The 115,089-nt window shown below is 32.3% G+C and overlaps 15 protein-coding genes across 38 annotated transcripts; 8 read left to right on the top strand and 7 right to left on the bottom strand.

The window, feature by feature from the left end:
• Positions 1 to 17,496: 17,496 nt before the first annotated feature.
• On the top strand, positions 17,497 to 18,119 carry LOC111306153 (uncharacterized). The gene has a single exon (XM_022904057.2). The coding sequence runs from the start codon at positions 17,587 to 17,589 to the stop codon at positions 17,962 to 17,964; it is 378 nt and encodes a 125-aa protein (XP_022759792.2). The 5' UTR covers positions 17,497 to 17,586; the 3' UTR covers positions 17,965 to 18,119.
• A 2,877-nt stretch (positions 18,120 to 20,996) lies between these two features.
• Positions 20,997 to 24,144, top strand: LOC111306152 (uncharacterized). Its single transcript, XM_022904056.2, has 2 exons — positions 20,997 to 21,307; positions 23,726 to 24,144. The coding sequence occupies exons 1-2, from the start codon at positions 21,019 to 21,021 to the stop codon at positions 23,887 to 23,889; spliced, it is 453 nt and encodes a 150-aa protein (XP_022759791.2). The 5' UTR covers positions 20,997 to 21,018; the 3' UTR covers positions 23,890 to 24,144.
• Positions 24,145 to 24,625: 481 nt separating this feature from the next.
• On the top strand, positions 24,626 to 25,437 carry LOC111306151 (uncharacterized). The gene has a single exon (XM_022904055.2). The coding sequence runs from the start codon at positions 24,708 to 24,710 to the stop codon at positions 25,206 to 25,208; it is 501 nt and encodes a 166-aa protein (XP_022759790.1). The 5' UTR covers positions 24,626 to 24,707; the 3' UTR covers positions 25,209 to 25,437.
• Positions 25,438 to 30,526: 5,089 nt separating this feature from the next.
• On the top strand, positions 30,527 to 31,593 carry LOC111306149 (S-protein homolog 1-like). Its single transcript, XM_022904054.2, has one exon. It carries the CDS (start codon positions 30,731 to 30,733, stop codon positions 31,172 to 31,174), a length of 444 nt encoding a protein of 147 aa, XP_022759789.2. The 5' UTR covers positions 30,527 to 30,730; the 3' UTR covers positions 31,175 to 31,593.
• A 4,544-nt stretch (positions 31,594 to 36,137) lies between these two features.
• LOC149512847 (S-protein homolog 1-like) lies at positions 36,138 to 36,644 on the top strand. Its single transcript, XM_089751092.1, has one exon. The coding sequence runs from the start codon at positions 36,138 to 36,140 to the stop codon at positions 36,642 to 36,644; it is 507 nt and encodes a 168-aa protein (XP_089607218.1).
• Positions 36,645 to 37,013: 369 nt separating this feature from the next.
• Positions 37,014 to 41,102, top strand: LOC111305377 (26S proteasome regulatory subunit 4 homolog A-like). Its single transcript, XM_022902865.2, has 6 exons — positions 37,014 to 37,618; positions 38,357 to 38,602; positions 38,982 to 39,151; positions 39,221 to 39,437; positions 39,564 to 39,704; positions 40,573 to 41,102. The coding sequence occupies exons 1-6, from the start codon at positions 37,136 to 37,138 to the stop codon at positions 40,654 to 40,656; spliced, it is 1,341 nt and encodes a 446-aa protein (XP_022758600.1). The 5' UTR covers positions 37,014 to 37,135; the 3' UTR covers positions 40,657 to 41,102.
• A 149-nt stretch (positions 41,103 to 41,251) lies between these two features.
• Positions 41,252 to 46,423, top strand: LOC149512846 (uncharacterized). 5 transcript variants are annotated; one of them, XM_089750948.1, is made up of 6 exons: positions 41,252 to 41,634; positions 42,190 to 42,231; positions 42,740 to 42,820; positions 43,377 to 43,451; positions 44,240 to 44,328; positions 44,432 to 46,423. In XM_089750948.1, the coding sequence occupies exons 4-6, from the start codon at positions 43,439 to 43,441 to the stop codon at positions 44,612 to 44,614; spliced, it is 285 nt and encodes a 94-aa protein (XP_089607074.1). In that variant the 5' UTR covers positions 41,252 to 41,634; positions 42,190 to 42,231; positions 42,740 to 42,820; positions 43,377 to 43,438; the 3' UTR covers positions 44,615 to 46,423. The 5 variants fall into 5 exon arrangements, 4 of the variants coding, with proteins under 4 accessions (XP_089607074.1, XP_089607075.1, XP_089607076.1 ...); XM_089750949.1 differs by having other exon boundaries at positions 43,365 to 43,451; XM_089750950.1 differs by lacking the exon at positions 42,740 to 42,820 and having other exon boundaries at positions 43,365 to 43,451.
• LOC111305375 (transcription factor PIF1-like) lies at positions 45,904 to 53,816 on the bottom strand. 13 transcript variants are annotated; one of them, XR_016331647.1, is made up of 11 exons: positions 53,223 to 53,688; positions 53,020 to 53,138; positions 52,046 to 52,925; positions 49,808 to 49,906; positions 49,656 to 49,721; positions 49,475 to 49,540; positions 47,681 to 48,049; positions 47,233 to 47,311; positions 46,641 to 46,864; positions 46,242 to 46,459; positions 45,904 to 46,070 (listed from the first exon to the last, which is right to left on the bottom strand). XR_016331647.1 is itself a non-coding variant. In XM_089750946.1 (10 exons), exons 2-9 carry the CDS (start codon positions 53,106 to 53,108, stop codon positions 46,696 to 46,698), a joined length of 1,653 nt encoding a protein of 550 aa, XP_089607072.1. In that variant the 5' UTR covers positions 53,109 to 53,138; positions 53,223 to 53,688; the 3' UTR covers positions 45,904 to 46,459; positions 46,669 to 46,695. The 13 variants fall into 13 exon arrangements, 6 of the variants coding, with proteins under 6 accessions (XP_089607072.1, XP_022758596.2, XP_089607067.1 ...); XR_016331645.1 differs by having other exon boundaries at positions 45,904 to 46,459; XR_016331646.1 differs by having other exon boundaries at positions 45,904 to 46,459; positions 46,669 to 46,864.
• An 8,018-nt stretch (positions 53,817 to 61,834) lies between these two features.
• LOC111306148 (krueppel-like factor) lies at positions 61,835 to 63,872 on the bottom strand. Its single transcript, XM_022904053.2, has 3 exons — positions 63,612 to 63,872; positions 62,688 to 62,985; positions 61,835 to 62,109 (listed from the first exon to the last, which is right to left on the bottom strand). The coding sequence occupies exons 2-3, from the start codon at positions 62,944 to 62,946 to the stop codon at positions 62,075 to 62,077; spliced, it is 294 nt and encodes a 97-aa protein (XP_022759788.1). The 5' UTR covers positions 62,947 to 62,985; positions 63,612 to 63,872; the 3' UTR covers positions 61,835 to 62,074.
• Positions 63,873 to 64,600: 728 nt separating this feature from the next.
• Positions 64,601 to 69,670, bottom strand: LOC111305374 (chaperonin CPN60-2, mitochondrial-like). Its single transcript, XM_022902857.2, has 18 exons — positions 69,305 to 69,670; positions 69,186 to 69,210; positions 68,963 to 69,094; positions 68,261 to 68,420; positions 67,756 to 67,931; positions 67,540 to 67,635; positions 67,280 to 67,384; positions 67,088 to 67,174; positions 66,918 to 67,007; positions 66,743 to 66,823; positions 66,593 to 66,661; positions 66,348 to 66,425; positions 66,159 to 66,254; positions 65,911 to 66,010; positions 65,722 to 65,825; positions 65,378 to 65,483; positions 65,193 to 65,271; positions 64,601 to 65,051 (listed from the first exon to the last, which is right to left on the bottom strand). Exons 1-18 carry the CDS (start codon positions 69,340 to 69,342, stop codon positions 64,946 to 64,948), a joined length of 1,728 nt encoding a protein of 575 aa, XP_022758592.2. The 5' UTR covers positions 69,343 to 69,670; the 3' UTR covers positions 64,601 to 64,945.
• Positions 69,671 to 72,156: 2,486 nt separating this feature from the next.
• LOC111306147 (two-component response regulator 24-like) lies at positions 72,157 to 73,541 on the bottom strand. The gene is made up of 3 exons (XM_022904052.2): positions 73,311 to 73,541; positions 72,607 to 72,883; positions 72,157 to 72,489 (listed from the first exon to the last, which is right to left on the bottom strand). The coding sequence occupies exons 2-3, from the start codon at positions 72,835 to 72,837 to the stop codon at positions 72,313 to 72,315; spliced, it is 408 nt and encodes a 135-aa protein (XP_022759787.1). The 5' UTR covers positions 72,838 to 72,883; positions 73,311 to 73,541; the 3' UTR covers positions 72,157 to 72,312.
• A 967-nt stretch (positions 73,542 to 74,508) lies between these two features.
• On the bottom strand, positions 74,509 to 75,486 carry LOC111306146 (two-component response regulator 24-like). Its single transcript, XM_022904051.2, has 2 exons — positions 75,036 to 75,486; positions 74,509 to 74,898 (listed from the first exon to the last, which is right to left on the bottom strand). The coding sequence occupies exons 1-2, from the start codon at positions 75,342 to 75,344 to the stop codon at positions 74,725 to 74,727; spliced, it is 483 nt and encodes a 160-aa protein (XP_022759786.2). The 5' UTR covers positions 75,345 to 75,486; the 3' UTR covers positions 74,509 to 74,724.
• A 1,131-nt stretch (positions 75,487 to 76,617) lies between these two features.
• LOC111305373 (CLIP-associated protein-like) lies at positions 76,618 to 90,429 on the bottom strand. 6 transcript variants are annotated; one of them, XM_022902854.2, is made up of 22 exons: positions 90,338 to 90,429; positions 89,818 to 90,183; positions 88,000 to 88,155; positions 87,844 to 87,906; positions 86,782 to 86,850; positions 86,338 to 86,503; positions 85,932 to 86,093; positions 85,425 to 85,522; positions 84,491 to 84,565; positions 83,418 to 83,486; positions 83,247 to 83,332; positions 83,049 to 83,166; positions 82,634 to 82,732; positions 82,207 to 82,549; positions 80,250 to 82,054; positions 79,997 to 80,098; positions 79,714 to 79,818; positions 79,531 to 79,605; positions 79,382 to 79,450; positions 79,184 to 79,252; positions 78,795 to 78,896; positions 76,618 to 77,072 (listed from the first exon to the last, which is right to left on the bottom strand). In XM_022902854.2, exons 2-22 carry the CDS (start codon positions 90,148 to 90,150, stop codon positions 76,911 to 76,913), a joined length of 4,326 nt encoding a protein of 1,441 aa, XP_022758589.2. In that variant the 5' UTR covers positions 90,151 to 90,183; positions 90,338 to 90,429; the 3' UTR covers positions 76,618 to 76,910. The 6 variants fall into 6 exon arrangements, 5 of the variants coding, with proteins under 5 accessions (XP_022758589.2, XP_089606097.1, XP_022758588.2 ...); XM_089749971.1 differs by having other exon boundaries at positions 88,015 to 88,155; positions 90,338 to 90,404; XR_016331096.1 differs by having other exon boundaries at positions 79,184 to 79,295; positions 89,818 to 90,352.
• Positions 90,430 to 95,588: 5,159 nt separating this feature from the next.
• On the bottom strand, positions 95,589 to 102,972 carry LOC111305372 (RNI-like superfamily protein). 2 transcript variants are annotated; one of them, XM_022902851.2, is made up of 17 exons: positions 102,800 to 102,972; positions 102,476 to 102,547; positions 102,228 to 102,330; positions 101,769 to 101,837; positions 101,556 to 101,672; positions 101,381 to 101,454; positions 100,642 to 100,744; positions 100,249 to 100,291; positions 99,700 to 99,762; positions 98,453 to 98,682; positions 97,686 to 97,806; positions 97,492 to 97,592; positions 97,154 to 97,267; positions 96,903 to 97,073; positions 96,669 to 96,812; positions 96,438 to 96,583; positions 95,589 to 96,227 (listed from the first exon to the last, which is right to left on the bottom strand). In XM_022902851.2, exons 2-17 carry the CDS (start codon positions 102,537 to 102,539, stop codon positions 96,208 to 96,210), a joined length of 1,683 nt encoding a protein of 560 aa, XP_022758586.2. In that variant the 5' UTR covers positions 102,540 to 102,547; positions 102,800 to 102,972; the 3' UTR covers positions 95,589 to 96,207. The 2 variants fall into 2 exon arrangements, with proteins under 2 accessions (XP_022758586.2, XP_022758585.2); XM_022902850.2 differs by having other exon boundaries at positions 95,589 to 96,037.
• A 4,531-nt stretch (positions 102,973 to 107,503) lies between these two features.
• Positions 107,504 to 113,815, top strand: LOC111305371 (tetraspanin-18-like). 2 transcript variants are annotated; one of them, XM_022902848.2, is made up of 7 exons: positions 107,504 to 107,972; positions 108,605 to 108,704; positions 109,194 to 109,274; positions 109,375 to 109,479; positions 112,007 to 112,213; positions 113,211 to 113,284; positions 113,485 to 113,815. In XM_022902848.2, exons 1-6 carry the CDS (start codon positions 107,665 to 107,667, stop codon positions 113,238 to 113,240), a joined length of 831 nt encoding a protein of 276 aa, XP_022758583.1. In that variant the 5' UTR covers positions 107,504 to 107,664; the 3' UTR covers positions 113,241 to 113,284; positions 113,485 to 113,815. The 2 variants fall into 2 exon arrangements, with proteins under 2 accessions (XP_022758583.1, XP_022758582.1); XM_022902847.2 differs by lacking the exon at positions 113,211 to 113,284.
• The last annotated feature ends 1,274 nt before the right edge of the window (positions 113,816 to 115,089 follow it).

The raw sequence follows: 115,089 nt of genomic DNA, 5'->3' as shown, positions 1-115,089 counted from the left end.
TATCTTGAATGAATCAATAAACTTATGTTAAAAAGTAACAATTTTTTAGTAATTTTAAAAAATTTTGTTGAAAAAAAAAACTAAATCTAAAATTTTATTCGTGCTCGTAACTAAATTCAACGATCAATTTATGCTCTATCTTGAATTTTTCTCACCAATCAAATAAAACCAATTTCAAAACTATAATAAAAAAATAAATTGGTAAAAAAAGAAAAAGAACAGTAAAATACTGAAAATTGTCAATGTTGAAATAGAGTTTACCAATGGAGATTGAATGGCGGTAGAAACGCAATAAATCATACAAGAATTTTAAGGATTTGACCTAACAAATCAAATAATAAGTTTAGAAGTTTGATCTAAAATGCAAGAAAGCTAACTTGAAATTTGTAAAAACGAAAGGAAAGAAGATTAAAATTCATCATAAAATGACTGAAACTTAGGCAAAAAAAGAGAAGAAAGCGACCAAAATGAGCAAAAATTGAAGAAATGAATAAGGGAAAGAAAAACAAAAAGGAGGTTTCACAAGTTTGAAATTTAATAAAAATTTAACAACGGAAAAGTGTGATTATTGAAATATTTTTATCTAAAAATACCTTTAATAATCCTCTTCAAATTTTTTGAGATTATTCAAGGCGTTTTTAACCAAAAACACCTGCAATAATCCCCTATAATTTTTTTTTAGAGATTATTTAATGTGTTTTTTGTTAGAAATCACCTTGAATATAGACACCCAATTTGGTCCAGGTCCGGATCAATTAGGCCTGGTCCAAATGGGTAAGCCCATTTGTAATTTTATTTTTATTTATTATTTATTATTACTATTATTATTTATTAATATATAATTTATTTTATTATTTATCTATTAACATATTTTATTATTTATCTGTTAATATATATATTTATTATTTATCTATTCATATATTATTATTTATCTATTCATATATTTTTTTATTTTATTTTTTTTATTGATTGATTCTCGATTGAGATTAGGATCAGAAAAAAACTGGAATTCTGGTGTGAATTTGGGGCTGACAGAGTTGGGATTGGATTCAAAGATTGAATCTAAATCCCAGAGGGAATTGGAATTGATCAGAAACTATTCTAATCAATCTCTATAAATAAGTGCTGAAACAAACATAGAAACATAAAGAGAGAGAGCGAAAAGAGAAAGAAAATGGGCGTTCAAAAGGATCAGAAGCAATTTTAGGAGTTTTCTAGAGATTTTGGAGGATTTTTAAGTGAATTTTTTTTAAAATTTCTAAAAAATTTCCAGATTTCGATGAATTTTTTGGCGAAGTTTAAATTTTTCGGTGGCTTTCCTGGTATCGGTTGAATTTTTTGGTCAGTTACCCAGTTTTCGACGTGCTATTTCCAGAAATCGACCAACTTTTCTGTGAACTTTCGGTTAAAAATCTAGATTCTGGTGATTTTTTTATAATTCGACGAGATTCAACCGGAGTTCTTGGTTTGGGTAAAAAGATGAAGGAGGAAAGAAAGGGAAAAAAGATAGAGGAAATGGGAGATCTGTTGAAAAATCTGAGGTTAGAGCCTTTTATACCCTGTTAAAACAACATCATTTTACGCTTAAGAAAACCTCAAGATCCGCATGTTCCCATTCGGACGACTCGACCCGTAGCGCACCTAATCTAGCGACCTGCTTCTCAACCTGGGTTCAAGCCGAGCCGAGCCGCGTACTCCCGAGTCGCGTCTCCGAGTCATTTTTCTTCATCAAGTCGAGCCATTCCAAGGTTTTTTTTCCATTTATTTATTATTATTATTATTATTATTATTATTATTATTATTATTATTATGTATTGATTAGATTAGAATTATTTAGTATTTCTTATTTTATTTTATTTTTTGATTTTCTTTAAATAAAAATTATAAAAATAATATTTTTGAAGAGAAGTTAAAAGTATCAATTTTTCTTTAAAATAAGTTTCCTAAATTTTTTTTTGAAAAAAGTTGAAAGTATCAATTTTTCTTGAAAATAAATTAAAAAATTTTTTTTTGAAAAGTTAAAAGTATTAATTTTCCTTGAAAATAAGTTTTTTTTAAAAATATTTTCAAGGAAAAGTTGAAAGTATCAATTTTCTTCGAAATTAAAGTCTCAAGAAAATATTTTTAAGAAAAAGTTAAAAGTATCAATTTTTTTTGTACAAAAGCAATGAGTTTTTGAAGAGAAAATGATTTATATCTAAAGCTGAATCATTTTTTTTATTTCTTTTCATTTTTATTTTCTTGAATTTTTTTTAATGTTAAATAATTCGACGATAAAGCTTCTGCAAGTGAAACAGTAGTCTTCTTGCATACTTTTGAAGTGAGAGAATTTTTTCAATTTTTTGCTAAAAGTATTAGAGTCAATTGAGAATAATTTTCAATAATTAATTACTTGGTAAATTTTTAAAGCTGATTGAATAACATAAAATTAAGTTGATACCATCTTTCGATGGGCATTGTGAGGGTGTTACAACCTTTCTCACACGTAACTGTACTCTCGAACCCTGTTCTGGTTAGTAGACCTAAATATATTCTTTTAGGGACCCTTAGGCTTAAGTGTTCCTTAAAAGGATAGATTCCTTAGGTGGCCAATCGCATCTAGATAAAAAAAGATTGGTGACGACTCCTTCAAGTCAATGTCTAGCGATGGATCTTCGGATCTAGACGTTATGACAGTTTGACAACTCCACTGGGGATGTCTGAGAGTCAGGCCAGCAAATAAATTTGTGTTATCCGAAAGCCTAATAAAATTAAACCTTTTGTATAATTCTTTTATTCATTCATGTTTATTTACTTTATTAATTATGTCATTCATATGCATATGCATAACATAAGCTCTATACCCGAGCTCCGTCCCTCTAGGAGGGAGTAAAATATCTATTGCTTTTGTGAGGTTTAATGCCTCCATAGTGGCTAGCGAAATACTCTCACTCAAATTAAACTTTTTTCGCTTGTACCCTGTAATAGGTGAGGATTAGGGTACCTTACTAGTCTGTGATGGACAATGATGTAACGAGCAATTTGAGAACCTTTAGACTTTAATCTCAAACCATATATAGTGAACCTTAAGAATGCCTAACCTATAGATAGAGCCATCATTCTTCCCTTTTAGAATTGACCAAAAGCGTAACTTTCATTCCTCTTATTCTGTGTGATATTTTAATTTACTTAGTTATTTATTTATTCTTTTTTTTCTGGGCATACTAACATTTTCTCTAATTTTTTTGCATTGGTTCATGCTCATATCATAAAGTTACATAAAGAATATTTGCTTGAAAGATGATCTTCAATAAAAAATTTTTATGGACTCCACAGAATGACTAGTTTGTTCTTCATCTGTATTAGCACCTTGCAAGTCACCCAACGAAGTAAGGGTCCAATAAAAAAAGATTCAATTGAAGATAAGGGATTGCTTACCAATCATATGTGATTCTACCTTGTCTCAAAAAACATCTATCCTTCTCAAACAAAATAATCTAGAAAATTTGATTGATATATGGAAGAAGATGAGTCCGTCAAGACAAGAGTAGTTTTGTCAAAGACACGGGCATATAGTACACCTTCTCGCAGTAGTTATCGATGATCAACTAATCAAAGCTGCAGCATAATTTTACATCCTGCATACAAGTGTTTCATCTTCAATGAAATTGACATGACACCAACCATCGAAAAATATTCGACTTTATTGGGTTTGCACCTCAAGCTCCTAATAAGATATATGTCAGAAAATACAAGTCAAGATTTCGTAAGGGTTTGGCTCGATTCATGGGGATAGACAAAGAAGTTATGGATTCTCATACAAAGAAGAAACAAGAACAGGTTTACCTATCTTGAAAGTTTTTTCATGAGTTTCTAATGTAACATGCCAACGAAGAACAAGGGTTAGATGTATTTGCCTTAGCCATATACGGAATGGTAATATTTTCAAAAGTTTTAGGTTATATTGAAATAGCGATGGTTAACTTCTTTGAGAATGTGATCAATGGCTGTAACCCTTCAATGGTAATATTAACGGAGACTATTAGATCTTTGAGTTACTATCGTCAGAATGGAAGGCACTTTATAGGCTGCATACAATTATTATACTTATGGATGAAAAACCATTTCGAATAGAGAAAAGGTGCTTTCTCGAAGCTTTATGTCCGTAATTGAACTCCGATCAAGGAATTCTATGAAAGTGGGTGGTCAGAACAAAAGTCTAAAAAGGAGTGGATAGCTTTCTTACAAAAATTGACTAGTGCCAAAGTAAGATGGTTAGTCCCATGGATGAATCGTGAACCTATGTTATATCAGTATGGGGATAATACAGTGGTCCCACTTTTAGGTTCATGAAGAATGAAATTATGTACCACTTCTAGTAAGAAGATAGTTCGGGATAGAACAGTTCATTCCTATGATGCATGAGCTTCATCAATTAAATTTTTCTTATAGTGAGCCAAAAGCATTTTAGAAGATGAATGAGATGATTAAAGCATGAAAAAACCTCTGAAAAGTGAGTTATAGACCCTTTACTGATAAAGTCATTCTAGGGTATTTATCTTAAAGAGCAAAACAAAGATAAAAAATGGTATTCACTTATGAAAGTTTTCAACCGCCAACAAGAGGAAAGCTTGGAGAGACACCATCAGAATTAGAGTTTGCAACAAAAGATTTTAAGTCTGAAAAGGATAAGTTAAAGCAAAAAATTTAGAAGCTTTGAAAAAAAAAAGATCAATGGAAAGATAAAGCTGAAAAACATGAAACCAGGGTTTGCAAGATTACTAGAGAACGTGATACAGCTGTTGAAGACTTAGCAGAGCTACACTAAGAACATAAGAGGTTATGTGTGAAAGAAAGGGCCAAAGAGATAACCATTGTTGAGCTAACAGAAGAAAATACAAGATTGAAATAAGAATATGCTGAATTAGAAGAAAAAAATACCCAAGTACAGACAGAGAATAACATGTTGAATAGCTACCTAAGTAGGTTGAGACAAAAGTTGAATGAACAAGAAGACCATATTGTTGCATTAGTTAGAGAGCATAGAGAGTTATAATACCAAGTCTGATGTGGTAAAAGAGAGAACTTAGGAAGACAGAAATACATTGAGCACCTAACGACCCAAATTTGTAAAAGGGTATGTAAAGTAAGAGAGATGATAGAAGAGGCAGAGGCATTGAAATAAGTGGTAGCTCCTGTAGGAGAGCATGGGTAGCATCTATTAAACTTCATTGAAGAAGCCAAGGCCCAGTATGAACAGATCAAGCAATTTTATGATTATAACTCTATGATGATAAATTCAATGTAAATAAAAGTTCTTTAGAATAAATGAAATCTTTTAATTAAATACGTCTTAAGGTAAATATTCTTTGCATACATGCATTTTCATTCATTACACTCTCACTCATTACACTTAACAAAGTAACCATGAAATAGTCGTATAAATTTACTAATTCTAAGATATGGTATTCAAAGTTTAAGGATAGCTCCATCTAGCGAGAATCTTATCCATCGATATAATACAAGAGTCAAAGCTAGACAAATGGAGTAAAAAAATTCTCACAGATTTGAAAAGTTGGAGAAAGCATAGAAAAAAATTGAGAATGAGTTTAGTAAGATTCTATATGCTCTCAATAAGCTAAACAAGGGAAAAAAAAAAAAAAACAAGCAACAAGGCCTTCTATCACAAGAAGTGGTCGACCATCCTTCAGGTTTTGATCCACAATAAGCTCAGCCCACACAGGATATTTCACCATAATAATTTTCATATCCTGTATACCCTAAAATACTATCAGCTTCGAATCCAGGGCATTACCATAGCAATGTAAATTTTATCTTTACTAAAAAGGCAGTAAAATTGATTCTGGATCTAGATAACTTGAAAAAGAAAGAGTAGAAAAAAGTAAAGGTGGCAGAGTCTCAAGAAGATCCAAAGATTAGTATGCTTGAACAAAGATTACGGGTCGTAGAAGGGATTGGATTTTATGGTTCTATTGATGCTACTAAGCTATGCTTAGTCTTAGATGTAGTCATCCCACCAAAATTTAAAGTATCAAAATTTAAAAAATATGATGGTATGAAGTACCCAAAAACCCATATCACCATGTATTATTGAAAGATGGTAGCTCACGCCCATAATGAAAAATTACTAATACATGTTTTTCAAGATAGCTTTATAGGCTCTGTTGCCAGGTGATATGTCCAGCTGAACAAAACTCGTATTTGTTCTTAGAGCGATATGACTCATGATTTCATCAGTTAATATTGACATATTATAGATCTAGCTCCTGATCGTTTGTCTTTACAGAACTTAAAAAAAAAAAAGCAAATGAGTTTTTTAAGGAATACGCCCAGAGATAGAAGGATGTAGCTTTTCAAGTACAACATCTTCTGACTGAGAAAAAGACTATAGTGTTGTTTGTTAGCACCTTGAAACCTTTTTATTATGAAAAGATTATAGGGAATGCAACCAAAAATTTTGTTGATATAGTAATTTTGAGAGAAATTATTGAGAGTGCCTTCAAGAATGGCAAGTTGAAAGGAGGTGAAGCATCCAACAAAAAAGCTCCAAAGAAAAAAGAGATTGAAGCTCAGGCTATGAGCTTTGATAGACAGTAATTTGGGTGTTATCAATCCTACTCACCACAAGGATACCTTTTATATTATTCTGCTGTAAATAACACTTTTCTTTATCTATGTCAATCATTCATACAGTCATCTTATCTCTAAACATATCAACCTCCTCTCAGACCTCAGAATGCCACATACAGTCTCAACACTCAACCTACCTTAAGACCTCATACTCGTCCAGCCAATTCAATGAAAGGTTCTCGGGAGCAACGAACCACTCGTGAAAAGTTTATATTTGACCCAATCTTTATGATCTATACAAATTATATCGAGAGCTTTACAACAGTCATCTGATTGCTCCTAATAAATTAAAGTCCCTCAAGCCACCTTACCCTAAGTGGTATGATCCTACAGCTCATTGTGATTATCACTATGAGATAGCTGGTCACTCTATTAAAAATTATACTGCCTTGAAACACAAAGTGCAACGATTGATCAAGAATGAAATGATTAGTTTGATACAGAAGGGGTAACTACACCAAATATTAGCGGTAATCTTTTGCCTAATCACAATGTGAATGCCCTAAGTAATGAAAATGAGTGCTATCTGAAAAAAAATGGCAGATATAAAAATACCTCTTAGTCAATTGTTTGATATTTTATGAAAAGCTGACATGATACAACTAGTGAATCTACATAGCTATCATAGAGTATATATAGCAGACACTAGTTATAAATATCATAATAGGGCAGTTGATCACTCTATCGAAACTTGTGAGCAGTTTCACCAAGAGGTGCAAAAGCTCTTAGATTCATACCAGATGAAGGTCTACAAAAAGAGATATGACTTAAAAAGTGTTGAAGTATCCATGACTGATAAGTTTACAAAGCTATTTCTAAAGCCAGTGATGATTCATTGTGAGAATAAGCCAAAGTCAGTCTTAGATAAACTCATTCCCAGGTCGATAACTTTTAAAGTTTCGACTCCATTCCTATATAAGAATGATAAAGTTATACCTTAAAAATATGATTGTGATACAGTAGTTTAGGGACAAGAAGGGGATGTCTCTAAAGCTAATGCCTATAATATAATTGGTGTAAGAGGCATTACCCGAAGTGAAATATGCTACATTCTAAAAATATTAAAAAAGACTGGAAGAAAGAAAACTAAGGTAGGAGAATAATGAAATAACCCTGAAGTAGAACTTGAAGAAGATCGCTCAAAGTCGGTGTTAGAAAAAGAGGCTTGTGAATTCTTGAAGTTGGTAAAACATAGTGAATATTCAGTTGTTGAACAGTTGAACAAGATGCCAGCATGAATCTCATTATTATCACTGTTATTGAATTCAAAACCACATCAAAATGCCCTGCTGAAAGTATTGAACCAAGCATATGTGGCACATAATATATCGATTGAATATGTGAACCACCTAGCTAGAAATCTAATCGTGTCAAATTACATTTCATTCAGCGATGATAAGATTCCTTCGAAAGGAAGGAGAAATGCCAAGGCTTTGCATATCACGATCAAGTGTAAGAGTCATATCATGGCCAAGGTCTTTATAGATAATGATTTCACTATTAACATCATGCCTATGTCAACTTTGACAAGGTTACCCATTGATTACTCTCATATGAAAAGCAGTCAAATGATCGTGAGAGCTTTTGATAAGACCAAAAGAGAAGTCCTGAGAGATATCGAGATGCCTTTGTAAATTGGATCATGCACTATTAATATGAAGTTTCAAGTGATGGATATCTCTCAATCTTATAGTTGTCTACTGAAAAGGTCATAGATTCACATGACAGGTGTTGTGCCCTCTACCTTACACTAAAATATCAAGTTTAATGTAGAAGGTCAATTAATAGTGGTAGTTGAGGAAGAAGACATGCTAGTGACCCAACCGTTGAATGCTCCATATGTAGAGGCCACCAAAAAAGTAAAAAATGCTCATATCGATCTTTTGAACTAGTTAATTATATAGGTGAAGGACTTAAAAATAAATTTTTTTCAAGAATAGTGATGAGCCAAGTCATCAATAAGGGCTGGTATCCAAGATTAGGGCTGAGCAAAAACTTACAAGGAATAAGAAAACCCCCAACAGTGGTAGATAATAATGAAAGGCTAGGCCTAGGTTATGAAGTAACAGAATGAGAGATCAAGAGAAGGTCAGCAGATAAGACAGTAAGACTAATGGTTATCTTACACCTGTACGAGACTTTTAGATTTGAAGGATTCAGGTACCCAGATACAAGAAAAAGCATGAAAAAAGCTTTTACCCAGTTAACCATTCATGCTATTAAAGATGAAGTAAGGCTTAATCAAGAAGGGTGTGTCCGTCTTTGTCTATCAGATTATGAGCTGAACAATTGGAGTGCCATTAAAATGCCTTTGACTTTTGAAACTAATTCAATGTAATTATACATTCCAATAGTTATTACCCAAGGCATTGGGGTGATCTTTCTTATTTGGGCTATTTATCTTTTATTATTTTAATAAAGATTAGGAATGATGCATTTTCATTCATTTCTTCTTGTGTCTTCATTATTATCATTTTTCCAAACACATCTTGCCAACATATCCCATTTCATCCAATTTTAGGTCCTTAAATGAATATGAAGATAATTATGATAACAATCAAGAGGTTAGTTTTAAAAATTTAATTAACATTGATGAACTTGACAATGAAGAGAATTTTGAAGAATATGTTATGCTTTCGGACCTAATGAGATTGATTGAACAAGAAAATAAGTCAATTGAGCCTCATCAAGAGATAGTTGACTTAGTGAATCTGAGAGATGAAAAGAATAAGAAAGATGTCAGAATTGGTACTTCACTTTCATCAAGAGATAGGTAACGTTTGGTAGCTCTACTTCGAGAATTCATAGACGTGTTTACTTAGTCTTACCAGGATATGTCAGGACTGAGCACAGAGATAGTAGAGCATAAATTACCTTCGAAGCCAGAATATAAATCAGTCCAACAAAAATTGAGGCGAATGAAGCCTGAAATGCTACTAAAGATCAAAGAAGAGGTAAATAAATAGTTTGATATAAGTTTTCTATAAGTGGCTAAGTATCAAGAGTGGGTAGCCAATATAGTACCAGTTCTTAAAAAAGATGAAAAGATACAAATGTGTGTAGACTATCATGATTTGAATAGGGCTAGTCCAAAAGATAACTTTTCTTTGCCTCATATCGACACACTGATAGATAACACGACTAGGCATTCAATTTTTTCCTTTATGAATGAGTTCTCAAGGTATAATAAGATAAAAATGATTGCAGATGATATGAAAAAGAGCACTTTTGTGAGCATGTGAGGAACTTTTTATTACAAAGTCATACTTTTTGGGTTAAAAAATGCTGGGGTAACATATCAAATGACATGGTAACATTTTTTATGACATGATGCACAAAGAGATTGAGGTGTATGTAGACGATATGATTGTAAAATCTTATGAGAATAAAGATCATGTCACCAGTCTCAAAAAGTTATTTTAGAGGTTAAGAAGATTTCAGCTCAAGTTAAACCCAGCCAAGTGCACTTTTGGGGTAAAGTCAGGAAAGTTACTAGGCTTTGTGGTCAGCGAAAGAGGAATTGAAGTCGATCTAGACAAGATACCGGCCATTCAAAATTTATCACCTCCGAGTATTCCAAAGAAAGTTTGAGATTTTTTGGGAAGATTAAATTACATTTCTTAGTTCATCTCTCAGCTTATCTATAAATGTGATCCTATATTTAAGCTTTTTCGTAAGAATAATCTTGAAAAATGGAATGAGGAATGTCAAGTGGCTTTTGATAAAATTAAGCAATACTTGTCAAACCCTCCAGTATTGGTGCCATCTATTCCAAGGAAACCTTTAATTCTATATTTGACAGTGTGTGAAAATTTAATTAGATGTGTGCTAGGGTAATAAGATGAGTCTAGTCGAAAGGAGAGAGCTATTTACTATTAGAGTAAAAAGTTCATAGAATATGAATCCAAGTATTCTTCATTGAAAAAAATATGTTGTGCATTAGCGTGGACTACCAAAAGACTCAGATAGTATATGCTCTATCATACCACATGGCTCATAACAAAATTAGATCCAATTAAATACATCTTTGAAAAGCCTTCTTTGTCTGAAAGAATTGCTAGATGACAAGTAATGCTCTCAAAATATTATATTATATATGTAAGCCAAAAGATAATAAAAGAGAGTGCTATAGTAAAGTTTCTCGTAGATCGTGCTACTGAAGAATATAAACCAATGATATTGGAATTTTTTGATGAAGATCTAATGCCTATTTCTCAACTGAAGAAGGGGAAGCATGAAGAAAAGTGTTAGAGAATGTATTTTGATAGAACGGCCAATGCCTTGGGACATGAAATTGAGGCGATTTTGATCTTTCCAGAAGAACAATATTGTCTTGTAACAGCGAGGTTAAATTTTAATTACACAAATAATATCGCTGAATATAAAGCATGTGTCATGAGCTTACAAGCTGCTATAGATAGAAGAGTGAAAACATTAAAAGTGTTTGGAGACTCAGCTCTAGTTATATATCAGTGGAAAGAAGAATGAGAGACAAGAGATTTAAAACTCGTTCTATATCATAAGTAGATTTTAGAGTTAATAAAGCAATTTGAAGATATCCAGTTTGACCATTTACCCCGAGAAAAGAATCTGATTGTCAATGCCTTGACTACTCTGGCTGCAATGATTCAAATTAATAACAATACTAACATTCAACCTATCAGGCTAGATGTTAAGGATATGTCAGCTCATTACTCCAATGTAGAAGAAAAAAAAGATAGAAAATTCTGGTATTATAATATCTTACAATATATTAAAGATCAATAATACCCAGTTCAAGCAACAAAAAATGATAAAAGGGTTATTCGAAGATTAGCTATGAGTTTTTTCCTGGATGGGGATGTTCTATACAAAAAAAAACTATGATCAAATATTACTAAGATGCGTAAGTAAGGCTGAAGCAAGAAAAATCATTGAAGAGGTACATGATGAAATATGTGGGGCATATGCCAGTGGATATATGATGGTGAGACAGATCATAATAGTAAGATACTACTGGTTGACAATAAAGAGTGATTGCATTGACTATGCTCGTAAATGCCATAAATATCATACATATGCTGATAAGATCCATGCTCCGTCATCTGTTTTATATGTTATGACACCATATTGGCCATTTTCAAAGTAGGGTATGGATGTCATTGGTCCTATCATACCAAAGGCTTTTAATGGGCATAGATTTATTTTTGTGATGATAGATTACTTCAAAAAAGGGATGAAGGCAGCATTATATGCAAATGTAACACGATCTATGGTTTACAAGTTCATAAAGAGAAAGATCATCTGTAGATATGAACTTTCAAATAAAATTATTTCAGACAATACCAAGAATCTAAATAGTAAGATAATGCAAGAAATATGTGCTCAATACAAGATCAAGCATCATAACTTGGCACCATACCGTTCGAAAATGAATGAAACAGTTGAGGTAACCAATAATAACATAAAAAAAATTCTTGAAAAGATGATCGAAACTTATAACTATTGGCATGAGAAGTTACCATTTGCACTGCATGCATATCGAACGTCAGTGCGTACCTCTACTGGGTTAACCTCATTTTCTTTAGTTTATGAGATGGAAACTGTACTACCAGTGAAAGTGAAGATCTCATCCTTGAGGGTTCTAAAAAAAATTAGATTAGAAGAAGTTGAATGGATTAGAGAACGCTATGAACAATTAAATTTCATAGAAGAAAAAAGATTGATTGTATTGTGTCATGGTCAGCTATATAAAATAAGAATGATGATGGCTCATGATAAAAAGATTCGACCTCGTTGCTTTCGAGAAGAAGAGTTGGTCTTGAAGAGAATCTTCTCAACCCAGCACGATAATAGAAAAAAATAGACTCCAAATTGAGAAGGGTCGTATGTGATGAAACGGACTTTCTTGGGTAGAGTATTGATATTGACTGAGATGGATGAAAATGATTTACCTTATCCTATAAATTTTGATGCTGTGAAGAAATACTATGCTTGAAAAAAAAAGAGAAAAAATGAAACAAAAAATGAAAAGAAAAAAAAAGTGAATGAAAAAAGAAGACTCAAGGTGAAAACCCTAAAAAGACGATTTGAGTCATAGGAGATTTATCTAAGTTAAAAACCTGAAAAGGTAGCTTAGATAATGAGAATACAGCATCAAATTTAGAAATCTGTTGGCATGGAGACTAGCAAATTCGGAGGAGCTCTAAGTTATTGAATGCATTAGATGGTTGAATTTTTAAAAAAACCTTAAGATGTGTTATCATGATTGTCCGATTGTTTATTTTTGGGCTTTGTCTCCCCATACTTATCCTTGTAATTCTTTCTTGGCTAAAGTTTGCCAACATTATGCTAATAAAAGACTTTTTATTTCACTATTTGTGTGCCTTTTCTATTGACTGTTTCTCAACCATTCTTATTATTTTCTTCTTAATACCTTACAATGGAAGAAATGTACAAATGCGTTCTTACTTTTTAGGTTTAAAATAATGATTGATAAATGAATAATGGCATGAAAGATGTCTACATTACATTGGAAAGGTTAAGAGTGATAAAAGTAAATTTGAGATGTTCAGTTCCTGATAAGGATATTGAATTTGGAAAGAGATTGCCTGTAGAAAGAATACTAGAATTAAATGAAAGAGATGATTAAGAATAGCGTAACTTGGTCTTTGAAAAATCAAGGGTTCGAGGTCCAAGAAAAGAGCTTGAGAAACTTAAATACCACAATTGAATAGGAATCAATTAGCCAATATTTGCATAGCATGCATTGAATTTCACACACATTGTATAGCATATACTACATTTAAAAAATATAATGCATAAATTCAAGAAGCAGGGGTATTCTAAAATCCCACATAAAGAAGACAGATGTGAAGAAATTTTCAAATTTGAGAAAAAACTTGTCAGGTAAGTTTCTAATCCTTGAAATAAGATATCTCACAGTATCATGATTTATTTGTAAGACCTTTGAGCATAATCTCTTGAAATTCCTTCAAACAAATTTTTAACTCCTTTGGACTTGATCATCAATAAGCAATTATTTTTCAAAGTTGTAATGCCTCTGTTTAAAGGAACAATTTATTTTTCAAAGTCGTGGTGCCTCTGTTTAGAGGAGTAATTTATTTTTCAAAGTCATGGTGCCTCTGTTTAGATGAGCAATTTATTTTTCAAAATGAGCAATTTATTTTTCAAAAATCGTAGTTGCCTCCATTTAGAATAGCAATTCATTGTTCCCAAAGTTGTGATGCCTTTAATTAGAGGAGCCTTTTACTTTTCAAAAGTCGTTGAGCCTCTAATTAGAGGAGCAATTTATTTTCAAAGTTATTGAACCTCTGCTTAGAGGAGCCATTTATTTTCAAAGTTGTTGAGCCTCTGATTAGAGGAGCTTTGTTTATGTTTCTCAAAGTTGTTGAACCTCTGCTTAGAAGAATTTTGATCAAAATTTTAACACAAAAAAAGCGAAAAAAAAAAAGGTGAGTGGAGTCTTGAATGGATGTCTACGTCTTTGCGTAATTTCTGTTTCACAGACAATGCACAAAAAGGGGTAACTGTAAACACCCAATTTGGTCCAGGCCTGGATCAATTGGGCTTGGTCCAAATGGGTAAGCCCATTTGTAATTTTATTTTTTATTTTTTGTTTATTATTACTATTATTATTTATTAATATATAATTTTTTATTATTTATCTGTTAACATATTTATTATTTATCTGTTAATATATATATTTTTATTATTATTTATCTATTCATATATTATTATTTATCTATTAATATATTTTTTATTTTTTTTCTTGATTGATTCTCGATTGGGATTAGAATCAGAAAAATATTCGAATTCTGGCATGAATTTAGGGTTGGCAGAGTTGAGATTGGATTCAAAGATTGAATCCAAATCTCATAGGAAATTGAGATTGATTAGAAACTCTTCTGATCAATCCCTATAAATAAGTGATAGAATAAACACAAAAACATAGAGAGAGAGAGAGAGCAAAAAGAGAAAGAAAATGGGCATTCAGAAGCAATTTTAGAAGTTTTCTAGAGATTTTGGAAGATTTTTAGGTGAATTTTTTTGGAAATTTTTGGAAAATTTCCAAATTTCGGTGAATTTTTTTATGAAGTTTGAATTTTTCGGTGGCTTTCTCGGCATCGGTTGAATTTTGGCCAACTACCTAGTTTTTGACATGCTATTTTCAGAAATCGACCAACTTTTCAGCAAACTTTCGGTTAAAAACCCATATTTCGATGAATTTTTTAGAATCCGACGAGATTCAACTAGAGTTCTTAGTTCGAATAGAGAGAGAGAAGAGAAAAGAAAGGGAAGAGAGAGAAAGAAGGGGAGACTGTTGAAAAAATTAAGGTTAGAGCCTTTATATCCTGTTAAAATGACGTCGTTTTGCACTTAAGAAAACCTCAGGATCTGTGCGTTCCCATTCGGGTGACCCGACCCGTAGCACACCCGATCCAGCGATCCACTTCTCCACTTGGGTTCGAGCCAAGCCGAGTCGAGCCGCATACTCTCAAGCCACGTCTCCGAGCCGTTCCAAGGTTTTTTTTTTCATTTATTTTTATTTATTTATTTATTTACTATTATTATTATTTATTTATTAGATTAGAATTATTTAGTATTTCTTATTTTATTTTATTTTTTTATTCTATTTTTATCTTTATTTTTATTTTATTTTATTTTTTGATTTTCTTTAAATGAAAATTCTAAAAAATATATTTTTGAGGAGAAGTTGAAAGTATCAATTTTTCTTAAAAATAAGTTTCCTAAAATTTTTTTTTAGAAAAGTTGAAAGTATCAATTTTTCTTGAAAATAAATTTTCTAAAATTTTTTTTTATTGAAAATAAGTTTTTTTAAAAAATATTTTCGAGAAAAAGTTGAAAGTATCAATTTTCTTTGGAAATAATTTTCTAAAAAAGGTTTTTTTTTTTTAAGAAAAGTTGAAAGTATCAATTTTTCTTGTACAAAAGCAATGAGTTTTTGAAGAGAAAATGATTTATATCTAAAGCTAAATCATTTTTTTGTATTTATTTTCATTTTTATTTTCTTGAATTTTTTTTAATGTTAAATAATCCGATGATAGAGCCTCTGCAAGTGAAACTGTAGTCTCTTTGCATATTATTGAGGTAAGAGAATTTTTTTAATTTTTTGCCAAAAGTATTAGAGTTAATTGAGAATAATTTTCAATAATTAATTACTTGGTAAATTTTTAAGGTTGATTGGATAACACAAAATTAAGCTGGTACCATCTTTCGATGGGCGTTGTGAGGGTGCTACAACCTTCCTCACACATAACCGTACTCTCGAACCCTATTCTGGTTAGTAGACTTGAACATATTCTTTTAGGGACCTTTAGGCTTAGGTGTTCCTTAAAAGGATATATTCCTTAGGTAATCAATCGCACCTAGATAAAAAAAGATTAGTGATGACTCCTTCAAGTTAATATTTAACGATGAATCCCCAAATCTAGACGTTATAACATTAAATAATCTCGTTCTATTTTTTTTATTATTGAAGGTATTTTTGATCAAAAATACCTTCAATAATTTCTTCCAATTTTTTTGAAGATTATTTAAAATATTTTTGGCTAAAAACACCTTGAATAATCCTCTTTCATTTTTTAGGGAATTATTCAAGGTATTTTTTATCAAAAAATGACTTGAATAATCTCTTACAAAAAATTAAATGGAGCTATTCAAGGTTCTAGCCCAAAATACCTTGAATAATCTTATTTATTTTTTTTTTGGATTATTCAATGCGTTTTTTGCAAAAAATATATATATATCTGTAATAATCTTTCTATTTTCTTTTGGGATTATTCAAAGCATTTTTGGCCAAAAAAACACCTTGAATATTCCCTTACAAAAAATTAAATGGGGTTATTCAAGACGTCTTTAGCAAAAAACACTTTGAATATTCCCTAAAAAAATTATTCAAAGCGTTTTTGGCTAAAAACGCATTCAATAATCCCTTCTAATTTTTTTTAGAGATTATTCAAAGCGTTTCTGACCAAAAATACCTTGAATAATTTCCTTTAATTTTTTTTATTATTAAAGATATTTTTTTGCAGAAAATATCTTAAATAATCTCTTCATAAAAATGGTAACGATTATTAAAGGCGTTTTTTGCCAGAAACGCCTTTAATAATTTTTCTAAAAAATTGGAGAAAATTCAAGGCATTTCTGGCTAAAAATGCTTTGAATAATCTCTTAAAAAACTCAAAAAATGTTAAAGAAAAAAAATCAAACTTACGATCTTATGGTTAATAACCATATACTCCAACCGATAACACTACTCTATTTTTTGTAAATTTATTGACAAAGAAATTTATTAAAGGCGTTTTTGATCAGAAACGCTTTCAATAATTCAATAAGCTTTTCCAATTTTTTAGGGAAACTATTAAAGGCGTGACAGAAAACATCTTCAATAATCATCTTTATTTTTTATGAGGGGATTATTCAAGACATTGTCTATAAAAAACACTTTCAATAATCACTCCAATTTTTTAGAAATGATTATTTAAGGTATTTTAGTCGATAAACGCCACTAATTTTTGTTTTTAGTGGTATTTATAAGTACTAACACTACTATTTGAATATTTGTAACGTTTTGATAAAAAAACACTTCAAGTTTTATAAAAATATGAAAGTTAACAGCATTTTAAAGTGAAACACCGCTACAAAAACTATCACTAATCTTTTATTTTCTTGTAGTGTTTTCTACCTTGTTACCTAACGCAGTGTAAAGGTTTAATTTCATGAAGGATGTGCTGCTTTTAATGAAGACGGTGGGTGATATGGACTCGCATTCAAACTCATTTAAGGCAAACAACTACCACTAGACAGTTAAGGTTGTCTTTAAAAGGACTGATCTAATGGCACCAGAATTCAGCTTGCAAATTAACAATTTCTCGAGTTAGAAAGAGTACTACAGCTACCGCAGAGAGATAGCTGAGTAAAAAAGAGAGAGAGATGGCAAAGTGTTTTATGATTCTTGTACTGACTCTTGCAGTTATTCACGGCAGCGGGGCTACTAGGAATGTGCCTTCTGGCACTGGTCTTGGTGACCAAAAGAACTTCGTTGCATTCGGTGGTGTTGGTGGCATAGCCGGAGCTGGATTTGGTGCTGGAGGTGGCGACGGTGCCCTTGGCGGCATTGGGGGTGGAATTGGCGGACTTGGCGGTTCCCCTGATTTAGGCGGCTTTGGTGGCTTGGGTGGTGCCATGGGAGGTCTTGGAGATCTTGGCGGTACTGTTGGTGGTATTGTGAGTGGCATTGATGGAGCTGTTGGTACTGGTGGAAGTGGTGATTCTGCTGATGGTGGTGCCGGCTCCTTGCTTCATCCTTAAGTTCTGCAGAAAACATTATCTATATTTGCGAATTCAGTAACTTTATATATGTCTAGCAATCGTCGTGTGAGGTTATTGTCATAATAATCAGTTTTTATTTTACTGTTTTGAGATTAATCAATAAGTGAAAACTAAAATAAAATAAATCTTTGAAATGTTTCTTCATTTCTCAGTTTTATGTTGTTTTAGGGGGAACTCACTGAAAATTGTTGTGCTGCTGCATGAACCATGCATGCATGCAGGAGATCACGATGAAAATGGCCTCTTAAATATTAAGAGTCAATATCATTGGTAGGGTTAGGTTTAATTACCTCCAATTTTTCTTCCAGGCCTTGCGAATTTCCTTTTAATAACATACTTTATTATTCACAAAACTAAAGAATTAATTAGAAGTAAATGCATTGAAAATAAAGAAAGTAACCACTATCTTTACTTCCTATTTCTTTCATACCAAACTCGGTGTTAGATGAATGGACACACACACAAAGATCAAGTTGCATAAAAAGATTTTATATATATTTTTAATCATTAATTTCAATAAATTAAAGGATGAAATTAAATATTTTTTTCTTTCTTTTTCATTTGTCTCTCTCATCCTTTAAATTTTTTGAATATGAATTTAAATAACGTTCATAATGTGGTGTAGCGGCTACTAGTTACTATTTAATGATAACGTTACCCTACGCTACTATTATTCATTGCAATAGTCATTCACACAAATAACAATATATCGCACCAATAAATAACGATATAAGGAAAAATCACTATCATAATAGATTACTAAAATCGTTATTTGTGCTTTTTTTTTTTTCAAATCAAACATAAAACTAGAAAATAGAGAAAGAAAGAGCTCTCTTAGAGCTACCATCGCCAGTGGCCTGAAGTTGAGTGCCATGCCATTTTCTCCAAACTTATACTTGAGACTTGAGAGACACAGATAAAAATTTAGAGAAAAAAATCGCTTGAGGGAGACAGTAAAGATTTGAGAAGCAGGAGTGGTTGGTTGGGTCGAGTCATGGTGGCTTTGTTACGGGATGGGGAAGAAAGAGTGAAAAGACAAAGCAGAAACAGGGGAGAGTAGAGCTGGTAGGGATTTGAAAGGATACTGTCACGTGTGGCATCCAATCAAAATATATCTATCAAATTATATTATTGTATCATGTAAAATATTATATTTATATTATATTTTATATAAAAATATGTGTTATAATTTATGTTTACACAAAAATATAAAATATAATTTTTTATTTTATTAAACATGTTTATGTTTTTTTAAAATTTTAAACCATATTATTTTTATTTTTTTTATTAATATCATTTTGATATCGTGTTATTATATTATATTTTAAATTAACTAAATGGGAACTATAAATTTAATGAGCGGTGTCACCCCAAAAGCCAATAGAGCGGAACCTAATAAAAAATCTTACAACAAGTTTGTGTTAAACGTATAGTTGAGCCTTCTTTTTGAGTTAAGATCAATTATTTTTTTATTATAATTTAGCTTTTAATCAAACCTTTTCTTTGTGTGTTGTTGATTAGTGGATTTATTTTTTATGAGTTTTATACATATATCATCATTTAAAAGAATTAATTTTGTTATATAAATTTATATTAATAATGTTATTATTAATTATATTTTTTATGAATTGACAAAAATTAGGTCACTAACTATTAGCTATTTTTGCTTAATTAATTATTTAAAATTTTAGCTATGAATTTGTATAGTGAGAAAATATATGTATCCATGCTTAAACAGTTTAGTTTTAATCATCATCCCAAGGATCATATATGTTATAAAAAATATAAAATGTTATTTTTCTAATTAAATTAATTTATGAGCTTAACAACATATAAAGTATTTTGTCCATCATTTACTTCAAAATAAAGATATTTTATCCATCATATGTATTCATAGCATTTATGTCTATTAAATTTATAGATATATTAAAAAATATATTTTAAATAAGCGTATTGATTCTAAGTTATAATTAAAATATATAAAAAAATTATTTTATCTTATAAATATAAAATTAAAATATCATAAATGACTTTAAATATCATAAATAAATATTATTATGATCAAACTTTTCTTTTGCTTCATTTTATAGTAAATTGTGAAAATTTTTAAAAACTTTACGAGTATGATGAGCACAACTACTATTATTTTATCCATTATATCTGTAATCGTAATAAATATGATGTTATAAAAAATGCAATTATAATCACATTTTAAATTCTTACTATTAAAATCAATGACTAAAAAAGGTATAAAACAAAAAAAAGTGTAAAACTTTTTAATTTTACACTCGTGTAAGCAAATCCCTCTCTCTATATAAATATAAATATATATATATATATATGCCAGTTTAGCTTAACATTATGTAAATGGTTTTGAGCTTTCGACTATATTAATGTTGATGTAAAGTAGCCACGTATTGAAGGGCTTTTACCAAAAGTTCTCGTTATCCCTTTCTCCAAAATCATGCATAAAGATAAAGACATCAAAAGTTAATTTCAGGATTATCGATCACAACAAAAGCATACGCCTTCACCTTCAGTTGAGTTACAGTATTGCCAGGCCCCTTAGAAAGATGCAGTTCCTAGTAAACAATGAATTGTTTTCCATCAACAACAACTTATTCATTTGAAATGTTGGATGAAGATGCAAAACCTCTCAGGTTGTGCAAACTGGCAATGGCGAAATGCCATTTTTCCTACAATGCATGTGTTTGAAACATCCCGACATGATAAAGCTTATCACATGCTAACTCACTGTACCACTGGCCTTATTAAATTTACCCTTCAGTTTACACAAATATATACACTTTTTATTTTAACCTGATATATAACTAGGCTACAAAATAATTTAGAGCTTAAAAGAAAGCCTAAAATGGAGAGCTCTCAAGACCTCGGTCTTGGAAATTTTAGACATCATAAGGCTACGCTTACGCCTGCATTTAACTCCATTCAATGTTTTCAACGGTCCCCTACCTGTCTTTTCTCCCTATATAAGAGGAGATTCTCAACACCAGCAGATATAGAGATTACGGAATGATAGAAAAGAGGGGCTGCAGACTCGCTAGATATATTCATAGAGAGAGCAGATCTATGGCAAAGTGGAGTATTGTTATGCTTGTTCTTGCATTGGTTGTGGCTCACGCTACTGCAAGAAGTGTGCCTGCAGGTGCTGGTCTTGAAGACCAAAAGAACTTCCTCAGTTATGGTGGAGTTGGCGGTTTCTCTGGTGTTGGCTCTAATGGCTTGCCATTCGGTGGAGTTGGGGGCCTTGGCGGTGTAACTGGGCTTGATGGAAATGGAGGTCTAGGAGGACTTGGTGGCGGTGGCTTGGGTGGCATTGGTGGTGCTGGTGCTGGCGGTGGATCAGTTGGAGGTGCTGGTGGTGGTGGCGCTGCTGGTGGAGTTGGAGGTGGTGCTGGTGCTGGTGCTCTTCCATTTCCTTGAAATGGAAGGCTTTACACTAATTATAGCTAAGTAACTTGTTTTAGAGTTTATGTTCTTTTGGCAGTTAAACTTAATAACATTGTCGTGCTTTAGAGTCGAGGGGGTTATGTTCTTAAGTTTATCGATGTTTCGTTTGTGTTCTTAGTTTGTACTTGGTTATATTCTCCTAATGGATCATATTTTACGTAAACAAATTAGTCAGGCAAGGTGGCAATATTTTGGCCAGCTACATAAATTAATTAATGAAATGTACCATATAAAATTAATGGACCTACCTTTAATTTGGCACACATTAAGTAGCTTTATAATTGGCTTCTGGCCCTAAGAAATTTAAAATTGAATTTTCACATTGACCCTAATCCTTGCAAATTTCTTTTTTTTTTCTCAATTCTCTTAAATTTTGATTTCTTTTGTAAAAAAATTGAAATTTGAGATATATCAATTTAACCAGACTCCATTATCGTTGATATGCAAAAGCTCAATCGACACCAAACTTAATTAATGCTTAACAAGAACTTAAGATTGACAAAAATAGGAGTAAGTATACATGCCTCAAGCGATTTTTCAATTAAACTAAAAATTTTATTCTTCAAAAACATGAAATGATATTGGTAGTATACATTTGAAGAAAAAAATATTGCTTTTATGTTCTCTTATTTTGATTTCATTTTATATCTTATTTATATATTTTTTTTAATATAAAACAGGATGAAATTATTAAATTTCAATGGGCATATTACTTATTATAATCCTAATCCAGCTTTGTGGGTGATTTAGTTAGTTTTTCTTCATATTATAACCTATATCAAATTAATGATGTGCATATCACTAGCTTAAACTTAATTGATAACTATGCTTAAGTCGCCAAAATTAGATATGTACAAAACATTTTCATATATATAAAGATATGAGTGATCCACTTAAACTAATATAAGTATTATTATTATTATTATATTTAGATCAAAATGACTAAGTGTAAGTGTAATAAATTTAAGTTTGGTTTAAAGGTAATATTAATATAAGTAGATTCCTCCTTACATATATATATTTATATTTATATTCCTCATAATTTCTCTTTTTATTTTCGGTGGGAATTGATTAATTTCTACAATAAAATAAAAGAAGTTTGTCATATTTTCTCATTAACATACATATATACTTCACAGTTCACATGCATGCAATAATGGCAAATCCTGGTTGGTTTACCGCAAAAAATGAGCTAGGTTTAAAGCTTTTCTTTTTCTCCCTTTGGTCTCCAATTTGTGGAAGAAATATGATTGGACTAATCAAAACCAAGTTTTCAAATTTTAATTAATTAATTAATGATCGCAAGAGAGTTGGTTATCACCAAATGATGAATATATAGTAGATGACCATTCATATAACTAACTAGCTAGCAGCTACAGCTGTAACAAATTGAAAGAGTTCACCTAATTACCAAGTTATTACCACATACATACTTACATATATACATACATATGTCATTATAGTGTAACTATTACACATTTACTCCCTCATCTTGAACCATTACAAAAGAAAATCAAGCTTGTAAAAGTACACTCCATGCATCAGTGAAAATTAAAAGCTCATGAATCAAAGAATTTGTCTCAAAATCAGCATCCATATCATATTAATATTGTTTTTTTTTATTTTTTTGGGATTTTTCCTTTTGCTTGTTTCACTATTGATTCAAGGAAAAAAATAATTACAATATCTGCTGTAGGAACTGCTCAAAATTTGTCAAGAATTATTCATAATTTAATTTGACTATTTAAATGATAATATAATATATTTTATATAACTTTAGGAAAGATGAAATATTAAATTCAATTACATATTTATTTATGTATCGTTATAATTTGTTACCAATATTTTTTTAAGAGTCTAAGCTATACATTTTGAAATCATTGAGAGATCATCAAATTCGCTAATTATACCTCGAAAGAAAATTTTAGAGGCACCAAGCTTAGCGGTCACATTTAACTACATTGAATTCTTGCAACTGTCTGGCTACTGCTATTTTCCCCTATAAAAGGAGATCCTCGAAACATGCATCAAGCACAAAGCAAAACATTGAGAGAATTAACCAAATAAGAGATCGATAGGGTTTTGATATTAAATATAACTAAAGAGATGGCAAAGTGGTGTTTTGTGCTTATTCTTGCTCTAGCAGTGGTTCACGCTAGTGCAAGGAATGTGCCTAGCGATGCCGGTCTTAACGACCAAAAGAACTTCCTCACATATGGTGGCTTTGGCGGCTACTCTGGAATTGGAGCAAATGGCATGCCACTGGGAGGAGTCGGGAGTGTTGGTGGTATCACGGGGCTCGATGGCACAGGTGGACTTGGAGGATTAGTTGGCATCGGATTTGGAGGTGATGGTGCTGCTGCTGGTGCTGGTGGTGGAATTGGAAGTGGTGTTGGTGGTGGCAGTGGGACTGGTGTCATCCCTTTTCCTTGAATTGATGCATGGGGCTTTACCGTAACTATAGTTTAACTTGCGCTAGAGTAATACGATATATTGTTGCTCAAGAGAGTGTGGCAGTCTAGGGTATTAACGTCGTTGTGTGTTGAAATGTTTATGTCTTGTGTTATGTTTTGGTTTGTGTCTTTTGCTTTGTAATTCATCGTTTGTGTTCTTTTTGTAGTCTACATTTTACGCAAATAAATTAATTTTGGCGAGGTTGACACCTCTAAATTGCTCAAGTCCAAATATATATATATATATATATATATATAGTACAGGCGAATAATAATAATTAACAAGCATAAATACAAATACAAACTCTTATACTGCAGACTAGGCCGGCTCTCTTATTCTATGGTTTTACATCAATAAATCCATCCCTTATAGCTCATATGATATATATATATATATGTATATACACGCATTTGATTAAAAAATCATAAATATATAAATATATACACGTATAATATTTATACTACCATCTATGACTACAATATATATACACACATACATATAACTCAAATTATATTATAAACATTTAAAAACCCATTCAAAACCTCGTAGAATCTTGTTTAAACCCTTATTAAGATATATAATCCCTGTCCTTTCAGCGCACGCTCTTGTAAACATCAAAACTCTGTGCCTGCATTTAAATTCCATTCAATACTCATAACTGTCCCCTTACCAGACCTTTTTATTTTTTGCCTTTAAAAGGAGATCTTCAACATGGACATCATATACTAAGAAACAGCCAGATAGAGAGAGAGAGAGAGAGAAAGAGAGTTTTAATTTTTTTTGCTTGATTAAGAGATATGGCAAAGTGGAGTGTTGTGCTTGTTCTTGCATTAGTTGTGGTTCACGCTAGCGCAAGAAATGTGCCTACAGCTACTACTACTGTGCCCACAGCTACTACTACTGTGCCTACTAGCACCGTGCCTAGTAGTGTGCCTAGTGGTGCAGCTGGTGTTGAGGAGCAGAAGAACTTCCTTGGTTATGGTGGCATTGGGGGCTTCTCTGGAATTGGCTCTAATGGCTTGCCATTCGGTGGAGCTGGGGGTCTTGGTGGGATCACTCCCCTTGGTGGTGCAGGTGGTCTAGGTGGACTTGGTGGTGGAGTTGGGGGCTTAGGTGGGGTTACTCCCTTTGGTGGTATAGGTGGACTTGGAGGAGCTGGTGGACTCGGTGGACTTGGGGGATTTGGAGGCTTGGGTGGTGGCGGTGGCGCTGGCGTTGGAGGTGGCATTGGCGGCGGAGTTGGCGTTGGAGGTGGAACCGGTGCTGCTGTTGGCACTGGTGTCCTTCCTTTTCCTTGAAAAATTAGCGGGCTTTACCAGAAATAATTTAACCCATCTTAGAGGATATAAATTATCCCAAGTGTTTTGCATATGTAGTTCAGTTTTTATTCTGTGTGAGTCAGAAATCGTCTTCTTTTGTTTACTTATGTTTGGTTTGCTAATGTTTTTTCATTTGAATCCAACGTTGTTATGTCATTGTAATGGATATTTGACGTAAATAAACTTTTAATCTTCTGTTACGTTCTTCTATCTGTTGTTGTACTTCTCTTATTTCCCTAGCTCTAGAATTGTCTAGTTTCTCACCCAAATTAATTACCTCATATCCGTATATAAATCCTTTGTTCTTACCATATATTACATGGAGATCGAGTCTTTAACTTCAAAGTTCAAAACCTTCGTTCGTTCCCATCTTATTATACTTTTCACCTCATTTAAAAAAAAAAAAAAGAATTGCTATTAAATTGCTTAAACAAAGGGAAGTTCATTGTAAATACGAACCTAAAGCAAATGCTAATGCATTCAAAGACCAGACGTTTTCGATTCGTGGGGTTTAATTATCCTAAATCCTACAGGACCATAATAATAATCAAGTATTACTTTAGTTTTTTACTCTATACATTTGCACATAGATTTTTCAATTTAAAATACGATTAATGGCATGATGTGAAAATAAAAATGATATGAAAATTATTCGAAATATGATACAGTGATATAATATAAAAATGATATAAATAAAAAATATAAAAATAATAAATTTTAAAATTTTAAAAAAATTATAAATAAATTTAATAAAATTAAAAAAAATTATATTTTATATTTTTTTATCGACATAAATTATGACACATAATTTTTATATAAAATATGATAAAAATATAATATTTTATATTATATAATGATACAAATTATCAAATCTACATGCATCATATCGCGTTTCATTTTCTTCAAAAAGATTCATGGGCCTCTTCTTATTAATCCAACCATATCCATCTGAATTTGATTTGTAATAATCAAACTAGATTCGTTTGAGTAATTGACGTGGCATGATCAGTTTGACTTATTTGAGGCAAAAATCAAAATACGTCATTTTCTTTGTTTTTTTTTTTTTATTATTAAAAAAGAATCAGACAACTTTTGTTATCAAACTATACCGGAGTTATTGATCAACATAACAACTTAATTTATTTTATTATTACAAGATCTACTTGATACTCTTGCAGCAAAAAAGCCACATACAAAAACAGAAATAATATCGAATTCATGATTTAGTTCAATTAATTTTACATCTTAAAAAAATATTTCCAGTAAATTTGAATTTTAAAATTTAATATTTATACCTTTTTTTATTATTCGTGATTTTTTTTATGAAAAATAAATAATATCCATTATTCTCGATCTAAATTTTTCTATTAATTTCTCATGACAACGTATGTCAATCCTACGTCACCATAACCAGAACAAAACTCCATGTTGTTTTCTAATTAATTAAAGGCTAAAAGATTAAAACAATTTTGAATAAAAATTCAATAATTATATAAACCCCATTGTTTTATTGCAATTAATTAAATTCTCAAATATTTATTTTTATCAATTAAATTCTTATTAGATGAAAACTGATCTCATTTTCGTTTAATCAATTGTTCAATTAGAGTGAAAATAAATATTTAAAGATTTAAATAGATAAAAATATATCTTTAAGGATTTAATTGATCCAAAATAAAAAAAAATTCAAGATTTGATTAATTATAATAAAATATTAAAGATTTCAATGATTATTGAATTTTTATTCAAAACTTGTTTTTTTTACTCTTTTGCCTATTTTAATATTAACAACTCTGATGATGCTTCTATTTTATGGCGAACTTTCGAGTTAGTTATTATAAGTAGACACGACTCCATCCAATGATTAACATACTATATATGATCTTACCGTTTTTACACATACAAAGTTCAATTATATTTTAGTATAATTACAACAATAACAATTAGAAATTAAACAAGCTTCTATCATTGGAAAAAGACTTTGGACGCGTGATTTACAGATCTGCTTCAAAATTTGGAGTTTGAGGCAGCAAGCGCTCACCGTTTCCCATAACATTAATGCTAGTGTGTAAAGTAGAGGATGTTATGTGTATAAGAGCAACCACAAAACACTCAAAAGGCAGCACGTACACAACTAATAGTTGGTGAAATTTACTACAATTTTAATGGAGTAGTTCTTGGTATAATAGGTTTTTGAATTGATCTAATAAGAGACCAATCGAGAGTTGAGGCCGTCTCGAAATTTAGGTGGTGCTGGTCCATGCTAGTAAAAGCTCTCAAATAAGAGCGGATCAGATATATCTTTAAAATCATCTGTCAAAAGTTTTGACTTTTTGAGAGATATCATAATTCAGAAATGAGAAAAAACAACAGCAAAAACGGGCCATGCATGACAGGTTTTAATTGTTGGGTAAATGTTTCATTAATGAGGTGACCTACTGTTAGCTTGGTTGGCAGCACAACCTGAAATCCAATTTACTAGGTGTAGCAACCAAATTAAATGGGGTTGAATCAGTACTGATCGAAAAACTTGCAAAAGAATAAGACTTTACCTACAGCTACTGCTGCGGTCGAATAGCTGTTAGAGGTTATAGAGTCACTCATTAATATTCTTGCAAAAACAGCTTCACATGGGCCTTGGTTGTACACACTTGACTTACCTCATCAGTTGAGGGAAAAACTGTTGCATGGTTACCGACAAAAAAAATCTTATATCATTAAAAAAATTTGAATGAAATATATATATATATATATATACATGCATGCAAAGAGAATTCAAGAATTCAATAGTTTAAATTTTTAGATTTAAATAATATTTAAAATATATGTATTAACTTTTTGATATATTTTCATAAATTTTAAGTATAACTTATCTCTTCAATAATTGATATCAGAGTTAATGTCACAAATTTGAATATATAAATAAAATTTACTCACACAAAAAAGTCGAAATAAAATTTGATGAGAACTCACAAATGAATGAAAAAAATTATTGAAATGATTCACATGTGAATAAAAAACTTTACATTATTAAAAAATCTAAATGAAATATCTTATATATACATAGAAGACTCAATATCTTAAACTTTTAAATTCAAATTATATAATATATATATGAACTTTTTGATACGCTTTCATAGACTCCAAGTATGATTTATCTTTTCAATAAAAATTACATAGAAAATATATAGAATCTGTTGTATAGATCGGTCATCTTTTAGTTAACATGGCACCAAAACATCATCCTTTTGCTGTATATGTTTTAAAGTAACTCTTCACCATGGTATAGATTGAAAACCTTAATTTAATCTGATGGTTAATTTCTATAAGTGGATCCATGTATACAAAGAAAACAAACATTATTGGATATCCTTGTCTTGTCAGAAAGATGAAACCATGATTAATCTTTAAATAAGCCATGAATGTTCAATTCAACCAATTTATCAGCTAGCAGATGACAGATATCACTCACCTTCCTTGGTTATTGCTGGCTCTCTTGTTGGAAATTAAATCAGTCAAATAAGAAGACAAGAGTTACTTAGATGTAAGAAAACAGCAAAGAAGATGCAGAATCAACTGCAAAAACAGAATAAAAATATAAAAAAAAAAAAAAACTAGTATTCTATTCAATTGCACAAAGCACACCACTTTCATGAAATAACTACATTGATTGTGTCTGTCTGTCATTTAAGAGAGGGAAGATGCTGAGATGTGGACAATATCACTTCATAGCAAACACTAGCAGTAATTACTATGATCAGTTTAGCGAAAGGAATTGGTGGAGGTGGAGAGTTAATTTTGGCTTTGGTTACTATTATGGGTTGTATTTTATTAATTTGGGAAAACCATATATGCATCCCATCTATATTAACATTTGCTTCACTTTTTTTTTCTTCAATGGTAATAATATAAAAGATTAATATCATAAATATCCCTAAATTATAATGAAAGTTTAATACGGTATTTAAAATTTTTTTTAATACTTAAATTATAAATTTTTTAATTAAAGTAGTACTTACTCCTAACGTGACTAATTTTAAATGATAATATGTGATAAAAAATAATCTTTCAAGTAATATATTAATTAATAATTTTATAATTCAAGTATCACATTAAAAAATTTTAAATTTAAATATCATATTAAATATTTTATTATAATTTAAAAATTATTCATAACATTCACCTTAATATATGTTGTTACATTATTGTCCTCTAGAAACGGGGAAAAGTCAAATTTTAAGATTGGAAAAGGGAAATTATTTTTAAAATTAAAATTTATAAATTAATAAAGACAATGAAAAGATTAATAATATACAAAATAATATCAAAACATTATTTATAATCAAATTTTGATCGGTCTTTATTTAACGTAAAAAACATTTTAACCTATCAATTTACATTTTTAATTTTTAATTTTATTTAATGATTTTAATAAAAATATTTTACTATTTTCACTTAAAAAACTTCGATTTAAGGCTCGTGTATGTGCTGGGAACCAATTTAAAGACAAATATATTGCTAACATGGCCCACCATGTTTAAAACTTTGCAACCCACCATGGCCCAACTTTCTAAGTCTTATAAAGGCCTAAATCTAGGGCCAGGTAAATTAGGCATCTCCAATGTTTACAAATAGATTGCTCCATTTTACACAATCTTGATTCTTGCATACATACGGTTGATTGGGAAAATTGGGAAGGAAAGGAAAAGCCTATTCCCTACTGATTGAAACCTTGGGTTGGGTCTATAAACTCAGTTAGCCTGAAATAATGGGTAGTGGAGTTTGCCCGTGCAAGAAATTCCATTGGATATCATCAGTTCAGGCAACAAAGGCCTCAGATACCCTTCTGTAAATTGTGTAAATCAGCAAATGGGCCTTCGCCTTAAATGGGACAGCTTTGATTTTGGATTTCGAGTCCAATTGCTTAGCAACATCCCTTTCTGACTTAAGAGTGTGGTTGGATTTGGATGACTACCAGGCAGTCTTTTACTCCTTTAGAAATGGGGAAAATGATCATGATTTTGGAAGGGAATTCAATCTTTGCCCCAAGCTATAACTCAAACTTCAAAGTAATAAAATGGGTGTTTTAAATGATTTCTCTTTAGTTTCAATACATTTCGTTTTCATTATATGTCTTGTTTTCGATTTTTTAAGTAAAAAAAAAACGAATTAAACTGAATAATTTAGATTAGTTCAAAATATATAATTTATGCATGACTGAACTGAAAGATTAAAATGTTTTGGCTTCCAAGTTTCAACTCTCTATCTTCCTTCCAGGTTAGCTAGTGCTATTCAATATCACTTAAATTATATGCACGTTTAATTTTCATTTTTCTGATAAAAATGACTTTCCATTCTCTCAAAACTTCAATTCGAGCATGCCACACCATTAATACACATAATTGCACTAGAAAAGTTTCCCACGCCGAGATTTAGCTATAAAATCAGAGGGAAAACTGAGAGTCACTAGTTGAAAAAAATTGAAATTTTGTTTTCAAACAATGAGATCTTCTAATACCCTGGTTCTTCTTCTGCTTGTTTCGGCAATGGCCATAGTAATTCATCCATATTTCGTTGCACCCCATGGGGGCTTGTCTCCGGAATTTATAAGGTGGCATGTCTACGTTGTCAATGGATTGAGCAATAAAACCACTTTGTTTCTCCATTGCAAGTCTAAAGACGATGATCTAGGGGTCCAGAATCTGTCTGCAGGAACAAATTTCACTTGGAGTTTTCAGCAAAATATATTTTGCCGAACGCTTTTCTGGTGCTACATGAGCAAGGACGACAATGCTCATGCTGCGTTCAAGGTGTTCTGGCAAGATGTGCTTCTCTTTCACAAGTGTTCATGGAAGAATTGCATTTGGACTGCTAAGGATGATGGCATATACATAAAAGATCTTGCCAGAGATTTGGATGAGTTTCGTGGGAAATGGGAACCATGACTACTTCAAGATTGAATTAATCCCACTACTATCTATCTTAGGATTTCTTATGTTATTGCTTCCATCAAAATATTATAATAAACAGGATCCGTTAGATCCACCAAGTGTCTTTCATCCTCCCTATTTGATTAATTAGGCAAAATGCATGTATTCAAGTAACCAGTCAAACTCACTAACATGAGTACTTTGGCTGGGGTTGTGCACCTGGCCAATTGGTCAGTGGCCCTCAAATTAATGTTAAAATTGTTCTAATATGTAATATGATTGTAGACATTTTTTTTTGTTCGAGTCTAAAGTTATTGAATTTAGTCCAATAAAGTTTGGGTTTAAGTTCATTGGACCCGATTTATGATCCAATTAACAGGTCCAATTGATCTTTATTTTTATTTTTTATTTTTTATTTTTTTTATTTTTTGAATTGATTTATCTATTTTATTATATTTATTATTAGTTTAATCAGATTTAATGATAAAAAATAAAAGAATATATCTTGGGTCTTAAATTTGACGTTATAGAGTTCCTATAAGTTTTAATACGAGGTATGATGAGTCTTAAATTTTTGATAACCATTCGAACTTTGATCTGATCATAAATTTTTCTATAAACAGTAACAGCAACAGGGGAACGAAAACAGAACAGAGAAATCAGAAATGAATCATAAAAAAAAATCTAAAGATCATAAACACGCAAGAAAATCAGTAGTGAAATAGAGAAATTGGTATAGCTATTGTTTAGAGCAACAATATGCAGTAGACCATCGTGTAGAGTCACCAGCTGGTGGGAAGAAGCAAGGAAAGAAGTGCCCTGACTGCAAGTCTAAGAAAGAAAGAAGCAAACGAGAAAGGGAAAGAAGTAAACCAGAAAAGTAAAATGATTTGATAAAGCCAACAAATTGATTTTTGAGAGATTTTAGTTCAAAAGTCCACACGCCTATAAGCTCCAATTCCCATTCTTGTGAAGAGTTTTGTTTATTTTCATCAATGATGTAGCAGGAGGCCAGAACGGAGGAGCCGAAAAGGCAATGGCAGTGGAGTTCACGACGATGAAGCCATAGTTGATGGTGGAAGCACCAAAGGTAGTTGATGTAGTGCAATTCTACAAGATCGCATTTGACGTTATCGATAATAGCTGTACTCTTTACCCCAAGTGCAAGGCTGAGCAAGAGTTTCTTCATATCCTCTCGGTTCAGTTCGAGCTCGTTGGCTCTACCATTCTCGTATCTGACATCGCTGGTAACTCTGCTCCTGTGAAAAATAAGGAAACTGGATGTGTGTTTTGTATCAAGATTGAGGACGTGAAAGCTGTTATAGCCAAAGTCGTGAGTGCTGGAGCCATTGCAAAGAGATTTTAGTTTAAAAGAAGCAAACGAGAAAGGGAAAGAAGCAAACCAGAAAAGTAAAAGGATTTGATAAAGCCAACAAATTGATTTTTGAGAGATTTTAGTTCAAAAGCCCACATGCTCATAAGCTCCAATTCCCATTCTTGTGAATAGTTTTGTTTATTTTCATCAATGATGTAGTATGAGGCCAGAACAGAGGAGCCGAAAAGGCAATGGCAGTGGAGTTCACGACGATGAAGCCATAGTTGATGGTGGAAGCACCAAAGGTAGTTGATGTAGTGCAATTCTACAAGACCGCGTTTGACGCTATCGATAATAGTTGTACTCTTTACCCCAAGTGCAAGGCTGAGCAGGAGTTTCTTCATATCCTTTCGGTTCAATTTGAGCTCGCTGGCTCTACTATTCTCGTATCTGACATCGCTAGTTACTCTACTCCTGTGAAAAGTGAAGAAACTGGATGTGTGTTTTGCATCAAGATTGAGGACGTGAAAGCTGTTATAGCCAAAGTCGTGAGTGTTGGAGTCGTTGCAAAGAGCGGTGACTAGGGGTGTAAATGATACATTAGTACTCGCAAGCTACTCGGGTTCGATTCGAAAAAAACTCGAATTCGGTTCGATTATTGTCGAGTCGAGCTCGAGCTCGAGTAGCTCGACTTATCGATCGAGCCGAATTCGAGTATTCTTATATCTGACTCGAGTAGCTCGCGAGCCTAATCGAGCTTTTATATTTAAATATATTTTTATTTTTTTTAATTAAAAAAATATTTCGAATCCGAGTTCGAGTTCGAGTTCGAGCATGAATAATCGAACTCTTGTCGAGTATACAAATCGAGCTTATTTTTACATATTAATCGAGCTTAATCGAGCGAGCTCGAGTAGCTCGAATTCGATCACGAATCGAGCTCGAGCTTGAAAAATAAAACTCGATCGAGCTCGAGCCGAGTATCGAGCCCCGAGTTGTGAGTCGAGCTCGAGCTCGAGCTTCTCACTACTCGGCTCGGCTCGGCTCGTTTACAGCCCTAGCGGTGACGCGTGCTGTGGTCGACACGTGGGCAAGGACAAGGCTCCGTATGGATACAGTTGGCTCATCTGCTCTCTTGCCAAGAATGTTGCTGACATCCCTACACTGTTGGGATCTGGTTCCTTTTCGCTTTTGAATTCTGAAAAGAGTATAGAAACTAGGCAGGGGAAGCCTATACCTGCCTATCTGCGTTGGCCTCATATGCAAGCTGATTAAGTTCGGGGGCTAAGTACAAGAAAAATTGGATGGAGGTTTTGGAAGCACCACCGATCTCCCTCTGTTCGCTCTACATGCCATGCTATTGTTAAACCATCTACCATGGTGCAAAAAAAAATACAGAATATAAAGAAGTTGAAGGGATATCAGAATGTTGTCTATTGTGCCATACTTAATCGCTCCGGGAGATATGTTATTACTGGTTCAGATGATCACCTTGTCAAAATTAGGTCTATGGAAACTGCATTTTGGTTGGCTAGCTATTGTGGACATGAAGGTGACGTAACTGGCTGTTAGTTCAAACAATATTTTGATGGCATCGGCATTAAATGATTTTGTGATTCAAGTTTGGCGCTTGCCAGATGGGTTGCCAGTTTCAATTTTACGAGGGCATACTGGAGCTGTAACTGCCATTACATTTAGTCCTAGGTCCTGCCTTTGCTTTCCAGCTTTAATCGTCATCTGATGATGGGACTTACCGAATCTGGAATGCCAGATATTCACATTATAGCCCACGCATGTACCTGCCGAAGCCTTCTAAAGCTACTGCTATCGGGAGGAGCAATTTTCCATCTAATAATAGACTGAGACAAGTAAAATCACTTTCTGAGTCATTTCAGTTTTTTTCATCTGAAGTCGAGTCACGTTAACTCTTCAGTCAGTCGAATTGTTTTTTTTTTTGTTTTTATTTATTTTTAAAAGTATTTTTACATTAATAAAGTTTAAAATATATAAAAATATAAAATATAAAATTTTTGAAAAAAAATTAAAAGTATCAATTTTTTTTTAAAATAAATTTTTTTAAAAAATATTTTTGAAGAGAAGTTAAAAGTATCAATTTTTTAAAAAAATAAAATAATAAAAAAAAACAAACAGTTTAAAAAAAGTTAAAAGTATCAATTTTTTTAAAAAAAAAATTTTTAAATGCTTTAAAAAAAAATGAAAGTATCAATTTTTCTTAAAAATAAAATATTTAAAAACATTTTAGGAAAAGTTGAAGTTATCAATTTCCCTAAAAAATAAAATTTTTAAATGTTTTAAGGAAAAGTTAAAAGTATTAATTGTTCTTGTATAAAAGTAATTAGTGTTTTTTTTTTTTAAAAGAACTTATATCTAAGATTGAATCATTATTCTTTGCTTTTTTTTTTATTTTTTTTAAATAATTCGACGATAGAGCTTCTGTAAGTGAAATAATAGTTTCTTTGCGTACTCATGAGGTGAGAAAATTTTTTTAATTTTCTGCTAAAAGTATTAAAGTCAATTAAAAATAATTTCTAATAATTAATTATTTAGTAAATTTTTAAGGCTTATTGGATAATACAAAATTAAGTTGGTATCATCTTTCAATAGGCGTTGTGAGGGTGCTATAACCTTCCTCACCCATAACTATACTCTCGAATCTTGTTCTGGTCAACAGACCTGAATCTATTTTTTAGGGACTCTCAAGTCAAACTTAGGTGTTTCTTGAAAGGATAAATTTTTTAAGCGGTCAATCGTACTTAAACAAAAAAGATTGGTGACGATTTTTTAAATCAATATCTAGTGATAGATCCTCTGATCTAGACGTTATGATAATGATACCAAAAAAAAAGTTTTCTATTTATGATTTTTATTGAAAAAAACATTTTTCATTCGTAGCAAAGAAAGACTAGATCCACCAATTTTGCTTTTGGGGTATCTTATTTCTTTAGGCAATTGCAGTATTGCATTTGCAATTTATACTTTTCTTTTGGGATAAATGGGAGTTTATAATCTTTGATGAATGGGAAAGTTATGTAGAAATAGGAATATTCCTAATCATAAATGAAATTAATTTGGATGCCACCTTGAAATTAATTTTTGAGTGACTTCTGTGATGCCAGAAGGATTATTTCCAAATGCCAGAAAGAAACTGACACACACTAATCATTGCAGTTTTATTCCATACTTTGGCATATTACAAACCTTTAGCCAACCAGTTCGTTCCTTAAGACAGGTTTCTCCCCTTTTATTTCTGTTTCAAGGCTATTGCAATAATTAATCCAGTTCAGTACTAATTCATTTTCTGGCAATTCCCCATTAAATGCATCCTCTAGGAACATGAATGTATATTTTTTTCTTGATTTCTGAGGTAACAAAGGGTCTTAATTATGGACCTATCCAATTGCTATTTAGGGTTTAATAATATATTTATATAATTGCAATAAAGATAATTTACAGTGAGGTATAGTATAACAATTACCCACCATATACGAAACTTACAGTGTTGAGGTGATTCTTGCATTTTTACCCTTACCATGTCACTCAATTGTCCACCTATATAAAAAGGATGGATGAGAAAAAAATAACACCAAATGAACCCTTTTGCAACGGTTTCAAAACCAAACAAAAGAAAAAGAGAAAAAAAAAATGAATCTCACCCAAAATTTGATGATCTCGCTTGTTCTCATAATTTGCATGAGTCAATCATTTGTCACCTACTCGATCGTGAATAGGTGTCATGTTCATGTCATCAATGGGTTTAGCACAAACGAGATACTTGAAGCACATTGCAGATCCAAAGACGACGATCTTGGCGTCCACCATATCCCTGTCCACGACGAGTATCAATGGACGTTTCGCACAGATTTCTTCTCTAGGACTCGCTTCTCCTGCCACATGTGGTGGAAGGGTGGGCAAAAATACCTGGACGTGTTTTGGATGGACAACAAATTCATCGAAAATGATTGTGGTGGTGGGGACTGCCGCTGGATGTCACAAAATGATGGAATATATTTGTACAATTTCCAGCATAAAGAATATCGTTTAAAATATCAATGGGAACCTTGGCATAACAGTAAAACTACTAATCCAACTAGCTATGGAGAAAAAACAAAAGATCATGTGGAGTGGGGAGTGGGGAGGTTAGATGGTTAATTCTTGTAAGCTTTAACTTTTGTTATCATAAATTTTCTTATGGAATAAGAATAAGACAATAAGCGTTTCTCCGCCATGTTTTTTATTATTATTATTACAGAAAAGCCTAAAGAAAAGAAAAGCAAAAATATATATATATTTGTATAAACGAAATCAAGGCCTAAGAAAAAAATTGAATTTAGATGCAAACTTACATGTCATAGGTTTTATATCAATTTAAGAAAAAAATCATAAAAAAAGGCCCATTTACAACCTAAACTTGGCCCATAATCAGTACTCAAATGGTCTGACATTAGTAAAAGACTAAAACACCCAAATGAGTTGAACAAATTACATAATCCAATAGATCCAAGCGCTTTTTCGTAAACTCTCTTTTCTGTATAAAACTGACGAGGCAACTTGATCCCAAAGCAACAACTATACAAAATACCCCCCAATTCATCTTCAAAAGATCAGCTCAACAACAGAGAACCAAAAGCGAAACCTAAACCATGGGTCAGGGAACACCGGGCGGTCTGAATCGGCATGGTCTCCCAGGGGACCGGAAACCCGATGGCTCTGACAAGAAGGAGAAGAAATTTGAACCAGCGGCACCCCCAGCCAGGGTGGGTCGCAAGCAACGAAAACAGAAAGGACCCGAAGCGGCGGCTCGTCTCCCGGTCGTAACGCCAATGACGAAGTGTAAGCTCCGGCTGTTAAAGCTGGAGCGGATCAAGGACTATTTACTGATGGAAGAAGAGTTTGTAGCTAACCAGGAAAGGCTAAAGCCGCAGGAAGAGAAAGCCGAGGAGGATCGATCTAAAGTCGATGATTTGAGAGGGTCGCCGATGAGTGTGGGTAATTTGGAGGAGCTGATCGATGAGAATCATGCGATTGTTTCGTCGTCGGTTGGGCCGGAGTATTATGTGGGGATTTTATCTTTTGTTGATAAGGATCAGTTGGAGCCTGGATGTGCTATTTTAATGCACAATAAGGTAATTAAAGTCTTAAGCTTTTTGGGTTTTGTTTTAGGTTTAGGGTTTTTTTATTATTATTATTAGAGATTTTGAATGGAAAACGATTTAAGTATTATTTTAGCTGAAAGGGTACTGAACTATTGTGCTGAAATTTTGAATATGCAATTTAGAATCAGTGCCAGGGGAATTATAAGATTTTGGGTCTGCAAGAATTATAAGATTTTGGGTATGCAGCTGTGAGCTGATAGAACTGCTGCTATTTAGTATTTATGGTTGCAAAGATATCATATATGAGAGAATTCTTGTGAAATTTGAATAAATAGATAACAGGGTTTTAATCATGATTGCTTACTTTAGCTTTAATTGATGAGCTTTAAAAAATGAACTTCTGATCAAAACTAAATTCATAAACGAATTCAAATAAGTCTCTAGCTCTCAAGCTAGAGGTTTACTCAAATAAATATGAGTGATTTGAATATGCAAGCTCAAGATGGGGTATATGTCTCATCAAGTTTGCTATCATAGTTTGTGATATTCATGTCTTTGGGGATTTTGTTTGAGTTGCATCGCACCCTTGCTTATCCAAAATACTAATATAAATCTTGAAAAGATAAATGGAAACCCTCTTCTTCCATTTAAGGGTTATGCATCTATTATGTCTTTGGATTGTAAGCATCTCTAAGATGTTATGTTCCATCTCATGCAATTTCTTTGTTCTTGGAAAGAAATTTATGCTTGGTTATTGTATGTTGTCAGGTTCTTTCTGTGGTTGGACTTCTGCAAGATGAAGTTGATCCCATGGTATCAGTGATGAAGGTTGAAAAGGCTCCATTAGAATCTTATGCAGATATAGGAGGTTTGGATGCTCAGATACAGGAGATCAAAGAGGCAGTTGAGCTCCCTCTTACTCACCCTGAATTATATGAGGACATTGGTATCAAACCTCCGAAAGGAGTTATCTTGTATGGAGAGCCTGGGACAGGCAAAACCTTGCTGGCAAAGGTGTGTGTTCCTATATTTCCAGCAAGACATTTTTCTTTCTATGCACATCTCTCTATAATAATTAATGGTTTGATCACTGTGCTTTCTCTACCCCTTTGTTTCAAGTTAATCTCTTGTTTGATTAGGAGACAAAACACAAATAAGGTCTGGACATCAGTGCAAGGTGTCAGGCATGATAAGCTTCCAAAAATCAGAGTAGAGGGACAGCATGGACACACGTGAATTTGAAATATATGATTTTGCTAGTAATATGCAATTGTTAATATTATTGATCTTGGTCATAGCTTCTTGTTTACACTAGCATCACCCGTTTGGTTGCTCTGGTTGTTTCTGATATAAAAATAGATCTGAGCTTGTTATGTCATTTATGTTCTTTCAGGCTGTGGCTAATTCTACATCTGCAACATTCTTGCGTGTTGTTGGAAGTGAACTAATTCAGAAGTACTTGGGAGATGGTCCCAAGTTAGTTAGGGAACTTTTCAGAGTTGCTGATGACCTTTCCCCTTCAATTGTCTTCATTGATGAAATTGATGCAGTTGGTACTAAGAGGTAAGTTAGTGAAACATTTATGTCTTGATGGAAATAAACTTGGAATATTTCTCATTAATCTCCATATAGGTATGATGCCCATTCTGGTGGTGAACGTGAAATTCAGAGGACCATGTTGGAGTTACTGAACCAATTAGATGGCTTTGATTCAAGAGGAGATGTCAAAGTGATTCTTGCAACAAATCGAATTGAAAGTCTTGATCCAGCTTTGCTTCGTCCTGGTCGAATTGATAGGAAGATCGAATTTCCCCTACCTGACATCAAAACGAGGAGGCGTATTTTCCAGGTATGTCATTGTGTTGTGATGTATTGAAATCCTATATCAGATATGCTTTGCTCTTCTCATTTACTTTAAAGTTTCTTTTAAGCTTGCTTCATTATACTAACTCACTTTCAAATCTTTGGACTACAGATACATACATCGAGGATGACATTGGCTGATGATGTAAACTTGGAAGAATTTGTTATGACAAAAGATGAGTTCTCTGGAGCTGATATAAAGGCAATATGTACTGAGGCTGGTTTGCTTGCTTTAAGGGAGCGACGCATGAAGGTGAGACTCGTATAAGTTCCTAATAAAGAAAGCCTGTGCTTCTCTTTCTTATAATATATGTAGGAATATTTTGTAACGTATAAGTTTAATTCGACAAGATTACATTCTGGACCTATATGTAATAGAAGCAAAACTAGATTGATAGATTTACTGACATGTAAGTTTTATTCTACAAGATTACATTCGGCATTATAATTTAAACCAGATTGTTAGCAATTAGAATTGCCAATGCTTTGCAAATACCCATAAATACATGCATATAATTCTCCCTTTGCTTTTAATTGTTCATAGGATGAAGAGAAATCTGCTAAATTTTCATTGTTAGTGAGAAAAAGGATTTATTACAGATATATTCTCACCCTGTGTTCCTAAGAAGTAGATGCTGAAAGATATACCTGAATTGGTAGCCTTTTTATACAGAGTTAATAGATAATTTAAATGAATAAACTAAAAAGTGAAAACTAGTGTCAAAATTTTTTCTACTGCTAGATACAAGGATCCTTAAGAGACAGTATTGAACTCCTTTTTCTCTGCAAGTAGAATTCTTTATTTTCTTCAATTTAAGGGTAATTTCCTTGGTAACCTACTTATATTTTGGGCTAATACAGTGCTACTACAGCCAATTTTTGGCTGTGTTATTAGTGTTCACGGTGCCATAATTTGTAAAAGCAGTAAAGCGAACTCTGATATATCCCCTTTTTGTTCTGTAGAAACTAAACTTGCCGTTGGTGCTTGTAATTTGTATTGTCTCGCACTCTAGCATATGTTTGATGATTCAAGTTGTTCATAGAAGTTTCACCTGTATCCCAGATATAGCGAGTGATTGCTTGATCCAAAGTGTCTGATTTTAAATAATCCCATGTTTCAGGTGACGCATGCAGACTTTAAGAAGGCCAAGGAAAAGGTGATGTTCAAAAAGAAAGAAGGGGTTCCAGAAGGACTTTATATGTAGAAAAACTTGTTTAAAATTCCAGGACTTTATTGTACCCAAAAATATTTTTCTGTTTCGGGTTTTCTACTTCCTGGCAAGCGCATATAGTTTAGGAGCTATATGAAGCATATAAAATGTTGATCGTTTCAAGACATTTACAAGGACACTTGGGGTGATTTCTTGTCTACTTGATTGAGACCACATTGGTTTTCACTTTTGCTTGAAGCCTTGAGAGTTGATACATTTATGCTCGTCGTGCCAGAGCATTGAATAGATTGGGCATTCACCCTATCAATATCTCAAATCAATGATCAGTTGGATCGATATCCCTGCTCCTGCCTAATCGGCATACGAATCTGCCCGAACCAATTGTCAGACTATTATTTCGTTTTGTTCCTTCAAGTAACTCAAAAAAGGATCAATTCTCTTTTGATTGCATCTAAATTCATTTCGTTGATTGCATGACAGACTGCTCTACTTAACTCAGTTATAGCCGATGTCTTTGTGGTACATATTTTATTTGTATCTCAAACTTACAGAGGAAAAATCTCTTTTATGAAAAAATTTTCAGTCTCTGTCAATTGTCCATAAAAAGAAGGAAAAATGTTTCTTGTTGAGAATCACTATTGGTTATTATGCTTAATTTTCTTTCTTCTTTTTTTCTTATGCTGGATTAAAATCAAGCATTAGAATTTTCTCTGCTTTTTTTATTTCCTGACTTAACTCTTCCGTTTCCAAGATTGAAAAGAAAATAACTGGGAGTCGACACATTGTTTCTGCTTCGCCACCCTCGTAGCTCTCTTCCTCCGATCAGTAACTGTTTTGGTCTTTTTGGCGTTAACTTTAAACACCCGTAATCAATCATTATAATATTAAATTGGATTTTTGCTTTGTTATTGATGGAAGAAGGAAGAATGATAGGTCCTTCACGGCGGTGTCAAGTTTGCAACCAAGCACAATCCAAGTACAAATGCACCTCTTGTCTAGTTCCTTAGTAAGGTCTGTTCTCTCTTCTTTCTGATTGTTTTTATTTGTGGGTATTTTTTTATTTTACTCCTTTCGATTTCCTTAAGTCCCAGTTGTTCTCTGCATGTCACCCAACAATTTCGCCTTTTCATTCTTCTTAATTATTGGATTTCATTAACTCTTTTTATTTCTCCATGTATGTTGATTACGTATTCGAAATTTGCTTGATCTTTTGCTTTTAATCATGGGAATTTTCTTGGCCTAATGCTTTCTCAACTACTTGTGTTCTGGTAAAGAGATGAACTTAGCATCCATTCTACTCTTGCTTTACCAATATTTTTTCTGTCTTGTGGAGTGGAATATGTGTTAGCTAAAAGAATAACCGAACAATGGTGTATGGTTTCAAGCTTAGTTTCCACTAGCCAACAAACATTCCGGAAAATCTAAGTTTTGTAGACAAAGATTAAAGGGGAATTTGGGTATCAGTGTCCTGTTACCCTACTTGCACTTTTGTAGTTGAAGTCTTAAGGTGGCATTCTCATTGTGATACTAGAAATGACAACTAATGGGCTTGTATGTATGTTGCAGAAACTCCCTGCACGAAACCAGAATCCCTTAACGAAAAATCTGGTGAGGACTCCTTTCTTCAAAGTGGATGCTTCTTAAGTGACCAACTCCATGCTTTAATCAAGGATGCTTGTGTTTTCATGCATTTGATATTCTAGAAGTTTATTTTTATATGGATTGATACATGTTGAGAGATAATAATATTATTACACATATTTCATGCTAAGGTTGTGGCCTTGGTGGTGCTTTTCTTGTGTAGATAATGCTATAAACTGTGATGAAATGTTAAATTTAAATTCTACTTTTGCTTTAGTAATATCAAGAATATCTACACTGCTCTTCTGGCCTGTCGAATAATCCTTACTGAGTTGTATGTTATTGTAAACCTATCATATATATGTGATACATATGTCCACTCAAGCTTGTTTCAACCAGCAAAAAACATGGCTAAGGGCTTACTTCTGGAAGCCAATATTAAAAAAAAGAATCTATGATTTCTAGCTGGCGCTGGCCTTCTCTCTGTGGTTTCAGAAATGGCCAAATTTAGAACTAATGTGTGTGAATGATGTAGGAACCCCTTGTGTCAATTCAGGGTCCACTAATGATGCAGTAACTACTAGTGTCAAGCCAGAATCCTCTGATGAAAGAGCCAGTAAGAATTCTGTTCCTTGCTATAAAAATTCAAAGTTGATGCTTATCCTTAGAGATATGCTTATTTGCAGTTTTTCAGCAAAACTAAAAGAAAACTACCTTTTAATGAATCATTCTCCTAGTAAGTAGTCTGCTTTAAAATTTGAGTTCTATTCACATTTCCATTTTATATGTGCTATATTATGAACATCTAGTAACATTTTTTAAGAAACACTTTTCATCAATGAAAACCACCATTGCTCTTACAAGCAAATGTCCTTTTTTTAATATGGGCAAGGAAGTAACTTTATGGTTTCTCAGCATGGGCAAAGGAAGCATGTTATACAGTTTGCTTCCTTGACATGATACAGTGTCTAACTTTAAGATGAATTTTGGAGATCATCATAACTCAAAGAACTCAGATTCATGAAAGATTATTCTACATGCAAAAAAAAATTTTTTTAATCTACATGATGTGTTAATATCGTCAACAACTTAATCAAATCTTCCTTCTCTTTTCGTGGAAAATTTCAAAACTCAAATATTGTTTGCTTCATTTCTTTTAGTTGCTACTCCAGGATTTCAGGTGGAAAGGAAACTAGAAGTTGATGACGCAAGTGAGGTAATACAAATATTGCAAATGCAGGCTATTGGTATGGATTTTTTTATTTTTTTATTTTAAATCTAAGCCTAGCTCAATTATCTTTAGTAAAAAGTTCCTTACAGTAGTGGGCAGTGAGTTACTTGGGCAAATGTTTGGTTTTTTTTTTCCACTCATAATTATAGTTGAAGCTAGCATCTTGTTGATATTTGCCAACATCTTAAGAGGTCTCCAAGTGCATCAAAATGAAAAAAAAAAAAAAATGATGATGGCAACCTTCGTCATTAGATTTGTAAGAAACTCAGAAAAATAGGGAATGTAAACGTGGCCGAATAAATAAAACACCTGTCCAAATTTAGCTATCAATGAGAATTTGACATATTCGTGGGAGAAACACTTAAAGCTCATAGTACTATCATTCCAGGATTTAGAGTTCAAAATATTTTGGGGGAATTTAGATGATTCAATGGTATAATACATTCAAAGGAGATGCAAAAGGCATTGTGGTAGAATTTTTGTATTTTACAATATGCCACTAGCATTGCATTTAACAAGTTTTGGTATGCATTTCTTTTTGCAATTATCCAAAAATTTCTAATATATGTGATTTGCATGAAGTTTTGAGTCTGGCCCCAAAGCTTTTTATCGTATCAGCTAATAGGTTCTCAGGGTTTCTCGGTGTTCCCAGATTAAGATATACGGTAGAAGATTAAATAACATCCAGCTTAAGATAGCTAGTTTGTAGGATCAAATGTTATCATAATGTTAAGAGGCAGAGAACCTGTAACTGTCTTGATGCCAAAACTGGTTAACTAACATCCAAGATGTTCTGTCATGCAGCTTCTTCGAGTGAATTCCGTGAAGCCCTAAAGGATGAACATCTTCAAAAACTCATCTGTGATATTGATAGCTCCCCAGATGCAACGAATGTCAGTGCTGTTATTCCTACTTGAAAACTGAGACCTGAGACTTCTAGTTAACATTTTTGCTTATGTTGTCCATGCTGCTAAGTCTGTTTTTCCCTCTTGTTAGGAACTTGAAAATGCTATGGAAGTGGATGTATTCCGCATTTTCTGTGATAAGTTATTTAGGCCATGTTTGGTGAATACAATAATGGATAGGATAAAATTTAATCATCTTATAGCATGTTTGGTTTGTATCAAAAGAAATGATAGAATTGTAAGGAGTATTAATCATTTTCTTGCTATAAGATGATTCAATCATCTCAAAGTGAAAAAGATTATTTTTAATTCATAGGACTACACTTACATATCATATTATACTTTTAAAAATTATATTAATAATTTAAATTATATAAATTTGAAGAAGGATAATTTTATCAATAAGTAAAATTATCTTATCATAATCATTACACACATAAAATACAATATATAATGACATTATTTTATTTTATTTTATTTTTACTATTATTTTATCTTATTTTATCATAATTTTGTACTTCAAACATAATCTTAATGTATATTTTGTACAAAGTCTTCTGTTTTGCTTAACAATATTCTTAGGCTGTTGTTCAGTTTTGATATGAATATCTGATAGTTACTGATAAGAATTTGGCATGTTCCAAAGCTAACCGCTACTGTTGTCCCCGTTATAAGATTTCATCTGCGATCAACCCATAACCACATATTGTTACAGCAAGAAAAAGATGTTTGTACTGGGAGGTTTGTATTTTAGAGGCCTTTGAAGTTCTTTTGTTGATTTCCTAGGATGCTAATATAGTTATGTCCAAGTTTTGCTGTGATTGTAGAAGGGGAATTATCCTGCCGTCCCTAGCCTGGTCAGGGGCTGATTTTTCTTTATGGTCAGAATGGAGGCTCATTAAATGTATAAATTGGCTAAAACCTTATTCATATCCTCTTTCTGGAGTTTTGCAATTACATTTTTGTTTTGTTGTATGCTTTGGGTGAGTTCATATCTCGATGAAAATTACTCTGATGGCCTTTCTTTGTTACAGCAGGTCCCCACCTCTTCCAGCCTGCTGGCTGCTGTTAAGTTTTCTTTGTTTTTCATGTGAATATATATATATATATATATAAAAGAAAGAAAAGTTAGAGGAGATGATAGACCTTTTGATGCTATGTTTTATCTCATTCAAGCACACACGTACATGTGCTATGTTTTCGAGGATGGCCTATCATTGTCATAATAAGAACAAAACGTGGGCCTAACTGACATGTTCTCTGTATGAGAGGTCGTTCTCTTACTTTTGCCCAATGTTGGTCAAAGTGCCAGATTCTTTGAGTTTTCTTCTTGCCTCATTATCCGCTGTCTGACATGCTCGGATTGCGCCTATAATCCTGGCCTTCAGTTTCAGTCACCTTTAACAGCGTTTTTTTACTATGGTTAGCCTACAGAATATATATGGGGACTCCTACATTATTTTCAGCATACATGACTAGGCATTTCCATGGTTGGAGGATGGTTGGTGGGCATGCTTATTGATTGGAGAACATTGGCGCAAAGCTCAATATGCACTGAAAAGATTCAGAGAAAACAGCAACCATTTTTCGTATGCACCTTTCCAAGGTTCAGTGAATTGGAGCAAAGTTCAATTTGAGCTGAAAAAAAAAGGGTAAAGGGTGCGGCGACTCTTCCCTTCTTTGCACCCTTTTAAGGTTCAGAAGATAGATTGAGTGCAGCTGAGACCCGTCTACAAGTTGAAACCCAAAGGAAAAATTCAAAAGCTCTGGCTTGATATTCCTTTGTCGTGCTTAAAATATGTTCTCTTGAATCTTACATCCCTGCTTAAACTCAAAAATATATACGTACTGGACCATAATTCCATGAATAAGTCTATCGTTGAAAACAATTTTCTTTTTACCTTTTTCAGTGGTGACCTGGATAACATTTTCTTCAATTCTGCATGTTGGTTTTGTACTCTTAATAAAGGCAATAGCGAATACGATAATCAGAAACAACTTGGGAGAAAGGGGGTGAGGTTGTCAGCAAACCAGAGTCATCTCACCACCGTCCCCCACGTACCCAAAGATGGCTTTGTTTTTTTGTCGCTGATTCTTCTGTCTAAGCCTGTTTCAGATTCTGAACAAATAGAAAACAAACTACATGATGAAATATGGGGAAAATGGAGGGGGGACACAAAGGTGAGAGTGAAACTCTAAAGTAAGGAACTATTTCTATGGTTGTGTAATAATTACATGGTAGATGTGCTACAACAAATTAGCTAGTTGAAAAAAGTTTATCAGACAGGATGTTCTCTTACACTACAAAACTTTAGAAAGGCAAATAACCTTTCCGGAGTGATCCATGCAGAATTGTCAACCTGCAATGCACAGGAACTTTATCTTTAATTTTGTATGTTATGGGTTCAAAGGAATACACAAGCAGCACTCAACCATAGTTCAGATAATAGAATCTGCTAGCAGTCCGAGAGTAGCTGGCTACATTTTAGCCAGCCAAGATTTTGGCGCTATCATGTCGTATCACCTTCATGATATCATCGAAAAAAGTTAGTTAGAAATCATCCATGATTAGACAGCAAGTAAACTTCTAATTAAGTGCTAATAAATGTCTTGCTCCTCATTGGAACTGACATGGCTTATCATTTTAACTTGATTTCAGTGTGCAAGTGTAGTTCTATCTAATTAGTAAAACCATGTCAGTCAAAGTGGTAGCAGAGAATACTTTGTTTGAAAGCCAGGTTCTTTTCATGCCAAATGCTGAAATCTGCACATGCCATGCAGATTCTAATCATATGAAATTATTAGAGGTGGTCATGGCATGTACTGTCTATATGCATACTGTTGTCAACAACCATCTTGTAATAATGTGGAACTAGAAAACAATGGACCTACCTGGTGGTTGATTTTCAAGATTCTCAGCTTCCCTACTGTTACTTGGTTTATTGGAACTTGTCTGGGCCATTGCTGGACTCTGTAAAAGTTTAAATTTGTAATCAATACTTCATACTAGTGGACAAATTGTATGTCTCAATGTGATTAAGCTGGTGTTAGATCAGACATTTAAGGAAATTTTTTCTTTGGGAAAATAAATAGGAAAAAGTTAGAAATTAATTTTGTAGGGTTCCAAGCCAACTTTCTTTTAAGATATTGTCAAGAGTGAATACTCAAGCCTAAAAATAGCTGAGAAAGCTCTGAACAAGGATTTATGGATATTTTCTATTTTTAAAAAAAAGAAGTTATCATGCAATTGATGATAGGTATAAAGGGCAAAGGTTGAGGGAAAATAATTACTAGGTATGAATGCCCCAATTTGGAGGCAAGATGGCATGCTAAACATTACCAGTGGAGGGGGTAATTGTATCTGGTGAAGACCAATATACTGTTGATAAGGATCAGCAAAATTTAAGACCCGTGGCCGGTTTGTGTTTTGCATGCCAAGCTGGTTTATCGTGGCATCTGGCTGATTGTTTGGTGCTGGAACTGGTGGTGGCATATGAAAGGCTGGTATAGGAAACCTTGGACCCAAATGAGCTGCAGCAGCTGGGGTTGGTAATGCTAAGCCAGCCAAAACATTGGGAAACGGCATCATCGGCCGACTTATTCCCATATCCATGCCCATGCCCATCCCAATTCCCATTCCGATTGTTGGCATGTACTGCTGAACACCAGGAAACATCATTGGGACCATGCCACAACCCATGGACATCATCTGCAGAAAGTTAAAATCTAAAATTGTCATAAATAATGCACAAACTCGTTCGTTAAGATATAAAACAATGCTCATTAAATGAAATGTGAATAGAACATAACAACACATCCCAGCTTATCCCAGCTTACTGCATGGTACATGGAGGTGAAAGAAAGTATTTACATGCACAAGCATGTCACAAGAGCTGAGTAGAAGTGAGAATGAAGTTCTATGGTTAGGATAGGTTTTTATGATATTAGAATGCAAAAATAAGCACACTATTGATTGGTAAAATAAAAATGTCATAAATCTGGAAGCTCATGTCACTCCAAATTAATTTTCAGTGACTGTTTTTTCTTCTCTCAACTCATTTGAGTTATTAAGCATATCAAAGGACAGTCCATGATATTGCTGCAAAGCAGTCACTGATATTGAAAGTGCTATAAGAATCAAAATGACAGCATGTAAAACTCAGGAAAGTAAAGGCTCGAGCAAAAGTTGTCTAAAGTGTTGTGCCATCTGCAGCGTGAGAACACTGGAGCTTATACAGAAAGAGATACTCAACTCCTCTTCCTTAGTTCTCAGAGGAAAATGCATTATTCTCAAGTATAGAATTATGAAATTCCATCCAATCTGGACAGAACATTTAACAAAATCCACACAATAGCAACATGGAAAAACAAAAGAAGGTAGATAGAGAGTGGAAGAATGAGGCTGGAATTAACTTTTGCCTTAATGGATACTTTTTTGGTTAGGTATTGATCAGATTCTGCAAGATGTCGAACATAATAATTAGCAAATACCAGTGGTGCAAAAGTCAATCGTGAAGTATTTGATTGAACAAAGTTTTCTTCAAACACTTTAAAATAAACGGAAGAGTTACTAAGATATTGTTCTAATTTGTTCTTCGGTGTTTCCATCCGGCAATCCAAACATAATTTTTGTTGGAGCACAATCCCAGCATACATGTACTTAATTTAGTTATCTTCTCGCTAGGGGGAAAAAAAAGAAAAGAAAAAGCTTCAAATTTCAAAATTTATCTACTTGTGTACGCCAAGTAAAAATAATGTTCCCAAATGAAATCTTGCCCCGGGCTTGGTGGTGTTTGGTGAATCTTATTCTCTTTTATTTACTTCAATGGCAAAAGTCCCTGTCATTAACAGTTCCCTAAACATTCATAATAAAACAGGTAAAAGATTGTTGATTAAGGGCTTAGTGCTATTACGTTAAGTCATGAGGGCACATGTGACATAAGCATGCATTCTAGACGGAACAAAGACAAAAGTTACTTTATTGTTAGCGTTTTACCAATAATACTGCTATAAAAGGACAATAACCCAATTACATCACTCCATGGAACTACTTTTGGTATAGAGTTGTAAGAACAAAAATCTATGGCTAGGCTATACAATCACACATATCCATTAACTATAAGCAAAGACATACCTGAACCTGCAACTGAAGTGACTTCAGGTACTCAATTGCTTCATCCAGCATTGAAGCTTTGTCTGACTGAGACTCAGAAATATGAAATAAGTTGATATAGGTAGAGAAAGAATCCAAATAAAGAAAAACAAATCCTCAATGTAAAGTGAAACTATAAGGGAAAATCATAGACAAGACAAACCTTGTTGCAACGAGGTATAAGTTCTTGCAAAGCCCTCATCTTTTCATTTATCCTATCCCTGCGTCTCTGCAAATGAAAGAGATATTATACCTCTAAAGGAATGTAATTACACAGAAGAAGATCATGTACTATAATGTCAATAAAATACTGACCCTTTCTGAGAGATTATGGACCTCTGCAGCACGAGACCTTTTTGTAGATGTGGATCCGCGCGTTTGTTTCTTTGTATCAGTGGATTCGAACTCAGCATCCTTTGCCAACAATAAAGTTATCAGTAAAAAGCAAGATGAATTTTAATAGAAAGAAAGGGATAAATGAAGTCCCAGATTTTCCATTTTAACACATTAAAACATATAATACCATCCTAACTCTCAACATACACGGGGTACTGTCTATTTTCCACAAAGAGATTGCTTGGTTTAAACACCTCATAAGTTTACCATAAGGATACCGTAAAACTTGTGTACTTATCGTTATATGGTTGGCTTCTTAACTGACTTATACTTAGGAAATTATGAGCACCTAACATAGCACCACTGAAGGCTATATTCTCTATATAGTTTTTGTTTTCCCTACCTATCTGTAATTAAGCTAAACCATAACCAATATGAACCTTCCCACTTTTCCAAAAGAAGAAAATAAATACAGATGCTTCCATAATTAAAATTTAGTTTGGTTCCCCAACATATTAATGTAGAAAATAACGCATAAGCTCCTGATGTGCATTCTTAAGACCATAAAAAGATTCAAAGTGGAGTTACTATTATTGTCCATAATATTTAAATTCATCTTAGAGTTATAGAAACATCCTTATTCACATTTGGTGTTTTTTACATGCTAAATGAGCTTTTTAAGATTGCTGAGTGAAAAGTTCCTAGAGAACATGATTTCTTTATAACATTCTCAAGCTTTGCCACTGAATCAGGTGACATCAAAACTAAAAGATATTGACACCACCAATGAAAAAATACAGGTACCATTAGACTTGATTGTAATGGTCTATGTTAATCAGAATGACCTACCATTTTACAAGTACTCTGTCTTAACCAATTTATATAAAAGTCCCCTTTTTTGGCAATTAAGTTGGGGGAGAATAGAATTTGAAGCTGAGAAATTAGAACTCCTTTTGCTTCAGCTACCTACATTTAACGTTTTCTTTTCTTTTTTTTTTTTTTTAAGATTCTCTTTCTCATTTAGGATGAACTGTAGTAAAAATCTATCAATCTTCTTCTCTTTTTTTTTTTCTTATTTTACTCTATTCATGAAAAACTAGCTTAAAGGTCTAACCCTGAGTAGAAAGAATATTAATTATTAGAATAACACAGTAAATCCTTTTCTTTTTATTGTTTTAAACAACAAAATGATCTTTATATTGTGTAATTACAGAATTCAGACACCTTTATATCAATGACAAAATTATAAATGGTTTTTGATTAATTTTGGATATGTTAAACATAAAAAATTCAATGTTAAAACTAGTTCACGTGTATTTAAATAAGGGTTTTGGTATGAAGTGGCAAAGGACACTCTCTAAAAACCTTATTTAAGGTTAATCAATATTATAATAATCTTTTTTGAAATTTCTAATCGATCTACATGATTCATCTAAGAAGGACATTACTCATCAAATTCCTGACAAACTCGCAACCTCTAAGAATTTAACCAACATGTATACCATTTGAGCTAATATTCATTAAACAATTACTATAATAATAATAATTTTACATTAAATATAATAATTGACAATTTTATTCATGATTTCTAATCTATTGAATGAAGGTATTAGTACTTTATATAATAATTTTAAAAGTGTTTTAGATCATCAGTTAGCAAAATTCTTTAAATATCATCAGTTAGCAAAATTCTTTAAATAATGTCTCATACATCCTAGTATTTAGGTTTGCAAAAAGGCTGATTCTTTCAGAATTCTCATGCACCCAACGTATAAAATTAGAGAAGCTAACATTAAGCTTAACTAGAACTACTCAACACTAGAGAATGTTTTAATCAATTAAAAAATAAAAAAAAAATCCCCCCCCTCCCAAAAAAAAAAGCCTATCGAAACGCTAACTTGCAAACGGGGGTGTAACGGGGACGAGGAAACCAGTCCCGTCATACGCGCCATCGGTGCAAAAATATTCTTATTTTAAACCCCATTCTTTTATAATTAAAAAAAGATTTCACTCCCAATTGACACTGCCAGCCTCCTTCCCCTCCAATCGTCACATTCGTGTGTGGCATTTTCTAACTCGACACCCCTGACACGTGTACAATCCCAAATTAGCCCAGTGACGAAGAGAGTGGTGCTCACGTTAAACAACGTCAACCCCAATCCCTGGCGCACGTTAGCTGAGACAAAAGAGAAAAAATTTTAACTCTAATGAACTAACCTCGCTGTGACATTCGGCGTCGTCCAGTTCTCTTCCTTTACGCTTCCGGTCCTCAGCCGGCGCCGCTTTTTGAGCCGTTGGTTCGGCGCTGGCACTGGAGCCGCCTGGTGATGATGTCACCGTGACCTCACACGTGGCTAAATTGTCTTTGCTAGCACCCACGCTGACAGCAGCTGATTGCGTGTTGACAACTGCAGCGGCGCTCATGTTAGCGCAGGCATTGTTGTTGTTCCCGCCAGATGCCTCCTCGGTGTTGCTTGGCATAACCTGAGAGGCTGCCGATTCGGGAGACACCGCCGGAGTATCGCTGGAATCAACGACCGTCGATTCCCTCACTAAACTCTTCGAATTCGACGGTCCAGATTGCTCCGCCCTTGCCGTTTTATGCCTGGAGAAGTGAACGAAGTTCTGAATCCTTGTCGACTCCAATTCATTCCTCCTCACCGGCGGTATCGGGGGCCTAGAAGCTGACGCCATAGCCGAAGCTGAACCCGAAACTTGAGAAACTCTTCCGAGTGGAGGAGGAGCGGAGGTTGTGGCGGTGGAGTTAACAGAAGGGGCCACAGCAGGGGCAGCGGCGGAGGAGGAAGGATAGAGGAGATCAGCGCAGAAATCGTGGTCGAAGTTGGCGTCGCTGAGAGGATAGTGAAGCCATGAAGCCATTTCATCTTCTTGCATGAAGAGATGATCGGTAATCGATTGCTGCTGCTGCTGTTGTTGTTGATGCTGGAGAGATGACGATGATCGGATCTCTCTGGGAGCTGATTGGTCAGCGTCATGGAATTTAAACGGCGTATATTTCTTGAAAGATCTATGGTTTTGACTCTGCATAACAACTTGACCGTTTTGCCACAACAGCTCCATGATTTCATCCTCTGGCCTGTTCCGTAATTTCAACAGCTTATCAATTCACAATTTGCATAATAAGAATTAGAGTTAAAAAAACAGACAGAAAAGAAGAAGAAGAAGCTTACATGGAGGGTTTTTTAGGGCGAGTTAAACTAGAAGATGAAAGGATTGAATAATCTTCTTCCATTTCGAAATCAGGAACGCAGTGATTCATCCTCCACTATCTTTCTTAACACTGTAAGCTCTTATAAAAAAAATCAAATAACTCAAACGAAGCGAAAAAAAAACTAGGAAAACAAAAATGAAATAAAGAAAAAAAAAAACTCACCTAATTAAACTATTTAAGCTATTACTATTATCAGAGTCTTCTTTTTCTCTGGAAATTAATTCTAAAAGAAGAACATAAAAGGAAGTGTTATCTTTGTTGATGTTTGTGCTGCGCCTGATAATGAAATCGATGACGAAAAACCCCAACAGAAAAAGGAAAACATAATTGAAAATCTAAATCCATGTGAAGCGAAAAAACGTTGTTTGTATCTATCTCTCTGTTCGCAGTGTTGGAGAGGAAAGAAAGAGGAGCAGAATTTCTTTCTGCTTTATTTTCTTACTCGGAAGATTTTCTGTAGGGTGTAGTATTTTAGTGCCGCTCTTCCTTTTTTTTGTTTCCCTGTTGGGTTAAATGTCTTTTGCAGGCACCCAAAGATAAGGTGTTCACTTTGCTTTCCATTTCTCTCTCCCTCTCTCTCTCTCGCTCTCTCTCTCCCCGAATAATACGAAACAAAAGACAAAATGGACTTTCGACGGAATTCAAACCAACTCTTTCGTCTTAACACCTTTTTTTGTAAAAAAAAAATTAGTTGATGTATAGGAATGGGATTGTAGCAGTACGTTTGATGTGTCATTTTTCAAGGGAGTGAAACGAGCGGTGAGGGAGATGGAGAGGGAGAGGTGAGGCTTTAAATGCTGATAATTTAAAATATTATAAAGTGATAACATAAATATGGTATAAAAATAATATATAAAAATAATATAATTTAAAATTATAATAATTATTATATATTTAATTAAATAAAAATATATATTTTATATTGATATAAATTATTTTAATTAATTTTTATATATAATATAATATAAATATATAAATTTTAATATTTTATATTATATCAATACATGAATCATTATATTGATTTAAAATCCCGTAATAATCAAATGCCCCAAAAATGTTGATTTTAGGAGCCCCAATCCAGTCATTGTGCCGACAAATTGGCACCATTGCTTATGTGGGGGCCTTCTTCCACTCATTTACAAATATAAGTAGTTTTGGACCGTTCGCTTTCTTTTCATTGCCCGGCCCCAACCCAAAAAATCCATAAGAATGTTGGATACAGGTCAACACCTACTTAGCTGTCTTTGATTCGAGTGAAGTCGGTTGCCTCTTTTTTCAACGTTGTATAAACTGATATTCAATCTTACTTAAATTGTTTAAATAATCATTTTCATCTTTTATAATCACATAATTTTTTTTTTTAAATCTCATTCTAAGAATAATTTTAAGAATCAATTAAATTGAACTTAGAATTTAATTTTATTGGCTTTAAATATTTTAATCAAATAATTTAATATTTCAATTTAGAAATGCTCCTAAGTTGAGAAACAAATGTAACGTTGTAGATTAAACAAACAGGGGTAGATTTAATTAATTATTGCTTTAAAACAATGATTGCGAACTTAGCCGTACAAATAAAAAATAATTAAATAATAAATGGCATGCTTTAGTACAAATTGACTATTAACGGTAAACTGTCTTCCGATGTTAACCTAATTAATCCAATCCTTTCCTTTATAAATTCACGGTTCTCTCTTGCCCAGAGCTGGCTAGTTGTGGCCTGGGTTGACAGTACAATCCAATAAATTTTGATTTGATTCAATTTTATAAAATTAATTTAAAAAAAAAATTAATTTCATGTTAGATAGAGTATTATTAAAAAAATTTAAAATAAAATCAAATTTAAATTTTAAATAAATTTAATTTGATATTTTATTAAAAATTATTTTTTAATTTTTTGTTTTATATATAATTATATAATTATATTTAAAAATTAATATTTTAATATCAAATTCAATTAAATACGATTTATATAATATCGAATTTGAATTTAAATATAAAAATAAATAAAAAAATTTTGAATTAAATTCAAATTTTATGATTATAAAATTAAATCAAATCAAAACAAGTAAAAATTCATCTTAACTTGATCCTTTGCTAGCTTTACTTTTAATACTCTTTTATTGTTTTTTAATTTATTTGATTTATTTATTTCAATATTCAAACTCAAAATTGACCTTTCTTTTTTTGGTATAATATTCCAATAACTTTGGATATAATCAACAATTGTCTTTATTGTTTTTAGAGCCAGAAAGTTATTCACATCATTTTGTTTGAGTTTAATTATTTTTCACTAAATATTTTTAAAAAATATTTTTTACATCATTTTGTGCATTCAAATTTTGATTTTTAAAGTACTCATTACAAAAATTAAATCGTAAAAAAAAAAAAAAGAACTTCTCTTTACCAACTGAATTAATTTATTTTCAACGCAAATATTACTTTTTTTTTAACAAATTGACATTTAATAATATTAAATTTTATCAAAATTTGAATTCGAGCAACTACTTATTAATATTAACTTCAAATGCACAATTTAATTTATTTTAATTAAAAATTAAATAACTTGTCTATCCAGAATGTTCTGGTAACAAAACTTTAATCACGTTTCTCTAATTTATTTTCTATTAAATCTTATGGATGGTCAATGTTTAATAAGAAGTGTTTATTTCAAGGAAGAATATGAATCGTAAAGTGCATTTTCTTTGGCATTTCATTTTCACTTTTAAATGACGTTTGCTTTACGCACTCCGAAGACGCGTGAGTGCGGGAGGAAGTGAGTCACACTTCCATTTAAAAAGGAGAAAAATAAATGTGAATAAATAAAATTTTAAAAAATACAAGCAACTGTTAAAGAATAATAATAATAATAATAATGACAAAAAAATTTTTAATAAAAAAAAGGTCTAACGATGTGAAAGTGTTGGTCGTTGCCTGAATGTGGTTGAAAATGAGGGAGGTGGATATGGGTACATCTTTTCTTTCCTCTTCATATGGAGTGTCCCTTCACATTGAGACACATCCTATGACCAAATTTGATCATCTTTGTACTTTTAAAATATAACTTCTGTTATCACTCCTTCACAAGGAGTTTCCCGACACTCTTCACTCATTCTTTGGTTTTTTTGGGAAGGCGCTTTTGATTTGATTGTGAGTTGTGACCATTTTTTTTTTTCTTGATAGAAACGATGTCTACAGTTATTTTAGATAAATAGTGCGATGCACTCATGAAAAGACCTAAGAAGGGACCTTTCATCGCATCCTGCATATTCGATCAGCCTAATATATATATATATATATTGAGAATCCAAGATATTTTTCCTTCCTTTGTTTCTGAAGCATCAACGTGATTTGAAATTCAGTACACTTACTTTTTGCGGTGAATGGCTCATGAGATGAATGTAATTAGTGTGGGGGATTGACTTTTTTCCTCTTTCAAGTAAAAAGGCCATAGGTATATTCAGATAAAGGCTAGCAATACTTTCTACTATTAAAACAAAAGGCAACCTTGATCTCATGGTGCAAAGTGTAACATTTTGGCGTGAGGGTAAAAATAATTTTCAAACAAAAATTTAATAATTATTTAAAATTTAGATATTTTTATTATAATTAATTTATTAAATATTTATTTTTATTTAATTAAATCCTTAATTAAATAGAAAAAATTGGTTATTTTTCTTCTAATAAGAACTCAATTGAAAAAAATAAATATTCGATAATTTAATTTATTAAAAAATAAAAAATTTAGATGATTATTGAATTTTAATTTAAAAAAATTTTTAAGGATAAAAAGAAAAACAAGGCATGATGATAGGTCCAAATACTTATATTTGAGATTAACTTTACAAGAAAAATAAGAAAATTTTTAATTTATTTTATTTTATACTAGACTTATTTTTCTAATATGAATGTTCACTAATTTTTAGAGTAAAAAATAAGAATAGCAAATAAAAAATAAAAAATAAGAAATAATTTTTAAAACATTTCAAAATAAAGTCAACAAAAAAATGACAAAGCAGATTATAAAAAAAATTAAATTTAAATGAATTACATAGCATACTTACAATTTTAGCTATAAAATAAAATTACCAATAATATACTTAACTAAAAAAAATAAAAAATAAAAAAGAGAGCATTAAATTATCAGTAATCATCGATAAAATATTGAAAATTTAGTTAAAATAATAAGGTTTAATTGATAAAAATTTTAATGGTTATAAAAAAGAGTATTAAATTTCAAGATTGGACTCCCCTCGTTATTTTTATGTTTATTTTTTATAAAAAAAAAAAAAAAGAATGAGAATAAAAGAAATAATTATAGGTGTTGATATTAAAATTTTATATCTATTAAATATTATATTTTAAAATTAATTTTACAAAATATCGATTCATTAGTTTTAATATAATTTTAATTACCATCATAAATACAAATTTCATAAATTTTAAATAAATTACGCACAAATGAATAATACAGATAATGCCGAAAATTGTAATAATAAATAATAATAAGTAAATAGGAATCAAACCCTAAATTACATAAATCATAAGAATGTGTGAATGGAATAAGTGGAATTATTATTGTGTTAATTAAAACACCAATTTCTTAAATTATTAGTTGATAGATTTTGTAGTAAGATTTACAACTCTTCCTTACGTTGATGTGATTCTTTGACTTGTAAATCAACATAATAAAATAAAATGTAATAATTTATTTGTACGACCAACGTGGTTTGCCTTTTGGATTCCTTGTTCGTCAAACACGTTGGAGTTCCTCGTTCGTCAAACACGTTAGAGTTGGGTGCTTTGCTCGGCTCATCAATTAGAGGCTCTTGCTGATTGATTAAATTGGAGATTTGGACACTTGAAATTTTGTCAGAAAAATCTTATCCTTATGCTTGCATTTTCAAGGGCCACACATTCTTTTGTTTTTATTATTTATTTGGGCACAAATGTTTGTACTTGCGCTTAAGTATGACATATAATTTGATTTGGTTATTGATCCAACTCAAAGGAGCTTACAGCAGAATATACTAAATATTAAATAAGATTTTCATTTTACAAATTAAAAAATAATATATTAAAAGATTATAATCATAATTAAATAAATTTTAAACATATTAAAATTAAGAAATAAATCAAATTAACATATAATTAAATGAAACCCACATTTGATAGAATTTAAATTTAAAATCTAAGATTTTAATCAAGACTTTTTCTTTATCATTAAGATAAACCTTCATTAACCATCAAGATTTTTTCTTTACATCTAAAATAGTTTAGAAAATGTACGAATTGTGATTTTTTTTTCCAAATATTTGACATTTTTAGTTGAATCAAAGAAAAAAACAATTTAAAAGATTTCTCTGTTTTAAAATCTTTCTAATCAATTTATTTATATTATAAAAAAACATATCATATATAATTATTATAATATAATTAATTAAAATTTATGTAAAACATATATATTTATAAGTTTGGAATCATTATGTATTTTTAAATTGCGATTAAATTTATAGAATTATGATAAAAAATTATGAGCGAAATGTTGTGTATTATAGATTCTTTAAAAAAAAATAAAAATCGAATGTTCCAAAAACATATTTACAGAGAAAAATGTTTTTAAAATTAAAAGCTGTAATTGATCTTAGCAAACAAGATAATCGCAGTAGTAATAATTGAAAATGAGAAAAACAAGACAAAAATTTGATGAAAGGAAGAGATTATAAGGGGAAAATAAATAAAATAAAATAAAATAAAGAATGGATGCATCCTAAGAAGTGAAGACGTGGCGAGGGGGAGCGTGCCATGTTGGCCAATGAACCGACAATTTGCAAATTGGAGGTGAGACTTGAGAGTGCAGAGTAGGGGTCCCACTTATCCTCCGTCCCAAGCACCCACCCATTTATTTTTTTTTAATTCTTATTTTACTCTACCTATCTTGAACTTTATCCAACTCCAATTTTCCACTAATTACAAGAATTTATCTTGATAAATAAAAGATTATGCCTCAAACTTGAGCAACTCTTCCACGCCTAAACACTTTCGTGCCGTTAAGCCGAGTACAACTTGAGCAACTCTCCGTTGTCTAAACACCCTTATGCCGTTAAGCCAAGTACTCGTTGGAGGCACTCTTTTTATGAAAGTGCCGCCCAGGTGGGCTCTTCTTCCCACACTCTTTTCATTAGGCTCTCAAGTCCCAACTCCCCTTTGCCTTAATCCATTCTTTTCCCTTTTTTTTTTTCAATTAACTAGATTTCATTCACCATTTAATTATTAGTATAAGATATATTATTCTATGCTTTAATTATTTATTTATTTTTACATGTTTTCAAAAAAATAAATTTCATTTTCAAATTTCAATATTTATTCTCATTACATCTAAGTGAATTAATTAACAGTTAAAATTTAATCAATATAATTAAATTTTTAGATTTTTCAATCGAAACACATTTGAACAATTACGTCATTTGCACTAAAGAGATAATTATCAAAAAAAAAAAAAATCGCTCAAGACTCTACCAATAATTTATTAAAACAATTATTTTAAAATTAACTAATTGATATTTAATTTACTTAAGATCATTAAATATAATTCATGTCTGTTTGAGATTATTAAATGTAAATTTTATCTATTTACATAAATATTTTTTGAATTTTACATAAATGTCTCATCAATTGTCATCTGTTTTAATCAGATATTACTTTAGATCATTAAATGTAATTTCTATTTACTCACATAAAAATTTTTTGAGCTCCATATAAGTATTTCATTAACTATTAATTGTTTCAATCAAATTGTTATTATTGATTTTTATATTTGATCTGATTTGTATATTTATAAATGCAATTTACTTGATTCAAAATTAATTTTATAATTTTAATTTAATATAATATTCATAAATTATATTTTAATTAAACCTAAATATAACATTTATATTAAATTATTATATTTAATTAAAATATTAAATAATAATTTTATTAATATAATTAATATAATTCATTATATTTTTATATATAACCAGACCGGATCAAGGTAATATTACCTAAAACTCAATTTTTGACCAATTCCAAATTTATAAAAAAATCCAAATCACTTTTAATTTTAACCTTCGATTTAGAAAAAAAAAAATTGATTCTATTAAATTAAGATGGAATATATATTGTTTTTAACTATGGTGTCGTGTGCAAATAATGGATACCTTGCCTCTATTATTTTACTTTTTGGTAGGCCTATTTACATTTTTCACAAGTAGGCTTCTCACTTGTCATGCAGAGTCGGTTTTCACCAGAAAAAGGGGACAATTTATTTTCTTAATTGGCTCAAATAATAGTCAAACATTTGCGCATAATAAGAGAAATAAATTTAGAATTTGATATATTTTTTTGGTAAGAAAAATTTTTAAGTAGATAGATTATTCAATCGTTCATATTATGATAAGATATATCGTACATGATAATTTAAGACAAATAATTTAAATTATGTATTCGAAATAATCTCAATAAATGATTACAGATAAAATTCAAATGTGATATTTTTTTGTCAAAAAAAATAAACCTTAACCAATTGAATCAATCAATTATTCATGAATTTGACCAATTTACTTTCTTATTTTCAAGCATAAAACTATAAAGTAAAATCATATATAAGATTGTAAGAATTCCATTGATGAACATTTCAATTTTAAACTTAAAAAAGAAATGTCTCATCAAATCAACTCCTGTTGTTGCTTTGGATCGTTACAAACTTGTCTTACTCAAATTGTAATACCCGATTTTCCATTTGTTTAATATTTTTTAATTTGAGAAAAAATTGAATTATATGCATCAATTATTAAATTAAATATTAGAGTGTTTTATTTTTATGTTCAAGTTTTATTATGTATGATTTAGTTGTTTAATCAAATTATAATTTATTAATTGATTATTTAATTGATTATATGGATACAATATTTGATTACGAATATAATTTAAAATATATATATAAAAAATTCCATGCATAAAATTTCATTAATGCCAACAATGTTTTTCCTCCTTTGACCTTGGAATGGTTACAATATATCAATATATATATATATATATATATATATATATGAAGGAATAATGAATGCAAAGTCCATTAATTTCCTCAAATGAAGCAGCATTTTGTCGTGTCAAAATTCAGAAGATCAATAAGACAAATACCATGAATGAATATATGAAAAAGACAAACTCAGAAGCAAGCAAGCAAGCAGTGCTCTTTTTGCCTCTGATAAATTTTATAGGAACTTCTAACCCTTATCCATTGGCAGCACAAGTTTAAATGATACTTCAACAAGAACATCAGATTGTTGCCAGTGCTTCGCATGGATGCTTTTATTTGGCAAAGATTATTTTAGAGTAGGTATTAGATAAAAATGGATAAAAATTTATTGTTATTATTATAATTAATAATTAATATATTATTTTTTAATTTTAATAAAAATAGCATACTAATATTTCTTAACATTTAACTAACCTTAATTAATCCTTATAAACATTTTTTAAAAAAATTTTCTTCTATTTCTCTCCAATGTTAAACCTGGAGAGCTTCACATAAGCAGAAATATTGTATTTTGGAAACAGTATGAAAATATAAGAACTATCATATTACCATTGGCAACTGCAATTCAAAGCAAACTCAATTTCCTAAGTCCTACCCGTATTGGGTCGAATTCCTACATGGGCCACCTTGGCTCCATCCATGCCTAGAACTGTGTGTGTACCGAAAATAGATGAAGTAAAAAAGAAGCTCGGTGGACTCAGAGGGTGAGAGATCAATTGATGGTTGATATCCATTTTAACATATGTATCAAAAGAAATCAACTAATCTCAACAAATTATTAACTTAGATGGCCAAATATTCAAACTGAAGCCAAAGTAAAGAGAAGAGCATTGTGTTTCAGCCATAAACAAATCAAAATTCTGGCAACATGACTCCCATGTTGAAACTATCTCATCAGGGGAACGATGGGAAACTCTTGTAATGATATCAAGCCCTATTTGTCAAACTCCCATATTATACCTCCATCCTCTGCAATTTAAGGGCAAAAGACACATTAGCTATAAGCTCTATCTCAAACCATAAATGCATGCTCCAGTGATTACGAACTTGAATTGCTTGCAGAAACACAAAGTGCCCCCCCTCCCCCAAGGTGTTTTCATGCAAAAAGTTATTTTGAAGGCCAACTTCCATGATTCACGAAGAAAGCCATTTTGTTGACCGCCATGTACACCCTTCATATCCCGTGGTATAAAGTGTGAGCCAGTCCAGACAACTTTCCCCTTTCTCTCGAGTCTTTTAGGAAAATTTAATCTCATGGTTTCCCTCTCTATTTTCTCAGGATATGTTCCCCTATCATATTATTGAACAAGATCATTCTACAGTAGCCTCAATCCTTGGACACTGTTTGCAGTTACAGTTTTTGTCAAGATTGATCCCATGTAAACAACCAATAGGCTTTTAAAAAAGAAATAATAATAATAATAAAAGTTCAAAGGGCTCGTACCACATCTATTGAGGCATATACTTTGCCTAGCGGAGAGTAAAAGATACTTGTCCTTACCTGTTCTTAAAGTAAGAAGAAACAAGATAAATATCTTTAGGTATACCTTTAATCTTCTTGTTTATCCAGGCCTCCAGCAGCATCCCAGCACCAATTCCACCAGCAATACAGGCTCCATAGAAGGCAATAGTAGAGGGTGTGGACATTCGAGGAAGGAAATAACATTCTGGAATTTGTCTAATCTTCTTAGGAAGTCGCTTCTTTATAACTGGTTTACTACCGGCACTGGGGTCCTTCTGCAACTCACTACCAATTGCTTTCCAGTCAACCCCTTTCAACGGGTCCTTTGTCTCTTCAGTTCCCATTAAAGATTTTGTTCTAAGCTCAGCAGATGACACAGTAACCTGATAGAAGCAAAGCCACAAATCATTACAGCAACAGTATGGGTGCCTGAGTGCACAAACACAGAAATACATGGCAGCATAAATACTCCAGAACAGCCAATTACACCCAATTTGCAAGTGATTGAAACATTTTAAACTAAATGAAACCTTAATCATATGAATCTTGTGTAGAATAAATAAGTTCGTAGCATGCCAACGCTGATGATGCCACAAGCCCACAACCACAATGAAATCATGAACTTCAAATGTGAAGAAGAAAAAAAGGAGCAACAATCTAATACAGGTCTTAACCATGTTCTCAACTAACGCATGACTACTAATTTAAAACTTCTAAACATGATGTTACTAATATTGTACTGAAAGAAGAAAAAACTTTAAAAACAGCAAAGAACATATAGTTTTAGAATGTACGCTAAACATTTCATAGCCACGCAGAAGCAGCAATTGGTTTATGAAAACCAGCAAATTTGTTTCATCATCCCAAAATGCAATCAGGATTTGGGATGCAATCAGGATTTCCTAACCAATTCGCACATACATGCGACCCTGAAGCTTCTAAGATTTTAAATTAGAAAATTTCAACAAAGAGATGAAGAAAAGGATTCGAAAAGAATCTGTGAAGTTACCTTTGCAAGGGATCGCTAGCCTGGCAACGAGAGAGATTCGAAAGATTGAAACTTGCAGGGAAATGCAGACGAAGCTAGGATTGGGGGTTTTTATATTTGTTTGATTAGACCTAACTTCATCCTCTTTAGGGTTTTAATTTTCTTTTAGTAATTAGTAATAATCTATTATTTAGAGATTTTTTTTTTTGGTGGTGAAATATTTAAGAAAATATTTAATTTAATTTTTTTTTAACATTTTATTTAAATTATAAATTTGTTAATTAATATTATAATTAAAAAATTATTTATTTAGAATAGTGTTATTATTTGAAATTAATGAATATTATTTTAATTAATATATTTATAATTTAAGTATTATATAAAATTTTTTTAAAATTCATGTATTAAATATTTCATATATAATTTAATAATCATTTATAATATTAATTTTTTTAATTATTGTTCAAAAAAGTGTGCCTAAGGCCAAGCTTAATTACCTTAATTAATAATATGTTAATATTTTTTAAAAATTTTGGAAAATTTTAAAATTAACTTAACTATCTTATTAGTTGGTATTAATCTTAAATTTTCTTTGATTAGAAAGCGAAAAAGCATAATTAGATATAAACATAAATAAAAATTTAAAATAATTATATAAAATGAACATTTTTTCAAAACAAAAAATATATTTTGGGCAAAAAAACATATAATTTATTTTGTTAAAAGATTATTTCATCTACTGTAATAAAAATTTTAAACTCCACAGATAGAGTTAAAAAAGTAAATAAAATTAAAAAAATTAAAAATAAAAATGAGACATATACCAATTTTTTAATCTAATTTATAAAATTAAAATTTTATAATAATAATAATATATCAAATACTAACTCATTGTATTATATTTTAATAATTTATTTATTTTCCACCGATCATGAGCATTATAACAATTTTTTCTAGAAAGCAAGACAAATACAAAAAGTAAATAATAAAAATATTAATCAAAGGAGGTCTTAATTTAAAGGTACTCTCCTTTATATGCAAAGTAAAGATTATTCTTATAAGTTAACCATGAAATACAAAAACCTGTGCAAAGAACAACCTTAATGGGCCACCATGAATCACCAGAATTATGAAATGTTGGGGATCTTTAAAAGGGGTTGGAACAAGAAACGACCACAGCAAAAAAAAAAAAAAAAAAAGGATTACCTAATGAATAGGGGAGACAAAATTTATCAATGAAGAATGCCAGCCCCTCTGTCTTAGCCTAAAATATTCTCTTCTCATGTTTACAGTTTCAACATTTGAAAATTTGTGTCGAACACGGCATCCCAATTCTACCGGCTGCCTTCAAAGCTTTAGTAATCTAGGCCGCCCATGCCAGCTGGGTTTGCTGCCCCTTCCTTCTCATCCTTAGGTAGTTCGGTAACGATTGCTTCAGTTGTGGTCATCAATGAAGACACACTGCATTGCACAACTCATAATTATCACGAGGGGACTCAAAAAGAAAATATAAATATATATATAAATATATATATATATATATATATAACCATTCTCGCAAAGGAAAATATCATAGGAGATAATAAGACTTCCATATATTACCTTGCAGCATCCACCAAGGCTGTCCTTATGACTTTCAATGGATCAATGATTCCTGCTATTACCATATCTACATACTCACCTGATACAAGCACAAAGGGAAAATTACTCATCTGAGTTTCAAGTCACAAAACCATCTTGAAACCACCAATCTTTCTAATATGTTCTTGTAGAAAAAGAAAACCAACCCTTAGCTGCATCATATCCAAGGTCAGGATTATCCTGTTCCAGTAGCTTTCCAACAACCACTGCCCCCTCAACTCCAGCATTGGAAGCAATTGTGTATGCAGGCATCTGTAGAAGTCAGATTGAAATTGAAATTAAGCCACTGTTTGAAGCATAAACTCGGCACTTGTCATAAACTATATTCGGTTCTCAAATCTCAATTTAATTGGAATCCTATTTTATGAAGCATTCTCAGTTAAACCCAAGATTTACCGCCATAAATATCTTGTTGTCTATTCTGAGAATAAAGATTCTGTAAGAGAACATTCCATTGAAAACAAAAGATAGAAGGATAATGAGTTGGAACCTTAAGAGCATTCTGGATGATCTGAACACCGATCTTTTGATCGAAGTTTGCAGTGTGCAGGTTTTCAAGCTCCTTTGAGGCATAAAGAAGTGCAGCACCACCACCTGTGAATAGTAAACTCTTGATATAACACATGACAACATAAATCCAACAAAATCAACCAATTGCAATGCCAATTTAAAAGCCTACCAGGGACAATTCCTTCCTCCACAGCAGCTTTGGTTGCATTTAAGGCATCAGTAACTCTATCCTTCCTTTCACCAACTTCTGTTTCACTTGCTCCTCCAATCTACTAAACAAACTTCCATCAGTGCGTCATTTGAAGAGAACAGTTTAAAGGGCAACAATCAAATTTTTTTAAGATATTCCATAGCTTATTTGCATTTAACTCATACTCAAAAAATTTGATAAATTATCATCTCGCTAGAGAAACTAACCTTCAAAACTGCAACACCACAAGAAAGCTTTGCAAGCCTCTCTTGTAACTTGTCCTTATCATAATCAGAAGTGCTTAATTCCATTGCAGATCTTATCTGCAGCAATAATTATAAGCCAATGATTGAATGCTACTATGCAAACAAGCCTGATAATTGTCAAAGATATGTGAAAACTGCAATGAAACTAACTTGATCACATCTTTCTTCAATAGCAGCCTTGTCTCCAGCCCCATCAAGGATAATTGTGTCATCCTTTGATACTGTAACCTACAATTGCAGCCCACAAAAGTCAGCAACAAATCCACAACCAGACTAACAAATAACAAAATATGCCTTAAAAAAAACTAGACAATAAGGTAGATTCTCTTCCAAACCGTTGTAGCCTGAAAACCATATCTCTATACTAGTAAGGAAGATATTATTGATTAACCAACCTTCTTACAAGAGCCAAGCACTTCTGCTCCCACCTTTTCAATGTTGAGACCGAGTTCTTCAGTTACTACCTATAAAGAAAATAGGTGTAAGGGATATTGTGGCTAATGTTTCAAGTAGTAATGAATAGTTGAGCAAGAGAAAGAACCTACCTGGCCTCCTGTGAGAGCAGCAAGATCCTGCAAACCAGCTTTCCTATTTTCTCCAAAACCAGGGGCCTTAATGGCACACACCTTACAAACCAACCACAATAAGAAATGTAAGATTCAACCTTGATAGCAAGACCCTGTACAATAGCTATATTTTCCGTGGAAAAGTATAAAATACCTTGATTCCAGCACGAAGCTTATTCAGAATGAGAGTTGCAAGTGCTTCACTTTCAAGATCTTCGGCAACAATTAGTAAAGGCCTTTGGTTCTAGATAAAACAACATATTGGTATATGAACATGAAAACATGATACAAAATTTGCAATTTTCCTCAGATAGAACCACTCACCGTCAACGACAATTCCAAAAATTTAACCAAAGCAGGCAAGTTTGAGATCTTCTTCTCATGGATCAAAATGAGTGGGTTCTCCAATTCCTGGCAAAATAAAACCAATTGTTTGTTACATGATGGTTATGTTTATAGGGCAAAAAGGAGGCAATAGCCCCTCACTTCCTGGCAGTATAATGCTAAGACACTTACACATTTTTGGTTCTTCTGATTGGTTATAAAGTGAGGGGATATGTAGCCCCTATCAAGCTTCATTCCCTCAACAACCTCCAATTCATTGTACAACGTTTTCCCATCCTGAAAAAAAATTTAAGGGAGAAACAAAATTCATAAATCTGAATACCACTGCAAATACAGAACATGACTCAACTGGAAATGAAATAGATTAGAAAGAAATAAGATCTCAAGTAAAAAAAAATGGGATAAACAGATGAATCCAAGAAATGACTTACAGCAATGGTAATAACACCCTCTTTGCCAACTTTCTCCATAGCCTTGGCAATGAGCTCACCAATCTCCCTTTCTCCATTTGCGGATATTGTTCCAACCTTTAGAGGAAACAATGATAAGTAATATTGACAATACAACACCTGATCAACTCATAGTGGTCCTGTTCTAATGTTCAGCCTTCCAGTATTAGAACAAATGCAATTTTCATTGAAACAAACCTGTGCAATTTCCTCAGATGTGCTGATCATCCGAGCTCTGCTCTTCAAGTTCGTCACAACTGCATCAACTGCCATTGCAATTCCTCGTCTGAGGTCCATGGCATTCATTCCAGCTGCCACTGACTTGCATCCTTCAACAAATATTGCACGGGTGAGGATTGTCGCACAAGTGGTTCCTGTGAAAAAGGTAAGCTTTACATCAGTAAACACTTCCATCTCATTATGTTTTACTCGTGCTTATGCAATCCAGATTGTCCCATATTATATTTCCAACATCTTCTCAGGTATCATACAACAACAAAGTCCTTTTTTCACAACATAGGGTTGGATAGACGGATCATATCGTGCCACTGGACCTCATTCAAGATCATACCCTTGGCAAATTTAGTAAACGTAAGGTCTTTTTCTATGGTCTCAATCAACTCAATTAGGAAAAGAAAAAAAATCAATATTAACAACCATGATTTACTAAATTAGTAGGCTAGTTTAAAATATGAACCCTCACCATCCCCAGCAACATCATTGGTGGCATTAGCAACCTGTTTTACAAGGGAAGCACCGATGTTTTTTACTCTGTCTTTAAATTCAATGCTCTTGGCTACAGTAACACCATCTTTTGTCACCTTTGGGGCCCCAAAACTTTGTTCCAAAACAACATTCCGCCCCTGTGCAAAAGTCAACCAAAAAAGCAACAAATTTTAGTCAACTACTGCTAAGCACCAGCTCATGTCTGGAAGGAAAAGAGCTCAACTAAAATTATAATATAAGCTTATTAATCATATCAAGTGATCTGAAATGGCTAAAACCTCAACAACTTTGCATCAAGTCAAAAAAGGAAGAATGAAAAGATAGACAAATAATCTATAGCCCACTAGAAGCAGCGAGTTAAAGGACACTTCTTGACAACAAACTGTGTGAAGCTTGAAATATTTTTACCAATGCACAATTTTCACATTAAATCGAGAAGAAACAAATTTTCTAAAACAGCAAAAGCAAATGCCTATTTAAGTGAATTTCAAGTAACGAATAATAATAATAATAAAGTTACCAGTTTTCACCATCCAAAATACATATTGAAAGAGTATCAATGTTTGCTCGATGATTAAGATTACATTAAATTATATTTTCTTTTATATATGCATATTTGCTATAATCTATTGTCAACAAAGAAGAAGAAAATGCAATATGAAAAAAGGACTGAACAGACTTTTGGACCCATGGTGACTTTAACAGCATCGGCCAGCTCTTCAACGCCCCTAAGCATCAAGGCGCGTGCTTCTACACCAAATTTAATGTCTTTAGCCGCATAGTTTCGACTCCAACTCAATCTATTACCAATCTGTAACATAAACAAATATCCAAATCAAAATAAAATACACTATAAAACAGAGAAAGAGATTCAGAGTATATATAAAAATATATAATATTACCAATTGGGTATTGTTCTTAGCCAACCTACAAGTTAAAAAGGAGCAAAAGTAGTTAGAATTCCAAAGAATAAAAGGAAATGATTATATAAGAGGTAAAGAGAGAGGGTAGGGGTGTTTACCTGGCTTTGGAGGCAAGGGAAGTGGCAAAGCGATACATGGTGGCGGAGTAGCGGTGGCAAAACAGCGGAGGAAGTTTTAGGGTTTAATGGAGGTTTGAGAGAGAGAGAGAGAGAGAGAGAGAGAGAGAGAATTAAATTAAGGGAGGAGGGAAGGATCTAGAAGAAATGTGGCTGAACTGAACCTTTTATAAGGGTTTAGGGTTTAGGAGTGCGTCAGCCGTCAAGGAAGGCAGTCATCCGATGGACACGGCTTTTTGTTTATTGTTTTTGGAGAATGTTAATTTAGAAATTAAAAAAAAACAAAGAAAGAGAGGGGCAATTCCGTGCATTTAAAATTTTGAAATTATCATGCTCCCAAAATGTTCTTTTACAAAATTTGAATATGTTCCCATTACAAATTTATTGATTCCACGTTCAATTCGAATATGATAAAATATATGTCAAGGTGTCAGGATGGATCAAATGGGTCAGCACGGCCCAATGTTTGGCATGACATTATTATAGGTTGGGTTGGTCTAATACAAAAAAATATATATATGGATTATGTTAGGCACAATTTTTGCTAAAAAATTTTCAATCTAATATGGTTCATGACCTGATAATGATATGGATTGTGTCATGTTAGTGTTACATCAAGTGTTTTAAGAGAAGTAAATAAGATATTTTAATCTCATATCGAATATAAAAAAAAAATTATTAGATTATAAAAATATTGACGCTACATATTTTGATAAGTTAATTTAAAAAAATAAGATAATGATCACGTAACACTCACCCATCATCCATCAAATAGTTTTTTTTTTATATTAAATTTTTTTCATCAGTAACTCTTCACTTCATTAAAACAAAGACACATGAGGATTATGAGTCATAAGAGAAAGCAAGAGAAAAAACTTTTTCATTATTTTTTCATCATAATAAAATATCAAATTTATTTAATTCTTCTTATAAAATCTTAATAGCTTATTGTAAATAAAAATTAATTTCACAATTAAAATATATAATAAAATTTTTACCTTTCTGTTTTTGAATTATTAAAAATCATATTTTATCCTCACTAAGATTACATTCTCATTTTTCTTGATATTCATTTAAAATTTTAAAATCATATAAAGCATACATAAAAAGTTAATTAATTTTTTATTTTTATCAACAAAATATGGCTCGTGTTGTGTTAGGTTTGGACATAGGTTAATTATGGTCTCATGTCGTGTCAGCTTGTGGACCTTGAAATACTTAATTCAATACGATATGATTTAGAGAGTCATGCATGACTCGACACGAGTGCTATTAGAGATATTAATCTTATTCATATTTAATAGAAAATCTAAATTTTTATCTAAATAAGGGTGAAAATGAATATTATATTATGGATATAAGGATGGAGATAGATATAATTTTAAATTTTTATTGGGTATGGGGATGAGGACGAGTAATATAGTACTCATCCCGCATTCGTACTCTATATATTTATATACATTTAGTAAAATGATTTTTTATTAAATAATATAAATTATTATTTTAAATTAATTAGAATTAATATATTTTATTGAAAAAAATATATGTTAATAAAAAATTACTTAAATATACAACATAAAAAATGAAAAAAAATATTTTTTATTTTTTAAAAAATTAAAAATATAAAAATTATTCATATTCATTAAATATTCGTGATAATAAAAATGAAGATAAATTTAAAATATTTATTGAATATGAATACGAAAATAAAATATAATATAAAAGTATAAAAATGTGGATAATAAATATTTTAAACTATTCATACTCTACCCAATGATATTCCTAAATACTATAACAAAATGAATCGTGCTAGCACAATTTATAACAGGCTGGGTCATGTCAGGCCACAGGCTGCCCGCTTATTTTGCTACTTCTAAATATATGTTTCTTAAATCTCAAGATTTTGGATCCAAATAACATTTTGAGTCCCCATATAAGAATTAAAAAATACAGGCATTGTTAATCATGGTCTAGGGTTAGATCGTTGAATACTTTCCTATCATTCCAACATATTATTTTCTTTTTATTTTTGAAAAATTTGTGATTCCAATTTCGAGAAAAAGACTATACTTTCTTAGGCTTTGACAAAAATTCTCAGCCTCCTATAAGGAATTATTAGTCAAGGTCAGGTGTTTGATCTGAGTTCCCCCTCCATTCGACCTTGGAGAAAAGTTTGGGGTAATCACACATGCTCTAGCATTCATTCCAAATTTCTACTAATTACAAGGAATGGAAAAATATTTGTCGGCCGACAGTCAAATGGTATATTACTAAAGTGTTGCACCTTTAGTTTCCATATTAAAATTTAATTTTTGACAATTTTAATTGCTAAAAAATATATTTTTTTTCTGTGATAAACGACATGAAACAACATTTTCTCGTGTGTGGGCTCACCAGCCTCATTGATTTGTATGTCTTGATCGTTCTGATTGGAAGTTTGCAGATGGAGGTTTTCTAGCAAGTTTTTAGTAAGCATGAATGTAGCCTCGGAAGGAACTGTAGAATCATGTACAATATTACTCCAAAGCAAAAGTAATTTCTTACCGGAACCATTTAGCCTAGGTTTGGATTCATTGCATCTCTGGTGAGATGCGATTGAATTTAAATGTCTATTTTAATAAGATTTAATCAATATAATTTTTTTATTAATTTGTTTCAATTGTAATTACAATAATTTTTTTTAATTATAATTACAGTAATTTTTATTATTAATTTTAATTTTATCGTCTATTCAAATAAAATTTTACTATCTCAAGCAAAAGATATACACGTACATGCCGAAAATACATCAAATATGATTTTTTTTTAATTTAATAGACAAGCAAAAGTTTGGGTGAGGCTAAACAAAACAAATTTACCATTACTAAAATAACTTAGAACTTGTTTACAACTGTAATGGAAACCAAATCACTGTAGAAAGACTTGGGTTAAGTTGTTTCATCCTACAACAAAAGCTATGGAACTTGATGGGTTTTTGTCATTTTTTTTTTCTAACAATTGAGATTCATCTTCCTGATCATAGAGATAAGTTTAGAAATTGTCAAGGGCTTCTCTTGGTAGTCATCCAGACCAGCTTCCATGAATTCTTGTATTTCTTGTTCCATTGAGCGCGATGACACGCCTGCAATCATGCTTCGAATCCCCATTTCACGAAGCCTCCTCGTCGCCTGACATTCCCAAAATCAAACAGAGATTTGAACCAGACTGATGTTCAATTATAATCTTGTAACCAAAAATCTATATATGAAGAAAAAACCAATGAAATCAACTAAACATTTTCTTACCTCAATGCCATTCATGATAGGCATTTCCATGTCCATTAAAATGATGTCAAACTTTTTTCCAGAACAATGGACATCAACAGCTTCTTTCCCATTTTCGACGACTTCACTTTCTATGCCAAGATTGTCTAAGAGCCTGTGGTGAATCGTTCGGTTGATCATATTATCGTCCACAACAAGTGCGGTGATCTTGCTAGATTGCTCTTTTCTCACACCATGTCTGCTCTGCGCCATGTTAATTCTGCTTCAGCTTCCAGGAATTGAGTACTTTTCCTATGAACTGAATCAACAAATTATTTGTGAGTTTCATTTAATCTAATTGCAGGACTATGAATCAAAGAAAAGCCAACATTAGACCACATATTCTGTTCTTTTATGAGACGGAGAAACCAGAGATATTTTTATGCACAAAAACATGACAAAGGATGTAATGACACAAACTAAAAGCATTTACTTTGGTCAAAGGATTAGTGAATAATTAAGTGTAATTGATTAGACTAGGAATGACCTGGTTGAGATTAAACTTTGACCGGTTTCAATAAATCAAAGAATAATATGTCTTTAGATACGTTTGCATCTTAAGCACTATGAGGAAAAGACCTCTCCTTTCTTGAGACCTTGACCAAGTTACACAGAGATATGCAGTGAACCTATATGAACAAGCTTTAGCAATAATTGGGTTGAAGAAAGGTTATTATAATACTAACCACAATGAAGATAGCAGCCAAAGAGAATGATGAGTTGTTCCCATGGTGGATTCTTGGTTTAAATTGAGCCGTTTATAGGAGCAAGAGAGTGAAAAATGAGTTTTGGAACAGTATCAGTTGGATTGTGTAGAAAATCACAAAATCTATAAAATGAGATATTTTCCCATAATTGGGAGATATCATTATGAAACAAACATCAGGGCATCTTAAAAAAAAAAATCTGCTGTAAAACAGAATAGATGAACTTTAATTGTATATGGAACCAAATCTGCTGCTAGCTCTTGCTTAATTAGTTTCTGTTTTTGTTTCCCTATTTATTTTTTCTTTATTGCTTCATTAAATTCGCAAATGAAAAAAAATAGAAACCCAGATTTGTACTTAATTATTTTAATTAGAAATAGCCGAGATTTAAACTAAACTTTTTGAATTAGGAACAGTTGAAAATTGCACTTATTTAATTTTTTTAACTAAAACGACGAAATTTGAACACAATTTTTTTTAATTAAAAACGAATTAAATTTGAACTCAACTCTTTAAACAAGAGATACATGCATCTACCATTAAATTAAATCAAAGAAGAGTTTTTAAATCTAATTTGAAGGACAAACAAAATGCACAAATTCTTTTTGCCTTTTAGTTTAATTATAAAGAAATATGAGATTGCTTAGGTAGGCGAATCAGATGCATGATTTATTGCAACTTTTACTATTTTTAGCTCCGACCAAACGCGCATAATGCTGTGAGCCATCCAATGTCTGATTAGATTGATCAAAAAAAACTTTTGGATGATGTAGATTTTTTGGGCCCCGTCTTGCAACTCAATTTCTTCTTATATCTATTTGTACTAATTTAATACTTGTTCATCAATTGAAAAGATGACACCATAGGAAAAAATAAAAATAAAATAAAATAAAAAACTAAAAATGAAACAAGGAACTGTGTAATGGTGGAAGATAGAAGACCATTTTGATTCAATAATGTCGGTAAGTGTACTGATTCAGATAGAATTTATGATGCGAGTGTGGCGGATAATTAAAACGTTTATTTTGATTACAATGGCTATAAAACTCGTAGTAAAGCCAATGACTTGTCATTTGATGGCATTTCGTTCTTAAAAAAAAAAAATTTGTTTAAGATAAAGATAAGCATAGGAAACAGAGATAGGAATGGTTGAATCAAGCCATTTTGTGAGGAAAATGAAGCAATAATAGAGGACAATCTTATTCTTGTAATTACTGGTACATTACATAGCGACACACGCAGCTATTAAAAACGCTAGACAACACAAAACTCACGACGCTCGAAGGTAATAAAAAACAGCTAAATACATTAAAGCTGGTAAGATTTTTATTGGGCAGCCAACAACCACATGAAAGTTCTCTGATCCGAGGGATTGTGTCTTCCGTTGCCATCCTCACTGCCCATCTAGCTCCCTCAGGATAGGTACCAAAATCTCGGGACTGAGGGGTTTCTCAATGAACACATCAACCCCAGCAGCCAGAAATGCTTCCCTTTCTCTCTCATAGGAGCAAGCAGTGACTCCCAGCATTTTGCAACGCACCCCCATGGCACGAATCTGCCTTGTGGCCTGCCATGAAAACATGCAAGATAAAGAAGAGATGATGAAACGGTTCTTTTTTAGTATATTTTAATAATAATAATAATAATAATGACAGGATCAATGGGATTTGTCTCAAGCAAATTTAAGTAATGTTTGTTAGGTACCTCAAGGCCATTCAGGATAGGAAGAAGCATGTCAATGACAATGAGATTGAATTTTACCCCCGAGGCAATGAGCTCAACCGCAGCCCTGCCATTGTCTACAGCTAGGGTTTCAACTCCATAAGCGCGAAGAAGTCCTTGCTCGATCGTCCGACAAAACCTGTTACCATCAACAAGAAGGGCAGTCAACCTGTTCCTCAGGACCACTTCATTAAATTGACAGCGCTGCTGCTTTTCTATTCCATTAGGTGCTCCTCCTCCATTTCCCGTGTTGGCCCTGCCTGCAGGAGCTAGATTTTCAGAAGGTGCCATTGTTTTTTGCAGCTGAAAACCCTGTATGCACCACAAATTAAAGAATTATTTTGATGTCAAAGCAAGAGGCAACATGGAGGTTTATATAGCTGGTAAAGGATTAACATTTTGGATTCACTTTCCATTTCCATTGAGCAAATTTTGCAAGAGTGGGACAAAAAATAATTAGATGTAAAGGTGCGACATTGGGAAAGTGGGCATAGTTATGGAAATTCTGAATGCATAATCTGGAAACCAGATTTTGTCTTCTCTGTGCAATTAATTAGATTTGCTAGCATCTGTACATCTCCATTGCACGTGACGTGACTACTTTTTACAATTCTTTTCTTTGAATACAGTGACCAACTTTTCATGATTCTTTCTATATAACAATCAATACATTTGTAGTCAATTTATTGTTGAATTCAGCGTTTGAAAATTATCACTTTGAAAGAATTTATATTAAAGAAACAATCCACACGTTTGTAGACCCATCAACATTGTGAATTTCACACATGTTGTGGCTAATACTTGTTACATTAAAAAACGTTAGCAAACAATGTCATGTAACGAAAAAAGAACCAAACTGTCCCACATGATTCGCATACTAGATTTTTCCTTTTATGCTTTTCATTGTTGTGCATTAGTAAATATATTTAGAATGAATTTGATATACAAAATTATGATAGAATAAAATAAAATAATATTATGAATATAATTATATTAAATAATAATATTTATATTTTATTTGATATATGTAAAGATTATAATCAAATAATTTTATTTTTTAATTAAAATTATCTTTTTTTATCTCCTCCTTAAAAATATTGAATTATCTAATATCAAAAAAATAATTAATCTTTATTACAAGTATATCATTTATTTTAAATATAAATTAAATATAATATAAACTAATTATCACTCAATTTTATCTATTGTCTTACGGACCAGACGTTGGCTCAAAAGTGTAAACAGTATCACTGTATCGAGATGAAGTCATTTTGGTCAGAAGCCGTAATGTTATTCTTTTTTGGCCACTGAGATTCGCTCACTTTCAAATAATAAATACAAATATAGCTCGCTTTTTATGAGCTAATTTCCTCGGTACCAACCAGATTTTGAGACTTCAAATCTCTACATTCATGCCCAATATTGGACCTGCCTGATGGATAGTTCGGAAAACAGCCACTGCATTGATAAATTAAAATAACACTAAATCAATCCATGGAGGGAAATTCCACAACTTAAAAAAATCTAGCTATTTTTTGATAAAAAAAAAAAAATGGACGTAATACAAGAATATAAAATTCTCCAAACCCATATTTCTTTGTCAATATAAAGACAATGTTAAGAAAATGGTGATTACAACTTGGGCACAACAGTGCAATTCCCTATTTGATTCCCACCAAAAACACTCCCTCCAAGCCCTAGCAATCCAAAGGAAATTGGACTAAAATATATATTTAAAAAAAAAAAAAAAACAAAACAAAAATCACCCCTTGAAATGCATTCACACAATATACAAATTACACAACAACGAATAAGTAAACATTTCCCAAATCCAACCTCCCTGTCCAAATGAACCAGCTAATCATGGTTAGCATCTATAGGGGTGCCAGTCCTGGCCTGTGAGATCCGATTAGCATAAATTGTCACCAGCCGCAACTGTGTGCTATTAAGCCCCTCCAAGTGTGGCAAAAATGCTTTCCCAAGCATTATGTAAATATCCACCAAACAGAAAACAACAGTCTGTACCATCAACAATTAACACGCAATGAGATCAGATTCAGACTCAACGAGATTTAAAGAGAGCAAAAACAAAATGACAACCATACTAAGAATTTAAAACATGCGGAAATACAAAGTTCATTCGCTTCTAGCAGAAACAACAACAAGCATAGTACAAGAGAAGAAAACTATGAGGTTATGCTTTCATCTATTATTCTTCTCAACCATGCACCATGTCAATATACTTTAACCATTGATTCTGTAAACAGAAACAGTATCTTTTCCTGATTCATGTATTCTACTCTCACAGCAGGATCCTGCTCTTTCATCTGAGTTCTAAAGTGAATTTTACTATAGCCTTTGGCTTAGGCCATAAGGATCATGCATTGGCCACCCTCCAATAACATGGAATAGGAGCCAATGGGACTCATACCTATAAGACAAGGGACGAGAGGCTGGCACCCTTTCAATAATTTGCATGTTACGAGATGGAGCCATTCTGATACAATTCATTGAAATGTAATGTTTCTGCATGTAACGTCATAAACCATTATCCAGAAGTAAGAACATTACAGTTGCAATTGACTGCACATTCCTACTTTTCTTGGACAAAGTAAACAAAACCTATATCATTGACAAGATATCTAAGGTATATTCTGTTAGAGGCTTAGACAATAATTCCCAAAAGCAGATTTTTGGCGTTGAAAATGAATCTTAGAGAAACCGTTAAAAATTTTACGCATTTATTGGATGATAAATAGAAAATTAAGAAAACAGGATTTTGATGCCAAGGATTACCCAGCATAAACATAGAATGCTGGATTCTGTTTAAAACTGAACCAACCCAAGTAAAACAGCAATCAGCTGGAGCTTTGCTAAAATATTTAATTTAAGTTCAGGCAAGGCCCATCTCTCAAAACTTCAGTTCAGATTGAAAAGAATTTTTGAAGTCCAAACTCAGCTTGAATGCTCATAAAACACAAGTCAATTGCAACTCAAACAAAAATTTGGTGGCATGATAAACTTAAAATTTTAAAATTAACAATGGAAAAAATAGTAATATTTATAAATTATAATGATATAATTATTACATGGCCTTAGCTTGCAAGATTCAAGTTCTATGCTAAACTTATTGAACTAAAAGCTAAATGCTGAAAAAGATTATTAACAAGCCAAGCGAAACAGTTAATGAATTGCTAGACTTGTTTTCATCATCCCTACTCTGTGTCTCCACAGAGACATCTCAACCATTAAAACTTGAACTTTCAAATTGGAAGTCTAAGGTTCTAATCTTGGAGAGGGAAGTTAATTATGGGATAGGAGAGAGCTACGTCCTTTTGTAGAGCTCAAGTCACATATAATTAAAAAGACAAAATAAAAGCATCCATACACATTGAATGGATTCATGGATTTCCAAATATCAACATATAACACATCCTACATGTTCATAGTCAAAGATGTGTCTTCTATGAGAAAATTCTTTGTTACTAATTTTTTAGGCCACATCTCAGACAGTAACCATATCACTTAGAAAGGATCAAGTGGCTAGTTAACGTAAATGATAATGCAAAAGAGAAGTAATTATTTTCTTCCACAAGATGATAAAATGCTTTCCTTCACTCAAGTGCCCCTCCCCCACCGCATCCACTCCTATCTTTTTCTTTCTACTTCCCCAACCAATAAAAACCTAAATTTCAGCCATTTCCATACAATGACAATTTTATGAAGCAACATAAGTATTACCTTACGGACATCTGCACTCTGGTTTCCAAAAGCTTCAAAAAGTGCAGGCAAAAATGAGGGCAATTGAGCCATTAGTTCCTCCGGTGATAGCCTGCCCACAAGCTGAACAGAAAAAGCAAAGAGCTTAGAAATATATAGTCAACAGTTAACATTTGTACGCACAACTTATTTTTAGGAAAAATGAAACAGTCAAAAGGAAAGCAAACAAAATTCCAATCCAAACAGACAGGAAAGCAATGACAATTCCCAGGAATACAATTAACTTTATACAAGCATATAACATATCTGAACAAAAGCTGGATATTTATCCTGATTCAGATTCAGAATAATTAAATTTATTAAATTTAAATTTAACAATTTTAGCTCCAATTAGGATTCAGAATAAATACCTTTGTTAAACAATTTATGCAAATAACTTGAGTCTTCTCATCTTCAGTAACTAACAAAGGTACAATAACCTACAACCCCAGTCGTTCAACAAAATCAGCACTTATAAATAACCTGAAACCAGAAGTTAAATTCCAAAACACTTTCTCTTCATTTGGAGTAGGGAAAACAAGTCAGACATGAGAAAGAGAACCACATACACTGAAACATCTGAATGGATCATACTGAGACAAGACAGTGTTCAAGCAGTGCTCAGCTTTGTTTGAAACCTAAACAAGGAGCAGACAAATTAGATACGGAAAAGGAGCATGAATATTCTCAAAGGACAAGTTCATGGAAAGTAAATTACCTTCGGAACAATATCCTTCATTGCATGAAGCAGCTTCTCGACTACTATTTCAACAGAATCTTCCATACCATCTTTCTGAAAGCATGACAAGCCAAAAAAAGGAGGAAATAAGCACTTGTATGTTAGAGAAAAGGAAAACCTAGACAATGTCTGAATAATTATATACTGAAAATATGAGCAAACCTGATTTTTAAGCATTTCAACTATCAATGATAGGGCAAGTTCTCGGATTGAGGGATCAAAATCATCTAAAACTTCAAGTACAGCTGTCAAAATCTGATTGAAGTACTGCATAAATACAACTAAATATTACAACTTGATGTGCGTGAAATATAGCAGAGCATATTTGACATAAGGGGAAGAGGACATATTCGTTCATAAGAGTATTGCAAAGTTAAGAAACTTTCAAGAGAAGGAAATAAAATTAAACCAGACTTATATAAAACTTATATGGAAACAAATATACCTTGGTCCAAATCAAGAGATTATTAGCCGCAGAAATTTCAATTAATTGCTGAAGTGCACTGAGCTTACCGGCAGTAGGGCTCTCGTCACTACCATTGCAGATCTACGAAGTACAGAAGAAAGCATTCATGAAGTGTGAAGTTTTTGAAACACAATAAGAACTACGAGAAGTCCAACAATCTATAATCTCCCAGTAAACTCAATTGATAAAACAATTATCATCACCAGAAAAAAAAGGATAATACTAAACTCACCAGGTGAAGAATTTGCGTAATGCTAGAACTAGCGACTGGCGTAGAGCTAATCTTTACAGCTGTAGGTTTAAGATGATTAAGATCCAACTCTGATGAAGTCTCATTATTATGAGCAACTCCTTCAATGGTCCCCAAAGAGTCAGATCTACTCAGACCATTAATTTCCAGGCGTGTAGTAGATAGACCTTCCAAGTTAACACTACTTTCCAAGTTCTCTATCTGGCCATTTTGGGATCCCATGTTCTGACCAATAGAATTAACCATATAAGACAATTCTTTCGTTTTGTAAGGAAAAGCATCTGCATTTGAACTGGTCTCCAAGTTCTGACATGCGTTCTTCTGAGTTTCATCAGATGTAGCCTGGCTAATACTGCCAGTCATCAGGCTTGATTCCTGGGTGGAACCCCACTTCCTACCACCTTCACTATCAATGGAACCAGCAGAATAGCTTCCAAGTAAAAGACTCCTCTTGGACACACCAATATATCCTTCTTCAGACGATGTCCCAACAACATCAGATGGATCATAGGATGACTTAGAACGCTGCCTCTCTTTCTTGTTCTGTAAATAGTTCATTAGATCCACCTCAATACGAGGAGTGTACTGTTTAAGTGCCCGTCTCAAGGAATTTTGTTCTTCAACTGATAAACTAAGAATAAAATTCAGAACAGCAGTTGGATCAAAATGCGAGTATACAGATATAATGCAAGTAATAGCTGCATCCTTAAGCTTAGTATTTTTATCATAGACCAATGGCATCAATTTTGCAAGCCATAACTTCAGGATGCCAATATTACCAGAAGCTTCAGAATTCACAGCATGCTTGCTGAAGGAACTAATGGCGAACTCAATAACAGCCAATTTAGCCTTTGGTGATCGCTGTTCATCAAGTGAACGCAGCAAAGCAGGCAAGAGAGAATCTATGCTATAAGTTTTGCTAACAATTTCCAAGGTCGTTGAGCAAGGCTGCCTAACCAACTCTTTTGGATCAATTAACCGCGAGAAAACATGGGGTAAGATCCTTTCCATGTAACTCTCAAAGGGCTTTCGGCATGATGGAATAATATCTGCAAGTGTTGAAAGGGCAGCCTGTGCAACTTTATGGTGGGGATCATCCAAGTGCTGGAAAAACAGTTTCATTACCTTCTCAAAATTTTGAACCACTTCCTGAATACCTTTGGGCCCCTGCTGCAACAAAGAATGTAGATAAGTAAAAGCAGCAACCCTGGCACACCAATCAGAACTAGGACTGAGCCCCTCACTTAGGGCATCGCTGAGAGAAGCTGGACCTTCAACATAATTTGACATCTCTCCAAGTGACAGCTGGCTATCATCAAAACTCTTTCTCCTTCCAGCAGACATCCGCCCAGCTACATGCTTTCTCAAAAGTGGTCTCTGGAAGTTTGGAATATTATTGTTCTGTGAATCCCTAGAGTTTACACCTCTATAAGGAGTGTCCAAATATTGCCTGTCAATATGTGGATTTATAACCCACCTGGCCTCCCTAATGTCGCTGTTCTCTTCAAAGGAACCTCGTTCTTGTCTTTCGGATGCCCTCTTGGCAGGGTATGATGAGAAAGCTGGCAAAGACTCAGTTGCCACACTAGTTCTATATGATAACTTGCCTGAATCTTTGGAAGCTTGAACTTGAGCACTGATGTCAGACATAATCAAACCACCATTGCGATTACTACCTCTACCAACAGTAGAGGCAGTTGATTCTAGTCCTAAAGAGCTTGTGAGACTATTAGAAGCTGGAACAGCAGTGGGGAATGGGGGATCACGAGATGATGGAGGGTCAACTCCTGCACTAGTGGGCAATATAGAGAAATTTAGCCACTCACAATTGAACTGATTTTCTGATCATTTCAGGCAATTACCACTGCATCATTTAAAGACCTCATGTACAAAACTTTCAAGTTTAAATTAAGTAAAACATAGAAAATCCATTCAATACCTAGATCCAAACTTGTTGACCTCTGTTTTTCAGATATGTCCAGACCTCTAAGCATACTTTCAATGGCACTAACTTTCTGTTTGCTTGCATGTAACACACTCTCCAGCGTACGTTCAGCACCTTTACCAAGGGCCTTCAAGCGGGATAGATTCAGCCCAGAAGAGAGAGACGTCCCTGACAATAAGCTTGAAGTTCTGTCCATTGCAACTATAGCAGACGTTCCATATCCAGGTAGATTTGAAGCAGCAGAAGTTTGAGAGGTAAATGACATCTGAATATTTCTGTCATAGAGAGAAGGAGAAGCATGCCGCCTATGCATCCCTCCATCTTCTTCGTTAATTATCTGTGCAAAAGCAAGACTTTGAAACCACAATCTAGGAAAATGAATTATTCCAAAATATACATCAAATTAAGAAGCTATAAATACCCTTTGAATGACAGGATCAAAGGAGGAGAACAAGCGACGAGAACGATCTGGCCAAGTTTTGGTGAACATTCTGTAGCACATTCTAGCAGTTGATCGTACCTGTTAAGTTCCCAACTCACTGGTCATCTTATCATCAAATTTTAGCATTGACTCAAACAGGTATAAGTAAAATGTAAATGAGATAAAGTTCTAGGAATTAGTGTTGCCACATAAGGTCATCTGTTCAGATTACCCTAATTATGAAAAAAACACAAGTTCATTAAAACATATGAAGTGAAGCATCAGCCATGAACCAATCATGTCTCCAGGAGAGAAGCCAATCAAACTGATCAACTTAGACCTTCACATGAAGGGCTGAATGCATCACTATGTACATCAAACAGCAAAGAAAATAAGAAATTCCAAACATAGATACCTCACTCATTGCATCGGCAACGCAACATCTAATCAGATCCTCGTATAAATCAGACAATCTCTGTATTTCTGGTGCATCTGGCCAATGTTCAAGTATCAACAATGCATATTCACAACACCTGCAGTAAGGAGATAAAAGTTGAGTAGACAAACAACAAATAAAAGACTCCATCCTAAAATGGCAGAAACATGGGAATACCTGGCACGGAGTACAGCACTACGGTCATTCTTTGCACAATCAGCTATGCGGGGAAGCATGCGGGCAACTTTGCAGTTAAGCAAGATCTGCAAATTAGAAAAGATATCATGAAGAAAAGAATAATCAAAATAAAAGGAAAAAAAGAGAAGGGGAGATATAGGAAAACATTACCGTTTTTATGCAGTTATCTGCGGACTCTGCAATTACAAGCACAGTAATCACAACCAACTTGAAAAGGACCTGATTATCATAACGTGAAATTAACAAGTGCATATGAGAATACAAATGTTATTTGCCATGATGCATACGAGCTCACTAGCCATATCCAAGATAAGGTGCCATGGTATATGCTATTTGACGATGATATAGCCTTAGTTGCTGAAACTAGTGATGATTTTAATGCGAAATTAGAATTATAGAGGCATACGCTGGAGTCTAGAGGCTTTAAATTGAGTAGATCTAAAACTGAATATATAAAATGTAAGTTTAGTAGTCATAAGGAAGCAAGTGCTAATGTGATTAAGTTGGATAGTGAGGTAGTACCAAACAGTAATCATTTTCAATATTTGGGATCAATTATTCAGAGTGATGCTAAGATAGAAAGGGATGTAAATCATAAGATTCCAGCAGGATGGGTAAGGTGGCGAAATACGTCAAGTGTGTTGTGTGATCGCAACATGCCTTTCTACTTAAAGGTGAAGTTGTATAAAACAACCATAAGGCCTGCATTGTTATATGAGACTAAATGTTGGGCCATAAAGAAACAACATGAGAAGAAAATGAGTGTAGCTGAGATGAGGATGCTTAGATGGATGTGTGGCAAGACTGGAAGAGACAGAATCAGAAATGAAGAGATTTGAGGAAAATTAGGGGTAGTTCGAATTGAGAAAAAGATGAGAGAGGGCTGTTTCAGATGGTTTGAACATGTGAAACATAGGCTTATCTGTGCACCAGTTAGTAGAAATGAGCTTTTGGATTTGGGAGAGACCAAAGCTTCTAGAGGCAGACTATGAAAGATGTGGATGCAATTAATAAGAGATGATATGAGGATTAAGAAAGTAGATAAAAAGGTTGTTTTCTATAGAAATAAGTGGCCAAAGAAAATTCAAAATTATGACCTAACATGAATCTTTTTTTGGCCTTACAAACAGCCGGCCCCATAGTTATGGGATATAAGGCTTAGTTTGTTGTAGTTATAAATGATAATACAAACGTTGCATTCTACACAAGAAAGATGAACTTACTGGGATGAACATCTCGGCACATGCCTCAAAATCGCCCAAGAGCTCCTTTGATAAGAAGGACAATAAATGGCAAGCCTGAAAAAAAGGAAACAAACTCAAAAACAGCCACACGTACAAAACCAGAAAAGCACTTATGGGATAGGAAAGTAAACAACTGTCTTCAACTCAACCACCACTACTACATTGACTCTCTCAAGATTCCTAGTGGCCATTCTATAAAAGTCCATCAGCATGTGTTAAGAGACAAGAAGCTAAAACACTATGCACAAACTTGGAATCTCACCAATGTGGCTAAGTCTAGTGAAAGAATAAGAAAACCACCATGAAGGAAGAAGAGAAACACAAGCTTCAAAGTAAAAGTTACAGGAATGTAACTAAGAAACCAGAGGCATGTAAGAATTCTAGTAACTGACATGAAGCAACAAAATATCTTTCAAACACTAAGCTTTAATTGCGATCTCTACTCAAGTTGAAGTTTTCAGTTTATATCAACCTCTCCAAGGTGGACTAGCCAAAAACAAACTTCTTGGAGGTTCCAAGAGAGTCAATATGGAAAGGACAAGTATGATGATGGGTCCATGACATGTTCCCTATCATGAACCTTATGGATATGTTGTAAATAAATAGCAATACTAGCAAACTCCAGAAAAAATGTACGAAAATTCCAGCAACAGAATAATTCTGCAAATTCACTAAACCATTCTAAATAAATTTCAACAGTGCACTTGATACAAAAGGAAATACTTAGAAAAATAACATAAAAAAGTATTAGACAGAAAAACAAGAAAAAAAAATCTATTGGTGCTAGAATAAGCACTATTAGTTCAGAACCCCCTAAATAAACTATAAACGCAAAGAACAAATCTCCTAAAATATTAAAAATGTAAAAAGAAAAAAAATCAGCACAAGGAGACACAATAAAAATGGTAAACACCTGTTTCACAATGCTTGACCTCCTATCTGATAATTGTGTACTTAGTGGGCCAACAAGCTGCTTTAAGAGTCCCCGGAAACATGGATAATCAGCAGCACCTGTTTATTCACAGTAGTCTTAATTGTTAAAAACCCCAGCTCTCAACCCATAAACAATAGAAGAGGACCATGCCAAATAAAAATAGATTTTTGATAGCAAATAGGGTAAATAACAGGACAACTTTGGAGCTGTCAAAACCAACGGGGAAAAAGGTTAAAGGAATGGGATAACCCAGGAATTTATATACCTGGGTTGTGACATCCCTTAATATACCTAGAAATTTATAGATCTAGCTCAGTTTGCATTGGCCAGTTCTTTATGATTAAGAATTTTCTTTCAACACAAAAGGCAGAATCATTTCAAAACTGTTCAGCCAACAATGGTAAATAGTAACTTTCTAATTCTTTAACAGTAGACATATACAAAAGCAAGATTGGTGGGAAGGTTGACGAGAAAGAGGATAAAAACCTCCAGAAACAAGGCCTTCAACTCTCTGCATGGCAGCAATACGTATGGACCAATCCTTTTCTGGCACAAGAGTAGAAGCAATCTTCTCAAATTCCCTTATCAGCTCCTTATCTGAGTAAACTTTAATTGGATCTATGGGTTTTTCTGTGATATCACTTTCACCTGTAAAAAACAAATACCAATCACTTCAGTAACATATAGTTCTTTGAACCATGATGTAAAAGCAAGCACCATATTTGAGAAATATATAATGTAGAAAATATCAACTTCTCTTGACTAACAACGTCAAAAGAAAAGTATCCAATATTGGAAGTTGGTTAGTTTATGCAAAGGTCAGCATATCATGAGAGCCATCCTAAATTCCTAATTTGAAAAAAAAAATTGTTTGATATACACAGATCCAAACCTCCAAAAAGTGATGTCTCCCTTGAAGAACTCTTGGCTCTTGGACTGCTTCTCTTAGGGTTATGCATTGCAGGCTTTATCTCTCCAGCAGCAAAACCACCCAAAATTCCATCTGAAGATTGAACTTGTGGTTCAATTTTCTCTAGTCTGGCATTAATATATCTCATCTGCAGTTATATACTACATTGTAAAAACAACAGAGTAATAACACCAATAAGGAAATGTTATCAATATTAAATGATCTAAATTAATGTCATACATTTGTAATAATACATGTTAAATTAAGTAGACATAACAGGAACGACAGGAGGAGGGGTTAGGGAGGAAGTGAACTGTCAATGCAGACCCAAAATGAGAGAGAGAGAATACTATTCATCTTCAGCTACAAAAATATTCAAAATGAAGCTAGAGGATGGAATATATTATTCCAAAATTAAATATTTACCATAGGTCCAGGAAGCTGATGACGATGAAGTTCATCACGAAATTGAGTTCCAGCCTGCCTATACATTTCCTGGAAAAGAAATGATTTGATCAGAATTTTGCCCCCAGATGTGAGAAATCTTAATGTATGACCCATGAAATCTCTAAGAGCAATTCTTGAGAAGAACAGCAAAAGTGGACCTTTTAGCAAAGAATTACTGCTCTCAGATACTGCAACACTCATTAAACCATCCAAAGCAGAAATACTAAAGAAGAGAAAGAAAATTAATCCAATGAATAATTACTGAATGGTTCTTCCAGAAGAGATCAAAACAATTAAGGAACCACATCCATCAAAAGAAGCACAACATTTTTCATAAATGACTCACATTAATACTAACCAAGGAGCAGACAACATGTCCAAGCACCCAATATCAAAGGTTGCTGGATTCATGAACATGAAAATTATAGCTAAACTTTAAAAAATGAATCTAAAACATAAATTGCAAGCAATCTCAATTGAGATGGTTTTTCTTTGTTTAAATGTTAAATATAACTACCACAAAGCTGGGAATATTGAGGGCACAAACTATTGACACCAAATGACAAACAATATGATTTATACATATTGATCCTACACAACAGCAAGGTATCAAGAAAATTATTTCTAGTTTTCTTTTTCCAACAAAAAGGAGTCTTGACCAACTTATTTTTTTAGTTATCATGGGTAATAGACAAGGTTCATATCCCAGATGTTTCTGCCTAATGATTTTCTCATTGTATTTTCTGTCCTTTAAAGGCATGTCAATAGCTTATTGTGAGGAGATCAACATGTTTTTCTAGGACTGAGAAGCAGAAGAGCTGTCTCTGTAGTAAGCCCATCTATCAGGAAATCAGCTGTATCTTCAGGTAAAAGTGAAAGTTCCTTGAAAACATGGGTTAGAAATTTTAATATGAAAAAAACAAGAAAAAGAAGACAATAGATCATATTTCATTTGAAGACAATCAAATTCTTCCTACACATAAGTTCAACAAGTTGTTAAGATCTTCTAATGATAACACTAGAAAGAGAAGTTTCACAGACCTCAATGCATGATATAGCAGCTTCACGAACACCAGGATTTGTGTCATTCAACATCTGCAAAATCTGATAAATAAAGAAATTTATATATGTCAACTTATCTCTGTCACGTTTAATGATGAGACTAAAAATCCATTTTGGAATTGTTAATGAGCATACAGGAGGAAGAATAACCCGTTGAAGTGGAAGTTCAGTAGATGCAAAAAGACTGATAGCTGATGTGACTGTCCGAGCAAATTCCTCCCGAACTCTCCAACTTTTATGTGTCCAGGCATAAGAGCCAGCTCTTTCAACAATAATTGTTGGAGAAGAAACCTGAAACAAAAATAATTAGTACATTTTATAAATCAAACTAATTCTTCATCACTTAGCCTAAAATACTAAAGCATTCTAAAAACTCAGCAAGGCACTCGTACTGATATTTACTCCAAATTTTAATTGCAATAATAATAACCTAGTTCACTTTTCTTATGGGAACAAAAGTCAAAACAGAATAAAAAACCTAAACCACCAGGCAATAAAAATAAATTTAAAATTAAAAATGCGATGGATAAATTCATTAGGTCGTCCGCTCCCTCATCCCATAAAGGTTGTCTGATTTGAAAATACACATTGATTAAGGTACCATCTGGTTGTTACTTTTTGCAACCAAATGCAGAAAATAAAAGGTGTACTTAGATACAAAAGAAAACATTTATAAAGACTTTAAAAACTTAAAAATGTAACTTTTCAGGAGAACAAAATACTACATGATTTTATTTTATATAGAGTATTAAATTTTAACCGGAGAGAGATTTCAGCCATTTTGTTCATTTTTAATCTACTATGATTTTTTTTTCTACCATTTGCTCTTGCTTTATTTTAGGAAGCAAAAAGCAAGTAACAAAAACAACCAAACGGGATCCAAGAAAAGTCAACAAATGTTTTTTGACAACTTACACATTCTACATTTTCTTCCTAAGTTGCCCATGACCATTGTGCACAATACAGGTATTTATATATAGCTTTAGAGTGAGAAATAGATAAGAAAATCTTAAACATTAATGCTTCAGTTTTTGATAGTGGACATTTGAACCACGCCAAAAATAAAAACCTAGATTTGGGGAGTAAGACTGTAAGAGTAACATGGCACAAGGTGATTGCTTGAGGAACCATAGTTCATGAACTTGCTTTCTTGTTTAATATTAACTAAAAAATTAAAATGGAATGACTGGTTCAACAAGACATGAAAGCCATCCAGAGGTAATTAAGGGTGGTAATTATTCCATTGCTCAAAAGCATTCACTATGACCATTCTGGAGTACCACTTTTCTCAAAAAAATCTAGTTCAAAACTCAGATACTTTAAAAGGCAACAAAATAAAGAAGGAATCAGGATTCCATTTTCATAGAAATTGCAATAAACAATAAATGATCCTCAATTATTTTAAGTAAAACAATTAGAAAACCCTTGACTCATCCAAAAGCTATAAGAAACACCGTACTTCCATGAATAGAACAATCTGAAATAATAAACTTCCACAAAACATACCAGACTCAAGTCTTCCATAGACATGAAACTAGGTTAAATCAATCAAAATTTTGCTCCAAAAACACTTACCATCTAAAGTATAACAAAGCAAAAATAATGGGAAACCACAGAATTATAAAGAAATTGCAAACAAAAAGGGTTAAAAATTATAGGAAGCTTTCCAAACAATCTCGGTCTAACAAATTAGATTTTATCGGCACATTACTAAACCATAAGATCAGAAAGATTTATCCAACTACATGAAACCGTCAATGTCTTTGATTCAACTAAATCTATCTAACAACCCTAAATCCAAAGGCACGTCACATCTTTTCCATTCAAAATCAACAAATATCAGTGCCGACACATATTCCAAAGGTAGAGTGCTTTCAGCAGTTTTAAGAAATAAAGGAATTATAAGAGCGGAAGACATTCAATGACATAAAAAGAAATAAATTATAACTTTACCTCCATGAGAGTGAGCAGTAGGCGTCTGGCAGCGTCTCTAACAGGTTGTTTGGCGTCACCTAACCTTTCAACAACCGCGGGAACGAGCGCGTTGAAGTGCAACTTCAAGTGATCACCAGAGAGAACGGCGGCAGAAGCAAGAGCCTGGAGGGCTCCCTGGGAGACTCTAAAGTTGTTGTCCTTAAGGAGATCCAAGCAGCAGTCGACGAGAGAAGTGACTTCCGAAGAAGTGAGACTCTTTCTAGAACCTTCGAGGAGTTGATAGAGCCGTTCCACCGCCGCCATTCGCTCCTTGGTGTCTTTGGCACGTGCCAGCTCCAGTGCCTCCTCCATCTGGACCACGATCCGGTGCGACCGTACTCAGATCTGAATAATTGCTCAACCAATTCCAAAAATTCGAAATTAAAAAAATAATAATAAAATAAAATTGTGGAAATGTGCTTGGCGAGAGAGGAGAGGATTAAATTGTAGGGAAGGAAAATGGTTGTTGTTGGAGAGGAGAGATATGGCGGAGAAGTACCGCTTTCTTTTTCATATTTTTTTCCCCTTTCCGGAGGAAAGGAAAAGAGTGGTGAGAAAGAGAGAGTAAAGCGGACTGAGATTGACAGTGGAGATGATGAAAGCGTGTGGTTAGAGTGGTTAAGGAAATTACCCATCCATTTTGGGTAAATTTACGAGTCTTGCCACGGTATTTTTTTTTTTTTTTGGTATTCGACGGCGCTATACGCTCTATTTTACTCTGTTCACTTGTACGGTTATCGTATTGACACTGATGATCACTGATCGGATACTTTGTATTTGGAGTTTTTTGGATTGAAATGTTTCGATTTTTTATCTTTTTTAAGATGGGTGAAAAAAAATATTTTTGGGTAAATAATATCAAAAGTAATAAAAAATAATAGTAAGTTTTTTTTTTTTGTTGGGCCTCCTAAAAGACAGTGTTAAGTTTAAATATAACTTCCAAGTCTTAAAATTTGTTGTGTCCATCTCAATTATTGATCTAAACAAAATTTTACTCTATTTCCTCTTTTGTATACAAAATCTCTTGCATATGTATAGCATTAAAGTAAATGGTTTTTAGATGTGAAAAAAACAAACAAAAATATTTGTGTGTTAAAAGACAAAAAAAACTTCTTTCTAATAGTAGTTTCTTTTAAAAGAAACCGATGAAAAATAAATTATTAAATTTAAGATTTCATTTATATAAAAAATTATATACTATGTTTATGCCATGCTTAAGTTTTTTTTTTTTTTTCAAAGCCTAAGCCCTAATTAGCAATAATTTGCTTATTTTAGTGCAAATAGAATTTTTAAATCTACTTAAAATGTACTAATATTATTAATCATTTATTAAAAATAGCCTCATACATTATTGTGAGTTAAATTTTTTTTTTGTAAAAATAATATTTAAGATAAATTTAATAAATTAATTAGTATAGTTTAATTTATAATATTTTAAATAAATATAATGATCGAGGAAAATTTACTAATTAATTTATATATAATATATGCATTTCATTCTCACATTTTATATATAATAAATCAAATCAAAATTAACTCTTTCGAATTTATCTTTTTAAACATAGTTAAAAGAACTAAAATAGACAATTAAAAAATAAATATAAAACAAATAAAAAAAAATCAAATTGAGATATTATGTGAATGCTTTCATTTCGATGATAATAAGTCAGATCAAGAGGATTTTTTTTTTATTTTGACTCTAATTCAACTTTTTAATAATTTAATCTAACTTCAACATAGACCCGACATCAACTTATTATTTTTATTTTTTATTTCAATATGATACATATATGTATAGTTGCATTTGACCTAATTTAATTAAAAATGAATTTAATAATTTTAATTTAGTATAATATTTATACAAATATTTTTTTAATATAATTTATATTTAAATTATATATAAATGTAATATTTTTATTTAATTAAGTTATTAAATAATAATTTTATATAATATATATAAATTAAATAAATAATAAAATATATTTTTTTTATATATTTCAAAGAGGAACGTGACAAAACACCCTAAAATCGCCCCCGACTTCATCTCAATTTAAAAAAAATAAAATCATCTTACCCCAATGATCCCAATTTTGAAAAGGAAAAATCTCCTTATTAGATAAAAGCGGGTTGGAACCTGTGATACTGCTTATTTGATCATTCTTATCTCCGGTGATCCATTTTCTTACCAATTTTATATAATTAAAAAAAAATAAATAGATAAAAACTAAATTATGAAAAGGGCCAAAAAAAAAAAAAAACCTAAATTGGGTTGTTACTTGGGTACCTCCGTTGAAAAATTGATAATGAATCTAGTTGAGACGGGTTTAAACTTATATTAAAATCAATCCAATTTTTAATAATTCTAACTTTGCTCGACTTGACATCGAGCTTTTTTATATTTCGAATTTGACTTGACACGTGTATGCGCAACATGCATCCAATTAGATTAAAACAAAATTAATTTATAATTTTAATTTAGTATAATTGTTTAAATATAAATAACATATTAATTATATATAAATATAATATTTTTATTAAATCAATGTATCAAAAATAAACTTTTATGTATAGATTTGAAAAAATAAACAAATAAGACCCAAAAAAATTTCTATTTTTTTGTTGATAAAAATTATATTATAATTTTTATATAAAATATGATATAAATACATAAATTATTAATTTTATATTTTTTAAATATTTTTTTTTTGAAAATGTGTGAAAAATGAGTATTGGGTTTTGTTGTAAGTTTTGATTTTTTTAAAAGGAATTCAAAGTTATTAAGCAAAAAGTACATTTTCAAAATATGAAAGCATAGTATGGAGGGAAGTTTATAAGGCTTGTCAATAAATAGACTGATTCAAAATTTAAAGTGTTTAATAATAAGTAGTATTTACAATCCTCATGGCATAATATACATAATATATATACATAATTATCTTTTAATTTGTATTGAATTAAAGTTCAAAAATTAAATAAAAATAAATTATTATGATTTATATATTTTTTTACAATGGAGGTCAAAAAGATTGTATTTATTGTGATTTAAAATTTAAATATATTAAATATTATTTAAAATAATTATATGAATCAATTGAATTAAAATTAAAGTTTTACGATTTTTTTATATAATATATAATTAGAACACCTTTTAACAAAATTTTTAATATTTATTTTGAAATTTTACGTTAACTAAAATCTTATCTTATTTAATCTAACTTAGAATTAAACCCACCCCAATCTCTTTATTCAATCCTAACATTGAAGAACACAACGAAAAGAAAAAAGTTATTTTCTTTTATTTTTTATGCGGCACCTTCTTCATTTATTTTAGCTTGGAAGTTTATTAATTAAGTAAATAATATCCAAATTTATGTTTCACCGCTTAAAAGAAATGCAAATGAGATGATATTTTGCTAATATGTTCATATAATCCAATCCTTTGGAAAATGCTAAAATATTCTTTTGCTTCACTTGAAAGCACTACATGACCTATCATTCGATTATGGTATTTTCAAACTCACCTAACCAACAATAAAGATAATATAAATTTAAAACTAAAATCTTAATTAAGCTTATGACCTTTGTTTTGGATAAACCTAAACTAATGACTTTATCAAGTTAAGTATGCAAGATTATAATTGGACCTCAATTTTATATTTTTTATGATATTTTGTTGGGTTAGTTAGTTTTTTTTTTCTTTTAATTTATAATATAATATATTGTGTCAATAATTATATTATCAATCGATAGAGTGTTAAATTTGTATTTTTAATAATTAAAATTTAATTATTCACGAGAAATAAAAACAAATCATAATTTAAAGTTAACCCTACAAGATAAGTATGAGGAATAGCTTTTGAAATTGAACACCCGAATAACAAGTTTTACCAGAAATTAATAACAAATTGTTTGTTCACAGGTCATTTGATTCATCGTACTAATCATAGTTAAAGGGGTTTTAGAAAGGGTTTAGTTTCAAACCATGCGTTGATTTGATAGGCAAAAAACAAAAACAAGAAAAGCCTAACTTCTTGACGAAGCTAACCCAACAACCCCTTTTGGACATAACTCAAGAAAATGATTATTTCTTTTTTGTTCTCTACTTCTATTTTCATCTTATCATGTTTCGGATCCACCCCTAATATTTTACATATTAATGAAGTGAGTGTCGCTGATTTGTTATTTAATTGCTAAAAGTTAAAGCCCTTTGCGGGTTGGCTCACCTTGGTGTGGGGTACGTTGGATTGACTCATTAATAAGTTTACTAGGCACTAGGGTACCCTAGCCGCCAATTATATGCTCTAATTGAACAATTATGAACAGATTCTTAATGCGGTTCGCTTGCTTTCTTGATTATACGAAGTTAAATTTAAGGAGTAAAACAAATATTTAAATCTATTCGCTTTTTGTACGTAAAATTTTCCGACAAAAAAAAAGAAAAACTGATCAAAGAACAAATAAGATCGAGTATTATTATTATGTAAAATGTATGGATGAAATGATTTGAAAGTAGCAATTGAGAAAAAATAGTGCATGAAATTAACATTCTTGGTTGGGACGTTAGCACTGGCAATCCACCACACCGTTGTTCTGCTGCCCATCAAAGATGGGATGTCTCCATCACCTTTTTTTTTTTTTAATATTTATCACCATACTCCAATTTCCAAACATTGGGGTCAGTCGTGCAAAAGGGGAAAGCAGGTCTTAACTTGAATGCTGGAAAGTAAAAGAGGATGGACCATTTTAATCCACAGCACCGATAAGTTTGTTCCTTCATTTATCTTTTATACTGTATAAAGGCAATACTATCAATTAGGTGTTCAAATTTCCATTTTAATTAAATTAATCTATCAAACTAATTTAACATGATTAATTGGTTAATTGTTGAATTATTTTTGATCAAATATAAAAAATTATTTTTAAAAAGTTTCAATTGTCAGTTAATTCAATTTAAAAACCAAATTAACTGATATTTTAACTAAAATTTAATAAAAATTAAATTACATAAAATAAAATCATTCTATTATAGAAATTGTTAGAATTTTTAATTTAATATTTTAATATTTTATTCAATAATTTTATTTAATTTATTACAAATATAAAAAATTACAAACTTGAAATATAATTTAATTTAAAAATAACCTAAAAATTTAATAAAACCGATTACATTTTATTTAATTTAATCAATTAATTTTCAAAACTAACATATTCAATATAATTAATGAAAATAAAATAATATAATTCAATTAAAAGTGATCCGAATCGAATATCATAAAAGAGGATGAGGCTGCCCTACCAAGAAAATAAGAGCACGTATAATTACTTAAGCACCATAATAGCTAGACTTTTTGTGCCTCTTCTACTCGTGGCTTCGTGTCTTACTGACCTAAACACGTTTAAAAATCAACAGCCCATCCTGCTAAATAGTGGAATTGATCCTTTCTTCTTTCATCAATTCAATTCTATTGCTTTCAGCGTAGGATGCAACAATGGCAGCCATCATCAGATTTCCATCGGATGCACGGACTGGTCAGTAAAAACAAGTTGTGATTAATTCTGTAAAAAAACAAGGAATTTCATAATGATAACGTAACCAAATAAGTTAAAACTCTCTTTCTGATAAATATAATGTGCCATAAAGAATACGTTAGAATTATTGGCATTTAAAGTTTCTGAACAAGTAGGGGAATTGAACCCTTCAGAAACTTGGAAATGCATAATTGGTACTCATTTGTAATGTCTTGCAAAAATTCAAAACCAACCAAACTAATTAGGACAGTAGGAAACATCATTCATAACTAGCTAAAAACTGGTTGAATCACTAAACCTGCAGCGAAAAAGCATTTAATAGTGAAAAACATTCTATGACCAATATCAGGCCAGCCCATCCACCTGCTACTCGTATGTGAAAGACCTAAGCACGCACAACATTGAACAAAGACAGAAGTCCAAAAGCTTGACATTTCTAAAACTTTTGTTGCACTGATAAAGTAAAATCAGTGGCTGCAACAGACAATAGAACATAAAGATGCAGCCATTAATGTCAGCTAGGGATCATCATCATAAGGTACATCCAAGACTGCTGATGACCGAAGAATCAAAATAGGCCTTCCATTATGATGAAATTCAGCAAGCATGGCATCATGAGAGGGTTGATGGTCCCAAATATTTCCCGTCAAGTCCACTTGCTCTAGATGACCTACACAATAACAGATCTATTCTTCATTTGCAATATAAAAATCACCAACTCTTCCATTCAGATAATGTGTAGAAGATTGGATGCCATTAGGAAATATATAAATATCTTTTAACTTTCTGTATTTCAAGCTCCAATGGATGCTATTTTCTGCATTGTCTAAAATCTGAGATCTAACATGCATAGTTGCAACCTGCAAATGTGGTAAGTGTGCACATGTAAGGGCAGTAAAAGCTGTTGCTTATGCAAGAAAAAAAGTGAGATATGCATTCAAATTGAAGATAAAATGATATTTCCAACGTGCTGTCAATATCTAGTAATGCTGGCATCAGAAGGGCAACTGATGAAACTAAGATGCTAAACTATATATATAAAATTTTAAACATGATCTTACAAAGAATACCTGTTGAAGTCTTCAGTGCAGAGCATATTAAGGTCAAGGATTCTACAGGCATAAGATTATATGCTGCATTGACTGCAACAAGTTTAGGAGCCCGACTTATAAGCTTTGACAAAAACTTTGCAGTTTCAATCCCACCACGATTTTTACTACATAACACAAAAACAAGGTAACTACTTTATTATTCAGGAAGTATTTGAAAAAATGAAAAAGAACTGAAGCATAGATTCAAACCTTATGTTAATTTCAACAAGCATCAAGTTCTCCATTCCTACATCTTTTAGTTTCTGAAAGCCAGATGGACCTAGTCCAATAGCTTCGAGATTCAGTATTTGGATAGATGTACCCCAAAAATTTCCTAAAGCTTCTGCTACTTGGCTGAATTACATCAATATAAGCTCAATCCTTTTCAAGTAAGAAACATAGATGGTAAAGGGTTACTTCTATGCTGGCATCATCCAGACAAACCTGCCAAGGCGATTATCAGCAACAGAGAGAGAATTCAATGGCATTTCTAAGGTTGATAGGACATCCAAAAGTTGGGTCACCCCATCACTGGAAAGCTCACAATTCTCCAGATTCAAATCAGTCAAGGGACAGCACTTTCTAGATGCTTCGGTGAAATAAGGGATTAAACTTCTGCAGAATTTCAATGCAGGTTGTGAGATAGCATATGTAAGGTTTATAACAAAACATCTCGAGATATATACTTGGCTGACCTAATGCCGTCATCTTCAATTTGGTTGTCACTAAGATCCAAAATCTCCAAGCTTGGCATATGAACCAGGGCATATCTTAGACTACCAGCATCATCTTTCCTTAGATTATTACCCCTAAAAACAAATTTCCTTTTATGTTGCAGAAAATACATTTTCAGGCTTGCAGTGGGTTCCTACAACCCTGCAAAGTATAAGCTGACACTGCCCAGCAGTAATATCCTCAAAGCCCTTGTGAAATGGTGATGAACAATATTATGATCGCTGGTTAATTTAGTACCAGCAGTCATGAGTTAAGGAACAATAATTTGCATGAGTAACACGCATGAATAATGACATACCGTAGATTGAGGATGCGTAATGACTGCAAAGATTTGGTCATTCCTGAAGGTGACAGAAGGGCACTTGATCTCCAGTTGAAATTAGAAAGCCATCCTGCTATCTGTGAGATTAGGGATTAAATATTTATGCTGGCTAACAATAGATATTTTGTTAAATGTTGAAAGAAAATTTCAATGGAAGTGCATCATTCAACATTGTTTTCGGAAAGGTCAAGGCTTGATAGACCAGACGAAGCATCCAGTAGAGTACTGAAAACCCTTTGGGCAAAATTCCAATCCAGATGGTTGTCACATAGCTTTAATGAACGCAAGGACCTAAAAACAAAACGAATCATATGCATGCATAAGTAAGCAACAGGATTAATTGCTGGATAAAGAAAGCTGTACCCAACTTTCCAGAGATTTACACTTCTAAATAAACTAAGAAAGCTTACTAACATTATATGGATTCTTTACTGTCCCTAAATCAATGCAAAAACTTGCAATATTTCAACATATGCATGTTAGACGTTTTATAGCAGAAACTTGTACTCAAGTCCTTAACAAAGAAATCATTTGCAAACTTCCAACTTTACTTTCCATTTTTAGAGAATAATTATAGACCATAAAATTTGGCCATTTTCATTACAGGACAAATAAGTCACATATTGACCAAATAAAAATAAAATTTATTTTCCTTGAGTGACAGATTCCACATGTTACATCAGCAGATGCACTGGGTGGTCAAAGATTACCAAATTCCTTCACTAGTATTCTCGATATTAATGTAAGTACCATGAGAAGCCAGGCATGGAAGGTTAATGTAATGGCATTTTGAGGAGAAAACCCTCCGTTTAAGATATCCATTTCAATGTTTATCATGCAAATTGAAGAATGTGATTGTCCAACACCTCAAGCAATCACCGAAATATATATACCCAAAATTCACCAAGAGTGAAGCTTAAAATGAAAGCAGATGTACCTTCCTGAATTTAGAAATGATGCAAGTCTATGAGCTAAGGAAACTGGATCCATTTCAAGAAAGCTTGAAGTGCTAATGGAGAAGTGCTGTATTTGGTGAGTTTCTACACCTCTCAAGTACAGGGACCCACAAATTGCATCCATAAAGCTGGAAGAAAGCTTGCAGTGTACAAATTCAAGTGATGTTAATGTTCTACAATTCTGACCGAGAAGTTTGCACAATCCATCAGCCTGCAAAAGTAGGAAGTAAAAACAGTTAAAATCAGAAAAAGAAAGGAAGCTTTTAATTATAAGTATACTGATTTCTAGAAAATTCTTATATTTTCCAATTTTCTATACCTGCCATAACATTTCAGGATTATTAAATGAATAAAAATTTTGAACTATGGGATGAGAGAAAAGCAATTAAGAGGAAAAGATAAGTGGGAAAGAGCACTTCAGGCCAATGAAGAATTACCCTGGTGCAGTACAATTAAATCAGACTGCATGACACATTGAACCGTAAGTCTTGGAGGTTATTACATTTCCCTAAATGACACTCTTCCTAGAAAAATGATAATTGACTTCAAAAGTATTCATGCCACAACATTTGATGTCATGACTCAGGTCCATTCCAAGAAGATTTGCAATTATGGTGTTTATTTGAATATTGGACTCATGTAGGACTTTAGCTAAGCTAGAATAGATACTAATAAAAGTTGTCCTTTAATAAGGATAGAAAGTTGTTGATTTTAGCTTGTTTTCTGTTTTTCTGGTTTTAAGTTTCTTGTTTTAGGTTTCTCTATGTTCTTAGGATTTAAATTATGATATTGCAGTTGTTTTAAGTCCATATTTCTAAGTCAATATTTTAGATGAGTCATCCTAATTCCAAGGAATAGAATTGCTAGCGCTATACAAATAAGCAGGTAACTTCAAGGAACAATTTACAATAATTTCAGCAGCTGTAATACATTCTTATGAGTTGGGTGAAGCAACCCTGACTCTAGATGTTAAACATAAATCTTTTCTTATTTTTCTTTTTTGTCATACTTATGACCAGTCCTCAATAGATCCCTATGGACCCTAAAATGGTCATTTATACAGCCCGACAAATCCAGATTAAAGCAACCATCCAAATTATTGCTAATTTACTTTTCATGGATAATGTCGCCATGCCATTAAGCTTAGAAAGAAAGGACTAATGTGTTATTCAAGAACTTAATTCCCAACTATTTACTAACGAGCATGCACAAAAAGTATTAAGCTTACATGTTCCACGGATCTGATCCACCGTACCAGCAAGCTTTGCAACTTGGAGTTCCTTAAAAGTTGCTGCAACAAAATGTCATCAGCTAGCAGACATTAAGTTGGTGTACAGATTCTCCATAGACGTACTTAATATGCTATGAATCATAAGTATATTGAAAGAAAAGAAATGATAGCTAGAGGAAGACAAAAAAGAGAAAAACCTTCAAGATATGAAAACATACTCACTCCAACTCTCTTTTCTCTTTCAGACACACATATTGTTGCATACAAACACTTATGACAGAGAGATTATATGGTTACTATGACCTAATATGATTATTTATTATAAAACATTCCCTATGACAAAAAAATTCAATGTTGCCAGCTTGTTGAATGTTTATTAAACTGTGATTCTGTAAGAAACTATACACCTTTCATAAGTATATGGAAGAGCCAACCACACAAAATTTGATCAAAGAGAAAGAAAACCAGCTACATTCTTCACTTATCAAAATAAGGAGAGAGAGAGAGAGAGAGAGAGAGAACAACTTTATAAAATTTCAAACTTACGCAAGATTCTGCAACACAGAGCACATTTTGAAGTCTCAAACATCTGCACAAATAAAATATATAAGAACCTAAACATTTGCACAAGCCAAAATATTAGATAAAATGCAATTGAAGCAAAATAAGGATGCATTTTCTTAGGTAATCTAAAAAACTACATAAATATCAATAAAATAGTTTGTATGAATGCTTAATTACTAGAGAAATTAAAGAGGAACAAAATGTAGCGTGAAACATATTTATTAGTAAATCAGGACGTGCTGAGGGGAAAAGAAAGATCAATATCATGAAGGAAAAACAGTTCAACTCATATATATAATTTAACTGCAATCCCTTGCCAATTAAGGAACATGGGCATGTGCTATACCAATATACAGATGTGTCATTAGAGGTTACCTAGCATAACATCCAAATTGCTGGCAGTGGTAAGACAATTTCAAGTAATCTGATCCTGAATTACTCATATGATCCACATAACCAATATATTTCATTATATTCTCTGCACAAAAAAAAAAGAGATAAGAGGAACAACAATCTTTAACAGTGTTGGTAAGACAATTCAAAAGGTAAAGGAAGCATATAAACAAAATGCAAACTCAAATCATGTTTTAAAAAAAAAAAAAAGAAATTTCTTCACTTGCTCTACATTTAAAATGCATTAAAAAGTCATAACGGAGGAGTAAAAAAGACAAATTTGAAGGAGAGAGGGGGAGCTCATGGATGAAGCTAATTTTAAGAATTTGTAACAGTAATGATAAGTTGAGATGTGCAATATAGTTGAAAACTTTTCACTATAGATTTGCATGGCAGTGTCATTAACCACAAGAACTTTGCCCCTCAATGCATGAGCAGGAGGCATCCATGCAAACATCATTACAAACAAAATTTATTGCTCTTTATACAACTTAATTGTTCATTATTGATTCTCCATTTGGTGGGTGACTAGCAAGCAAAGCAAATAGGCTAATATCTACCATAAAATGGCAAAAATCATTTGATTTACCATACAGAGATATATTAAATGCCAACGTGTACGTAAAGAGTACCAAGAGGCAGAAATGTGTATTCTAATCCATAGAATTTCACCCAAAACTTTCAAAATCACATAGATTGCAAAGGCTAAGTATCAAAGTACCTGAAATCTGTATCTCACCGAGGCATCCACTAAATGATGGGAGCAAAGCTAGCTCTGCTGCTTCATCTAGGCAACTGTATTTCAGTTTAATGAAAAAAAGGATAGATCATGAAGACAAATCATGAGTAGGCCAATAAGTAAGAAGTAATTAGCTTGCATAATTGAATCAACATACTTTTGCACATGTGTTTCCCAATAAATCTGCTGCCAATCAACTGATTGGACATGCTTCACAAGATCGGGCCAACGTAGCTTAAACAATGCCTTCCATGCTGTTTCGAAATTTCCATTTCTGTAAGAAAATAGCATTTTACAGTCATCTCACAATTCTACCATTAATGTCTACATCAAACACGAAGGGGATGTAGAGTCATTGAATCTAACTTACCTTCCACGTTTCCTTCCATTTTTTAAGTCATTGCTAGTAGAATCATAGTCATCATAGTTCTTAAACGGCCTGCTCAAAGAGAGTTAATACCATTGCAAGAATAATTAAACAGCCCAAAATATAGCAGCAAGTTAGCAAAAGTTAAACAAGCATTGAAAAGAGATTTTATTTTTAAATGCAATAACCATCTTATGCAAAATTTTTCACAATCATTCTCATTTGTTAGAAGATTCAAGGTTAGTTAACCTAGAAAGACGTGTCTCAATCTATTTACCAAAATTTCCATTTTAAGAAAAAAAAAAGAAAAGAATTTTCACATTTTCTTCACCTCAAAGGCTTAAAGATTTGTGAACCTTAGCAGGAGCAATATACAGATATCCAGAATCATTCAGCTACAACAGCTATAAATTTGAAAACCAACTCGAAAACATAAATGCGGTACACATAAATTTAACTAACATTTCACTTTGCAACTTCTGCAGGGCCAAAGGAGGTAGGCATTTTACTAAGGAATTGAACAACTCCGGAGGAAGCTCATAGACGTGCGATAAAAGATCATCCTCTGCAACCAACACAACCAATTATTCAATTTAACAAATATGAACTGGAAAACATCATCTCTTGGCAACTTGGCATTTCTCGTACAGTGCAATCATTATTCACTACAAGCATTGAAAAGGGAAAAAAAAAAAAGAAAGCAAATTTACTGTGAAGGAGTTCTCTTTTAACTGCGTCGATGCTCAGAGACACCAAAGAGGGAACGTTCACCATTCGCCACTCTTATACATGGAAAACGAACGAACAATACATTAATAAAAACGAAACGGGGAATTTAAAGAAGAAAAAAAATGCCCTAAGCACGAAATTTGAGTTGCTTTAAAACCCAAAAACTGGATGTTAAGATTAATTGGTTTAGACCATAACTGGAATCATCATTGACGAATTTTTGAAGGAAAAAAAAAAGTGTTGAAGCTTCAAGGACCCAAGGACAAAAAGTGAAAAAAAAAAAAGGGTTATGGTTTAGCAGTTACCAGAAAGTTTCGGAATGGATTTGAAAATTTTGCCTGTTTTGGTTCTGGTTCTGGAGCAATCAAACCAAAGAGAAATATTTTGCTGCTTTTTCAAAACATTGAGACCAGAGCTCTGTTCGATTCGACGGCGTCGTCAATCTGGGGCGAAAGCCCTTTATTTTATCTCTCACTATACAGTAACCCTAATTTTTCTGTCTAATATAAACCAAAATCCTCTAAAATTTAAAATCCAATTTGTGGACAGTAAATATTTGTCTTAAAATATAACGTAAGGGTTGAATTTAGTATAAAATTATAATATTAAATACGTGTATAAATATTTGGTAGTTTTGTATAAAAAGTGGCAATATCAAAAAAATTTTTATCTAGGTATTACAGGTAATTATCTATATATAATTAAATCTATAACTATATATAACAATTTTTTTTTTTTACATATATATATATATAATAGCATACCCTTAAGTTTCAAACAATTAGTTTTCTTACAAGTCTTCTGTTCTATTTTTATAAATTTTTATTTAAAAAAATGTTATTAAAAAATTTACAATTTTTTTAATAAAAATATTTCTCCTTAAATATTTTTATAAAAAATGACAAAAAAATTGTAAAATATTAATAATCAATTAAACATATATATATACATACATATATATAAATGCATACATTTATTACTATATTCCTAATTTAATTAGCCCTTAGGAGAATATTATTTTATTTTTTATAAAGGTTTTTTTATTAAAAAAAGAAAAATGTTATGAAAAAATACAAAAAAAATTAATATAAATATTTCTTGATAAATATTTTTATGAAAAAAATAAAATATATAATATTATTAACCAATTAAAAAATTATATATACATACATATAAATACGTACATCTATTCCTATATACTAATATTAAAAGTGGCTTCTTAATTTTTACAATTCATTTGTTTTAATTGGGGGCTTATTACTTAACATTTGTCAAACAATTATACTTTCACAATTTTTTTAATTTAGTTAAGGAGCAAAATAATATTTTGTATACATAAAAACAGTCTTTCAAATACTGTTTTAGGTTAAGTAAAAGTGTAATTGAATGGGACCTTTAACCTTCTTTTTTTTAATTTTTCTTTTAAAAAAGAAAAACATAAAAAAGTAAAATCTCTAAAAAAAAAGAAAAAAAAAGGAAAATATGAGTTTTTTTTTTTTTTTCAACCTCCTAAAACATATCAAATTGTTTTAAATTAAATAGTAAAAGATATTTAATTAAAAAAACTTTTAAAATGAAAATTTAGATAATGTTGTAATCAACAATTTTTTTTAATTATTTTTATAGATAAATAAAAAATAAATACAAATAAATTTAAATAATTTATATTATTTTAAAATAAAAAAGTGAGCCTGAATGTAACTGGATAAATTTTTTAGTATATATAAAATTTATCGTATGATAATTCGTTAAAAATAATTTTTTATTTTTGTCAAATTTATAGGTAATTTATATTAATTTTAAATTATGTTACTTTTATTATTTTTTATATAGTAGCACAATTAGTTAGAAACATATTTTTTTAATTTTTATCAATTTTAAATTACGTTACTTTATTTTTTATATGATTTTATATATTGTCTGAAATTGTAATGTTTGATGTATATATTTTCAAGTTTGAAGAAAAAATGGAAAATGATGGAAATAGCTTAATATATATCGTCAAAAAACTTGTTAGCAAAACACAGAGAAATATCAAATAGGTAGCGTAGTCAACCTTGCAATTACATAGCTGGCAAACACACAAAAATAAATTGTGTTGGGTTTGGAGAAAATAAAGGAGAAAAACATTTATCAGGTCCTCGAATCCATGGCCATGATGGTGCTGAGGTTCATTGGATTAATGTACTCAGTTGATCCTATCATGAACTGCTGAACTATCAATCGGTTTGCTCTCACACTCGGGTGGAAGCCGTCCCAGAAGGCGTAGAGTCGTAGACGTTGCGGTTGGGGCACAAATTTGACAATCTGGTGCATAATCCTAATCCATTGTAGGGTCATTGCCCACAACATGCTACCTTTGATGTAACAAAACCTGCAAACTCACCTGCAAACACGTTATTGCACATATACATTTTATTACGACCATTGATTCCTCGGGATTTAGTATTTCTTAATTGGTTGATTTTATAAGAGATAGTTTGCAGAACAAACCAAATCTTTGAGGGTTGCTGATGAAGTCCATGTTCACTGAAAAAGCATTAGCAGAAATGAAAACATCGGAGCCTAGCAGAGAGTTGAGCTGTTGAATTAACTGGACAAGGAGTGGATTGAATATGGCCGCAGCTTGTTGGACCTCTGGCACACATTCCCCGTTCCTGCTCCTCATGGCTAACTCAGGCGAGACACAGTCTAATGGTCCTGTCCCTGTCACCAGGACCCTGCAGCCTCCTAATTCGTATAACCTCTGTAATTATATCAGATTATCACATGTTAACAGGAAAAAAAACTATTCAGAATTTGGAACATGTTGATGTAGTGTTCAAACGTCAAAGTCAATTGAACAAATTGACAAGGGCTGATTTGATTAGGCTGTTTTTACACAGAGAAGGTCCCTTTTAATTAAGAAAAGCTGTTAAAAAAAGATGCAGGAGAATTAATTATCAATTATCTACCAGGAGGATTTTCCGGTATTCAAACTGAGAAAGCGGCAGTAATCTGGGAGAGAAGATTGGCGTGATCTTGCTGAGAAAGGTACCAAGAAGTAGTTGTTAACAAAGTCATTGCCACTGTCAATAAGAAAGTCACCAAAAACAAAAAAAGCACGAGCCCCAGCTTGAGGTGAGACTGTAACCATCAAGGCTACCAGGGGAACAATTATAGTAGTAACAACAAACCAAGAACTTGACATTGTATCAAAACATGTTGTTAGAAGAATCATTTGTCTTCTCATAATTGTTGCATGATAAAAAGTGTAGTGTATAAAATCAAAAACAGAAACTCATTATTGGATGTAGCAAGACAAAACTGATAGCCTTTTTCATAAAGCAGACAAATATTCATGTGAAAAAGTTGCATCCAACAATTGGATGCCAGGGTAATAACATGTTTTTCTTCCTATCACAATAGAGTGAGAAATTACCTATTAATCCAAACAACGTAAAAGACTGAGAATATTTTTGTCCAACCTACAAGGGTTAATCCAGTTGGTAAAGAAAAAACCCCTTCCTTATGAACCAGGGTTTAATTTTTGTGTGAGAGCATTTCGAGAAAAAAATCTTGAATGCATCAAATAATGTGAGAAAATAGATCCTTAAACTTATCAGCAAAAAGAATTAGCATGAAAGCATAAGATATTTCTCATATTCTTTCAACAAAAAAAAAGTAACAGATTAAATGAGAAAACAAAGTACACATTTTGATTTCTTCACCATTCAATTCAACATTAAATGAGAAAAAATAGTACGCATTTTGATTTCTTCATCATTCAATTCAACATTAACTGCAGCTCCTAACCTTTTTTTCAAGGGTTTGACTAGCTATTTTCAACCAAGTATTCATAGCAGACTAGCTGTTGGCAAGACGTTCTATTAGAATGAGTTAAAAACTTATGCTATACAGTTATTAAAATATCAGACTGAACTGTCCCTACCTTCTGTTTTGTCAATAAATTCGTATTTCAAGAGCCTCAATATAAAACATTGGTAGTTCATAGTTGATGAGGTGTACTATCTTTAAGATGATCATATCAATACATTTGACTTCTGAAAATCTCACTATTCAATTCAGTATTCTATTGAAGACTTTAAATATGAAGCTTGTTTCATTTAACTGCATTTTTGTTAAGATGACAAGAAGCATAATGTTGGAAGAAATTGCAGCTGATCAATCGCCATTCGCCTGTGTTCTATATTCTTACAATTAGTGATTCCATCATACCTCAAACACAGGATACCTTGACTTGATCAAAGGTTTGCATTGTAAAATTTCTTCTGCTGTTTAAGGTTTAATGACCTTACAGCTTTGTTAGTGGAAGAAGGTTTAGATGCCAATAACTGATAAGAACTCATGTATGCATTCTTAAGGTCTGTTGCATTGTAAAATTTATTCTGCTGTTTAAGCTTTTAAATTTTATTTTGTAATGTAAATAAACTCTCAATTTTATATTATATGAAATTAAGATTATGAATATTTATTTTACTGTAATTAGGTCATTGATGGCGTAAATTTTCAAAATTTTAAATTGAATGATTTAATTTGTAGATAAATTTACTTAAATTCATTCGAATAAATTAAATGACAAATATTTAAGAAAATATCATTTTAAAAATTTTATCAATTGAATATTATTCATTCAATTTTAAAATTTAATGAATATAATTATAACAAAATAAAAATTTATAATTTTAATTTCATGCAGAGCTAAGGTAAGGTTTGTTTGCATTTCAAAATAAAGTTACAAGTCCTTTTTTTTTTTTTTTAAAGGGAAATCACTTATAACAGATATCTTTTGACTACCTCCACGCTCATTTATCTGGACTTTTACAAATGAAATTGGCCTAATGGGCCGTATATCAGCTGAACCTGGAGCCCAGTTCAAAGCCCAACATATCCAAACAACTAACCATTAAGAGCAACCGTTTCTGTTCTCACTTTTGACTTCTCAAACTCGAGCTCACTGTCTCGCACGCAAAAATAATGTAATAATAATTGGAAAAAAAACAGAAAACGAAAAGCAGAAAAAGACATAAAACTTTTAAGAGCAAAACGCCAAATTCGTTAAGTTCATAAACGCAGCTTCGATGACTTCTCTCACAAAGTCATCATCACAATTAGGGTTTTTTTTTTTTCAAAAGAAAAAAGAAATAAAAACGATTTGAAATCTTAGGGAATGCAGCCGAATTGCTGCCATGCTTCCTTTGCTTTTGTTCTGAAGTTCTTGAATTTTCTCCAAGCTTTCATTGGAGTATGGATCATACTGTATTCGATATGGATGTTGGATCGGTGGAAGCATTACGTCCCCATTTCTCCGCCGCCTTTAGCTCCTTCGCCGGAGTCTTCTCTTTCGATCCTCTTCTCGAGACCGGAGGTTGGAGCTCAAGCAGCTAGGGTTTTTGATGATTTCGCTGTCGGTTGGGTCTCCGGGTTGGATAATGGGGTCGGGTTAGACTTGAGCTCCGTTAAGCTACCTGCTCCCTGGTAGTTACCCTATTTAGTCTTTTTTTAGTGTGTTATAATTGATTTTGTTTAAGGGATTTTGAAGCGGACAGCGGGACATAACATTAAATGCTATGCTATATCAAACTAGAAAAAAAAAAAGGGACAGTGGTTTAAATGTTTGGGAAGGGGTTTGGATAGGACCGGTTATAGTAATAGAAAATAAGATCACGTTAAGATCTATTAAAACTTTGATCATGTTTTCTAATGAGTTGTACTTAGATTTTTTTTTATTGTATAATATTGGGGAAATACTTTGATAGAGTTGCTTAAGTGAAGTTCGTTAAATTATGCAACAAAATCATGCCATGTGCTAGAATTGCTAACTCAATACTAGTTTTGTCTTTTGTTTCTTACTTTTAAGTCTTAATATTTAGTAAATAATTTGATGAGTACTGGGAAGATTTTTTTTTTTTAAACAACTATAAAAGAGTAAAGTTTTTTGTGACTATCGCATGGATGTTCTATTTATTCACTGCTATTTGGTTGTCTCTTTCAATTCGTTATTTCATATGATTGGCAGTTCAACTTTTCCTCTTGTTGGTGATTGTGGTTGAATGGTTGGATTGGAAATGCTCAGATGAGAGTTAAATTGATGCTTTTCTTTGTTGCAGGTTCATCTACTCTTTTATGGGAGTGGGTATTGTGCTAGGTTGCATTACTTTCATTGGTTGCATAGCAGCTGAATCTATTAATGGCTGCTGTCTTTGTTTCGTATCCTACCTAGATGGTTCTTTATATATTCTTTTCAAATGAAGTTGGCTTAATGGTTTAGCTGCAGTGATTCTGAACATCTCTGCAATAGAGACCAGCTTAAGTTTTTAATGAAAATTGCAAATTTCAGACAACGGCTTCCTATTTATTGAAGTTTTAACTTAAGTTTTTAATGAAAATTGCAAATTTCAGACAGTGGTTCCTATATATTGAAGTTTTAGCTTAATTAACTATACATATGCTTTGTCTACCAAGAAGTGGTGGTAGCAGGAGAAGATGAAGTGCTAAAATAGGATCAGAACTTTAAGCACAAAATTGAGAATTTCTTCTTCTACATTTTCACTGTTAAGTATCTCTTTAAAACTAAGTACTCAGTGATTTATAAGCTCTATCACAAGCTTTAAAGTTTTGAAGTTATTTCTGTCCTGCCAATTATCCAATGGATTGCATTCTATTACATGTTTTTCCTTAACTTGATCAAACTGCCAGTATACACTTCTCAAAAGTGTTCTCATTTTAATAGAAGCTGCTTTGGTGGCATTTATTGCAATTGACCGGAGCTGGGAGAAGGTATATTCTTTTTCTGGGTGCATTCTGTTTGTCAAGAGATGCTATGGCTTTGATCTTGGGCAGATTATCATCTATTACTAAATACTGTATTTTATGACAGGATCTTCCATTTGACCCAACTGGAGAACTCAATAGCCTTCGATCCTTTGTTGAAGTCAACATTGATATATGTAAATGGGTTGGCATCAGTGTGGTCATAATTCAAGTATATTTTAACCCATGTTTTCCAGCATTTTATAACTTAGTAAATTAATTGATTGCAATTATTATGCACAAAAATCAAAACAAAAAAGCAGTAAGTAAATGATCTCATACTTTGTGACATTTGGCACTTCGTCAAATGAAGATCTACTGAAGTTCAACTTATGGTCATATGGATTTATGAATTTAATCATAAGGGTAATATGCAATGATCTTCTGACCATGTTTTGCAGTTACTCTAATGTGAAAAAGTATTCAATTTGGATTTCACCATTGCACTTTTTAATGCCACCACTGAACTGTGGATTGATTATGTTATCCCTTAGGCTTATGCTCAACCAGCGATTGGATGGATTGGTGGATCATCGATGTATGTCTTAGAAAACAAATTAATATTTTAATTTAGTTAGCCTTGTGCTATATTGCCAATAGTCTGTTGAACTGGTGGGGGCTGGGGTTTATATAAGTATTTGGTTTAAATCTTACCAAATATTGGTGGGACAGATTAAGTAAGCTAAAATTATGGATATTAAAGAGTTATGATAACATCTTTGCAGCATATTACTAGTCCGATGGCAAATTAATTATTTGACACATGAAATTCTTGGTCTATTTTCCTTGTTGAGGTGATAAAGTTACAGTTGATGATATATAGGATGATAAGCAGATACCACCTTTACTCAACAACAACTTGATTGTAGCTTACAATATACTAACTTTGTTGTTTTTGTAATTATAATTCATTTTTTCTTTAATATTTGCTTGTTAAAATTGACAAAAAACATAGAACTTTCATTAAAAATATAAGGATCCATCTTAATTCGTAGGCATTTATTTTTGCATTTTATTTACAAGAATTTTGAATTATGAAGAAAGGAATTCTTTGGGCACTCCTGAAATGCATAGCTTCTTATTTCTGTTAATATATTATTCCATCTTAGACCATAGAAAAAAAAAAGATAGGTTTGCCTGTGCATCAGTGCATATAGTTTGTGATAGTTTATTAGAAGAGAGATTATAAGTTTATAATATATGCATAAAATTGGTGTTGCCAATAGACATAGGAAAATAACAACAGATTTGGTTTCCGAGTTATGGGTAAGGATGAACAATAATAGGTATTGCATTGCATATGGTTGACGTTATAAGTATTTGGTGCTTTAATAATTGTTTCCGATCCTTTGTGCAAGTTATCGCTTTATAATCTGGACTGTTTCGGGATTTAGAGTAGGTGCAGGTAAATCAAGTCAGCCTTTATATATATATTTGAAATTCTCTGTGGCATATTATGTACTTCTGTGTGATGTACGGAAGGTTAAGAGAACCAGTCTACCTGGGTTGGTAGGCGGGGTCAAATTAAAGATATAGAGTTTGTAGCTGTGTGGAAAGGGAACTAGGTTTCTTGAAGCAATGAAAGTTGATGCATATATGCTAAATGACCAGACATAAGCTGAAATAAAAAAATCAGGGATGTAGCAAATATATATATATATATATATATATATATATATATATCAGGGTGCTGGAACATTTTGGTGGAAAAGAACTAAGAGACTTGGAAAGTTCTGACATATTTGGACAGTTGAAAGGGGAAGATGGGAACATCTGGTTGGAAAAGAGATTTGGGATTTTATGGTTTTCTAGGGTCATTCATTAAAGCCTAAATTGCTAGAGGGATCTAGTATGGCTTCAAAAGATAAACAGAAAAGCAGACAGGCATGTTCAGGTTCTTATCTATTTTATGTTTGGCAAAAGACTGTTCAAAACTCTTTGTGGTTGAAGCCAAAATGATGTAGCCTCTATCTGCAGTATCATGATGAAACTAACCTTATCAAGTAGTTCTATCCAATGGAAACTCCAGATGATTGTGCAAGTCTTCAGAATTCTATTATTTATGCTAATTGAGATAGACTTAAGAAACATCCTAACCTCACATTTACAAGGCAATCAGCTTTTTCTGGTCTTGAAAACATGATATTCTGTTTGAAGATAAGTGTTGCTTGCTCCATAACTATGTGCCTTGTGGGGCAAGATAGAGATATTCGCTGATGGATCAATATCTCAAAATTTACCTGTAAATGTCTTAAGAGAGCAATATTGTGCTATCCCATCTATGACTAATTGTGAAGTCTTGCATGGCCACATTTTGGGGATGAATTGTAAACTTTATAAGGGGAGAAGGATAGATGTTAAGAAGAGCCTTAATCATTTTCATAGACCGAATTCTGTTTGAACTTTAGATTGGGAGAAGTCCACTTGAGATAAATCTCTTCGTCTGTTTGAGATGAATCAAACTGTTAGGAACTGAAAATACATGGTAAGATTTTTAGTTTTATATATATATATATATATGTATGTATGTATGTATATATATATGCACCCATATAAGGTAATTAAATTCAATGGCTAGATGAAAAGAATCTTGTTTTTGGTTAGGAAATAAAAGATAAGATCTTTCTTTTCTTTTTTCAAACATCCAGTAAATCTGCTGATTTCTCTAACCTAATAGACTTATTCCTGCAACATTTCAGGCATTAGCTTTGCTAGTGGCAATTATTTTGCGGGCAATGATTTCTGCTAGAAAAAGAAACGTGGCCAATGAAGATGATTTTGAAAGTAGCAGAGATAGAACTTGGGAGCCACTCCTAAACCCTCAGTCTAGCCACTCATCTACTTCAGTCAAGGGTGATGGCAGGGGAACTCACTCTGACATCTGGGCCTCACGAATAAGAGAAAAGGTATCCTGAATTCAATTGCTTATAACTCATCTTTAGCGGAAAAAGATTGCTGGCATTCTAGTTATATGTTACCGTTCACTCTTTGTTTTATTAGTTTATTCTATATGATGTGAAATCCACTATGTAACATCTAATTTTCTAGTGAATGATGCCCCACTGCCTGTGGAAATGTTTCCTTGAAGTTGTATCTATAGCACGTTGGATCTCATTACTGCCATACTATGTCAATGGATATAGGAATCTATTGAAGTATTTAGTGATAGTGTGACAAATTAATGATCCAACTCACTGCCATTTAAACCAGCTCTTAATCTGGAATCTTAGTAGCAAATGCTAATTGTTGAATATGCATGCAGTTCGTAAGTGTGCATTTGAAATCTTTGAGATTTGCTTCCAAATATGTTATTTTCTTTCAGATTCACTCCACAACATTGACCTCCAAGTGACTGATCATATGCAGCATTAGACTTAAATGATAATTGCATGTGTGCAAATGCGTCGTTAAAATATAGTGGCTCTTACTATTTGCTTTGTGATTAGTCTGGTGGTATGGAATCTATTGAAGATATCTTTCTAATCTGATCCAACTCACTGCCATTTGACCCAACCTCAGTCTGAAATCTGACTCACAAATAAACAATTAAATATGAATGCAGTTCACAGCTGTCAATATGATTATCTTTCATTTATTCTTCAACAATGTTGACCTGATTGAGAGATCCTGACTCACAATGACTGATCGACTAAATAATTTTATTTTGCTGCCTTTCAAGCTTTTGTTTTATTATCATTGATATTTGTATATGATACTGTGTCTTTAGTTCAGTTGTGACAGTTATCAATGATTCCCTTTCCCTTTATATCTTATCCTCCCTTTTGATTTTTTTTTGGGGGGGATGTTGTGATCCCTGGCAGTTATCCTGTTTAATTAATCTTTTAGAGTTTGAGTTTGACTAATTTTCTTCTGGTTGACGAGCAACAACTGTAATGCAAAAAGGTGATTCAGATGGCAAAGCAGTTTTTCTGATATTCATCACTGCTGTTTTTGTTGTTGAACAAATCTTAATTGATGTAAGTAATTGTAGCTTGGTTTTGTCAAGAATCAGTATACTCTTAATTGCTAAGACCGTAAAGGACATCTACTGAGCATTTTAAAATATTCTTTCATTCACGCTGAGTTATATTTCCACTTGTATCTATTCATACGCAATTACTTCCATATAATATTAGTTGTTGTTTCCTAAATCATGTGATTGAATTTTGTATTGCAGTACGGACTGAACAGTGGTGATAGATATAACAGTGCTGATAAATACAATTTACTAAACCAGAATGCATCTGCAAGTATGAAGTCCAAGTAGAACAATGACCAGAGAGAACGATTGAACGATCAATCTCACAGGCATCAATATCATCTGTATTTCGAACTGATCAAGTTCATATCATTGCACTCTAGTCCTTTTATGTTTTGCTTTTGTTAAGGAAGTTTGATGTATATGGTTCTTCAAACTCATGTTTGCTGTATTGCTCTGTAATTTTACTTAATTGAATGTGGTGATACTAACACTCTGTATAAAATGAGAAGTTTGTTGTTTGGTCTAATACTGTTTTCTCATCGTCATTAGTATGTTTTGTCCGAGCGAATGTACTTTTTCTAAACCTATGCAGTTGATTTAAGCCCCTTCATTTTCTTTTACCTTCTTTTCATCAACCCTATTGTTCCAAGCTATATATCCTGGATGTAGATAGATTATTACAAGCTTAATCTCTGGGTCCATACCAGAATAAAAGGAGTTCTTTGTTTTGTTTTTTGGAAAAATAAATAAAACTATTCTTTTAAATACTCGAGAGGACCATCCAGAAATGCATAATAGTACATATCTGTGCTAGTATTGATGATGTTCAGGTCCTTCTTGTCCTCTTGTTATACTTTGACCAGTTGCTTCCTTGCCCTTAAGCAATTTGTGCAGGTTCTTTATGGAGTTCAAGGTCACAACTTTTCACAACATCAATTTGCCAGTTAGAAATTTATCTAACCAAACTAACTGGTTTTGGTTGGTAGTAATAGGAAATTACACATGAAGTTTCGGAAAAAATCTCATGAGATGAGCTTAGCTATGTATTGTGCATCTGCATGTTTCTGCCTTACAGCAATATCCCGTTTGCTCAGTCCTTGGAAAATCCCTATGGCAAAGGTTTTTATTGTTTCCTAGTTGTAATAAGAAATGCTGGAAATTTGTTTAATCCTTTGTTTGTTGATCTAAGCCAGAAATAAAGTTAACTGAGATGGTTTAGAAAAAGACTTTTATTAATTTATTTATAAGCGTAGTTATCAAATGTTTTTTGTACTATATACATTGAACCCAATTTGCATACAGTGGTTGTAAGCAGAAGCAGAGCACATGGTTAGGGAAATTAAAAATCCAAGTCCCCTTCATGAATTCAATTGTCTCTTGTTCGGATCTCAGCATGAATGTTCTTTTAGATTATTTAAGTCATATAACATACGATTGACTTCAAGTCATGAGATTTATTTTATATTTAAAGTTATTAAAATTTGATTCTAATAATTAAAATTAAAAAGCAGTATTTTATTAATTATCACACAATTGTTGGCCACGTCACGAGATTTCTTTTGAGTGCCGCTCTAATTTATAGGTTAATATTTACACTGTCACTTTGAATTTATTTATTTATTTATACTCTGTTAGCTGATTATGCAATCTTAGGCATTTTCCACCTTTTTTACCCACCTAGTTTTGTTTTTCACTAATATATGATCATATGATTGCCACCTTTAGGGTATAATATGATTTTGAATTATAACAATAGGAGAGCATACTTTGATACAATATGATTTTAAATTATTCTTAGAG

The sequence above is a fragment of the Durio zibethinus genome, chromosome 21 (genome assembly GCF_047325235.1).
Source record: "Durio zibethinus cultivar Kanyao isolate XHJ-2024 chromosome 21, ASM4732523v1, whole genome shotgun sequence".
In the NCBI taxonomy this organism is placed as follows: domain Eukaryota; kingdom Viridiplantae; phylum Streptophyta; class Magnoliopsida; order Malvales; family Malvaceae; genus Durio; species Durio zibethinus.
Note: the sequence above shows the minus strand (reverse complement) of the source record. Positions and strands in the feature narration are given on the sequence as shown.

Coding starts and splice junctions, on each gene's coding strand:
- LOC111306153 (XM_022904057.2), top strand. CDS start 17,587: ATGGCAAAGTGTTTTATGATTCTTGTACTGACTCTTGCAGTTATTCAC.
- LOC111306152 (XM_022904056.2), top strand. CDS start 21,019: ATGATAGAAAAGAGGGGCTGCAGACTCGCTAGATATATTCATAGAGAG. Junction 21,308..23,725: donor TCTAGGAGGACTTGGTGGCG/GTGGCTTGGGTG, acceptor TGCCACTGGGAG/GAGTCGGGAGTGTTGGTGGT.
- LOC111306151 (XM_022904055.2), top strand. CDS start 24,708: ATGGCAAAGTGGAGTGTTGTGCTTGTTCTTGCATTAGTTGTGGTTCAC.
- LOC111306149 (XM_022904054.2), top strand. CDS start 30,731: ATGAGATCTTCTAATACCCTGGTTCTTCTTCTGCTTGTTTCGGCAATG.
- LOC149512847 (XM_089751092.1), top strand. CDS start 36,138: ATGAATCTCACCCAAAATTTGATGATCTCGCTTGTTCTCATAATTTGC.
- LOC111305377 (XM_022902865.2), top strand. CDS start 37,136: ATGGGTCAGGGAACACCGGGCGGTCTGAATCGGCATGGTCTCCCAGGG. Junction 38,603..38,981: donor GCAAAACCTTGCTGGCAAAG/GTGTGTGTTCCT, acceptor ATGTTCTTTCAG/GCTGTGGCTAATTCTACATC. Junction 39,438..39,563: donor CGAGGAGGCGTATTTTCCAG/GTATGTCATTGT, acceptor TTTGGACTACAG/ATACATACATCGAGGATGAC.
- LOC149512846 (XM_089750947.1), top strand. CDS start 44,224: ATGTTCTGTCATGCAGCTTCTTCGAGTGAATTCCGTGAAGCCCTAAAG. Junction 44,329..44,431: donor GCTCCCCAGATGCAACGAAT/GTCAGTGCTGTT, acceptor CCCTCTTGTTAG/GAACTTGAAAATGCTATGGA.
- LOC111305375 (XM_022902861.2), bottom strand. CDS start 53,108: ATGAATCACTGCGTTCCTGATTTCGAAATGGAAGAAGATTATTCAATC. Junction 49,722..49,807: donor TCCATAATCTCTCAGAAAGG/GTCAGTATTTTA, acceptor TTTCATTTGCAG/AGACGCAGGGATAGGATAAA. Junction 46,460..47,232: donor TCTTGAAAATCAACCACCAG/GTAGGTCCATTG, acceptor CTATTTGTTCAG/AATCTGAAACAGGCTTAGAC.
- LOC111306148 (XM_022904053.2), bottom strand. CDS start 62,946: ATGGGAACTGAAGAGACAAAGGACCCGTTGAAAGGGGTTGACTGGAAA. Junction 62,110..62,687: donor GATAAACAAGAAGATTAAAG/GTATACCTAAAG, acceptor CTTAAATTGCAG/AGGATGGAGGTATAATATGG.
- LOC111305374 (XM_022902857.2), bottom strand. CDS start 69,342: ATGTATCGCTTTGCCACTTCCCTTGCCTCCAAAGCCAG. Junction 69,211..69,304: donor TCCCTTGCCTCCAAAGCCAG/GTAAACACCCCT, acceptor TTTAACTTGTAG/GTTGGCTAAGAACAATACCC. Junction 67,385..67,539: donor AGGGTGTTATTACCATTGCT/GTAAGTCATTTC, acceptor ATTTTTTTTCAG/GATGGGAAAACGTTGTACAA.
- LOC111306147 (XM_022904052.2), bottom strand. CDS start 72,837: ATGGCGCAGAGCAGACATGGTGTGAGAAAAGAGCAATCTAGCAAGATC. Junction 72,490..72,606: donor CTATCATGAATGGCATTGAG/GTAAGAAAATGT, acceptor TGGGAATGTCAG/GCGACGAGGAGGCTTCGTGA.
- LOC111306146 (XM_022904051.2), bottom strand. CDS start 75,344: ATGGCACCTTCTGAAAATCTAGCTCCTGCAGGCAGGGCCAACACGGGA. Junction 74,899..75,035: donor CTATCCTGAATGGCCTTGAG/GTACCTAACAAA, acceptor TTTTCATGGCAG/GCCACAAGGCAGATTCGTGC.
- LOC111305373 (XM_022902854.2), bottom strand. CDS start 90,150: ATGGAGGAGGCACTGGAGCTGGCACGTGCCAAAGACACCAAGGAGCGA. Junction 86,504..86,781: donor ATCAGCTTCCTGGACCTATG/GTAAATATTTAA, acceptor ATATAACTGCAG/ATGAGATATATTAATGCCAG. Junction 78,897..79,183: donor GCATAAATTGTTTAACAAAG/GTATTTATTCTG, acceptor TTTTCTGTTCAG/CTTGTGGGCAGGCTATCACC.
- LOC111305372 (XM_022902850.2), bottom strand. CDS start 102,539: ATGGTGAACGTTCCCTCTTTGGTGTCTCTGAGCATCGACGCAGTTAAA. Junction 102,331..102,475: donor TAAAAGAGAACTCCTTCACA/GTAAATTTGCTT, acceptor TGTTGGTTGCAG/AGGATGATCTTTTATCGCAC. Junction 99,763..100,248: donor TCTGTGTTGCAGAATCTTGC/GTAAGTTTGAAA, acceptor ATTTTGTTGCAG/CAACTTTTAAGGAACTCCAA.
- LOC111305371 (XM_022902847.2), top strand. CDS start 107,665: ATGCAGCCGAATTGCTGCCATGCTTCCTTTGCTTTTGTTCTGAAGTTC. Junction 107,973..108,604: donor GTTAAGCTACCTGCTCCCTG/GTAGTTACCCTA, acceptor TCTTTGTTGCAG/GTTCATCTACTCTTTTATGG. Junction 109,480..112,006: donor TCAGTGTGGTCATAATTCAA/GTATATTTTAAC, acceptor GCAACATTTCAG/GCATTAGCTTTGCTAGTGGC.